This window comes from Thermobia domestica, chromosome 3 (assembly GCF_964235325.1).
Source record: "Thermobia domestica chromosome 3, izTheDome1.hap1.1, whole genome shotgun sequence".
In the NCBI taxonomy this organism is placed as follows: Eukaryota; Metazoa; Arthropoda; class Insecta; order Zygentoma; family Lepismatidae; genus Thermobia; species Thermobia domestica.
The window spans coordinates 133,874,941-133,991,605 of NC_137456.1; the positions used below are offsets into that span (position 1 = coordinate 133,874,941).

The 116,665-nt window shown below is 36.4% G+C and overlaps 1 protein-coding gene across 1 annotated transcript; it reads left to right on the plus strand.

The window, feature by feature from the left end:
• The first annotated feature begins 24,196 nt into the window (after nucleotides 1-24,196).
• On the plus strand, nucleotides 24,197-112,289 carry LOC145680752 (uncharacterized). The gene is made up of 5 exons (XM_081751722.1): nucleotides 24,197-25,361; nucleotides 63,910-64,214; nucleotides 85,554-86,616; nucleotides 89,269-89,458; nucleotides 108,918-112,289. Exons 1-5 carry the CDS (start codon nucleotides 24,859-24,861, stop codon nucleotides 109,224-109,226), a joined length of 2,370 nt encoding a protein of 789 aa, XP_081607848.1. The 5' UTR covers nucleotides 24,197-24,858; the 3' UTR covers nucleotides 109,227-112,289.
• The last annotated feature ends 4,376 nt before the right edge of the window (nucleotides 112,290-116,665 follow it).

Consider the following 116,665-nt stretch of genomic DNA (forward strand, 5'->3'; position numbering starts at 1 on the left):
CCTCTATCCTAAGTACCAACAGCAATAATGTCGAAATTAGTATCCTTATTAATACTAATATCGGGCTTATTGCTGTTGGTACTTAGACTACTGTGTCACTCAACTATTCAATTAAAACAGTGATAGTTATGTCCCAATGAGCAACTAATTAATGACTTGAAGCGTTAATAGCTAAGTATAAAGAATAGACAAACAATACAATAATACGAAGACAAGTTATTTTCATGAACTACCACACCTAGAACTTAGGATTTTAGATGTCTCGGAAAAGCAGAAATAAACTTAGGTTATACCACTGTCATAAGTTCAAATCTAGTCTTTGTTGCGATCTTCAGACCTAGAGCTTTATTTTGCTGCTTGAAATGCATTACGATGGTTCCGGGATTCCACCTTAAAATGCAGGATAATATTTCATACAGTCACGGTGCTGAAAACCGACGCTAAACTTCAACAAAGTCGTATAAAGGGGCGGCTCTTGAAGGAAGTCACATCGGGTCTATGCCAATTTATGGTCGAATATTTTTCGTGTTTGCAACTTGGTCCAATAAGTTTTTTAATTAAGCGTTTAGTTTTTTTTTTTTTAATCAGAAACGATTCAAAAGAGCCGCTTCGGCCAAACATCAAATAGGCACCTTGGAGATCATTTTCGAGGCCAATTTATGGTTGAATTAAGCCCTGATACCAGCACCGAAGTTAGAGTCGAGTAGTATTCGAGTAGTATTGTCGAGTAGTAGAGTCGACAATCTTTCCGGGAGAAATAACTCAAGTGGTAGAGCGTGGCTTCGCATTAGGTAGGTCATGGGTTCGATTCCCGCTGCCAACCATACTGACTGTGGTTTTCCTGTTCTACTATGCAAATGCCGGAATAGTACCTACTAAACAGGACCTGGTTGATATCTTCCCAAATCTTTTCCATTGTTGTTGTTGTTGTTAAATATCCAGTATAAAATGGCCTCTGAACTGTATCTGGTGATTATTAAAGAAATAAAATAAATACGTATCCTGGGGAAAAAAGGAAAAATAGATAAAGACAAAAAATGCCCTCCTCCTCAAAGTATTTCCTAAAAGAACGGGGTTCAGGTAGGTATTAAAAAAAACAAAAAAAGAGAGAGAAATATTCAAAGGTACACACAATCCGTATGCAAAATTTTAATCTTGATATCTTGAAAACTAATTGTGTGTGTGTTTTTTTTTTAATTTCCCTCACCCCTCCGCCAACACTTGGTACCAACAACTTTACCATCCGGTTCCGAAACGCATATGGGGTGTTCTTTGGTCCATGCTTGACTTGACTAATAGAAAAAAACCGGGTTCAATATGTGTTATATGAGCTTAATAGGCGTTTAAACACAACACTATTCCATTGTACCGATTCGTACCATAAATTCCCAAAGGGTTAAAATACTTAGTAAGCAAATATTTTCGAAGTGACGGCTGTATCGAAATGATTAAAGATTGCTGTGACATGCTCATACGCTACAAGGCTTTCCTAACTTTGTTTTCTACCCCTTCCTGTTAACAAATTTTCTTCACTTTTCTTTTTTATCTGAAAGAAAATGAAATAATGAAGAAAAATGTTTATTTTTACCCTGTCCCTTTTTTTGTTCAGTAGGTTGAGGAAAAACTATTACTAGTACTAGCTGCTGAATAGCCCTATTTATCGAAATCAATCGCTCCTTTCTTTGATGTCAACTGCGGCTACAAATGATCAGTACTAATCCGAGGTTCGCTGTTGTATTTGGTACAGTGTTGGGCAAAATCAATTGAAATCAATTCCAATTGATCAATCAATTGAAAGTAATTGCTCTGAAAATTAATTGTAATTGATTTCAATTGCAATTAATTTCAATTGCAATTGAATTCAATAATAAAATTTGCAATTAAATGTTCGTCAATTGTGAATTGTTAATTGGTCACCAGGCAATTGAAATTTTTAATCGTTAATTGTCAATCGCAAAGGCTGCAATTGAAAAATTTAATTGTTAATTGCAATTGACAATTGAAACTTTTAATTGTTAATTCTAATTGTTAATTGCAATTGAAATCAGCAATTAAAAATGAAGACAAGAAGATGTGAGTATATTGTGTTGTCCACTTGTTACTGTATTACATATTTTAAATAAGGCACTTATAAGAAATGCTGGATAACTACCATCCCTTCGCCAACCTGGGAAGAAAACCGTGAAACTAAGTATTTTTTAAATATATTATGTTTATTGCTCTATCTCTCTCGAAAGAATTCTATATGCCCGTCATGCACACAATAGGAATGGGCACGAGCGAGTTCGAGCGAGTTTTCTTTAAAACTCGACTCGACTTGAAGCAGACATCTTTGAGCTCGACTCGAGAATTCGGTTCGAAAAATTTCCCCCAACTCGACTCGAATTCGGATCGAGTTTCCATCGAGTCGAGGCAAAACGAACCAATTTGCGCTAAATCCTTTGTGTAGTTCCAAGTACTACTCTCTTCAAGTATCCTAGATAGACAATATAATTATCAATGATACTACTACTATTACTATAAGTAATTATTATTATACCACCATGTATCTATATAAACATGGAATATAGGCGGTTTGTATTTGAATACTTAAAATTAGTTGACTGTCGATCTCGGTCATCAAGAAATCTTCAGGAGGCAAAGACATCGGTCACGAGGTTCTTGGTTTGAGTTCAGGAGGAGCAAGTATTCGGGCTCGAGCCAAAAATTGTTAAAAGTTATAGGACTCCAGCCAAACATGTTCAAAACTGCTCGACCGGGGTTTAGGGTTGTCAACGACTCAAGCGGCTCGCTCACATCTCATTCACTTATCGAGCTGAATCGAGAAGTGAGCCGAGCCAACAGCTCATCCAACCGAGCCAGCTCGAACCGATGGCTCACACGAGCCGAACCGAACCGAGCTGATTGCTTACCCCAACTGAGCCGGTTCGAGCCATCGGCTCAGTTAAGCTGACTCGAACCCAGCCTATGGACTCGTTTCAACGGAACTGGTTCGAGCCATTGGCTCCAATCGAGCCGAGTCGATGACTCGCCTCTACCGAGCCATCTCAAGCCATCGGTTCCAGTCGATGGGTCATCCCAACTAAACCAGCTCAAGCTGTACGCTCAGTTGAACCGAGCCGAGCCGGTTGACACCACTATCCCGGTTGAGCTTCTACTTTGGCTAAAAAATTGGACTGTACAGTTCTCAACCTTGATGGTAAGAACTACAGTATATACTTATATTGGTGCTCACGGCGTCATTAACTTGTTCCCCGACCAACGAATTTCGAGGTACTTTGTTTTGCATCTTTTGTGTCGCTTTATGCGCCTATTCCCACATTTTGTGCGTAACCGGAAGTGGGTCAAAATGGACCTACAAATATGGCGGAACAAGCTATTGCTATTCGTCACCAAGGAATTTCGAGGTCGTTTCCTTCACATCGTGTTGTGCCGTTTTGTGCGTCTACTTCCACGTTTTGTCCGTCATGGGAAGTGGGTTAAAATGGGTCCCCAAGATGGGACGAAAATGAATCACTGTTCCGTCACCAACGAATTTCGAGGTCGCTTCTTTCGCATCGTTTAGTGCCAGTATCTTGCCGTTTTGAGCGCGTATTTTCACGTTTTGTTTGTCACCGGAAGTGGGTCAAAATGGGCTTCCAAGATGGGACGAAAATGGCCAAGAGTTTCGCCACTATCGAATTTCGAGGTCGTTAATTTCACATCACGTACCCTTTTGTGCATCTATTTCCACGTTTTGTGCGTCACTGGAAGACGGTCAAAATGGGTCTCAAATGTGGGACGAAAATGACCCACTGCTCCGCCACTAACGAATTTCGTGGTCCTTCCTTACGTATCGACTAGTGAATTTTCGTGCCGTTTCGTGCCCCTATTTCCACGGTTTGTACGTCACCGGAAGTTGATCAAAATGGGCTTCCAACATGGGACGAAAATGACCAAGAGTTCCGCCACTATCGAATTTCAAAGTCGTAAATTTCACATCGTGTACCCTTTTGTGCGCCTATTCCGACGTTTTGTGCGTCACTGGAAGACGGTCAAAATGGGCCTGAAAGGTGGGACGAAAATGGCCCATTGCTCCGCCACTACCGAATTGCGAGGTTCTTCATTTCGCATCGACTAGTGAATTTTCGTGCCGTTTCGTTCCCCTATTTCCACGTTTAGTGCGTCATCGAAAATGGGTCAAAATGGGCTTCCAAGATGGGACGAAAATGACCAAGAGTTCCGCCACTATCGAATTTCGAAGTCATTAATTTCACATCGCGTACCCTTTTGTGCGCCTATTTCGACGTTTTGTGCGTCACTGGAAGACGGTCAAAATGGGCCTCAAAGGTGGGACGAAAGTGGGTGTCCCGACAAAACGTACCACTTGAATTTTCGCGACAAAACGTACCACTTTTGACGACCTGTCATAAATGACAACCTGTCATGGATTAATTAAAGCATTTCTGACATGTATTCCACGACAAAACGTACCACTTATATAAATTACAACCTGTCTTGGACTAATTAAAACATTTCGGATATTTAATCCGTGACAAAACGTACCACTTCCAGCTTTTTTTTTTTTTCAGTGTGTTCACAGATTATTCTCCAGATCGAACAAACTTCTCTTAAAGGTTCTGTACGTGACAAACGTAACATTAAACACGTTTATCAGCGAGTAAGAGAACATGAGTCTTCCAAAATACATTAGACCAATGTGTGTGCTTACATATCTAACAATAGAGAACATAATGTTAAGAAACTACTTCCTCATGAACAGGTAAAACAACGGCAGTATAAGGCTGAGAAGAACAGACAGGTAATATATCGAGTTGTCAAAGTGCAGAAACTCATTGGTAAAAGAGGGCTCATTTACAGAGGAAATGTGGCAGTCTATAAACTGAAAGACACAGCTATAGATCATGGAAACTTTTTGGATATTATTCCTTTCTTAAGCAAATTTGATCTTCTGCTTAAAAGTAATTTAGATAAGGTCACCGAGAAGATTCATATACGAGGAAGTAAGCAGGATAGTGGTCGCATAACTTTTACTAAACACGGTGAATTATGTTTTGAATGCTATCAGCACACTTATCAGAGAAGATATTTCGAAAGAAGTCTCTCAAGCTTCAATATTTTCTGTTCTATTAGACACTACTCAAGATATAGTAGTTTCAGGGCAGTGCTCTGTTGTTAAAACGGTTGTTAAACAAAGTATTGTTGTCATTGTAAAATGCATATCTACCACAGGCCAGTGTCCTTGCGGTTTACTGCTGGAAATTCTGCAGAAGTTGAACCTTGATATTAAGAAGTGTATTTGAAATTCAACCGATGGCTCAAGTAACATGCAAGGACAATATTCGGATTTTTTCAATTCACCTATGATCAGTTACACGTGTGATTCAGTTGATTTTGAGTTTAACGGCCCTTTTAGCAGCGAGGCTATATGAGACGGGACATACTGATTTACGGGAAATCCGAAGCACATGAGATCCCGCCAGGAATCGAACCCAGGTCTCCCACGACAAAGGCGCATACGCTAACCGCTTAACCACTAAGGAACTCAGTTACACGTGTGGTGTTACGCTCATATATTACTCAATCATGTCATATGTGATCTGACAAAAAATTGCATTGATTCTGTGTCATTGTTCTGCTGAATGACTGCGATATTTATGCGTGAGTCTTATCAGCGAATGGGCATTTGGAAGATCAAATGTTAACAAAGGCGTCTTATAGTTGTTGCGGAAACAAGATGGTAGAAAACACACTGTTTTTCAGAAAAAGTTTGGTCATTTTTCGAACCCAGAAAGTGCTTTGTATACAGGGTTGACCATAATAATTTAGAAAATTGCTTCTACAGAAAATATCAAACCAAAAGCTAGGTGTAAAGCGAAAGGATATATAAAATATATTTTCAAGTTCAAAACAACTCGGACAGCACAAATGTTCCTTAAAATATTTCAAGTGACAACCTCTCTGTCAAACTATCTCCAAATAGAGGGTGCTGCTAGTGTAGTCCTATCGGATGGTGCAGACTACTCTATTACAATTGAAACAGTAGAGAGATGATTTTGAATCCGTTAAGAATCCAGCATTAAGCTTTGCAGAATGGGCCAATAACAAATTTGAAGACTTAGAACGTGATTTCTTTTTTCTATTGACCTATCGACAATTCGCCTTCAGAGATGGACAAAGATTTTTCCTGTGAATATGAAGATGAAGCTGCTTCTATCCAATGACCAGGTACTGCATCGAAGCATACAACACAATATTGGACATGGTAGTTTCGAGTATTTCTTCAAGATTCAAGAAGCAATGTACCTTATGGATTATTTGGACCCTAGACACTTCAACCAAGTAACAGAACTTCCAGATGTGCCTTTCGATAAACTTACATATTTTCTGAAAAACTTCAGTAAAGAAATTTCCAAGGATACTATAAATGTATTCTCTTGGACTTTTGAAGGACGTGGATATCCTTGAAAGTCGGTCTTGATGACGAGCAGAACCGACAAAAAATTACTGTGCTGATGGTGCAAGTGATTCAGAATTAGGAGAAAATACATTTGTTTACAAGGAAAGCGAATGCAAAACGTGTTGCAAAATTGTCCAATGTGCTGTTTTTTAATTTTGCAGCATTGTAAATTTTGCAGTAATAATTATCCAGGTTTCCAACATACAAATTTTTATTGACTTTGCCCGTAACTCAGGTAACGTGAAAGAAATTTTTCAAAACTGAAATACATTAAAAATAGGCTAACGAGTACCATGTCTCAGGAACATTTGAAAACATTTATGTTGATGTCTATTGAAAAAGATTTATTAAAAAAATATTTCGAATGCAAAAGTGATAGATACAGTAGCATCAAAAACTAGTACACTAAAACATCTGCTAATTTTGTAATATAGTATACGTTCTCCTTGAACTTCATATAATATTTTGAACAATTCAGAATAATATACTGATGAAAGAATATCAGGTTTTAATTGTCAATTGTTAATACTATTGACTTACTGTAGAAAGAAAACTGCAAATCAAGTTGGGGGAAAGCGCCCGCGCCCCTCTAATACTATCCGTCCCTGGTCCAGAGCCTGGATAAAGTATGATGGAAATCAGAAAATATTCAAATATTGCATATGCAAGATTCTTGCTGGTCTCGGTCTGGCGAAAATTTGGCAGGTATGATCTTAGTCTTAGCCTTAGTCTTAGTCTTGGTCTTGCATCGGCACTTTCCTCACCACCAATCTGTTCAACTTTTAACCTCATTTTGGCCGATATATATACCGTCCTATCAAGTGGTACGTTTTGTCGCCTGACATTATTTGATGGCTAATTGGAAGATTCTTCGCAAGTAGCCCTCCAGGCAAGTGGTACGTTTTGTCGCCTGTCATTATTTAAAGTGTTTTTAGAAAACCCTTCACAAGCATCCCTCAGGGTAAGTGGTACGTTTTGTCGCGTATTCACGAAAGTGACCCATTGCTCCGCCACTATCGAATTTCGAGGTCCTTTTTTTTTTTTTTTTTTTTTTTTTGCATCGACTAGTGATTTTGCGTGTCGTTTCGTTCCCCTATTTCCACGTTTTGTGCGTCACCGGAAGTGTGTCAAAATGATCAGATAAAATATCAATGTAAACAAACTGAACAGCGGGAGAACAATTAAGAAACATTTCTAAAATTGGAGATATTTTCTGTGAATATATATCCAACAACGTACGTGTGTTTTCTTTGGGAAGGCCGATGGGGGCTGAATTTGAACGTAAACACTATCTGGAGTGTCACTATACATGTGAGCAACCCCGATAAATATGGATTCGACACAAATATTGTTCATTTTCTACTCCTTTTACATGTCCCGGTGAACGCCCCCTCAGACCCCCTTGGTTCGAATTGTGAAAAAAATTTCCTCTAAGCCCCAGCCGATACCGCGAAAACTATGAATGTGACACTAACATATGCCATTTTCTACTATCTTTTACATATCCCGGTAAAAGCCCCTATGATCCTCTGGCTCCAATTTTGAAAAAACGCCTCTGGGCCGCAGCCGATGGGGGTTGTATTTGGAAGTCAACGCCTGTGGAAGTATCACCATTCATCTCAGCGATAGCGAAAACTATGGATTTGACACTAATATCGGTCATTTTCCATTATTTTTACATGTCTCGCAATTCCCCACTCCCGGTGAAAACAATGGTGACTAAATTTGACAATCATCGCTAATGAAAGTAACACCGTTGATCTCAGCGATAGCGAAAACTATGGATTTGACACTAATATCGGTCATTTTCCATTATTTTTACATGTCTCTCAATTCCCCACTCCCGGTGACTCCCGGCCCGCAAACAATGGTGGCTAAATTTGACAATCATCGTTAATGAAAGTATCACCAATGATCTCAGCGACCGCGAGGACTACGGATTTGACACTAATATCGGTCATTGTGGATTATTTTTACATGTCTCGTGATCCCCTTTATAATGCCCCCCTTCCTTAGCTAGTGGGGGCTAAATGTAAAGTAAACGCGGTCTTGAGATTCACCATTGAGCTCAGCGACCCCGAAAACTATGAATTTGATACTAATATCAGTCATTTTGGATTACTTTTACGTTTCGGTCCCCCCCCCCTTTCCTCGTTAACCCACGGCCCGCAGCCGAATAGAGTGAATTTGGAAGTTAATGCGATCAGAGTTTTACAATTGATCTCAGCGACCGCGAAAACTATGAAATCGACACTGATATCGGTCATTTTTACTCAGGGGTGTAGCCAAGGGGGGGCCCATCGGGGCCAGGCCCCCCAAATGGTTTCCTGCCCCCCCCAAATGACCAGCTTTTAAAACATCATAGTAAAATCATCTCGCTTCATGCATTTAAAAGTAACAAAGTTTATTGACAATTAATAATTTATGTTAAAATAGTATGGAGAAATATTGTTTTTCCATACCGATCGAAAAATAGTATAGTATCTCTTCCTTATACCGATCGAAAAATAGGATACTTTTTTGTGACAGCAGATTACACAATTTACTGCGATTTATATTTGACAGTTTGAAGACAAACGTTTTAACAAGGTACTACAAATACAGCCATAAAACAAAGATACTAAGCTGATTTGTAAGTACAGTTTATTTTTATATGCTTTAACAATTGTTTTAAAAGACATAGAAAATGGAAAATTTGGTGAGAAACAATGCTTTTATTGAATTTGGATTTAATTCGCTCTCTCTTTCATTTTTCTACTCAGTGTAATAAAATAATTATGTTTTTTTAAGTCACGAATAATAAATAAATATTTTTGTCAGGAAACCGTAAAGAAATTAAGTAAAATTTCAAAGAAAATCAATCTTGTGTAGATAGGTTCTGTTTACAAGGTCTTAAATTTAAATATAAAGGTAACCAAGAAAAGTTTTATTGCTTTTTCACCCACCACCTTCGAACATCGATATGTCACCTAACCTGGAAGATCAAAAATAGTCCCCATCAGCATCGACGACCTTCTGAAAACGTTCTGGAAGGCCATGGAATCCATCACGGTAGAACTTGGTGGGCCGTGAAACGAAGAAAGTATCAGGTGCATTTTCGACTTTTACTAGGGATTTGAACTGGCGTCCTCTAAGGTGATTGTCCAAAGAATGGAACAGGTGATAATCGGACGGTGCAATACCCGGGGAATATAGTGCTTGCAATTATTGTTTCCTATCCAAGGCGAAAAATGGTGTCCTGAGTCATCCTAGCCACGTGGGACTTAGCGTTGTCCCTTAAACGAGGACCCATTTGCAATTCAGAAGTGATGGCTCCAGAGTTTTGAGTTTTTTCTTGAGTACAGCTCAACTGCTGACACTACACAGTTGCATTGATACTCTGACCAGCTGGTAGCAGTTCCCGATGCCCGATGCACCAAACTCACAGAAGGACCTTCTTCTCGTACAGTGCTGGTTTCGGCTGTTTTGAAATCGGTTCATGGGATGCTAACCAATGATGACGGCGCCGTGGAGCTTCGTATAGGACTCACTTTTTATCACATGTCAACGCCCTGTCCAGAAATGGCTCCGAGACAGTAAATAAACACAGGCGACTGCCGCGTTGCCTTCTGGCCCGGAGTCAAAATATGAGAGACCCATCGACCCAACTTGTAGTGCTTCACAAATTGATGGATGTGCTGCCAAATGGTTTCTCCACACACTGAATTGTAGTCCCAGTTCCTCTTTGTACATGTGTTGGTCTCCTGGCACGTGGTGTTTTCGGGTGTTTCGTCATCGTCCTTAAACTTGTTAAACCATCGCTGCAATGTCCGCGTTGTCACGACACCTTTACCAAAGGCCTGGCATATCCTCTGTCCCGCTACAGCGGCGTTTGACCTCCATTTGAAGTCGTTCAGCATACATGCTCTTATGACGCTCTGTGGATGTCCCATGTTCCCTATGTCTTTACGCAAGTTCACGGTATGTCTGAATTGCCACAACCAGGTAGTATGTTGGATATACCCACACCGACAACTGACGTTCGCCTTATCTCCACTCGCATTCAACTCACGGTGTGAGGTCCAATTGAACAAAGACCTCCACGAAAAGGGACAGAACTTTCTTGGTTACCTTTATAGTTATGCACAAAAGTATAGCGTTTGGTCCCGGGCAGTAGTTCTTGATTAAGCATAATAAAAACTATCTTAAATATAATTTATGGATAATAATAATAATAATAATAATAATAATAATAATAATAATAATAATAATAATAATAATAATAATAATAATAATAATAATAATAATAATAAGCTAAAATTGTTTTTAGTTTTCCAGAAGGAAACCAAAAATTTCCTTTCTTTCAGGCCTCAAAAACACTAGCAGCAAAACATTTTTTTGCTTTGTACATTGTAGCTGGCCCCCCCTCAAAAACGGCAGCCCCCCCCCTACACAAACCTGCTGGCTACACCCCTGTTTTTACTACTTTTACATGTCCCTGTAAACGCCCCCCTGAGACCCCCTATTTTGTCAAAAACGCTTCGCCTTGGTGTGGGACCTGGACCATGGTATCTTTGACCACAATTTGGTAGCTCTCGGTCAACTTGTCTGGTCTCCAGGCCGGTCTCGGTAAACGTCCCCCTGAGACCTCCCTAGTTCGAAATTTGAAAAAAACTCTTCGTCTTGATCTGGGGCCTAGACCAAGCTACCCATGACCAAAGTTTGAAAACTTTCGGTCTACTCGTCTGGTTCACAGGCCGCACAAAGATAGACAGACAGACACGAACAAACTCTTTATTTTATTTATATTAGAAAGGTCAGATCCGCCCTTATTGTAATAGAGTGATACTTTAGCGATTGATCGTAGAAATTCAAACTTCCATGAGTGATAATTTCATAGGCTTGTTTTATTACAAGTTTAAACTCTTTAGTCAGTAGAGAAAAGGGCTTGAATCATGGGTCAGAGTTGATGACAATGGGTTTTGGTAGGTCTGTGGGTCACAGTGGGCAGGGTTGGGTAATTACGCGTAAAAAAGGGTTTTCTACGTGACGCGTAAAATACGCGTAAAAAACGTGTAATTTACGTAAAATACGTAAAGTACGTAAAAAAATTAGGAACAGGTCGACAAATTAAAAGAAAACGTTCTAGGCGCTGAGCTTAAAACAAAAATTCTTCCTAAAATTGTATGGAATCTAGCTGGATTTTGCAAAACTTAATCCGTAAGCATAAACTGAGAATTTTGTATTGACTTTGTAAAGTATCATTGTATAATACGGTTTGCACGCGTGACTGTTCAAAACCCATTTCATCATGTTTCATGTTTTAAACCCTCTGTAATCGAGAAAAGTTTTATGCTAGAGAAGCCGTGGGATAAACTATTGTGCAATACAACAACAATGGTAAGCCTTCGTGGTCTCCATTTATGACGACTTTCTGCAATGTCTGAGAAAAGCATCACGAACAACTAGAGGAGTTTCTGTTGGAAAAACTCGTCCCTTCAGGAATAACTAGCTACCAGCAATATCGGGGAAAATGTGGAAAATTTGAAGAACTTATGAAGAAGGGAATTACAACACCACGCACATTCTGGTATTTCGCTACTCGGCAACATAAGGAGTTGGAATTTGCTATGAAGTTACTGAACACCCTAGCATCTTTAGCGCAAATTGAAAGACTTTTCTCCAATTGGTCCTTTGCCCATAACGTCACAAGGAACCGGCTCAGCTTCGAACGTTCGAAGAAACTACTTTAAATATACTACACCCTCAAATTACAAGACCACTCAAGTTATGAATATTAGTGTGATTAAGAGTATTGTGTTCGAATTGTACTGAACTAAAATGGCATGTAAATTCTTTTTAGAATTAAAATAATGGCTAAGTTTTAAATGAAATGATATTGGAACCAAGTGAAATATATTCAGTATTCGAACTAGGAAGAAAGACAAATTGTTTCTTTCCAAAAACAACGAAGAAACAAGTAGTTAAATATTCTGTTGAGTATTTTCTTCAGTTTTGTCTATTTATTATGAACATGAAAAATTTCTACATTAAAAGTTCAAATGATAGTCAAGTGCTAAGGGAAGTAATATATTTAGTATTGTTGTTGGACTTGGAAGAAAAGAGGAAAATAAATTAGTTCATTCCGAAAAATGTAGTATAATGTTCTGTTGGGTGCTTTTATATTTTTTTCAGTTGTGTGTGTTTAAAATGAGAATCTAATAACTTTTACATAGAAAATTCAATATGTCCCAGTGCTAAATGAAGTGGTATATGTAGTATCGTTGGAACGTGGAAGAAAAACAAAACAGTTTATTCTAAAATTTCATTATTTTAATATTCTGTTCAGTATTTTTCGTATCAGTTATGTGTGCGTGTTAGTATGTAATACGAAGGTGAAATGAGCCTAACAGTCAATCTCTTTTTTCTTTTTTAATAGAAGTTTCAAAGTATACTGAAATGTTTCGAGTTTTATATTAAAAGCTGCAAACGTATAACTATAAAAGTGTTATAATCAAAAAGTTACTTGATACTTTCAAACATTTCCGAACCAACACATATTTTTAATGTGTATGCTTATATGTTGGGTGGTTGTGCTTGTGTGTTTGCTAATAGGTGGAAAGTAGTAGTGGGCCGGCGAGGGGCTATCCAAAATCATCTTTTATTACTATGATTTGGCATGAAATCATTACTTTTAAATATAATGTTTAGAAGATAATAATGTTTTAATGCTTAAATAAGAAAACTAAGCTTACAATATAACCGACTATTCAAAATGATCTTAGTTTTAATGAAAGAAATAGTTTTCTACGTCTGCGTAAAAAACTGTTTTTCTACATGACGTATGTTACTAGTAAATTACGCGTAATTTATGTAAAATACGTAACAAGTAAATTACCTTGCCAACCCTGACAGTGGGTGAAAGTAGTTAATGGTGGGTGGTGGGTCAGAGTGGGTCACGGTGGGTTGTGGGTCACGATGGGTGGTGAGTCAATTGGTCGTGGCTAAAGTTTTCATTGCCCCACGCCCTCTCTGAACTACAGTATTGAAAATTAATCAGTGAAAATCAATTGCAATTGATCAATCAATTGAAAGTAATTGCTGTGGAAATCAATTGCAATTGAATTAATTGCCAATTAATTTCAATTGCAATTGAATTTCTGAATTCAATTGCAATTACTTGCCACTGCAATTACTTTCAATCAATTGATTAATTGCAATTGATTCTCCATTATTAATGGCCAACTGCAATTAACAATTAACCATTACTTACTTCAATTGTTAATTGCAATTAACAATTAAATTTACAAATTAATTGTTAATTCAATTGAAATTTGCCCAACACTGATTTGGTAGTATTGGGAACGACGGTGAAGGTCATATGTTTTGTTATATTTGTGGAGGCCAACGCATACACATTCATTTAATTTCCTCTTAACTCTTAAAGTAAAGACTACATTTTTTGGGGAACTTCCTTCTGCGATTAGAAAGGAACTTTTTGTATTCCATATTGCCTTGCTCAAATTGTATCCAATCGACAGACTTTGAATTGAATTTGGAGTTTGGAAGGTAGGGACAACATATGTGACATCTTGAGGAAAAAACATTGCATGTTCAGAGCGCTGTTTTCCACATACAAGCGATTCTCAGAAAATTTGATTCCCACACCCCGAAAACGCAAATATTTTAAAAGAATTTAGTCATCATTCGCGGTAACAGCCTGACGACCAGCTGTTTAGTGAGATATTTTTGTTTTGAAAAGTACATGAAAAGCAGTTGTTTGTTCCAATGAAGTGAGTATACTATTGATCGAATGTAACATATAACCGCGTACCAATGTATATAGAGTATTACAGGTAGCACATTTTCTGCTATCGAGAGAAAAAAATACCCAGAATTCTTGCGCGACGTGACGTCAGGTGGAAGAGAGCACGAAACAAACACATTGTAGGGAATACAGTGCACGGTGTTGATGCGTGAAATTTATAAAGGGTAATTATTGAGACAAAAATGAATAAGAAATAACTGTGTTGTTGCTCAAAGTTCGAATTGAGAAAGGAAGACTCCATGTATAACATAGCACCCCTTAACTAAAACGTTGTTGGTACAACGACAGTGAGTTTCTCGGTGTAAACGCGCAGACAGAATCGATGTAAACAATGGTAATATTTATTCTATTCATTTCTTACCGAAAGACTATGAGACAGACTTACAACACGAACTTCTTAAGCTACCTGTAAGAGAAAAAAGTTCCGCACTCATGCAATTTCTTCCTTGCATATATCGAATTTGCATGGAATTGTTAAGAACGAACAGAAGTAAAAGGTTAGGCGAAAATAATTTATTTTTCAAACATATGAAGTTTAAGAACTTGAAAGAAATTTAACTAGAGTCATGGATGCAGATCATGTAGAATGAGCAAAGATGTTATAAAAGAGGATTTGCCCACTTTTTCCCCATAACACGGCGAAGCCAAAAAAATAATCGAGACAAACCTGATTGGCTGCTCTCTTTTCCGTCAGTAATGCTCGCTCAAAACATAGGTTTTCCGTATGCCAACATGTAGTGTTCATTGCGTTTATTCTTATTTAAATATTCGATTTAACGTTTAAAATGGTTACATGTGAAGCTTATGGGTTCGTGTTTGTTACCTTCAATGAGGCCCGCGTTCTTATTTTCGTTGAGGCTCTTGCTCACTTGGACTAGGACTCATCCTTCAATAAAGATGAGAGTCGGATCCAAGATTTTCTGAGAGGGGGTGCACCAATAATTACCAAACTAACAAATCACACTGAAACTCTTCAAAGTGGCATGCGACAATATTCTTTACCCTTGACAACGCTGATACATAGAACGGGGCGGAGGGTATTTTAAAGAGGGTCGCTAGTGATATGCAGGAAAAATGTTCTCTCCTCCTAGCTTCTGTTTTCTGTCCTACTTGACAAATGTTACATTGTTTTCCTTGGTGAATCCTTTTCCTTCAACCTTCAGAAAATCGACTTAAAGTATTGCTTTTGCAAATCTTTGCTTTCTCTTAAGCCCCAAACAGAAAAATAATGGCAGAAAGTTTCGGAAAGTGTTGCTATTTTCACTGCTAGCTTCTCATTTTAGATAGGTATATTTACAACGAAGAATGAGAGTGCACCGGTGCACCCTCCTAAATCCGGCCCTGATCACACTTACTAGACTGCTGGGGGCTCGCGTTCACTAATTTCATTGGGGTATGCGTTTATTGGGTTTGGACTCACTACACTCAATGAGGCTCGGGGTCACTAATCTGAACTAGAGTAAGGGTCACTACCAATAATGGCCTCGTGCTCAATGACGTCAGTGGGGCTCGCAATGATTTGTCCTTGAGTTCATTACTTTCAGTGGAGAAAGCGTTCACTATTCTCGTTAAGGCTCCCTCTTACTCAAGCTCGGGCTCATATCCTTCAATGAGGCTCGCGTTTACTCGATCTCGGTCCCACATATTTCAATGAGGCTCACTCTCACTAGGCTCCTTGGAACTCGCGCTCTCTAGTCTCCTTCGGTCATGGGGCCGCGGTCACTCAGTGGTAGAGCGTTCATCTCTGGTGCTTGGTGTCCCGGGTTCGATCCCAGCCCCCGCCAAGTAGGGATGGTACCGAGACCGAGACTAGTCTCGGTCTCGTCTCGAATTATCGAGACGAGACCGAGACGGGCTTTTATATACCGAGACGAGACCGAGACCGAGACGGACTTTTAAATACCGAGACGAGATCGAGACCGAGACAGACCTTTATAAATCGAGACGAGACCGAGACGAGACTTAGGTCAGTCTCGAAAGTCTCGGTCTCGTCTCGAATATTGATATTGATTAATACTAAAATTGCCTTCACTCAAAATTTGTTCCGTTGCTGTGTTAGATAATATGAGAACGGTTGACTGATGTACAGTGGCGTATTTAGGGGATGGTTATCGGGCTCAAATCCCTCCCGAAATAAATTTGTGATAATTTTTTTCATTGCATGCACAACGCAAATGTTTCTCACTCGTCCCTCAAGCCTCTCCTGAAACAAAATCCACTGCTGATGCGAATAGAATTCTCTCTCTCTCTCTCTCTCTCTCTCTCTCTCTCTCTATATATATATATATATATATATATATATATATATATATATATATGGTCGCGGTGCCAGCCAGGTCCGCCCTACATGGGTTCCCGGTGCCCAACTTTAATTTTAAATGGAAGTAAGGGGTGAGTGGTACCTCGTTCGATAGATCTTTAAAAACTAAAGAGTGCTGTTGCAAAAGATTGTTCATATGGGTCACCGTTTTCAAAATGACCACCAAGATGTGGTACCTGCATCAGGTAAAACGTCCAGTATCACTAATATGAAAACACTAGAACAAATATTCGAATAGGAAACCACAGAGGGTATTTATCATTCTATAGCTCGGGAATGTTGCAACAGTCGAAAAGATGATTAGAGTAAAAGTGCCATAATGGAAAGAAATAAATCTAACTCTTAGAAAATAATCGCTCCAACCTCACTCCGTACGTGAGTGAAGCGCGAAGGATCGATGAAATTACAAAAGAGAGCCTTAGTTTTTGCAAATTGTATCTACGAAACAAAGTTATTTGAAATGTGTTTTTCAAATAACAGATATAAATCCCATTACAGAGAGATAAATGTCTCTGTAATGGGATAAAGTATGTAAAATTCTTGTTAAATGGTACCTTCCATTTTGATTGCAGGCAATAGTTTGATGCAAAAATGAATCAACTGAAATGTGAAACCAATTTGTCTAACAATGCAATTTTAGAACAATGTTTACAAACGTTGGTTCTGTTCAACAGTCGTCTGTATGATATTGGTTCGCTTCTTTTCCTTCTATATGTTCTTGCATGCGATAGAATATGAGTTTCACTGAGATGTCCACAGTTACATTCCGAATAACTTTCAACGGTAATTTTAGTTGTGATCCTTAGTAACGAAACGGTATATACTGATGCAGATATGTCCCAAAAATCTTGCAAGCAATGCGTTAGATTATCATAGGCGAAGGGGCGGGTAAAATGTTGTTAAACTTGAATTTCACCTTATTTTTATTCACCTTATTTTTATTCATTATAGTACCAGTCATTTGTATACACAAGTGTTTCAGACAAATCATATCTATTGCAAATAAAAAGTGAGGTTCTCATTTGAGATTTTACCATTCATTCCCGCTTCACTTACTTACGGACAGAGATCGGGAAGATAATTTTGTATCATTTCCTCTTTTGCATCATGTCAATTATACTTTAATAATCTTTTTCTCCGTTTCATTATATTCGAGCCGTGGAATGATAAATACCCTCTGTGCTTTCCTATACGAGTTTTATTCTGTTCATTTATCTCCAACTATTTACATATTAGGGGTCTAGTGGTACTGGACGTTTTATCTGATACAGGCACCATGTCTTGGCCGCCATTTTGAAAACGGTGACCGATGTGAAAAATCTTTTGCCACAACACTTTTTACTTTTTAAAGATCTATGGAACGAGGTATTACTCGCCCTATGTTTCCATTTAAAATTTTGGCCCTGGTACCCCATGAAAGGCGGCCCCGGAAGACGCCGCGACAACACCATTCGGTGTGCCCCATGGCATTTCCTATTTGAGTTTTTGTTCGATTCATTATGTTCAACCGTTTTCGAGATATCCCCGTGCAAAGATTAAAATGGGCCATCCTGTATATATATATATATATATAGCCGCGGACACAGTATATGACCAAGGGAGGGGCTAAACCATGGTTTGCCGCTTTATCCAGTGTAAAGAAAGTAGGATTGAAGCCCATTTTGTCCAGTGCATACCTGAGCGTTAAGGGGGGCTATAGTCCCTATAGCCCTCCCATAGGATCTGATATATATATATATATATATATATATATATATATATATATTTGGTCTAGGAATTAATTCGTGCGGTTGGTACGCACACATTGAAGCTGTAGTACAAACACAAAATACATAAATACCTTAAGAAAAATATTGTCCATCGCTAGCCACCACTTTCGCCCATCTGTCAGGCAATGTACGGATTCCGTGGCGAAAGAAGTCCTCATCCTTGGAAGCGATCCAGTCAGAGACCCATGTTTCGATATCTTCTGAAGAAGTAAACCGCTGTCCAATCAAATCGTTGTTCATGCAATCGAACAAGTAGTAGTCCGAAGGAGCAACGTCTGGTGAATACGGCGGGTGGGGTAAAACTTCCCATCCGACATTTTCTAAATAGGTTTTGACCGTTTTTGCGACATGTGGGCGAGCGTTATCATGTTGAACAATAAGTTTATCATGTCTGTTCTCCCATTCTGGTCGTGTTCTGGCCAGAGCTTGCTTCAAACGCATTAATTGTCGTCGATAACGTTCTCCATTCATAGTTTCACCCGGTTGCAGCAGCTCATAGTACACCACACCTTTCATATCCCACCATATGCACAGCATAACCTTTGCACAGTGAATATCTCGTTTTGGTTGTGATGGACCTGGTTCACCTGGTTTCACCCAGGCCTTTTTTCGTTTAGGGTTCTCGTAATGGATCCACTTCTCATCACCCGTAATAATTCGATGCAGAAACCCCTTTCTGCTCTGTCGTTGAAGCAGCAATTCGCAAATGGTTTTTCGTCTTTCAACGTCTCTGTCTTTCAATTCATGTGGAACCCAATGTGACATCTTTTGAATCATTCCCATGGCTTTCAAGCGTTTGGAGACTGTTGTTTGATCAACGCCTAATGCTGCTGCAAGTTGTTCCTGCGTTTGACACGAATCCTGCTCGAGCAATGCTGTCAATTCTTCGTCTTGAAATTTTTTTGGCTGTCCAGCTCGCTCTTGGTCTGCCAAGCCGAAATCACCACTTCTAAACCGTGCAAACCACTTCTGACACGTTCGCTCAGCTAGAGCATGGTCACCATACACTTCCACCAAAATACGATGACTTTCAGTCGCACTTTTCTGCATGTTAAAGTAATGTAGCAGGACACCCCGCAAAAACACTTTATCAGGCACAAATTGCGCCATGTTCACTTAACTACAAACTGGTGTTGTTGACGCTTTAATCCACTGCCCTATACTACGAACGATACGCGATGACAGGGGTTTGCAACACATGTGTCGATACACGGAACTGTGGGACGCTCCGTTCGTTGCGCCATCTCTTGTCCACCCGCAAGAATTAATTCCTAGACCAAATATATTAAAAATGCTGAAATTTTGTACAAAGTTGGGAAATTCTTCTTGATACTCTGCAATATCACTAGATAAACAAGCAATGTTGCTAAAGCAAAATAAAATTGTATTTTCTCAAATTGCGCTACGTAAAGTGTTACATATTTAGTTATTTAACAAAACCACAATAGCCCATACATTATTTATGTAGCTTGGAAATATCTAATAACTCAAATGGCATAGACGGTGCAATGCGCATCAACTGTAACTTAGCGTCAAATACTGTGATCATGGTATAATATATTTCGAATGAATGAAGGAACAAAGTTACAAGAAACGGAAAATTTAAGTGTTTCTAAAGACTTTACTTCGAAAACGCGCTGACATATCACGTCTCATCATGCAGATGCTTCCAAAAGACTTAACAACAATTGTTATTTCAAATCGTTTCAGAGATACCAAACACATTGGTAGTGATTGTTATACTGCTTAAAATGACGCATTTTTATTAAATTTTTATAATGATTATTGCATTCATTTGCTTCTATAACATCACAACAGTTTTTGGTGGTTTTAATTACAACAAGTCGCAGTTACATTATTTTAAGCAGTGGTGCCCACTTAAATAGATAGCTAAATATTATTCTAAATATGTGCAAATAACGTAGATAAACTGCAAAATATTTTAAAATTACTCGTAATTTGTTTATGGTGCAAGAATGCTTTCAAGAGACGATGTTTTTCATAGTCTTTGGGCTACTTATAATGTTAGTGTTTAAATCTTCGTTCCAGCAATAAACGTAAATGCAAATTGTAACTGAGATTAAATGTAACTGATACATTTTCAGTAACACTAGTTGTTCTCCTTAAGGTACACTTTAGATTAAGATTGTGCTTAATTAAAAGTTCTAATTGCACCCTAATTACATTTCACTTGCTTTAGTTTGACCACCGACCACCTCAAACTCGATCCATACCATATAACTATATGCAATTATTCAAGAACTTACAGTTAGTAATACACAGTGTTCACTTTTGTTTTGTTTTGTTTTAGTTTAACGTCCCACAGCTATGCTAGTGCGGCTAAAGGAGACGTGGAGCTAATGATTATAGTGGAATCCGAACCACTTCGATCGTTCAACTTTACCCCTACCGGAAATCAAACTCGGGATCACGCGAACCGAAATCAAGAGTTCTAGCCGCTAGACCAAATGGGGGTTCTCACATTGTATTGATTTAAATCATTCAGTCAGTGTTGTCAGATCCGATGATTAAAAAGTAGCGTGTCTGTACTCCGAAAGTAGCGAATTCGAACTATTTGTAGCCCAAATATATAGAAATGAATACTGATGGTGCTAATGAAATAATTTAATATGAGCTGGAAAGTGTGCTGGACGTATTGCAAGAAGAAATTATGATCGACGGACGAAAACAATCCTAGACTGGATACCACGAGACAAAAACAACCTAGGAAACCTCCGCATACAAGAAGGTGTGACGAAATCAAGAGCCACTGGAGGAGTAACCTGAAAAAGAATTGCCCGTTAGATAGTTGTGGAGAAGACTTGGAAATACCTTCATCCAGCAATGGATTGATAATGGTTGATTATGATGATGGTGATGATTTTATTATATCTGAATCTCGGAGGTAAACTAAACCAAGTTATAATTTCATAATTTTACAGAAGCGAAAAACTGGTTCCTCAACTAAGACTAAACTTTTACTAGGTAAGGTAGGGTAAAAATGGATTTAAAATTTAATGAAAATCATAGAGCGAAAAAAGTATTTTTGACTATTCAATCCATCATGTTGCAGGAAAACTACGAAAATTAATACAAAAGAAAACTAGAAAGTTAAGAATCACTTGTTTTGGCGAGTGAGAAAAAATAGATACAGATAACTCGAATTACCTATATACTTATATAATATGTATGTCCATGTTTTGCAACTAATTTTCAATCAATATAAAATTTCAACGTAATAAACGCAAGATTAGTTTTCTCGAATAAAGATTGCATGCACCGTTGAGAGCTCAAGAATAAGATTAATCTATGTTACGGCACTGGATATGTACTTACATAATGCATTACGACCTTATGAACTAGTACAAGAACAGAATGCACTTAAAATGAGACGCGAACTATGCGAAACATCGGACTTTGAATCTAACTTGTTTTGTAATCCAACTCGAGACCTCACATAGCAAAGATGAGTGTAGTAGCTCCCACCATAAGGTTCAGGACGTTCGTGTTAAAAAGTGTCAATTAAACACGGAGATGTGAAATGGTAATAAATCATTTCATCAATTTCAAACAAAATAGTATATTGTAGTAATAATTTACCCTATTTGTTAAAATAATGAAAGTTATATTCTGTTTCTAAAATGACAGTCAAAGCAGAATGTATTGAATAATAAATGAGAAATTGTAAAGTTTCAATTTCGGTACAATTAAATACACTCGTGCTGCTATGTGTTGTGTTATCCGTTAGAAGTCATTGAACAATTCTGATTCAAAGGAAGGAAATAAACTACTGTATAGTACTGGAGTTAATTTAATAGAGTTTAATTGTATAGGCAGTTCTCAGGCTATGTGAGACAAAGTCTATTGCTGAAAGTGAAATATGGGTTCTATTAGGGTTTTAGGTTGATATACCGACTGATCATTGAACCTGGAATACGCGCATGGAAAGCACTAGCAAATTAACTATGAAGAGGTACACCATACCATAATTCTAAGTCAAAATGAAAGGAAAAAATAACCGGAAACGAAAGACTGTACGAGAATAATACTTTCATTATTTTAATTTCACACTATTTATTTCGAGACTTTCGAGACGAGACCGAGATTTGGTACTCGAGACCGAGACCGAGATCGAGACAAGCATATGTTGACCGAGACGAGACCGAGACCGAGACCGAGACTGTGATTTTTTACTCGAGACGAGACCGAGACCGTTATTTATCAACCGAGACGAGACCGAGACTGTACAAAGTCTCGTCTCGTCTCGTCTCGATACCATCCCTACCGCCAAGTGAACTTTGTGGTGGACGAACACCGTGTGCGTGGGTTTTCTCGGGGTTCTCCCACTTTCTTCATTCCACCATTTCATTCATTACTCATCACCACCGTCTCCTTTAGCCTAACCGGCATAACCGCGGGACGTAAAACTCAAAAATTTCATTTCATTTTTTCCTTCGGTCACGCACTTGCTTGGGTTCGGCACACTAATCTAGATTGGACTCGTGCTCACTCGTGTTGGCTCACTTCCGTCAACTGGGCTCGATCTCGCTACCATAAATATAACTCGAGCTCACAGACACCAGCGCGGTTTTCACTAATGTGGGCTCGGGTTCATTACCTTTAGTGGACTCGTGCTCATTATTCTAGTTGAAGCTCGTGCTTATTTGGCCCCGGGTTCATATCTTTCAATGAGGCTTGCCCTAACTAGGTTCGTTGGAGCTCGTGCTCTCTCTGATTTCTTTCGGGCAAGCGCTTACTTGGGCTCAGACTTCAGCACTCAGTGGGACTCGAGCTCACTGGCACTAGTAGGGCTTGTACTCATTTTTGCTTGGGCTCACATCCTTCATTCATGCTCGTTCTTAGTCGGTTCTGGTTCAGATCCTTTAATGAGACTTACAGTTATTAGCCTCCTGGCACTCGCGCTTACGAATTTTGTTCGGGCACATTTTCCGCAAACTAAACCCAAAATATAGTAGAAACGCATGTAAAAACAAGAACATTTATTTGAGCAATCTCAACCTAAAAAATAAAGCCCAAACAATGCCAGAAAAATCAATAAATTCTTTCCGGGTTCTGTTACTTCTTCTGACGGCTGCAATTAGAATTATCACTAACATTTCCTATCAATATTCATAAAACAATAACAATGAATGGATGATAACATTAATATATATTTATTATACTATAGCAATTTTCCCTGCGTATTTGTAGTGTTAGAATTAGCAATATTTTTGTCTCTATGCAGTTTCAACAATCAAATGAAGTTAGAACATGTTCGGAGTATACAAAAAGTATATGCTAAAAGCAGAAGACGCTATTTCCTCTCTTCCACGTGAGCTCCTCCGTGGCTAAGCGGTTAGCGTACGCGCCTTTGGCGTGGGAGACCCGGGTTCGATTCCCGGCGGGAGCTCATGTGGTTCGGATTCCACGTTAATCAGTAGGTCCACGTCTCATATAGCCTCGCTGCTGAAAGGGACGCTAAACTAAAATCAACTCAACCTCTCTTCCACGTGACGTCACACTTCCAGCGACCAATGCCAGTTCGAATCGCATATTTAGCAGCCCCTGCCCGCGTACTCCTAAATTTTAGGTGGCTATACGATAGTTTCCAAAAATTAGAGGTGGGTATACGCCGTATACCCGCGTATAACCTCCATTACATCCCTGGAATATAGTATTCAAATAGAATGTCAGCTTAGCAAATTTAACTACTATCATCATGAGTCTGTTTCCAACAAGAAATATTTCTTTTAAATAATATAGTTATGACAGATTTTGACGCCCCTCGAAATTTGCTATCCTGTGTAAATGCACATGTTGCACATATAGGCCTAGTAGGGCTGGCCCTGTTTATATGTGAGGTGTTACGGTTCAGAAGGCAACACTATTTTGTTTATACATTACAAGGCATGAACGAAGCTTGAGAGACTGACGAAAACAAAATACACAACACCCACGCAGACAGTCATGAAACGAAACAAGGAAATAAGAATCTATATTGGCAAGAAGGATACAACTACGAAAACACACTATCATAGCTAAGCACAGTTTGTGGTTTAGCAAGTACGAGGAAGTGGTGGCACATTTTATTGCTCCGTATTTATGTTGATATCAGAACGTTATTGACAAATGTAATCTTTCTTTTTAACTTGTGCGTACTATGTAATGTACAGAGTAAACGACTCATTGATAAATATGAACCTGATAACGCGAAGACTCTGGGATTTTACTTCTTTTCATTGCATTGTCTGCAGTGCTCGTTAGCACGTTGTTTGTCCTTGGGCGTCCCGTCCCGCTCGTTGCAGAGACGGTGATTTCCCTCACCCAGCAGAGAAAAAGTGGCAAAGTGAGGTTCCTCATATTATTGGACTGAAGATATATCGTGAATACCAATGAAAAGACATTGACCTTTTGTCATTTTTAGTTATTAAACGTGTGCTTTTGTTAATATTCAGTTCAGTGTAGTGTATCCGTTCGAGTGCATTTGAGACGATCAAATAACATGGTATCTATTATTTATTCTGTAACTGCTGTGATTTTGATTATGTCAGTGGCGGAACCTAGAACACCACCATACACGTGTGAAGAACTCCTAGAACTTTATGACAATTTGCGATGGAGTAGAAGTGAATGTCAAGTGAATCAAAACAGGACAAAAGTTGTGTGTTCTGTGTATGTTGAAACACGGAATCCTAAAAGCGTAGGAAATGGGCCTGCATCAACAGATACAAGAATTGTCTATATAGATTTTAATTATCATTTTCATTTAGAGAAAATTAAGGGCCATGACTACAAGAAAAGCAACAGACTCTGCATGAAGTTGGTGCAATTAGATTTTAGAAGGTCAATGAATCGTGGAAATATTCCTCGGAGGTCTGTGTCTATTCCTAGTCGTTTATACTATATTGTTGGCAATACAGATGAGATGGGCTACAACGCTGCAATTTTGCAACCGAAAGTCGTTGGAATCTATGAAGAAGTTCAAAATTGTCCAGCGGACAAGAGGTAAGGTTATTATTATTATTATTATTATTATTATTATTATTATTATTATTATTATTATTATTATATTGCCCTTTATGTCAAAATATATTTAGTCTCTATTTAAAATACATAAGAGGAAGAAAGTAGTTGATCATGGAATGTAACTTTTTTTTGAACAAAAAAAGACCCCGGTACTCATAATTAATGTCGTATTACAGCAGCTCTGTTAACATAACCTCCAAAATTACCTTCGTAGTACGTAGATAGCTTCTCGCTTTTGAATTTCGATATCAATTGTAGAATGTAGACCTGGGAGCGATCGTGAGTCTTCACATTTGCTAGGCTTAAGCTGTGGTAGGGGCAGTCCTACTGTCCTGACGAATAACAATGCAATATTCCATATCTCTTAGATTTGTTTCAGTTTTCAGATATATTTAATTGTTAAGGTACAAAACTTTAAGAAATTATAGAGAAGTCGTATTTTTTTAAAGGAACTTCAAAAGGAATGCTGGTAGAGGAAGATCTCAACCAAGGACAGTAATAGCCTATATATAGTCATGTCCAAAATGATTGTCACATGTTTATAAATATTGTAGGAATATAATTTGATAACGATTTCACCCGGTATACCTTACAGAGTTAGTGTGTGTATAATCGGCAAAGACATGAAATTTACCACATACAGGTCTTTGCCGATAATCTTTCTTGTCCATTTAGCAACATTTTGTTTTACTTATTCTAATTTTCGTATTTATAATTCTTTTCCTATGATATTTACCACAAATATACATTTCCCAATTATACAACGATAATGTATAATTCTTATGTACTTCTAAGTATTGTTTGTATTTACGGGCAAAATGAGCTATTTAAAAAGGCACAGGCTATCAAGAACAAGAAGAAGAAATTATATATAAAGAAATAATTTAAAAATTTGTATTATATTGAGATTTTGTTATCGTTGCTATGACGATTTGTTTACTTGTTTTAATGTCGTTGCTATAGTAACTAGAAAGATATAGAGGCAGTGGCGTATTTAGAGGGGAACTTCCGGGCTTAAGCCCACCCCGAAATCTTACTTAGTATAGTAAAGTAAATGAAATATCTTGCAGAAGTTTAACATTTCCAGGCAAAGCCCCCCCCCGAAAGTTAGCAAAGCCCCTCCCGAAACAAAATCATAAATACGCCACTGTATAGAGGTAACGAGGAACCATCTTGTGTAATCTGAATGTACAATATTTTAAGGTGTCGAACAAGATATAGGCCCTACGTTGAATAATAATAATATATATATGAAATGCATTAATGTGTTGAATTATTCCAGATAATCTCGTGTATTACCTAAACATTTAGAATTAGGGCATATGTAACATAGTTCACGACAGAATTAGCGTTACAATTATACACATAGGCCTACTAATAGTATTAACAGTACCCGACAAAATCATTATCAAATTAGACCTATATTTCCACTACAAGCCAGTTATATATATGCGAGAATCATTTTGGACATTACTATACGTACTAGAAAACATAGCATCTCTAGCCCTCCTTAATTCCATAGACATTTTTTTCTTCTTTCCAGTGATAATTTTCTAAGTGGTATGAATATAATAAATCCTGGGGTAGCACGCGATTCCTGGGGTAAATGACAGTATTTCGATTCGGACTCTCGCTAAATGCTGCCAACACCACTATTGACGTTTCCTCAGTTAAGTCACCGTGCATGGTGTATGGTCTCCCTGATTTTGGTTTGTTGCCTACTGGCTCCGTTTGCTTGAATTTCTTGATTAACTTGCTTATTGTTGTAAGGGGCTAACGAATCCTACGGGGCTTCTAACCCGTTCCTACTCTTACTGCTACCCTTACCCCCTACTCCTACTCCTATACTATGGATCCGTATAGTAAAACTGCACGAATATTACTTGGTTATAGTAAGTGATAAAGCAAGGAACAAGCACAGCATTGCATTCCTGAGAAAGTTTCAGATGAGAACAAGATATCACAAAATATGGTTTCCGTTTAATAAGAAAATGGAAGTGAATTCAAAATTGCAATTTCAAGGTGGTGGCCATCGACGTCACATATCCTAAAATTCCCCCTCCCCCACCTGTAGTACTAACCTATAGGGCCTAGTGTTACTTTTGCATTTTTTTTTTTTTTAAAAAAATCTTACCTTTTATTTGGGTGTTTCCATACTTTTGGACCACCTCGTATATCGAATTTGGCCATACAGTTTAGTCATTTCAGATTGTGTTGGAGAGAGCACGATTTTCCACGGAAATAAGAATTTAACGTGTTGTATTAGTATAGTATTATACTTCCTTCATAATTTTATTTAGGGTCTGTATAGTATTCAAATTCAGGGGGTACTGAGACTTGTGCAATTGACATCTCCGCATTCATTTTTTTTATATATCTGCTACTATACCTTTTATATATCCGCTAAAAAACTAAACATATAATGCAGTTTTTTGAACTCTATCAATTATGTCGTGTAACTTGTGTGAACAATGATTATTACAAAAAAAAAAAAAAAAAAAAAAAAAAAAGAGAGAGAGAGAGAATTTTCAAAAACAAGACAGTTTTGTGCTTGTTATTCTTCTTCATATAATTCGTAACAGTCTGATACATTGAGGTGCAACTCGACATGAAAAATGCCCGCAGGCCTCTTGGGTTGCCGATCATTAGCTAGAAGGCCACACGTGGCAACATGAGCTTTCCCATGAAGACTATTGAGCTTCGTAAGCAGAAATGGGACGAGATGAATAGTTATTTTTCCTTGTAAGTGTAACAATAAATGAACAAGGAAATCTTACGGAAATATAGTATGTAGGCATTCCCGCTGTGTTTTAAATTACATATGGTTGTTCTGCTCTTGGGCCACTGAAGATCAAAATACAATTTATTGGATTACATTTCATGAATTTCAATAGTAAACAGAAAAGAACAAGTATAAATTTCTTTTAGTAAATGAAAGTAGCAGCCTGAATCTAAATTTCCTCGAACACGCTTTGTTATTATAAATACTACATGCCCCCCCCCCCCAAGCTCTTGATTGGTGCGAGAGGTCCCGAGATGGATTTCCGGTCGGGGGGGGGGTAGGGCCCTCAATTGCAGAGGTGTAAAAAGACTTTTAGGCCAGCCGTCCTGAGTGAAGTTTTTCCTTGGTTTTTCTGATTCATCAGACACATGCCGGGATGATACCTAGCATAAAGATCCTAGGCCGCTTCGTCACTTCCGCAGTAGTAGACCTATAATCGCCGAGGGACGTTATCCCTCATACTTAACGAACTTATAGACCATAGATGCCAGTAATGTCCAGAAATTTAATTCCTAATTTCAAGCGTTCTGGTCGTCTGAAAATTGCCTGCAAGCTAGCGATAACTATTAGCCTGACTGTGTACTTTTGGGAGCGTGACAAACTGAGACGTTGTGTTATTATAGCAAGATTATATTTTAATTAATTTCAATAAATCTGTCGGTTCGTAAATAAGGTGTATGTGATAGTTGTTTTGGCTGATATTTAGTTTCTCCCCCAATCTTGCACATATAATATCTCGAGTGTTACATACTTCAGAAAATATAGCTGAGTGAACGAAGGGGGTTAGGAGCCCGTCAGGGCTCGTTGTTTTCTACCTTTATCAAAATTTATACAAAAACAAGGTACTCTTTTTCTGGAGCCATGAAACGAGTTGGGGAAGATACTAAATGCCATCCTAATTAAATAATATCCAAATAACTCCCACATATAACATATGATGAACAGGGTATTTATTAACTTGTAGTTTTGTTTACTGCAAAGATGTCTACTATGTCATAAATAATTGGGCAAAACTGCTCTTTGAGTAGAATATTCACAGGAACCAATACTAAATGAGCCCTGCAGGGCTTTTAACACCCTTCGCTCGCACAGCTGTTTTGTGAAGTAACACTGAAGATCCTATACGAGTATTTACAAGATTGGGGGAGAAACTAAAAGATACCCTAAACTGATTTTTTATCAAGCAGCTTGAACAGACCATTGCAGCAACCAAAAGCAATCATTATATGTACGAGCTGCTGCTTCCAAGAGGCTTACGAGGTGTGACACACACACACACACTCCCACTTACTCACTCTCTCTCTCTCTCACACACACACACACACAAAAACGAGACTGGTCCAATAAATCATTGTACTTACAGAATCAATTTTCCGTGACATTATCACCTTCAAAGTACTCCCCTTCAGCATTCACATACTGATGCATTCGGTGCTGCCATTGCTGGTAACAGTTCTGGAACGAGGCCCTTCAGATTTTCCATTTTTGCCTGAACCTCTTCAACTGAGGTAAAATGAAAAAAAGAAAAGAAATGAAATGAAATCTTTGAGTCTTACGTCCCACGTTCAGGCCCGTATCCAGGGGGGTCTAGGGCAGCCGGGGCCCCCTAAACTTTTACTGGCCCCCTCTAAAATTTTCACAATAGGCTTGCAAATAAACTATAATATGGGATGAACTATAATATTTTTGGATCGGGTCACCCTAACTTTTACCGTCCCCCTATATTTTCGAGCTGGCTACGGGCCTGCCAAGGTTATGCCGGTTAGGCTAAAGGAGACGGCGATGACGAGTAATGAATGAAATAGTGGAATGAAGAATGTGGGAAGAATCCCGAGGAAACCCACGCACACGGTGTTTGTCCACCACAAAGTTCACTTGGCAGGGGCTGGGATCGAACCCAGGACCCCAAGCACCAGAGGTGAACGCTCTACAGGCGAGATCCACCTTAATATTCTCCTTCCATTTAAGCAGTGGTGCCCACCCCCCCTTATGTGTATGACGCACCCCCCCCAATTGTCTATCCGTAGGTGTTCTTCCATGAAAAAATCTTCTTTTCGATTAATTTTACCCCCCCTCATCAAACATATTTATATAGATTTTAACCCCCCCCCCAAATATTTCAATGACGCAGTTTGCGTCATAGCCCCCCCTTGTGGGCACCCCTGCATTTAAGTCTAGGTCTTCCAGATAGGCGTTTTCCGATTGGATTTCCAGTTAAAACTCTGAACGTGTTCCTACTTTCTTCCATTCTGGCTATATGATCTGCCGATCTGAGCTACTTTGATGACCCTAACAATGTTTGGTAAACGGTATAAATTAAAATTATGCAGTTCGTCGTTATGAAGTTTCCGCCGTTCCCCATTCCCGTCCCTCTTGGTCCCAGTAGCGGCTTTAACGAGTAGGCCGGTTAGGTACAGACCTACCCAAAATTTTTCAAAAATATATAAACGCTAAAAGATACAATAACGAGTAATATATTTTCCACTACTTATATTAATGTTAGATAATTATTTAACGAATAGCATCAACCACTACTGCAAAAGTGATTTTCTACTGTCATTAATCAATCAAATGTGTTTATGTATCCATAAACGAGGAAGCGGGCCTACCCAAAATTAAAATCCTAAAGCCGCCCCTGCTTAGGCTCGAATTTTCTCAAATACTTTCAGTCTACGTTCTTCCCTCAGAGTAAGCGACCATGTTTTGCAACCATGCACAACAGGCGTGTTGTGCTGACAAAAGATTTTGAACTGGTTAATAACACGAATTCCCTGCTTTCCGTCGACATTTAATTTCTTCATGGGTATGGTTTTGGTCTGTTAATATTGATCTTGGATATTTGAAAGTACCCACTTTGTCGAAAGTATTATTTGATATTTTGAGCATCCATAATTTGCAGGATTATGTTCCCGGCGAATTTCCACGTATTTAGTTTTCTCTGCATTTACTTCTAAACCCATGTCCCTGCAAGTGTGTAATAAGACTTCTGCATTTCTTTCTATTCTATAATCCCCTATGGGACTTAAATCATCAGCATACGCTATAATTTGATGAATACCATTCAACTGTAGGCCCTGGTTGCTATCTGTAATTTTGCTTATAGCGTATGCTGATACTCCAGAACAAAGATGAATGGTAATGGTAACAACACATCTCCTTGCTTCAGGTCTTTTTTCAAAATGGACAAGAATTTTCCCACTTGGGCTTTACTTTAGAATTCATTAAAACACATCTTAATTAACGCTACTAGCTTTTACAGTATTCCAAATTCTAGAAGAATATTGTTCAATGTTTCTCGCCTAACCGAGCTGAAGGCTTTTCTAAAATCAATAAATAAATTGATGAACGGGTGTATTGTATTCCCATTTATCTTCGAGTATTTATCGAATGGTAAATATTTGGTCGATAGTTGATTCATTTAAACCTAATATAATAATTTCCAATTATTTCATCTGTGTATGGAATCAATGTTGCTAATATAATGTTTGAAAAGATTTTTATATGATGTTGGCAGAAGAGAAATACGTCGATAATCATTACAATTAATTTTGTCGCCTTCTTGTGAATTGGAACAATGATTGATTCTTTCCACTCTTGTGGCAAATCCTCCTTGTTCCAGATAAGGAGAATGAGTTTGTGTATCTTATTCCACAATTTGTCCCCTCAAGCTAAAATTAACTCTGCTGGAATTTCGCCTACAACCGGAGATTTGTGTTACTTTAATTTCTTTATACCGATTTCTACATCTGTTCAGTTAGGCTCTGGAATGTACGGTTCTACTTTGTGTATTTCCCTTTCTCCACAAACATTAGTTTTTGTTTGTAGTTGAACAAATCGTCATAGAAATATTTCCAGCTGTTCAAGATGTTCTCTGTATCTGTGACGATTGTTCCGTCGGCTTTCTTTAATATATAAGCGTCGGATTGATAATCTCTCTTAAATTCGTTGATGCCCTTATAGATGTCTCGAATATTTTTGCACTGATAATCTCCAATAATTATTATCGGTATTTTTACTATTATCTTCATTAATTTTAGCTTTCAAAAAATTGCTTTTCTTTTTCCTAAAAGCTTTGAAAGTTTTCCGCCAGATGTTAACGAAATTTTGTGTAGTTATATCGTTAGGATTTTGTAGCCAACGTAGTTTTACCCACTTATTCTTCTGCGCTAGTTTAGAGCATTTCTGATCGAACTATTGTTTGTTTCTATGTATTTCTGCGTGCTCAATATTTGTTTTGCTAAAAGTTTTAATGCTATCCCTAATTGCAACCCAAAGTGCACTCCGAACCTTCTGAAAACTTACTGTACGCTTAGGATTGAAAAAAATCTACAGTATTTACTCCATAACGCTTGTTAAAACCGGAAGTGGTTATTTTTACCGCTTCCATTTTCAGTAGAGAGATTAGAGTGGAGATGGAATATATTTTTGCGACGCTTAATTGATTACAAAAAGACCACTTCTCGCTTCCTATTACGAGTTTTATTCAATTGCGATCTACGTTAAAACCGGAAGTTATTGACATTTGGCCTCTTCCAGTTTGAATACAGGGTTAAAAGCGGAGATCGTACCTATTCCTAGAACACTAAATCGATTCCAAAAACATTTTCTTGCTATCTGGTATTGTTTTTGCTTTATGTAAATCAATATTGAAACCGGAAGTTCTAATTGATGTCTACGATTCCGGTGTTAGAGGGTTATTAGAGGGTTAAGAATAGAAAGTAATGCACTGTTGGAACGCTTAATTGTTTGCAGAAAACCGCATCTCTCTATCTATTACTATTTTTGCTTTATACTGATTAACGTTAAAATTTTAAAAAATGGTTAATTTATATCACTTCCGGTCCGAATATAGACTCTAAAAGCGAATTAAATTCCTAACTTTTTACAGTTTTGACCCAGTTTGGTGATGACTGATCAAGTAGTTCGTGAGTTTTGTGTATGTTTCTTCCGGGTGGACGGAAAGGGCAAATATATAAGGGAGATTTGGTAAACAAAACTTCTTAAAAACACATATATTACCATAAACATGAGTTCAAGGTACGCAGCAGCATTCTGTTTGTTGTTCAACATATTTATAAAAATATCTGTGAAGTTAGTTTTCGACCCCTACTGCAACTCTCAGTCAAGTTCCGTTTCTCGAGCAGCCACGCCAGAATCCAGGCAGGAATTTCCTTATTGTGACTACTACAGTAAAGTACATTATGGCGTTCTTGGCAAGTTTCTTCTCAAAATCTATTTCCTTAAATATACATTAATATTTAAGTAAAATATGAAACACAGCACGAAAAACGACCAAACAATATACCTATTTCATAATATGATCGTTACTTTTGAAATACTTTAGACATACAAATAAACACTTCACAAAAATGAGCACATGTCTAATAAGATCGAACAGCAAGTGCCATCTTGTGTACTCACCGTAAAATGAATCAAGTTTTTCTTTTATTTGTTACCTTTTTGAGTATCAGTGTACACAACCAAATATCTTGTGTTGTAGCTGAAACACAACTCTATTTTATAGTGCAATATTTATAATATGTAACGTTTCATTGCGCAGTAGTTAAGGGAATGAATTAAAATATGCATTTACTTCCGGGTGGTGATCCACCTTAATGAGAAAAAAATGCCATGAATTAGAGATATATCACTCGATAGATCGCAGTGAGTAGAACAAAGTGATATGGATCAGTATTAAAGCTCGTGTGTAGTTTTCGAGAAATTTATGGGAGGAAATTATTTTGAAAACCCAAAAATTGAACAAAATAGTGAACAAATACCACGCCGTCCATTAAAGTGAGACTAATACTGAATTATACCTTCATATAACACGAACAGGAGGACGATATGTAATGTAGTTTAAGTCCAAAACTATGAAAAGAAAGATGTGCAGAGTATCTTTGTTCTGTTGTCAAAAATATAGTTTTACTAGCTGCCCTTATTACTTTTTGAAAAGATTAAGATGCAAAGTAAGTCACTTGATATATCAAAATTCTTATGATTGTAATATATTTGATTTTCTTGCAGTTATACGGCTTCTATCAGAGTTTCAGAATCGCGTTGTGCAGGGCCTGTTGTGGTACAACCGCCATATTTAAGAGCCGGTGGGAGTCAAGTGACCTTGACAAATCGAAGATATCGCAGAGCAAAGTGTTTCCTTATTTTGGCAACAGATGGGGTTGTCGCTGAAATGCCGTCAAAGCAAATGCACCCGTCCTTTTCCTTCATTTTCCCCTGCATGTGGTCAAAGTTGGACAGCGTAGGAGGGGGATGGTTACGGCTGTAAATGGGACAGAAGAGTGAAATTCTTTTCTTTTGGCTAAAAGAGAAACAGAACTGAAGAAACAAATAAATAAGAGGGACCAACATGATATCAGCCGTCAGCCCCCTGTCAGAGAGCCACTCAAATATCTACAACGGTCACAAACATACCATAGAGAACTAAAGCACTTGTCGCCTGTCTCTTTCTCAAAGGATTCTACCTATGGTAAATAACAGAATAGTGCGGGAAGAATCTGATATAAAATGAAGAACCATGCCAATATTAAAACACACACACACACACACACACACACACACACACACGGGAGAGTCGATATTCTAATTTATTTAGAGCCTTCGTGGTTAAAAAAAAAAAAAAAAAAAAAAAACTTGGAATTGAAAGGCAGAAAACCCAGACAAAGATTTGAAATGTATTGACAAAATGAATCATTTTTTTAGTGGAATCCATTTCCTTATTTTCTTTTCAAAATATGACCACCAGATTTACCCTCTCTCTCGCCTTCACATTCGAATGGTCCTGGGTTCGATACCAGTTGCTGACCATCCTGAGTTTTTCCTGTTATAACAGGAAAAAGCCGCAATGTTACATTCAGCCTTGGGGCCGGCTTAGAAGGACAGGAGGGAGCACATGCCCTGCTTGATGTTGGTTTTTATTGGGGGAAATACACCACTTCATTAACAATAGAATTAAAAGATGTGTCACTCATGTCCAAAATTATTGTCGCATGTCTATAAATATGTTATTGTAGGAATATAATTTGATAACGAATTCACCCGGTATTTCTTATAATGTTAGTATGCGTACAATCGGCAAAGACATGTATGTGGCAAATTTCATGTCAAAAGAGCAGTAAATAAGAACAATAAAACGAAAACAAAACTTTCGTGCCCATTTAGCAACATTTTATTTTACTCATTCTAATCTTCGTATTTATAATTACTGTATTTTCCTATGAAATTTACCACATATATTTCCCGATTGTACACATAGTATCAGTATTAAAAGTCTCCTGCAAAATCATTATTACATGATATTTTTACAAGAAGACAGTTATAGAAAAGCGACAATCATTTTGGACATGAGTGTACAAGGATGTAACAGGTGTTTGTTTCAAACATTAAATAAGTGTTCGTATAAATTGAACTTATTTCCTGACGTCATAGAACTAAGAACTGTTGCAGAGCGATGTAAGTCCGGTGACAATACAATATTCCATTCGTACTTTCATACTTTGCACAACTTCCTTATCCTAAAATAAATACTAGCCTTTAACCAGCCCTGGTATCCCTGGTTGCATATCACTTTAGGATTTGGAAAAGGTGTCCAACGAATTAAAAAAAAATGATGACACCTTTTAAAGACATTCTTTTGTTAATAAATTCCCACTAAAAAGTTAAAAATAATTTTGTTTATGCAAGACTAAATAAAAAGAATGGAGTGCGTCATTTTAAGAATTTATAAAGTAACTGTAAGCCTATATGAGAGCGCATCCCTTTATTTTAGTCACGCATAAACATTTTTTTTAAACTTTTAAGTGCGACTTGATTAATGAAAGAATATCTTTAAAATGTTTATTATTATCTTTTTTTATTATTGTTAATGTTTGCGTCCTTGGCATAGGGTGTTTATTTTGGTAAGGTACCGTATGGTACGTTTCTATACTACTAGGGTATATTAAAATTTAGTTTCCTATGCGTTATTACATACATTAAAAAACATTTTTTTTAAAAGAATTACTACCGAATATTACTACCGCTCCGCTAATAAGAGGGAGACAGATTGAGGATACCAAACACCCCTACCGTTGATTGAGAAATATTTAGGTGTCGACACTGATGAGCAACATCTACATATGAATTTGAATGTTTTATGGGCTTTAGACAATTGATTCAGACCGGGAAACATGGGGGACAGAATGTTGGAAGCAAGTAGTCCAGTCCCTAGTTTGAATGCCTGGAATGAGTAAGGACTCTTCCCCCCTCGGTAAAACCTGCCGAAATTGGAAGCAATATCAAAGAAGCACTGCTTCGAAAAAAAAAAAAGGGAGCAAACATGCATAAATAGTCAGAGTCGGATTTAGGTTTAGCGGGGCCCCAAGCTGTTAAAGGTAATGGGGTCCTTTATGTGTCCAGATGAACATACGCACCCTACATACAGCAATGAAGAAACTAGAGATAATTTAGGAAGCAGACTGGTAGAAGGAGCCCTATTACACGAACGTAGGCTACACAGCAGGAAGCACTGTTGCTACGTATATATAAATTTTACTTTATTTTTTTAAATTTTCTTATATTTTAGAAATCCAATTTTTCTTTAGATTTTGGGGCCCCCAAGAGAGCGGGGCCCTAAGCTATAGCTCGTTTCGCTTACACGTAACTCCGGCACTGTAAATAGTATACATATACAGGCGCGGATCCAAGGGTGGCTATAGAGGCTATAGCCCCCCCCCCCCTTGACGCTCAGGTATACACTGGATAAAATGGGCTTCAATCCTGTTTACTCTGGATAAAGAGGCAAACTATGGTTTACCTCCTCCCTTGATCATATCCTGGATCCGCCACTATATATATATATATATATATATATATATATATATATATATATATATATATATATATATATATATATATATATATATATATATATGTACATGTGTGTATGTATATAAATGTGTGTGTCTAGTATGTTGTACGATGGAAGCTGATGAAAGAGCTTTATACCATATTATTCTTGATTTTTTGACAGGTAAACAAAGAATATTTCGGAAATTAATCTATCCTAAAGATTATAATAATGTATCTTATTTTTTCTCTTGCATGTATATTCTTAGCCTGCAGGAAGTTTTCATTTCTTTCTTGGAATAGATAAACGAAGACTTTGGTTCGGCTTCTCCTTCACAAATTTTTGTCGAAAGGTTGACTTTATCGCTACAAACACAAATTACTTCTTCTCACAGAAACCATCTACAAACACACTGTACTGCTGAAACAGAAACCATCAACCAAAGAGGTCATAAATTTTGCCATTCCTCGTGTTTGAAGTTTCCGTTCTTCACAATGATTTCCTTCCTCCCGCCCCTGTTAAGAAGTTCAAAGTAGATTTTCAAAAGGACTGGCTCCCGCTGAGAAGGAAAGGGGGATGAGGAATGACTATAGTGCCATCTAGCAGTTATACGGCCAAGTACGTGAACACGAAAAAATCTGATTTCTGATTTCTGTGGATTCAATTATGAAGGATATAATTTCTCATCGATTGTGAAATGGATGTCTTTGGAAACAGCGAAAAAATAGTACAGTAGCGCACAAATACAAAGATTGTACTCCATTCTCAAAAAAGTCCGGAGTTTTTAGCTCTTTTCCTTACTGTAAAAAAACAGAAGACTTTTCCGTCTGATTTTGATCATTTTCTTATGGGAATTTGGATTATAATTATCTGTGTTTATAAGAAGAAAATATCACGCACAGCGTTCAAATTGCACCTTTAAAATGAGATGCATCATATTTAGTGCGCTACTGAGACATTTTTGCGAAAGAACGAAATGAAACCGTGATTTGCCTAAAAAATGGTTGAGATCCCATGTTAAATTGAACACCAATATTCCGGCCGCTGTGGCGCACTCCTTCTCCCTCTTAAGTAGTACTCTGGTGGTACGGATTGCGCCCGTCAGGTACGGATGTGGCGTGTCCTACGAATGGGTTCATTCTGCTTGTAGTGAAGCAGAAAAAAACTACTGGATATGTATGTGATTATTGCACAATGCAATATTTTGAGCCTTTGGCTTGTGTGTTAAACGTATGAGAATATTGGTTCTTGAAAACAATATGTAGGTATAGATACTAGTGCTTGCTTTTGTTCTGCTGTGACGTGCCATTTCTCCTCTCATACCTTTTGTTACTGGTCATTTTTATATGTTTGTTTTATATCGTCGGTGAAGAAACAATACCGCCTATCTGACAATTCTCAAACTTTACAGGACGGGAAGGAAAAAACTTTTTCAGGTGTTTCCTGCCAACACCCAGACAACTAAAATTTAACAATAATAGAATATTATATTATTTTCAACTTTTAATTGTCTGGTTGTTGTTAAGAAACACCTGAAAAAGTTTTTTCCTTCCCGTCCTGTAAAGCTTGAGAATTGTCAGATAGGCGGTATTGTTTCTTTACCAATGATATTAGGATCTACAGCTTACTTTTATTTTAAAAATATCAGTAGCTGTATATTTGCTTGTAATTCGCAAATAAATAAATAGGAAATATGTAAACATACATCAAGGGGTATGCATATTTATCTACAATGCATTTTCCTAATAAGCGTACTTTCCCCACACGGGAGGGCAATTGCGCTCTTTGTATATTCTTTTTTTTTATTATTATTGAAAAAGAAAAGTTATGTAATATGATACTTAAAAATGTGAAACTTCGTAATTGATTACTTGAAGGATAAAGATATACCGTACAACCAATCAGTAGATTCTCATTCAAGTAGTTTCTGAGATATGGCCAGTTCTTCCTTAGGTGGGCGTAGTTCCACCACTCTACTATAATCAGAATTTCGTAACGTAGGTAGTTGAATTGTAATATCCACAGAAATAAATACGTATATAAAATGGAAATTTAAACTTTAAGAGACATTAACATGAAAGAGTAACAAAACTACTTACACCTGGGAGGTGGCATCTCAGGGAGGAAAATTTTGTAACGAAATAAGCCGTTGCACATAGTATATTAAAATTTTGTTTAACATCTTTTGTTACAAGATAACGAAAGTATACTTATTTAGCAGAGAAATAATTGATGTAGCATAAAAATTTGAACTTAATCTTGGTCTGTACTCTATTTTGTGTTAGAAAAACAATCTACTTCTATATATTTGTTTCTCAGAATATAGTGGCATAACTAAACAAAATTACTTATCGTCTTTTCGGGTGTAGAATAACACCAGGTAAATTCTATACAGACGTAGTAGTATCTTGGAGTATTGGATCTACTCCTCCCTCCGTCTTCCCAAACTTTGGACACATCTCAACAAAAATTTCTGGGTGCGTGTCTCAATGGCAGACAGAAGACTGGAAACAATATGTCACAGTTTCGCAACGAATATAAAGTGTAGACCTACAACCTATGTATAAGGTGGACCAATAACCGTATTAATCTGGTAAGTTACGTGTTGTTAAGATGTTTCCATTATTTATAACTGTCTATATCCACATTTATATACTGCAAGTGCACATCATTCAGTCTTCAGCTTAGTAACGCCTGACTTTGGCATTCATGCATAATAAATATTTTTTTTTAAAAAAAATGAAATGAAATGAAATCTTTAAGTTTTACTTCCCACGGTTATGTCGGCTAGGTTATAGGAGACGGTGGTGATGAGAAATGAATGAAATGGTGGAATGAAGAAAGTAGGAGGAAACGGGAGAACACTGACGAAACCCACACACAGGGTGTTTCTCCATCATAAAATTAACTTTGTGCGAGTTGGGATCGAACCAGGGACCCCACGCACCAGAGGTGAACGCTCTACCACTGAGCCACCGCGGCCCCAATATATTTTTAGAGTATTTTATTTTTATTTCATTTTATTTATTTATTTATTTACTATTTTAGATAAGACAACCTACATTTCCGTTACATGTAAATGATACTATCATTACATGTCATTTAGTTAGTACTTTTGATGGTATTAGAATTTTGTTCATTGGTAACGGTAGAGAGATATTCTAGTTGTTCTTTAAGTTACATTAAATATAACACAATATATACATACACAACAAACTTACACTCTAAATTGAACTTTGGCCACCTTTTGTAACCATTTCACCGGAAACGCGTGTGGAACAACGACATACTTTTTCTCATGCTCCACCATCCCGAAAATAAAGTTAAAATATGTGTTTTTCTTCGTTTTTATTTGTACAGTATTATCAATCAATCTACTAAACTGGGATATCCAAAATGTATAATATATCTGACGTGTTCGTCCGTGTTTCGTGGAGTCGCTGCTGTGTGCTTTTATGCTGTTATTGATTGAGACAGTTGTCGGATGGCCAGAATTTTACAGCTTCCATAACATATGAGTCTATTTCTTGATTGTTAAAATGATATAATTTGAAGTGGAAATAGAAACGAAAAAAAAAATCACCGTAGAAAATAATGCATTCCGATATTAGAAAGACTACATTGGTAAAACTTTGTAGGAAAGAAAGAAAAAGATGGACTCATATTCTAGTTATTAAAACAACAGACACAGCTCCCTGTGCGGTAGACAGATATGTGGTTAATACTGGTATATTTTATTCAACCATACTTTTCGAAGTACTGTATATGCATAAATCCACACTGTAGACCAGTGGTGTTGGGAAGGGGTTGTCGCGCGTAGTGACATCAAAAATTGATTCTTTTAACATGCAGTATATTATTTGTGCTCCTTGATAATACCATTTTTCGTATAATTATCACAAGTAGAATTAAGTATATAACCATGTTGAAAACGAAACGTACTTTCCAGAAGTTCCTTCTAATCCTTCTTAAGATTTTAACAAATTGGTTATGTACTGAATTCTCTTCTTTGGGGGAAGGAACTCTTTCGCGTCAGCATAAGCATCAGAATGTACAGTCTGCAAGTGCGAGTAACAACATAAAAAAGAATCAGTTATTCAAGTTTTTTTTTTTTTTTTTTTTTTTAATGACCTGCTTAGCTGAATTGTTAGTGCATGTGACTTCGTAGTGCATGATCGATGGTTCTACCCCCAATTAGATTACTAAGAATTTTGTTGTTGACCCATCGTCATGAAGGACTGCTGCAATTCAGTGATAAAGCACTCCCCTCTGGTGCGTGGAATCTCTGGTTTGTTCCTAGCTCGCGCCAAGTGGGCCTTTAGCATTACGTAGTTTTTCCCGTGTTCTCCCACATTTTCTAATTAATAAGTGTATTATAAACTATGGAACATAATAATTTTCATGTTGCATGTACTAACAATGTAACAAGCGTATAATATTTACTTGCTCTTTCTCTCCTGTTTATATTTATTCTGTTTCATGTATGCACTTTGAATTTTGACTATTTAATCTTATAGTTTTAAATTAATACTTTATTTAATTGTATTCGAGGAAATTACATCGAAAATATCATAAATTACAGATAGAGGGTAATGCATAATTTTATGAACTGTATGAATGCTTTTAAGAGGAAAAGGCAGGAAAATAATATAGCAGAAATGAAATAACATCAAGTATGTGAACTTCCGTCGACAGAACTCACCGGTGATAGGAAATGTATGATTCAATCAACAAAAGATAAGAACATCCTGGAAGTCTTTGTTCGATGACAGAGATGGTAAATAGATTAAAATAGACAGGAACTAAATGGCAGTAGCAGAATTTCGAATATAATAAGTGTCCGATAAGGACACAGTATCATTAAAAGAATAGATCTAACGTAAGAGACTCAGTTATAGAAGAAATCTTAAAGAAAAAGAATGAAACAAAAACATGGAAACAGATTTAAAGTAGTATACAAATTCGTACAGCAAATTAAGATTTTTTTTAAAAGACAAAACGTAGTGACCAAAGGTGATTTGAAAAGAAAAAAATAATTAGGCAAGATGAAGGAATCTTAATATTTTATAGGAAGATAACTTTAATGGAAATGGATAGAAAAAGTTCTATGTAAATACTAAGGCTGAAAAGGCCTTCAGGAAAACAATAGACACACAAGGAAAAATTGGGAGGACCAAGGACGCAGAGAAGGATACATGTGTTCATACACAGACATAGATTTTTTGAAGCAGAGAATGAAGTGATCATGTATCAACTTTGGAGGGGCACGTTGCTAAATCAAAGAAATCGAAGTGATGTCGCTTTAATCCATAGGCACCTGAGCCATGGGTCAAAAGAGGTCAATTGTTCCCCACTTCCCAGACTAGAGAGCAAACATAGCATTTTGCCCCCCCCCCCTCCCACACACACACACACACACACACTTTCTGGGCAGCAAACAATATCCAAAAAGTCTTGCCTTTCACAGAAAACTACATCTCAAATACAAAGCACTGAAATAAATTGCTGTGTTTATCGTATTTAATTCTCTCTCTTTCTCTTTCTCTCTCTCTCTCTCTCTCTCTCTCTCTCTCTCTCTCTCTCTCTCTCTCTCTCTCTCTCTGGGCCTCCGGCCCCAGCCTGAATTCGCCACTGAGTATTGATGTATTCCAAGAAAGTGAAAACTGCACCTAATGTCAACAAACATGTTTCGAGAAGCTGCAAAAGCAAATATTTCTTTAAATGTCATAGCATATGCTTGAAGTATTTACTGTCTTTCATTTTCTAGGAGTAATAACATACATCTAATAGCATGTGTGAAATTAAAAATTAAGTTGTTCAATATAACTTTTGCAAAACAAGTCTCATTATTTATTACTATGATTAATACTATTCTTTCTATTTATTTATTTTGTAAATTTGTTATTAAATAATCTGATTACACAATTTTCCAGACAGAACTTTAAGATGTTCATGGGCAAGGAATCAATATCTTCTGCAATCGTTCTTGGAGTTCGCAAAATGCCGTAAAATCACCTGCGATGATCTCACACGGTCGCGTTTCTGATCCGCGTTCAAACATTTCGGAATCCATTTCGCAGAAAGCTTGCCCATGTCCAACTGATTATTGACCCAACACGTTCTTTGGATATGTGCACTTTGTCAGCTATCTCTTGAAGCAAAATCCGTCTGTTGCTCAAAATCAGGTCATGAATCTGGTCCACTTTTTCCGGAGTTGACACTGACACTGGCCTGTCATACCTGTCACCATCTTCTGTTGAAAATTCACCACGCTTGAAGTTCGCACACCATTTCTTCACAGTGGAGTATGAAGGGCACTGTCCACCCAATGTGTCTAGCATGCAACCATGGATTTCCTTGGGCGACTTCTGTTGCAGGAAGAAGAACTTCATTACACCTCGCAACTCCTCTTTGGTGAATTTGATATCTGTCTCCGCCATGGTTCATTCGATTACCTGTAAAATAAGAAAAACGTTCATGGTAGAATCGTGAAATTTGGTACTTAAACATATAAAAGATCAACATTTCACATGACATCAATTTCATCAGGGTAGAACATTCGGAAGGGGGTCGGGCCGAGAATTTATCAGTTGACCCTAATAACACAGTAAAATATAAAATTATAGAATAGTATTACTTAGAACAGTAGTTCTCAAAGTGGGGTCCGTGGGACCTAGCCAGGGGGTCCGCAGCGCCTAAAAATTGAGATGTGTTCTAATAAAATGGAACTCTCAGCTGTTACGCAAGAAGTATTTCTTCAGTTACCAAAAAGAAAGCAATTAGAAATTATACCTACGTTTGTAAATTTAAATGTTTTCCTACTTTACTAAATTTCTGCCCTGAAGTTGGTCAACCGTTATATAGGACTATTTCAAGTGAGAGAAATTTCTTCTTTGTTAGGACACTTTTTCAAAATCGGTTGTACACTAACTATACAACGCCTCGGAAATTCATGGATTTTATCTTCAAGTGGCGGAAAGCTCCCACCAATACCACCAATTCCAGATTTAAAAAAAAAATGAAGTAAATGTTAGGCCTACCGCTCACTGGCGACAAAACAGTTGCGCAACTATATCGTCGCTGTCGCCTGCAGTCAGCAACTTCACGGAGACAAAACAGTTTTGTTGCCATACCCTCGCTCACTGGCGACGGCAACAGAAAAGTTGCCGAGCATTTGATATCACAATTTACATAATCGGCAACCGGAACAGTTCACATAATCGCTGGTTTCGGGCATAAAAAAATACTACCGCCCATTCCAATGGTTAAATAAATAAATTTAAATAAACTTTCGAAGGTAGCCTCAACAGGGGTGTTATTTCAGTCTTCACTTTAGGGGGGCAAGAGCACCACCGACATAAGATTTTCACGTTTTGTACTAGTATATTAGTAGACAATTGATTAAAGTATATGTATTCCTCAAACTCTCGGGGAGCAATTGCACCTCCTGCCCTCCCTAAATGACGTCCCTGAACGTCAATCAGTGACAAAAATAACGGCATTGTGTAAGCTAATACAAATGGGAACAATTACTTGAATCAAAATATAACAAGAATAACGAAAATATAAAACGACTGGAAGTAACTAACAGAACAAAACTAACAAAAACGGCAATCCGACAACACTGTACAGTAACTGCACTCTCAATCTTCTATGTATAGCCATAAAATAAAAATTGGCTTTCTTCGTTCTTCCCGCGTATTCTTCACGTTTTAAAATCGGCCATTTTTATACAGTACAGTTTTTCTTCTTTTTTATATTTGAAATGGAAAAAAACTTGAAAATGATAATTTTATCTGTATTTTTTTTTCTAGTTGTGGGAAATTAATGAAAGTAGTAGTGTGTAGTATGACAGCGATATGTCATTATCAAAAAATGTACCTACCTGTGTGTTTTTTTTTTTTCTTTTCTTGGCTGGAAAGCTCATTCTAGTTTCTTATAACAGCGAAACACACTTCCTTCCATAACTTTTTCTTTAACGCTGAGCGTTTCTCTATATCAGCGTTTCCCAACCGGTGTGCCGCGGCACACTGGTGTGCTGCGAATGGACCGCTGGTGTGCCGCGAGGAAATCAAAACAAAATTATTAATTCTATAGCAACCAAATTGCAAGACATACGAAAAAATGTATATTTTTGTATTTCACATTACTATGAATTTCTACCATGGAAAAAATTTCTGTAATTGTAATATATTATTCTACATCTGTTACTGTGTAGCAGACAGTATTTTGACTCGTACTCATTTCCACGGTTAGCTGCTATGTTACGCTTCAATTGAGAGTTATACTAACACCGAGAAATGGAAGCACTTGTACGGCACGCGTCAAGTGAACGTTCGTAGAACACTCATTCGCACGTGAATGACAGAACAACAGTTTATTCAACAGGCAGGCACGTAGCGATATGTTTCAGTATCGGTTTCATGTTAATAGGTAGCGTGGTTACCGTGCAGCATCAATATTTTAGATTAAAAGTTCGCTTTAATTATCGATTTTCTCGAAAACTACGCATGAGAATGTACACTTACTCATGCCATTTTGTTCAGCACAATGAGATCTATTGATTTCATCTTTGGACATTTCCTTTCCTTTTTTTCGTTAATCGCTACTAATAATACTGCAGAATTTAGTATAAATGAACATTTAAAAAATAGCATCTAAAATATATTTTTCAGGGGCGGACCAAGGGCCGAGCAACATGAGCAACTGCCCGGGACGCCACATTTAGGAGGCGCCCAAACGCGTAATATTTTTTTTTTTTTTTAACGAAATTATTATAAAAGCTTCAAGAAATATATTGTTATATTTTGTGAAAGAATCACTTATTTTTTGTTTGTAACATTTTGGGGAAAAAATATCACGACGTGCCAATAAACCATAATAACATTATTAGTGGATTTTAACTTTTTACTTAGATTTTCGTAGTTTTGTTATGCTATTAATTATCACGCCGCCTGAGGCCAAATGTTGCAAAATTAGGAAAACAATTAGTGTAAGTTATTCTAGATTTTAAGGTACTGCTTTCAAGGTACTTTATGGAAGAAAAAGATATGGACGCTTTCTCATAAAGTTCCCTAAATTGTCTTTGATATGGTTTACTTACTTATCAAAACTTATAAAAGTTAGAGGTTTTCTAATACTTGGTAAAACCTGTTATTAAGCTTAAGTCATGTAAGTGTGTTCTGCTTTTGTACAAATTCATGAGATATGTTTTATAAATGCTATGGACTTCAACTACTAGGACCTACATAAAACGGGTTGTTTATATCGCTTTGCGTAAAACACATTCAACATATGTGAAATGTATTTATTGGTATTTCACGTTATTAGAATAAATTGTTACGTAGTCGGATATATGGTAGAATGATTCCTGATGTTATTCATGTAACAAAATAATTTACATTGCAGTAATCATTTCACCATTAATAGTATTCAATAAATGCCGTTCAATGAATGAATGAATAAATAAATAAATAATAAAAAACACAATGTAATAGATACCATATGTATATTTTTAAGTAGTAAATATACCTATATCATATATTTGAGTATTAACTTTTCTTTTTGAAAAATAATTTTAAAATTTAAAATAACTAATAAAATGTGAAATATAGGCTAGGACTAAGGGTTAGCCAAAAAGTCACTTTGCCAGGTGAAAATCTTGCCTTGATCCGCCTCTGTATACTTTGTTCACTTCTAAACAAGAGCATACAGGAATTTTTGGAGGTACACACACATGATTGGCGTGATTTGATGTATAAGACGCTGAAGTCGTTAGAAATTGTAAGTTTCTTATGTACATACTGAAAGTACAATTTAGAATAGCTGATTGAGAATACACAATTGTAGCTAATATCTTTTACAGTATTCTGTATAGCTTCTAATTGCGATTTTTAAAATCTATAATTCATAACTATGCCGACGATAATGCCATCATAATCGGGCCACAACTTTTCCCCCCTTCCTCCAGCTACATAAAGATGTATATGGCAGAGATGGCGTGGGTCAGTTAAAACTTGACTCACCAAAACCCATCGTCATCAACTTTGATCTATGATCCACGCCCTCTTCTCCACTGACTAAAGAGTTTACACTTGTAATAAACAAGGCTGTGAAATTATCACTAATTCGAATTTGAATTTCTATGGTCAATCGCTCAAACACCGCTCTGTTAATACTGGTGAATATACCTTTACGTTAGAAGATAGTAAAGTGTTTGTCATGGGGCCATATTACGATGAATTTTAATTTAATTATCTTATATTATGATTATTTCCTTTTTGAATTACAGACACTTTTCAGTGGAAAATAGAATGAAATTTGAAAGTCTCTGATCTAGGTAAAGTGGGCCAACGTAAAGGGAAAAAAGTGTAAAATTCAACTGTCTCTCGAAAGCCAAGTACTAAGAGTCCTATTGCTATTATAAGAATTACAAATATTCAAAAGTAACTTAAATTCCTTTTTCACTTACATAGTCTATACTCATCTCAGGTAAGTAAATAGAAACAAATGATAAAAGAAGAAAAATGGAAGAGAAGAAAGAAAAGAAAAGAAGAAAAAAATAAAACGTAGACAAATTCACCAGTGTTCGGAAGATGCTCTGAGCAGAGTGGGTCCGTGGGTCAGAGTGAGTATGTGGGTCACAGTGTTTTATGATGGGTAGGATGGTCAAAAGTGGGTATCAGTGAGTGGTAGGTCACAGTGGGCCACGTCCTGTTGACCCACTCCATCTCTGGTATGGACAGAAAATAAAGCATGTTTATACATTAAAACCTCCCTAACAACTAAATTATCATAAAAGTCGCCTCATACAAAAAAGGTATATATATCACGGTATCAAATCACGGTACATAAGCAACATTAACATTTGATGCAATGAAAGTCTGATTTTTTACTTCATTTACGTGTTCCAAGTTTTCTGTGCTAAGTATAGACAAGAGTAAATGAAATTGCTCATACAGGCGCTATAAATGCGATACTCATTTTCCTCCTTTCGTGTTTCGAGAGTCGGAAATGATCTAACAAAAATAAATATTAGCTTTTTTTTCCCTAAGAAACAAACTCTTTATTTTCTTTCGTTAATACCTACGTATCTGTGAGAGGTTTACTTAACATATAAAGTAAATATGAAGGAAAGAGATAGACAAGTATCATAAATCTTCGAATCAACTTCCTTTTGTGCAGTAGAATCCAGAAAAAATGATGTTACAAGCGGAAAATCCGCTCGAAATGGTATTATGTAGAGTGTTAGCCACAAGACGAGAAGTACTATTTTAGATTCGAGACGAGACTAAACGTGAGCAACATTAGTTTACCCAATCTTAGATCCTAAATACCGTTCTAATGTTACATGATTCGTAGTATAAAAACTATAAATAAAGTAATTCTACAACACAATAAAAAAACATTAATCAACGTTTTTAAATACAGATGGTGATCAGAAAAATGGAAACACCTGAACGAAATTGCAACTTACCAGATGAATATGGTGTCGGGCCACCTTTCGTCTTCAGAACAGCCTTGATGCGACGTGGGATGGAAGCATAGAGGTCGTGAATGGTAGCAAGTGGAATTTTACACCATTCCTCATGCAGGGCATCGGCCAGTTCTGTGAGAGAGGATGGAGGTGGAAATCGTCGCCGGAGTCGTGTTTCCAAGACGGATCACAGATGTTCAATTATGTTGAGATCTGGGGATTGGGCGGGCCAGGGGAGGTGTTGAACTTCATCCCGATGTTCCTCAAACCACGCTGAAACAACGCCAGCTGTGTGAACGGGTGCATTATCATCCTGGAACATGGCGTCATTGTCCGGGAACAACATCCGGACCATAGGATGCAAGTGGTCTCCTAAAATTGCGACATGATCGTTGGCAGTGATTCGTTCGCTAAGTGTGACCACAGGACCCAATGAAAACCATGATATGGTGGCCCACAGCATCACCGAGCCGCCGCCATGTTTCACAGTTGGGCGGAGACACTGCAGATCATAAGCTTCTTGGGGCGTTCTCCACACATAAACACGGCCCGTGGGTGGGAATAGGGTGAAGGATGACTCATCCGATCATATCACACATTTCCAGTCCTCAACGGTCCAAGTTGCATGGTCGCGGCACCATTTGCGGCGTGCGAAAGCGTTATGGTCCCTGATGAGCGGTTTGGCCCGTGCAACACGACCCCGTAAGTTCATGTCATGTAATTCGCGGCGCACTGTGATTGTCGAAACAGGGTGGGGGAGGTGCTGATTGAGTTCCTCCGTCACTTTCTCCGCAGTGGCACGACGGTTCTGCGTGACAATGCGCTTTAATACCCGGCGTGACCTGTCACTCATGATTTTCTTCCGCCCACTGTTCCGCTTCCCCGATGTGGTTTTCCCGTTGTGTAGGCCGTCATCACCTTCGACACTGTCCCACGCGTCACACTCACTCCACATAACCGCGCACCAACAATTTGCCCTCTTTGAAAATCTGAGGTGTCTCCCATTTTACACTACCTCCGTCTGCTGCAGCCACTGGACACTGCTGTTCCACTGCGCCTGACGTAGTATGGAGACCGACCTAACACACCACCACCAGCGGTCCGGCGCTGCGGGCGCCACGACACCACTGCCAACCCATACATCTGACGTGTTGCCAACTACAGGTGTTTCCATTTTTCTGATCGCCATCTGTATATACAACTTACTACCAGGGACGTTAAACTCAAAATCAACTCAATATTGTACTCCAATAATAAATTTGGTTTAATTCCTTTTATATCACACGCTTCGTGGGCCTCTTGTGACGCGGAAGGATTCTGATAAATTTCAGGTGAAAGTAAGAAAAAAGGAGGGGCATAAATTTTGTACATAAATTTACAAAACGATACGAAAAAGAATTAAAGGGACGAGACGAAAGCAACAACGTTCCATGCAGGGCCGGATTTAGCATTTTGGCGCCCCTAGGCCCAATAATTTTTCCGCCCCCTAGTCTGGCTAAAGTTACTTTCCTAAAAACCTTTATTAAAAAATTACAGCCAGTTCTCCGTGTTTGACATCAATGTTGTAACGAAGTTGATGCATAATGTTGAAAAATAGTTTAACTTTACCAACAATTATTTGTTCCAATGAACTTGAAAATCAGAACGCTTTATGCTTTATTAGCCTGATTTTTTAATCAATTCAAAAATATATTGTTATTTCTGTTTATTTTTATTTCTCGATATTTTTAAATTTTTTCTCTCGGCCGTGCGCCCCCTGGGAGCTTGCGCCCATAGGCCCGGGCCTATTGGGAAATCCGGCCCTGGTTCCATGCCCTTTAAGATAGCCTTCACACTACGATCCTGCGAGTCGCTCGCGTGAGCTGTGGCTGCTGGATTTACATTATCTTAAATCTACGTCTTCACATGTGTGCTTCGATGCAAATGAGCCATGGCTTTGAGTTGCTATGAAGATCACTCCGCCAGCAGCCCGCTAGAGCCAGCTAGTGACGGGGAAGAAAATAACACGCAATCTTATGAGAGGCCTTCACACGTGGGCGTGAACTCAATTGGAATGGAGCAAAGTGTACATATATTTGATGTTGAAAATTTTCTCATTTGGTTTACTCTCATGAAATACACACTTTATACTATTATACAATTCGTCAAACCAAGATCATCCTGAATTAATTGAGAAAGGTCTTCCATCTTCTCTCGGTTTAGGAAACAGACTGTAAAATTAACATTCTTCCAGTCTTCATCGATTTATAGGATGAATCCACATTGTTCTGTATCTTCTTTCCCGTTTTCCTTGCAATTATCGCCAAGATTAAAGCTGCAGCTTTTGCTGGCTTTAGCATGGCTGCCATTTTGGTATCACGATCTTTTGAGCAGCTCAGAAGTATTCAATGCCTTCACGCTACAGGTTCACATGAGCGGCTCACAAGATCCTAGTGTGAAGGCAGTCTAAGTTTAGTAACGTTATTGGTGCACTTCTGCTGTTTCACTTTTTCTCAAATGTGCGTTCCGACGGCAATTCCGCGAATCGTACCGAATTCTTTTGATGTGTCACATCTGAGGGAAAGCAGTTCTAAGATTCGTGTAGACCCCTGGCTGTCACTATAGTACTGGAAAGGAATGATGCAATGCATTACTCATCTGCTTTTAAAACGACCGATATCATACTTGAATTGAAGTGCATCATGTAAGCGTTTTCATGTTCTTATTTTACAAGTTAAATATCTAATTTAAATAAAATTGTTTGTGTGCGGCCTGGAGACCAGACAGGTGGACCAAGACTTACCAAATTTTGGTCACGGGTACCTTGATCCAGACCAAGACAAAGCACTTTTTTTTAAAATTCCAACCAGGGGATTTCGGGGGGGGGGGACGTTTACCGGGACATGTAAAAGTAGTAGAAAATGGCCGATATTAGTGTCAAATTCATAGTTTTCGCAGTCGCTGAGATCAATGGTGAAATTCCGATCACATTAACTTCCAAATTTACCCCATTCGGCTGCGGGTCGGGGGTCACCGGGGGAGGGGAATACCGAGACATGTAAAAATAATCCAAAATGATTGATATTAGTGTCAAATCCATAGTTTTCGCGGTCGCTGAGATCAGTGGTAACACTTCCATTAGCTATTACTTTCAAATTTAGCTACCATTGTATGCAGGCCGGGAGTCACCTGCGGGGAAGGGGGTTACCCAGACATGTAAAAGTAGTAGAAAATGACCGATTTTTTCTTTCGTTCAGTTTGTTTACATAGATATTTTAACTGACCCATGCGAGGAATGGGTATTTCAGCTAGTTATACGAGAAATGAAGATAGTTAACTTTTCACTATTATGACGTTCTTTTCATCCGTTTCCAATTATACTGTTAATAAGTATGTATGGTAATGGATATGTAACCGAACGATTTTTACGAAATCGATTTAAAAACTGTAATGCCCTCCCGCTGGTTTGGTGGTTAGGGTGTTCACCTATGATGTACGTAGTCTCGGGTTCGATTCCTGGTGGGAAAGCATAAAACTTTAATTTTGCAATAATTCACTTTCATTAATCATTCATCTTCTTAAGCCTAAATGCTATGTTAAATGCCATAGGGTGTTATACTACGTTTCATTTCATTAATAAATTAAAACTGAAGTAGGATGAGCAGTGTTGGCAACATAAATTCTTCTCCACTTGTTGAATTCTTTGTGCTCAGCAATGTATTTAACATTAAATTTAATAATTTTGTGAGTAAGACTTTTGCTGGATACATAATTGTGCAATGCTAAATTCATTATTGTTTTTTGTAATATATACCTCATATCAGAATTTAAAGAATCTCTCCAAAGTGAGAAATCCCTAGAGTGCCCCGGAGCAGCCACTGAGTTCAAATATTGTAATATTACAACTACAGCCGGACTTTGGAGTCGGGAGGCTTAATTGGGTCTTAAGTTTCTAGTCATCATACATACATATATATATATATATATATATATATATATATATATATATATATATATATATATATATATATATATATATATATATATATATATATATATATATAGCAGAATGCCCGTTCTTCGCACGGGGAGGATGCGTTTCATTTTGGATATAAGTACTAATAGGTTCTAAATCTGAATTTAAACGGTATCGGAAGTATCGCTATTCATTTGAACGACACCTAAAATCATGGATTCAACACTAGTATCGGTCATTTTCGATCATTTTGATATATCTCCCCACCATAAGTTCCGATATTGAATTTGGATTTAAACAGAATCAGAAACTACGGATTCGATACTAATATCGGTCATTTTCAGTCATTTTTAAATATCTCCCCCTTCCCCTTCCCCTAAGTTGCACCGTCAAAGTGAAATGATAAAAAACATTCTAGACCCGAACCTCATCTATGTGGCAAATTTGATCGTGATTGGTCCCGTGGTTCAAGAATTATTAAGTTTTATATAATCCCTTCTCCTTTCCTACGTTATACCGTCTAAGTGAAATGATAGGCCTAACATCACTCCCAGGCCCGAACCTCATTTATGTTGAAATGTTGAAAATTTGAGCGAGATCGGTCGGGTGGTTCCAAGAGTTATTAAGTCACAAACATAGTTTCTTTCATCACTACTTCATATGTGGATAGAATGGAAATCAATCCAAATGTGCGCTTGAAAAGTGCTTGCCAGTTAATAGGTGAAACAGATGTAAGCAGCATGCCTATTATATGTAAAAGAAGTCCTGACTGACTGATCAGTGCCTAGGCCAGAATGCTTCACCTAGAATCATAAAATTTTATTTAGAATACAGAGATTTTGTGACGTAAGATACCACTAAGGAAGAACTTTTAAGAAATTCGACGTGGAAGGAGGTAAATGGGTTAACACTTATTATAAGATGTCCACATCTCTGAATCTCTTAAGATTAGAAACGTAAAATTTGGTATTTAGACTTTTCATTTTAGATGATTAATTTAGTAGGACTAATCACTGTATGCATTTATAAAAACTCGAGTATGTTATTTGTATTGTTGCTGGTGTATATTTGCTACTGAACTTTGAGAACCAACCGGTATTTTACCAGCTGATTGATATTTTTTTACTTCTCAACTATACCTATATATTTAAAGGTTTAAATACAATTGGCGGGTGTGTGTGTAAAGTGCGTTAAGTCAAAAATCAGTGTTTTAGAGAAATCGCATTTAAAAGTTCAGACATAAATCCAAAATCCGGTTTTGAGAAAATGATTAGCTTTTGTAGCTCTTCATGTTAATAGAACTGTTTTTTAGATTTATGTCTAAAACCCAAAACCGGATTTTTGTATTTATATTTCAACTTTCAAATGCAACTTCTCTAAACAGGAACTTCTGATTTAACGCACTTTACACACCCACCCGCCAATTATTCTTCACCTGTTTGGAGGATTATGAGCGCATGCCAGCCTTGGGAAGTAACGTAACGCAAGTAACGTTTCCTAGTAACGCGTTACATTTTTCCAAAGTAACTGTAACGCGTTACAAATTTTTGAGTAACGTACCTAGTTTGCGTTACTTTTTTCGCGTTACATTTCGGATAAGTAACTACAATATATGTATTTTTTTCGGAAACAAATGTTTCTTTCCTGTAAGTGAATTTCTCAGAATGAAACAATTGGGCATGAACTACGTATGTCAGTGACCGACAGTCATCGATACACGGAGAAATAGATAAGTTCGTAGTGCCACTTGCTTTTTTTTGGAAGATGAGGACAGCCTTAGGGAAATCACGTGTACTGATTGCAAGCACCTGGAAGATTTTGTCGTAGATTTTGACAGCTCCAAATCAATACATTCAGTGAGTGAACTAGGAGTGCATTGATACCGGTAGTCTATTTTACTTTGATTGGTGTTGTTTTTATGAAGATGTAGAACGAAAATACGAGGGCAAGTCAAGAAAGACTTGGACTGATTTTTTTCCCGGCAGTTCTGTTAACGCTGGAGCTTCATAGTTTGGCATACAAGTAGGGTGGGTCTTGCTGTGCATATATATAAAATGTTGTTAAGGAATCATTGCATGTTTGGTAACCACGACTTTTTATTGCAGGTGATGTTCTGCGCCGCCTCTAGAAGTCGCCTGTAGAAGAAATGGAGTCATTACGAGATGAACAATTTGCAGCTATACGGGTCTGCTATCGCCTGGGGAAAAGTACAACAGAAACTCTAGGAATGTTGAGAGCAGCCTACAAAGATAACGCTCTGCCACGAAGTACCGTGTTCTGGTGGTTCAAAGAGTTTAAAGAGGGCCGAATGACAATCACGAAAGCTGGTGGACCAGGTGTATCAGCGTCAGCTGTTACTGAGGTGAACATTAACACGGCAGCAGTCATTGTTAGAGAAGATCGCCGCATCAGTATCGACGATCTGGCAGCCGCACTACGCATATCTCATGGCAGTGCCTTCAAAATTTTGCATGACCACCTCCACATGAGCCGAGTGTGTGCGCGATGGATTCCGCGACTCCTGACACCAGAGCAGAAGGCCGTTCGAGTGGAGACTTGCAAGGAGCTGTTGCAAAGGTTTGAGGATGGTGGAGACGCCTACCGCACCGTGCGACTTTTTTGTATTCCCTGCCCTAAAATCCAGACTGCGTGGACGCCGCTTCTCCGATAATTCCGAGGTTCTGAAGGCATCGGAGGCAGTTTTGAAGGACCTCTCAAAGAATGGCCTGCGACACGTGTTTGAGGACTGGAAGACTCGAATGAAAAAGTGCATTCAAATGGGCGGGGACTACTTTGAAAAGGATCATGTGCCTGTTGCTGAGTAATAATAAATTGCCTAGAAAAAAATCAGTCTAAGTCTTTCTTGACTAGCCCTCGTATTTTACCGTTCGAACATTTGAAAGAATACTTTTTTCTTAAGAACTGAGGATTATGGTGGACAGAATTTAAAAGTAAAATGTCTGAAGTCCCCTGGTGGAAAATATCAACAACTAGGGTGCCATAATTAACGATATACAGTAAGGGGTTAATATAAATAAACTGTTCTGATGAGCAGGCCTACTTTATTACTAGAAAATAGTTTGCTGATGGTATGTAATATTGGAGTTCTTTCATATCAGTTTGCTTATCCTAGAGTCCCGTTGATTATTATCGAGTTTGAAACCAGCTTTAAAAAGCATGTATCGATTTTAGAATTACTGGCAGGTTTTGATTCACCCCCAGTTCGTGTGTTCTCATTTTATTGGTTGTAGTGCTCTGTTTCTCTATATTCTGTACTTTTAATTTTACATAACAACATTGTTATTATTATACAAGGTGTACAACTTTGCTTCAGCCGTTTTCCGATAGGTGGCTACAACGGTAAGTAGCAGTAGAAATAAACAGATCGCAGACGTCAGGCAGTTAGCTTGGACCTCTGTCAACATAACCCCATTCAAGCATTAGTCGATTTGTGTGTGCATTGTAAAGTTATTCTCGATTGAAAATGTCAGGTTACGAGCCAAATTCTCACCATTTGCGGGAGGGTCTTCTTTTTTGTTTTAATATGAAGAAAACTGCGGCTGAGTCTCATCGAATGCTCTCAAGTACTTATGGTAAGGACGCTATTAGTGAGAGAACGGTGACTTCAACGTCGAAGACCAGCATAGTGGTGGAAGACAGAAAGTTTTCGAAGATGCAAAATTGGAGACATTGCTGAGTGAAGACTCGCGTCAAACTCAAGAAGAATTGGCATGATCATTGGGAGTGACACAGCAAGCCATTTCAAAACAACTCAAAGCCATGAATATGATTCAGAAAGAAGGAACTTGGGTCCCGGATAAGTTGAAACCAAGAGACGTTGAACGGTGTTTGTGTGTTTGTGAACAGTTGCTTCAGAGGCAAAAACGGAAGGGATTTCTGCATCGCATTGTGATCGGGGATGAAAAATAGGTTTATTACGATAACCCTAAACGCAAAAATCATGGGGATATCCCGGCCATGCTTCCACGTCGACGGCCAAACCGAATATTCATGACTCCAAGATCATGCTCTGCATTTGGTGGGAGTAGCTCGGCGTCGTGTACTATGAGCTGTTAAAACCAAGTGTAACAATCATAGGTGATCGTTATCCAACGCAATTAATGCGTTTGAGCCGAGGATTAAAGGACAAACGGCCGCAATACAGCGAGAGGCACGACAAAGTGATTGTGCAGCACGACAACGCTCGACCCCATGTTCCAAAAGTGGTCAAAACGTACTTGGAAACGTTAAGATGGGAAGTCCTACCCCACCCGCCGTACTTTCCAGACATCGCTCCCTCTGATTATCACCTGTTTCGATCAATGGCGCATGACCTGGCTGACCAACACTTCCGATCTTATGAAGAAATCAAAAAGTGGATGGATTCGTGGATCGTCTCCCAAGATGAAACATTTTTGCGACGCGGCATTCGTACGCTGCCCGAAAGATGGGAGAAAGTTGTGGCCAGCGAGGGACAATACTTTGAATAATGCCTGGGTAAGCAATTTGTTTCATTAAAGCGTCATATTTTGGGGAAAAAACGGCGGAAGCAAAGTTGTACACCTTATATAATTAGTTTAGCAGTATAATAATAAGCAACAATTTTTTTCTAACGCATAAGGATGAGCACAAGTCAAGATAAAACTCGATTCGACTCGAATTCAAGTCGAGTTTCGAGTCAAGTCAAAGGTAATATTCTCGACTCGAGTTCCAAGCCGATTCAGTTTATCGCGTCGAGTTTCGAGTCCAGTCGAGTTTGTTAAATGGCTCGTTCGTTTTAACTCGTTTTGAAATCATGGCCTGATTACAGTGGAAAGCGAAAACCATAAGAAATGTAAGCTAAGCAGTAATATGGAATACTTTTAGTGTTGCTCACGAGAGGAGACACTGTTCGCATCTCTTCTCGTCTCGATAGCGAGGCCACAAGAGATTTTTAATAACAAGCTTAGCTCCGCTCGGCTCAACTGAGAAAATAGCTTGAGCCGCCTCACTTGGGGTGAACCATCGACTCAAACTGGCTTGGTTGGGATGAGCCATCTGCTCGGTTCGGCTCAACTGAGCCGAGGGCTCTAGCCGAGTTGGTTGGGTGAGCTGTTGGCTCGGCTCACTTCTCGGTTCGGGTCGATAGTAATTGAGCTGTGAGCCGAGCTGCTCGAGGCGTTGACAATTCTAAGACCGGGCAGAGCAGTTTTGAAGATATTTGGCCAGTGCCCTATAATTTTTTACAGTGTTTGGCTCGAGCTCGAATACCCAACCTAGACCCAAATTCAGAATGTCATGAACAATGTCCTTGACTCCTAGACTTCACGACTAGCGAGGTTGGCAATCAACTAGTTTTTAGTATTCAAATACAAACCGCCTAACTTTCATGTTTATATACGGTGTTGTTATAATAATAATAATAATAATATAATAATAATAATATAATAATAATAATAATAATAATAATAATAATAATAATAATAATAATAATAATAATATAAGTTGTAGTAGTAGTAGTAGTGTCAGTGATAATAATTATATTGTCTATGTAATATACTTGAAGAGAGTACTCGAAACTATACACCGGATTTGGCTCGACTCAACTCGAAACCCGACACCAATTCGAGTCGAGTTGGAGGAAATTTTTCGAGCCGAGTTCTCGGGTCAAGCTCAAAGATGTATGTTTCTAGTCGAATCGAGTTTCAAAGAAAACTCGCTCGTACCCATTCCTACGAGTAACGCAGTATGGCATTTTATCAATGTTACATTATATGAAAATGTTCATATAACAAGTAAAAATTTGTCCTTGCATTTACATAAAGTGATTCAGAAGTGCAATAATAATAATAATAATAATAATAATAATAATAATAATAATAATAATAATAATAATAATAATAATAATAATAATAGCGGTAGTGATAGCAGTACGGAAAATTGAAGTCATAATTTTTCCACATATTTAAAGTTTTGGACCTAAAAGTAACGCGTTACTTTCGAAGTAAAGTAACAGTTACTTTTTTGGGGCAAGTAACGTGTTACTAACGCGTTACATTTTAAGAGAAATAAAGTAACTTGTAACGCGTTACATTTTTATAAGTAACTTACCCAACACTGGCACATGCTGGTAATTTTATTTTTCATAGTTTGCAAACCTAGTGGTCACAATCTTCGAGATTTAAGTTGTAACTATATTTCCTGACGGTAGTAGCGATACAAAAACAATACTATGATAAGAAGGCCCATATATAATTCACGAATATTTCAAGAGTTGTTTCACATTTATTGCAAAACTTAGAATATATTACTTATTCTTTATCTTATCTTTAATTCTTCGTAAATAAAAGTGATCTACATCATTTGATAAAACTTACTTTCTTACTCTGTTCAAATCTTGCGCTCGCTATTATCAATCATTTCTGTTCGTCAAATCTTGAATGTCTTGATTTCATTGAATGTCTGTCATTCCAAATTTTACCCATCACTTTTTCACCTATTTCTAGTTTCTACTCAATCTAAATTTATCCAAAATGTGCAAAACAAATCTCCATAAGCAGAACGTTCTTTATAAAGGGTTTTTTCTGATAAAACGTGCAGTACTTTATAACACAAACAGTTGGAGATAAAAGGGTAAAGCAAAAACTGAGATAGGAAAGTGTCAGAAAGCGCATCGAATAAAATATTCTGCTCTTCCGACAGGGCCCCTACCATAGGTCCCTGAGAGGGTCTTTCGAAAATTTTCACTAGCAAGATGTATACTAATTTATATCATTGAAGATATAATTGAAAATAAGAAGTACTTTTCTAAGAAAAAGTCATGGGGGCACCGTTTACGAAATAGCCACTATTTAGTTGTGAATTCCTGCACAGTCAAATAAAATGCTCAATGCTTATAAATTACTAATGGCTGGAAATAAAAGGATAAAAAAAAATGACGTAAGGAAATGTCAGAAGGCAATCGAATTCAAGGCTCTGCTTAACCCCACAGCGCATCTTGAAGTCCCGAGGGTCAATCGAAAATTTCAAATTTGATACTTTATTAACTTAATATTTTATTAAAAGGATCATGGAAAAACAAACAAAATTTATAGAAATAAGTTTCTTGTGTGGAGCACCGTTTACAAAGTGGCCATTATTTAACTGTGGGTTTTATCTGACTTTGAAAGAATTCAGAATTCAATGCTGGAAACTTCGTAAACAGTGCCTCATACGACAGACTATTCCCTACAATAGTTATTTGGTTTCCCAGGATCCCTTCAATAATGTATGAAATTACATACCATGCAATCGAAATGTTTTGATGTTCCCGGGGCTCCGTGATGAGGGACCCTGTGGTACTAAATATAGCATTCTCTTCCATGCATGTCTGGCATTTTCCTATCTCACTTTCTGTATTGTGAGGGTTATAGACCACGAAAACCTAGAATTTTTAAGAGAACTGACATAAATTTTTACTTTATTTATATGTGTAAATTAGATTTTTTTTAGAACAGTAGAAATTTATACTTACTTAACAATCTTAGAGATGTTATATTTAACAGTAGCGTAGCGTGGTATTCCGAAATGGGGATGCCAAAGTTAGTCACTTGTCTGATATAATACAATACAATGCAATTCAATGTGTATTCTCCTTAACAAGTGAAAATATTCACTATGCAGTAAATGTTGTTTCGATGACATGTTTTTATAGCTTTCTTCATGAAATTACCCAAATCAGAAACACCGTTTGAACACCACTCCGACTCCTTTGCCCCAAACATAATGCAGACGAGACATAACATTTTATTTCCTACAGAACACCCAGAAAAAAAAAACTATCATCATACCACGAAGACTGAAATATTCGCGACTGATTGCTAGTTGTTGTTTTTATGGAAAGCTTTGGGGTAGGTCGTATCCCTTTCAGAGAGCAGCGCTGCTCGTAAGTCAACCGAGATATGGCAGTTGTTAACAAAAAATCAATTAAATTTGTGTCTGGTACTGTTATCGTAGTCATCATTTACTAAACGTTAGTAAGGTACTATACCTTGTAGCAACCGAACACTTTCCACAGCTTTGTCTCTTAGTTATAAATGCAATTTTCTACATACTACAGTAAAACAATAAAACAAATATTCATTTAAAATCACAAAGCAAAAGAAACTTTATGCCGCCAATTTTTCTTGACCATCAACGATTAATGTTGCTAATCAAAAGCATAAATCTAGTACAGAACGCAAGGGCATAGCCAGGAAGAGGTGACACAATAATTTATTACAAGAAAGGATTGTAAAGCCATGTTCATTAAACAACTTGCAGAAGCTTTATATTTAGCACGGCGTAATTTACAACCATCCCATACGATTACACAACACAAATAGAAGATTAACAGGCTGAATCTGCTCATTAAGGCCCGCAACCAGCCATTAAAGTTTAGGAGAGAGGCACAAATATGCTAGGGGGTCCAATCGTCACAATTCTGGATCTCTTTTATCAATAACTACTCTTAATAATTAGGAGGCCAAAACATTTAGGGGGCCAGGCTCCCCTAATTGCACGCCTGGTGGAGAATACAGAAGCAAATGCGTAGATTACGTTAGACGCCAATAAGCAATTGTCTCGGCTCCTTTTCTGCCACTAGCATTGTGACGAGAAAAACCGGCTCCACTTTTGTATGAATTCTCGTGGGCGGCTTCTTTCTCCGCATACCATACTTCAACCTCGTTTTTTTTTTTTTTTTTTTATGTCACCCCTAGAAATTTGTTATCTTGGGTCAGGACCTCAGGTGCCCGTTCGTGAATATGGGCCTGAGTGTGTATATCATTTGAAGATACAAATAGAAAGCACTTAAAGCAACTCTGGGGGCCTATTTCTGTGTATCTACTTCATTGTGAGATATCCAGATACGGAAGAGCCCAAGTAAACTTCGTGAAGAGCGGAGGGTGGCCTACCAGATCGGTGACCGTGATTCTACAGAATGCATTATAGTTATGCTTGTGTATGTGAGTCCTCTCAAAGAGTATCTGGCTACACTCTGGGACATGATATGTATTTATAATGTAGATTATTAGTTTGCATTTAATTACGATTAAAGCATAACTATTTTTATACTATCACTTACATAAGCGACATGCTTCATAATGGCGTTGAACTAACTATTTATGTTTTGTTCTATTTCCTAGACAGCGCTCGTACATTCTATACAGAAACCATAGCTTAGTTCAAAATATATAGAGTTGGCAATACTTGAGCATATGCCAGCTTATATCTAAAGCAAATGTTCGGTTCCAAGGGATGACGGGGAGTAGTAAAAGAAGTAGTTGGGCATGCGCATTCGACAGAAAGCAGACGAAAACTCCGATGCTTGACGATCTGCTCGGGAGAGTAATACTCCCGGAAGTACGTTTTTCCGTGCGCTACTCTAGCCAGCTGTTTTACGCGCTATCCTAGCCAGTTGTTTAAGTTGGTCACAAAATTTATATCATGAAGTACAAGGGGAACAAAACGAGCCCTATATCATGGAGTACAAGGGCATAAGTACTACAAGTACTTATCTGCACAAAAATAAATAAATCACTTTTTTAAGTATTATTTTCATATTATTTTAATTTAATAAGTGTTATAAAAATGTAAAAAAAAAATTGCTTTGGCCGGGTTTGAACTCGCGCCAAAAGAAACTTTTATCACTAGCATATAGCGCTAGACCACTCGGCCACAAAGGCCGACAGCAGCAAGCGTTTGATTTCTGCTATTTTAATGCAACGTGGCAAGAAGTGGATAACGACAACCAATCAGAACTGTGTTTCTCGTTTCTACTTCCGGGAGCATTACTCTCCCGAGCTAGTCCTGATGCTTGCAGTAGGCCTGGATGCCCAAAGATCATAGCATTCAACAAGAGGAAAGACAGAAAATGAGTGATGCGCATGCGTAGGTTCCGCTTGCCAAAGTAAAGCGAGAGAGCGCATCCAGAAGATTGCAGTGGAAATAATTGTGGTAATTGTAAGCAAACAATTTATAAATATAATGAAATACGTACTTTTTCTCATTAACAGGGGATGCCGGGCATACAGGCGTTCCCTTATGCTACGCCGCTGATATTTAATAAACGTAATGTTATATTTTACTACAACTTGAATTTGACTGTTATTGTTGTCCACAAAGTTCGTATATAAGCCATCACTTTCCATTTCTTTGACCTGCTTCTTTTCTGTCTATTTACAGGTTTTTATTTTTGCGTCTTACGGGAAGACATATTTGTCCGACTTGGTCATGTTTATGTATCATTGTGTGCTTTTTAGTTAAAAATGTATCTATCTTCTATCTTCTATATATATAAAAGAGAACGTACAAAATCCTTTGTCCGCTCATCACGCTAATACGGCTGAACCAATTTCTTTCATTTTTGGGGGGTTATTAGGATTTGGACCCTAGATGGTTTTTATCATATCACTTTAATTTTTAATTACCAGTGTCTTGAGATAATTGACCATTCAAGTGTCCATAACGTACAAATCCTTTGTTATTAGTTCATCATAGGTAAAAATAAACGTATTTATATGCAACCCGCATGACCGTGTCACTCGGCGGGTTAACATAAATGACAGGCGATATACAGCGGAAAATAGCTTGAATCTTCTGTTTAAAATTTTTTAATTGATTTGCTTATTTTTACAGACACTTTTACAATATGCCAGCACCGGGATGACCGCAGCGAAGCGGGGCGGGTTAACATAAATGACAGGCGATATAATGTTAAGATTTACTGCAATCTTCTATGGTTTTTATCATATCACTTGAAAGCGAAAAAGTAAAAATTATCTAAGTAACAAAGTTTATTGCGTTCCGGGGTGACCGCAGCGAAGCGGGGTGAACGCTGCTAGTTGTGTATAAAAGTTTTATGTATATGTCTATGTTCCTTTGTTAGCAAAAGCTTGTTTAATTAAAGCTGCAATACTAGTGAACAGCAGCGATTTATTATAAAATTTAAAACGACAAGATTTTACAATTTAGCTTAAATTCAAAAATTAATAAATATTAACTCATGACTGATTTTTAACATGTTTCAATATATTATGTGACAGTGTCGTTAAAACACAGAAAACTTTTGTTTTTGGAAATAAAGGGAGGGAAATTGAATAAAATTGAAACAATGAGTAAGACCAATCTAGAAAGAATCTCATGAACATCAAAGAAATAGAGAGAGAGAGAGAGAGAGAGAGAGAAGAATTTGAAGAGATGGCAATGAGGGTGAGGGAAGTGGTTCAGAGCATAATGTAAAAGACAAACATAACTATAACAAAGCCTTCTATAAGAATCTTGTAATTTTCAGTAAGGAACCATACCCCCCCATAAGATTCTTGTAATTTTCAGTAAGAGACTATAACCCCCCCGAGCAAAAAATCATAGGTACGCCAATGTTTGTACGCTTTTATTAGTTTGAATGAATAGGTGGTGCTTCGTTGGTTTGAATGAAATATTCACTAACGGCGATTTATTTATTTTTTTCAGCCAGGGTTGCCACGATTTATTTCTGTTTGTGAAGGACACTGAGAAAGAGGACAGCTTACAAGATCTTGATGGAATCAGTTTCACATTTACAGCATATAATTATTCGTTTCCCAAGTTGCGTTATCCTGATTACACGAATAAAGGGGTACGAATTATGAGAAGTTTTGATGGAGTGAATATCACAAATTTCCAGCTGAGAAATAATTTGTTATGGAATAATCTCAGCATGGATAGTATTCCTGCTCATATGAACAACATAACACATTTAGATATTTCTGGAAGCAACATTACAAAGTTCGATGAAGGTAAGAAATATAATAGTATTATTAATAATAAAATACATAGGCAAATAAAACAGGTTATTTTACCTATACTCTGTTTGTTACTGATTCCTGCACTGTTCGCCTTTTTCCGTTTCGCCTTATGACCTCTAGCAATGATATTTGTATGTAAAACCTGTTACCGCTTTCCATCTTTCCAACCTGTTATCTCGATGTGCATTTTCCCGTTTCGCCTTACGAACTTTATGTTGGTAGGCTTGCAAATGAATTCATAAACATAATTTAATTTGTTTATTCATATAATAAAATAAGTGCAGTAACTGCAAGAAGTACAGAACATCTATACAAGATGCTATTTACCTTGCATGTGTATACAATGAGAAGAACATCTAAGAATTACATTAGAGAAATCTATTTACTACTTAGTCTATATTTTTGAGAGAACTCAGGCGAATGTTTAACTATCTCTACTTAGGCCTATATTTCTGGTGCCTTGCAGCATGTTCTGCTAAAAGATAGTCATTTTACACAATAACACATTCACTTACACACTTTCGAGTGACGAACTCAGTACTGATCGGGAACTTTTACTTTCAGATTCAGCATGAAGCTACTTGAGCAGCATACAGATCTTTAAATGAGACATCTAATCGAAAACCTATTCCCTGATTGGCTCCTAACAACCAATCATCTTATAGAAAACAAAGTTACACAAAAGTTCAAAAATGCATTTCTCTCCCTGCTCTATCCTTGCAAATGCATACAAATAATCTAATTACATGAATATAAAAATTAATTCTTATGTCTTTTCAATAATTTATCCCACTGACAAGAGCGGACTTGCCCTATCTGGCTACCGGCAAATACCAACATGATAAAGAAGGAAGTATATATTTCTAGGAAAAATATTTTATTAGAAAATTTAACCTTAGTTGCTACTGTCAGACAGATGCTTTCAACACCTTCTAGTGCTAGATTGTATAAAAGTTTTCCGTGCACACTATTTTTAAAACTCAAAGAATGGTTCCTTTGATTATAATGTATAAAATATGGTTAAAATGTATAAGAATAATAAGTATTTTCGATAATTGGAAATACTTATTATTCATGTACATTTATTCATGTTGGGTATGCTACCTTATTGAGGCTTTGGTCTTCGCAGTACGTGAATTTAGAATAGGTTGTACAAAATGTGCCTATAAACTGTTAATAAGTAGGCAAAAATCATTTATGAAAGTCAATTTGTTTGACTTCTGTTTATAAGGGTATAAATGAAAGGGAAAAAAGCTTGAAAATTAAACTAGCTCGAAGAATAAACTCAGACATCATTATACTACATGTAGTATAGCAATAAATTCGCAATTGTGCATCCAGTTAGGCAAATCAGAGTATCACAGTGGATGCTTAATTTTATTTTTTTACAAATATTTTAACGTATTAGCATTGTTCATTAAAAATACTTCATTTTATATTACAATCATTATTCTTTTGCTGTAGACAGGGAGTGGGTCCTAGGGGTCCGAACCCCCATCCCTGAAATCCCGACTTTTCTATAAATTTTGTATAATTTCAGGGGCGGTATTACAAATTTTAATACAATTAGTCATCATATTGAATTTGGATACCTCTTCGCCCTGAAATAAATTTCTGCTCACGTACCTGGCTGTAACTATTAAACAAGTTTAATAAACACATATAAAGCAAACCTCACTTGGTAGGATATGGTTTGAAGGGTCAGCTTCCCATTCACTCCCCGGCTACCACTATTGCAAGTTCCTTGTTGTTCCCTTTTTTTTTTTTATGTTAGCTTTACCAAATAAAACTATCCTCTCTTTGGATTGTGGAAAAGTTTATTCCTTTTTTTTTTTTAATCTATGTATAGTCGTACTCTTTTTGCTTGAAACTTTTTGCACATTAATGAACATTGCGCACAGACTGTTTGGTGGTTGGGAAGTTTTGAGAGTCGGAGTTTCTGCAAAAATATTTTCTTTACGCAATAAATGAAACATGATTATGAGAACTATCATTTTGATTTGTCCTTTTTCTTTACATATAAGTAGACATCATCGACGATTTTTTTTTCCTCTTCAAAAACTTTTCTGCACTCCTGATCTAGGTTCAGTTGTTTTCGAGGAGTTGTAATTCTATTTCTGTAGACATAATAAATGATTGTCATTGAGATTAAAAGAAATAAAGTACATGTAATGTGGATAGTGTTAAAAGTAATTCTACTGTTTTTATATACAACGAAAGAAAATAATAAATCTGTTAAAGAGAAACGATAAATGACAAAATTAATTTGAGAGAGTGGAAGCTGATTCAAAGGAAGCTGTATATTTGCTCAAGCAGGGCTACCAATATATGAATATTACTGTAAGGCGAACCGGGGAATCCCGTGTTGCCTTACGATAACAAATCACTAAGTACCAATTTTTGATTGACGTTTCCTGTGATAAGAATCATAAGGCAAAATGGGAAAAGGCGAACAGTGAAGATGCTGTGTTACTGGTACACTGTAATGAAAATACGAATGTGCAAATATTTCCCACAATTCATTCAGCTTCTGAGCAATTCTCTACAATGTGTGAATGTTATTTTTTCTCACTTACTTTGTATTAATGATAGCTATGTTATTGTCAATATAAGTGTTGTGATTGCATAATTCATAGAACATAGTACTATTGACAACAAGATCGCATGAAATTCCGCGAGATTCGTAAACAAAAACAACAGAATTTCATCAGAAAATATTAAGACTTGAAAATAGTAACTAAAATCCCGCTGTTGTTAAGAAAGGTGCATATTATTATAACAACCCCCACTCTTTTCCTTCCCTTTTGAGGGAAATATTAAAAAAAAAAAAAAAAAGCTGAAACACGTTTTTAATTAACATGTCTCTACTCTTAAAGAATTTCGAGGTATGGCCATGTTATTTTAACAATTACAACTCCAGTCTTATTTCTTTCCGCCTTTTTCTTCACTTCTAGGGCAATTATAAAAAATTAAAAACAAAAACGTGAACTATGTGTATCAGGCACGTAGCCAAGGGGTGGGTCCAGAAATGAAAAAAAATTAAGGAAGGATGAAACAAAAAGAAACGAGAAAAAAGAATCAGTATTAAAAATAAAAAAAAATGTTATAGCAAGTGTTTAGTTACTCTTTTTTATGAGGAGCTTTATGTGGAGGAAACGGGTGCAGGGTGTCAAGTTAAAAAATGTATATTATTGGAACGGAGCATTACGAATTCCATCTAGCTCCATGCTAATCCTATGGACTTCAAATGACGATCGATAAACCGGTTATATCAGATAGACTCTCAAGTAGAACTTAAGAAATGCCCACAATCACCAATACGCTTGTTAAAGAAATTTTCAGTTTCGCGGGAACACTAATCCATTTTATAGGATGTCTTTACTGCTGAACGAGATCTCTTTTCTATTCTTGACGGCATTAAACGAAGATAAGAAAAAGAAGAAAGAACATTTAAAAAAAACGATTTCGAATGACCCCGGAAGACTGTCTTTTTCAATACTTTTTAAATATTCTTTTACTAGAGATTTCTTCATAGTTTATTATTAAAACATTTACTAACACATCCTCATTTTATTGTCCTAACGAACCAATATGGGTATGTTGCCAGTAAAATAGTTTAGATTGATAGAGCTCCGGTGTATAACCACAGTATTTCATGTCACGCCCCTTCCCCTATTACTGGGGAAATATTGGGTAAACGAACCAATATATGCTACTTGTTAAATAGTTTAGAATGATCGAGCCCCAGGTGTCATAACCATAGTATTTCGTCATGGACCCCCTCTATTACGAAATCCTGGCTACGTGCCTGATGTATATAATTATTTTTAATGAGAAATTTCATGTCTCTAATCTTAAGAGACTCCGATATAGGACATTAGGCTATAATACTTGTAATCCCAATCCCTTTTCCCTTCTCGTCTTTTTCTTGCTTTGTAGGAGAAACATAAAAAGAAAAAAACGCTGAAATGGGTCTTTTATTTATTTTAAATGAAAAAGTCTAAATACCAAATTTCATGTGTTTAGCCTTGAGAGGTTTCGAGATCTTATTTTAACAATTGTAACTCCCAGCCTTTTTCCCCGCCCTTTTCTTCCTTGTACGGGAAATATCATAAAATGCTGAAACATGTCTTCGATTATTTCAATGAAAAGTCTAAACATCAAAATTCATATCTCGAAGCTAGGGATGCGCACGAGACAAGATTTGAGGCTGTCTCGTCTCGAAAATGTGCTGTACAAGTGATGTCTCGACTCGAAACACGTATATTTTTCTATTGCAAGAGCTGTGTCTCGACTCGAATTTTCTCAGGAGAATTCTGTCTCGACTCGACTCGTGCGCATCCCTACTCGAAGCTTAGGGGAAGCAAAGGATTTCGAGATAGACCTATGATCATCCCATCATAACAATTGTAAGGCCAACCTTTTTATTTCCTGCCTTTGTTGTTCCCTTTCTATTGGAAATGTCAAGAAACGTGAAGCGCAGGTATAATTATTTTAACCCTTTGGAGACTAAAAAATTGGACTCGCTAAAAACCCAGGACATACATAGAGAGCTTTTTTCCAGTAATTCCAAAAACCCTGTTCACCCCTCTAAACCCTCCTCTACTAGTCTTCGCGACGCGTGGTAGAGATTTATGATCCCTTGTGCTAAAAACCAATGTTGCCTCAATTCCTTTTCTTCTTTCATTTTTCCTAGTTGAAATATTTAAAAAAAAAAAAAAAAAAAAACTTTTTTTGTTGTTAACTGAAAATAGTAAGGAAAGCTTTTTCCTTATTTCTGCCGGGCTTTAACTATACAAGCCGAACAGAGGTACGGCAACACTGAGAACAGTGACAGCTTACATGCTTGCGACGATTAACTCAGGGTTGGGGGCATGAAATGAAACAGTGTTTGGGGAAAAAGTCCTTTAAGCCTATCCTGATCTATATGATTGGGTATTGAGTGATATATTTGACAAACTGAACGCAACTGAGGCTAATAACCACATCTTTCCTTTCTGATGTTTCTATGCAACTCCCGTCTCGAAAGAGTTATATTGGAAGTTCTTACATCAAATGTCATGTCTCTAAACTTCAGAGATTCGGAGATATGGACATTTTACTATAATAATTGCTACCCCCAAATCCCTCTTTCCTCCAATGATGTTACAAAATACCTAAGACGTTGTCCCTCTCCCTGTAGTTTCTTGGTGCAAATTTTCGCTTCTGTGCCTTTTACGATTTCTGAGATAATATTTACTACTATCTTTATATTTAATAAATGGACCACCCGGTATATATATACTATATATATATATATATATATATATATATATATATATATATATATATATATATATATATATATATACTACATATACTACATATACTACATATATGTAGTATATATTTGGTCTAGGAATTAATTCGTGCGGTTTTTAATAAAAATTGAAGCTTTATTTCAAAAACAAAGTAAATGAATACGTTAACAAAAATATTGTCCATCGCTAGCCACTACTTTCTCCCATCTTTCAGGCAATTTACGGATTCCGTGTCGAAAGAATTCCTCATCTTTTGACGCAATCTAATCAAAGATCCATTTTTCGATATTTTCTGAAGAAGTGAACCGCTGTCCAATCAAATCGTTATTCATGCAATCGATCAAGTAGTAGTCAGACGGAGCAGTGTCTGGTGAATATGGCGGGTGGAGTAACACTTTCCATCCGACATTTTCCAAATAGGTTTTGACCGGTTTTGCGACATGTGGTCGAGTGTTATCATCTTGATAAATAAGTTTATTATGCCTGTTATTCCATTCTGGTCGTTTTCAGGCCAGAGCTTGCTTCAAACGCATTAATTGTTGTCGATAGCGGTGTCCATTAATAGTTTCACCAAGTTTCAGAAGTTCATAGTACACCACACGTTTCAAATCCCACCATATATACAGCATAACCTTTGCACAATGAATATCTCGTTTCGGTTGTGAAGGACCTGGTTCACCTTGCTTCATCCAGGCCTTTTTTCGTTTAGGATTCTCGTAATGAATCCACTTCTCATCACCAGTTACAATTCGATGCAAAAATCCCTTCCTTTTCTGTCTTTGAAGCAGCAATTCGCAAACGGTTTTTCTTCTTTCAACGCAGTGGCGGACGGTGGTTTGTGGTTTCGGGTGTTGCAGTATGAACGAGCGGAGACAGAAGATATAAAGTGAACTCATTGACTAATCAGCATAAATTTAGATGCAAATGCTATGCGACATGTTAAATTAAATAAAAATCTGTTTTTAAAAAATAAAAAATGAAGAACATTTAATCCGATTAATCACCTTATTTAATTAGTAAGTTCATTCTTCTCTCTTTGATTGGAACAAATCTGCCTAATGCATGCTGGTTGAACTCTAGTATTCTTATTGTCAGGTCTTTTTCGATGGAAAGCATAACCAATGGTGATAACCTTTCTTGGGACATTCAATTTCTTGAAAGTGTCAATTCTTTTTGATGTGAAAAAGAATTCTTCTTTAACTGACGCCATAGGTACAGTTAATATTAAGTGCAGAAGCTTTGTAGATTCACTAAATATTTTTTCTAGATTTTTGTGAACAATTCATTCTAGCAAACTCAGTCCCTGACAGTGTTCCGAATTCCTCTTCAGTGTAGACTGAAGAGAGTTCGTAGCAGAGATTAATGTTATATATATATAAAAAAAAATGTACATTGAACACGCTTTATTCACAATTTATCTAGGAAAATTTCAAATAAATTGTGGAAATGTACCTAGTGCATACAACATTACTGCCATAAGGTGTCCTGTAAACTTAAACCATTTTTTTTTTCGAACACTCTCCTGAATTGCACTTTGCTTGTTTTGTCTAAGCCTTAATTGTAAGTTTTCCTCAGTTAAAAGCTGGGCAATTTTTTGTAAGTTATTTACAGAAGTCATGATATGTAATTTATTCAGAATTTGTAGGTTATGTACAGAATTAAAGCACACACAATAAAATTAAATCTAATAATTAATAACCAAAACAGCTTATACAAAAGAGATACTAGTATATGAATTGCGAATGTCACATATTCATACATAGGGCTGTAAACTGTCCGGCTTTTCATTGGCCTGGCCGGAAAAATTGATGTTATTTGGATTAAAGCCGGTGACGGGTACAAAATTCTCACCAGCCCCTTTATAACCGTTTTTTTTTTTTTTTTTCAAATTTGTATCTAGTTCGAAGTATAGATATGGAAAAGTAGCTGTCATTCTGTAAACTCAAAACTGTTACCTTTGACCATGTATCAACGATTAATATATTTTGTTCACCTGTTTACAAAATTTTAGAGAGATGACAGGGACTGTATCAGGGAAAATTTGAAATTTACTTTCAAGGAATTTTATACATTTATTAAGAGTGGAAAAGGACTTCTTAAAGCAATTTCCTATAGTTGAAGTAGAGACTATATGTTTAAAGAGTGAATTTCATTTTCCAAATCCAAAATTGTCACGTAAAGATTATTATACTTTTGTTCATATGTTCTGATAATTTTAAAGAAATGGTAGTTACTGGGAAAAACAATAAATTGATCAATGCCGATTGATCAATTTCAGTTTCTCATTTATAGCACAATGTATCTATTAAGGTTATTAGTGAATGTTCTAAGGACATACAGAATATATGTGTTAATGCACTTTCGTTCACAATAGTACATTTCCTTTCCATGGATAGGTCCGAACAGAGATACTTCACGCTGAGACCTATATCACAGAGAATTTTGAGGAAGTTCGGTTCTTTTTATTTTACAGAGTTGGCAACCCTATTCATATATCAACGCACACACACACACACACACGTGCGTAAAAGAAAAAAAGAACTACATTCCAAATCATACGTCTTGGTTGTTACGCAATACACGATGAACACAATATACTTCCACATGAGGCGAAACAATGTTTATCAACGTTCTGGAAAGCAACCTTGAAACCCGGCAGATATAGGAACATGTTAGCTGGGAGGGGTCTAAAGTATTTGAGGAAGGTCCAATACGTCTACGTAATAACGAACCTGTCTTTTACTGTACCCGAAAAGATAAGTAATTCTTAATTACTGTCACCTATATTTTTTAGAAAAAAATGATAGAACGATTATTTCTATAAGAAAAGAAAGAGTACATGATGAGGTGTAAAATAAAATATTTAGCTTACATCAATCATTTCTCTATTAAACAAGTATAGTTCGTTAAGAAAGTCTACAAATGCTAGTCGAGTATCAAAATTTTAGGGAGGTCCGGACCCGGTGGACCCCCTCGTGGCTACGCCTCTGAGCATTGCTAACTAGTCCCAAATTCAATGTGGCGTTCCCCACCATACAGTTCTTTCTATCAAGAGTATAAAATATACTTATTTTATAAAAGAGATATGTATATACTAAAATACTATCCACAGAGGGGGGGGGGATTCTGCATATTGACTTATTAATATTTAGTTCACAAATTACTGTAGAAGACATTTTCATTATCTATATAAGCTAAGAATTAACTCGTAAATGTGGATCTACTTTCATTTGATTTCTGCTCTACTATATATTTTCTTTTTTATTTTGTAATTGTGCTATTACTTTTTTTTAATTGTCATTATATTGATTTGCTTCAGTATTAGTACCGTAATATAAAAATATGAATGCATAAAAACAAATTCCATTTGTTAACTGCTAGTGAAATAAAATTTAGAAATCTTATTTAGCGCGAAAACCTTCTCGTTCACTCGAAACCGTGCTGTGTTGCAGAAGCACTGCAACGACCAGACCCTTTAACTTCTGAGATAGGGGAAAGGAGACTTAACATTTGCTCCAATTCCTGCGCTGAAGGAATCTGGTCGTTGCATGCTCGCTGCAACACAATATAAATTAGAGACTGTGTGACGGATTATTTTTCGCTTTTTAAAACGGATTAATGAAACGGACAGTTAGAGAAGTAAAAAAATATGTTATTTAAAGTATATATGCAAGTATTAAAAAGTATTTTTTCTGTTCTTTACTACTATTGATAATATTTTTTTCTTGAAATACTTTGGTCGTTGCGCAACGCTGCAACACTAACATTAGCCGCCACTGTTTCAACGTCTTTCTTTTCAATTCATGTGAAACCCAATAAGACATCTTTTGAATCATTCCTATGGCTTTGAGACGTTTGGAAACTGTTGTTTGCTCAACTCCAAATGCTTCTGCAAGTTCGTCCTGCGTTTGACACGAATCCTGATCAAGCAATGCTCTCAATTCTTCATCTTCAAATTCTTTTGGCTGTCCAAATTGCTTTTGGTCTTCCAAGCTGAAATCACCACCTTTAAACCGTGCAAACCACTTCTGACACGTTCGCTCAGCTAGAGCATGGTCACCAAACACTTCCACTAAAATATGATGACTTGCGGTAGCACTTTTCTCCATGTTAAAGCAATGAAGAATAACTCCCCGCAAAAACACTTTATCAGGCACAAAATGCGCCATTTTCAGTTGAAGAAAAAATGTTGTTGTTTCCGCTTCAAGCAACTGACATATACTAAACAAGATGCTCAATGACAGTAGTTTTCAACGCATGTTTGGATCAACGAAACTATGGGACAATAAGCTAGTTACGCCATCTTTTGTAAAACCGCATGAATTAATTCCTAGACCAAATAAATATATATATATATATATATATATATATATATATATATATATATATATATATATATATATATATATATATATATATATATATATATATATATACCCGGGCTGGTTTTAGGTTATTCACTTTGATGGTAAAACTGAGGAGTGGGGGAGGGGTATAAAAATAAATAAAACTGAATAATTCCTGAACCACTCGACCGATCTTGATAAAATTTTCAACATAGATGAGGTTCAGGCCTGGAATCGTTGTTATGATTTAAATTTGACGGAGCAACGTAGGGGAACAGAAGGAGGGGGAGATATATAAAAATCAATTTATATAAGACTAAAAGTGACTATTTTTGTAACTTAATAACTCTTGAACTATCCGAACGATCTCAATCAAATTTTCAAGATACATGTGGTTCGGATCTGGAAACATTTTTGTAATTTCACTTAAACGGTAGATCCTAGGAGAGGGGGAGGGGAGAGGGACGTATAAATAAAAACTAATAAAACCAATAACTTTTGAATCACCCAACCAATCTCGATCAAATTTTCAATATATATAGGGTCGGGCCTCGGCTGTTTTTTTGTCGTCTTACTGTGAGGAACCAACGTAGGGGAGGGGAGGAGGGATATATATGTAAAAAATAAAATAAAAATGACTGCTTTTGTGACTTCATCACTCTTGAACCACCCGACCGATCTCAATCAAATTTTCAACATATCTACATGAGTTTAGGGGCAGAGATTACTTTAGATTATTCACTTTGACGATGTAACATAGGGGAGGGGGTGAGAAATTTTAAAATCATAAAGAATGACCGATATTAGTGTTGAATCCATAGTTTTCGGGGTCAATGAGAGAAACAGTGACAATTCTGATGCCATGTGCCGCAGCACGGAGGATATATATATATATATATATATATATATATATATATATATATATATATATATATATATATATATATATATATATATATATACCAACCCAGAAACACGCTTTTAATTGAATCAGTCATTGCTAAAAAGCCGTATGTCCTTTCCGCCACATTTTCAGTTTCATCCCTGTGAAAAGACCAATTGTATGGTCACATTATATTTATATCCTACACTATTGCCTTAGTATTATCGATGGCATTGTACATGTCGATTTTGCAGTCCAAGGTTTTTTCTTTCTCCTCAACAAGTTATTTGGTGGATATATGGCCTTTTCGAAATGACTGATTCAATTATTTTAAATAAAAAGTCTAAGTACCAAATTTCTTGTCTTCAACGTATTTTGAGATAAGGTCACTTATTTTAACAATTGCAACCCTCATTGCTTATTCTCTACCTGTTATTTTTCTTTCTTTCCAAGGAAAATATTTTTAAAAAACACCGAAAGATATGTTTAATTATTTTGAATGAGAAATTTATGTACTAAATTTCATACATCTTAACTGAGCATTTTAAGACAATAATTAACATCCCTCTTTCCTCCCTTCTCTGTCGAATTTCCAAAAACCCTCCCTTAGCGGAACATTACATCATATACCCGATTCCCTGCGCAAATTTCAAGTTTCTAGCTTCAGCAGTTTGGTGTGAGCGTTGATCAGTCAGTCAGTCAGTTTAGACTTCCTTTATATAGTGTGAGGTGCAGGTAGCTATAGAAGAAAACTAAGCATACCAAAAGACACCAACACAATAATGATGAATATTAATAAGGTGGAGTGGCTAGGGATATTCAATATTAAGGTAAATTTAAATAAAATGCAAAATTAAATGAATTAGCATGAGTAAATCCCTGTTTGGAGATAAAGGTGATCTCCTGTGGAAGCCGCCACTGCCACTCTTGATAGTCGGTAGAGCATAAATAAATGAATAAAACCAAACAAAAAAAACTCAGGGTATTCTCTGACTACAGTTATGGTCTAGAAGCTACTTATAGAGAGTTTTAGAATAAACAAAGGTTAAAAAAAAAATTTCAAAATCAACAGGTAGCAGCCTGTTAATTACTCTCTATACTCATAACTGTGTCCTTTTTAAGTTCTTTGGGCGTAATTCTCCCTGGGCCCCATTCAGGAAGATGGTCAGATGTACACAAGACAAGGAGAAATGTTTCCTTGACTCTCACTCCTGAAACAAAACATAGGGATTAGCATCAGGTACTCACCGTACAGGAAAGCAGACACCCTGGAAATACTTTTGATAGATGAAATTTTATTCTTGGTTAGGCAGACCATATATGATGGTAGGAACACGTAACACTTCCATTTTAATTATACTCAATTATATTGAATTTACTTCGTAATTTGGTGCACCACACACACACACTAAGTGAAATACACACAAATTTTCCACACGGAAATTTTATAGGAAAGTAAAAAAAAACAAGAATGATTAAAACTGGAGATCTGTCTGATCTCTTAAATGATCTGATAAACAGATACACCATAATAATTCACACTCCTCTTAATCACAAGTTCACAGTCTCTGACCGTCTTTCAGAGAGGAGGCTGAGAATAGCAATAACACTGGTTATACACACTTTATACGGAAAATTGTTAATTATAAATATATATGTATGACGCACTGTTCATCTTGAAGGGTTGACACACAGTCCATGACGGAAAATCACAAATATAGTTTCCACATTCTCATTCCACTAAACTGGAAATGTTCGTGACGATTCTGACTAGCTTGATAGTCACAATGATGCTGGAACTAACGTAAGGATGTCAGCATAATAGTAAGTTTAAGCAACTGCTAGTCTCCTTGTTCTAAAAGTCCATGGATGACACTGCCGAAATAGCGTGACAGGCCTAGTTAAATCTCATATAGCAATTTGACAGTGAATTGTTATTCCATGTTAGGAATTAGATAATAGTGCCACTGCACTGTTAATAAAGTTTGTAGTCAGAATGACTGCTACTTCGAAATGTGGGCCTAGTTATAGATAAAATAGCCATAGTTTAGATACTATTTCAAACGAGTATATTCTAGTAAAATATACGAACATAGTGGAAGTTTCAAATTTTGACGAATAGCACTGTTCAATTACACTTGAAATAATTCCACAATAAAATGATATTTACAAACACTGTCCACTAATACGAATATTTGCCCGATACATGTCGGTACACGTATATCAGTCACAGGACAATCCTGGGGAGCGTTTTCACACCGTCCTGGGTCTTTACTTCTCAGTACTTGAGAAGTTTTTTAAACTGCACACACAATAGTTCGAAGTGTACTCTCCTGTGTCTATGAAAGAACTTCCTTTGCTCAGCACCTGAACAAGGTTATTAAACTCAACAATTCTCAGAAAATCGTGGACTCGCTGTTCTCGGAAATTTCCCACAAAGGGTTTGATGCCTCAGGCGAGATATCGTGGGTGGTCTTCTACATACAGACCACAGAAACTAGCTTCTGCCTGCAACAACTACCAGACACCTCGTGGTAGGTGCTGCCCTCACGTTATTGAGCGGTCACTTTAAAAGCTTCTGCACCAAACAGAAGTCCATAACAATAGCATATAAACATTAGCTCTTTTTCACAAAAATCAACACTTTGCATTATTGATACACATGATAAGTTATACTAAAATAAAGAAAAATATATATAGAATACATTGGTAAATATGTACAAAGCTGTCATCTCTCTGGGTATTTGAAGGAAGTCTCTTTTCCTTTGGCTTCCCTCAAAACTGTCTGCTACCAACCCCAGTAGCCATGTTTGCAAGAGAGAGAGAGAAGAAACATCTTAGGTTATGTTTAATTTTGAAAATATACAACATCCAAATGTCTTGAACGATGGGAAACACGTTGACAAAAATAGTCATGAATTTTAAACGGTCTTTCCAAGAACGAGTGAGCGTAATACGTTAATATTAATATTTTACACATAACATGAATCAAAATAAAATACATATTTTCAAAACTGCAGTGCATCCTGGGAGAAATCTTAGATCCGCTCACTTACGGGGTAACGAACTTGGGAGAAGCGAAGCCAAGCGCTCGCTACGTGTGAGATTCTTTTAAAAGGTGTGAAAATCTCACCTTTACAAATTCAGAATCTAACATGTTGACGCTAAAATTTTTACGGCTTTTTCAACAAAGCCTGGAGAGCGTCTGTAAGCAATGTATCCACCTCATCATTGCTATACAAGTGGAAGTTAACAGAGTACTTCCTATACTTAATGAGTCATCTTCTCTTGGTCATTAAGGGATTTCTTCCCTCGTGAGTTGTCATAGACCTCACATGCAGTTTCAAGGCGGTCTAGTGTCACCGAGAAAAAAATTCTCTGTCCACGTAGCTCTGTAGCCCCAAAGTTCAAACTTCTATACATGAATCCATAGTAAATGATATTATTTCACCTTTAATTAATCGTATGTAGAATAGTATGATAAATATTTAACTTCATTAACACATGTAATATATACACTATAATGTCCCAGTAATGAGATGCACGCAAGAAATAAATGATTCATTTGCCTATAAAGGAAATAACATACATAATTAAATACAATATACATCAATATTGTATTAATACTCTCGTATTACGCTCGGTGTTTACCCATTAATATTCATAATAATACGATAATCTTTAATATGAACGCTAATTAGTAAGCAAGAAATTTTACCACAAATTACTATATATTTAAACTAGCAGCGTTCACCCCGCTTCGCTGCGGTCACCCCGGAACGCAATAAACTTTGTTACTTAGATAATTTTTACTTTTTCGCTTTCAAGTGATATGATAAAAACCATAGAAGATTGCAGTAAATGTTAACATTATATCGCCTGTCATTTATGTTAACCCGCCCCGCTTCGCTGCGGTCACCCCGGAAGTTTTCGCTTTCAAGTGATATGATAAAAACCATAGTAGATTGCAGTAAATGTTAACATTATATCGCCTGTCATTTATGTTAACCCGCCGAGTGACACGGTCATGCGGGTTGCATATAAATACGTTTATTTTTACCTATGATGAACTAACAAAGGATTTGTACGTTATGGACACTTGAATGGTCAATTATCTCAAGACACTGGTAATTAAAAATTAAAGTGATATGATAAAAACCATCTAGGGTCCAAATCCTAATAACCCCCCAAAAATGAAAGAAATTGGTTCAGCCGTATTAGCGTGATGAGGGAACAAAGGATTTGTGCGTTCTCTTTTATATATAAGATAATGATATGCAAATGTGCACTCATCTGCATTTTGATATGCAGATGAAGGAGAGGCACTCGGCCCTCTACAATAGGGAGATTAGAGAATAGGTGTACATAGCTAGGCTACTTCAAAACTGATATTAAAAAATCAAATGTGCGTAGAGATTAGAGCGTATATAGGCTAATTAAGAACTGATATTAAAATATCAGAAATGCATACGCAAATGTGTAATCGGTGTTAAATCGTCGTCCAAGTTGTCTCAGCTTGTGAAGTGCAATACTCTCTTGTCCATATACCAATATCTCATAATAAGGAAAGTGACCTAACTACAATCACGACTGCACTTCCTTGGTCTTCTGACTCTGCACGAATGATAAGAGTAGCGTCTTAGTCAATTCTGTTCCAAACAAGAATGCTCATAGGATTGTTTTCCAAGGAGGACGCAAAAGCCGGACAAACAAGCGAAGTCGCGAATACACATACCTCGATGCACACGATATTTCATGTAAAATAACTTTATTAATTACAGTAAATATATAAAATACTGTCATGTCTTACGAGTAGTAAGCAGATCCAACATGTTTTGATATGTATTTCGAAGAACCGAGACTCTTCCGAAAACCCAGGGAATGGCAAATGATCCTCTTCCCCCATTCGCTTCCGACGCTCATGTTCCTATCCTATCTCAATCAGACTGAGTTAACTGAATAACCTTTCTCTATTTCAGCTTTTGGCCATGGCAGTGGCGGTTCTTGACCAAGAATTTTATTGCCACAAGCCAAGGAAAAAAAGCCACAGACCTTCCCACTGGGACCCCAGCTTCAGCCAAGATTGACCAAAGTCAATACGGTTTTGTCAGTGCAACCCCCCCCCCCCAGCTGAGTCGTGCCGAATTAGATCAATGTGTGCCGAGTCGAAGCGTTTTTGACCCACATATGTATCTATCTAGACTATCTAGGATGTCAAATATCTATCTAGAAAAAAATAGTGAGAACGAGTCTACAAAATGAAGACAACATTTCAGTAGGAGGTAGAATGATTAGGTGTATACGGTATGATATGGCGTTTGTTGCAGAATCTGAAGAGAAAATCAATAAGATGTTAGAAAACTTGAGGAAAGGCTGTGAAGACTATGGAATGAAAATAAATGTTAGAAAGACAGAAACCACAATGATTGGAACGAAGGGGTCGGTGTCAAATATAGAAGTAGGGGGGGGGGAGAAAATAGAATTGGTGTCTAATTTTCGATACCTGGATAGTATCGAAAATGATATGAAATGTGGACTCGAAATAAAAGCATGGATAGGAATGGCGAAAGAAGCCTTTAGGAGGAAGAAAATACTATTTTGTAGGACCTTGAATGAAGAGTTTAGAAAGGAACTCATAAAATGCTTCGTGTGGAGTATTGTAATGTAAGTGTCAGAAACATGGACATTACGCAGAAATGATGGAAACGACTGGAAGCTTTCGAAATGTGGGTGTGGAGAAGAATGGAACGAATTAGCTGGGACGAGCGGAAAACAAATGAGAGGGTATTAAAAATGATGGGTGGGAAAATAATTTTAGATATTATTAAGAAGAGGAAGAGAACCTGGCTGGGACATTGGATAAGAAGGGATTGTATCATGAGGGACGTGCTAGAAGGCATGATGGCAGAAAAGACAGGGAAGAGACGAAGGAGACTACAATTAATGGACGATATCAAAACAGGAAAATCGTACGTGAAGACGAAGAGGTCAGCGGAAGGCCGTGGAGTATGGAAGCTTCACAGCTGCACAAGTGACCTGCCAATAATGGCAGAATACCTATAATGATGATATATATGTGTGTTAATCCGTGCCGGAATTATTATAGAAGTTTCTTCAGTGAATTGGAATGCACTTGCAAATTCAAGAACTTTATTCATTAAGAAATTAAGTAATTATTGTAATTTCAAATATATGTACTAGCCAAACTATATTTTGGATTTTAAATACAAACATTAAACATATCCTTCAGCTCCATTGATCAATATTGAGACAGTCGAAAAAAAAGCTCCTTCTGAATTTCCGTTACATTTTACAAAATATTTGTTATCGTAAAAGAACTGAAATTAAAATACTATTTGCGTTGTCACATACAGAATAAAATATCAAAAGTTTGCAATTATTACGGAAAATTAATGCTTTCACCCATTTCGAACATTTTATAATTATTTCCATAACTTTTCTCCTCTTGAAAACAGCTCTTATTTGTAAAATAATGATCGCTTTTGGCTGTTGCAATGGTCTGTCCAACCAGCTTAATAAAACTTCAGCGTAGCATAACGACAAAAGCTACTTCTCTTATATGTAGAAAAAAAAAGGACGAGGAAAATTAGTGAGATAGGTGTAGGGGAAGCAGAATTCTATAGACTTTTATATTCGTGAACTTCCTCCAAAATTATAGATTGGACATTCCTTTCTGACCAAAAGTTGTGATTTAAAGACACCACTGTGTAGAACTAATCTCAAATATATCACATACCAAAAATCTCAGAAAAATATTTCTTAGTTACGAAGATACAATGCTCCGAACAATGAAAAATGAGCTGCTTTCGTCACGGCGACAGAAACGAGTATTTTGGCGAGACGTCATATCTAGATATCCCTCTCTCAGCCGTATTAAGAGCTTCAGTTAATCCTTCCATATTGCAGTTTCTTACTGTAAACTACAAATACATTTAGTGGAAAAATGAAAGAAAAAGTGACAAAATAAGTCAAATACTTACCATATGTATATATAAAGAGTAGAGTGTATGTTAATAAGACGTATTCTCCTAGTTTAAAATTCATTAAAAGACATTTGTAATATTCTATCACTACAAATATTTTAGATATATATATAAGCAGGATTAATTTATTATTATATTACACCAAAAACATTAAGGGCTTTATGCAGAGTCGTTCTGACTCATGATTAGTGCCATACTAAAGAGTTCGACTAACATATGTTTCCTTCAGTAGTCAGGCCTTTAGTATGACGCTTATCTTACAAAACGACTCTGCATAAGGCGGTAAGAGTCTAAGTACTATATAAATTCAAATTAAATCTCACACAGATTGAGAATATCTAAGGCACCATACCATAGCTTTTCTTTATTTTGAAAATTTGTCGTGAATCTCCATGCTATTATACTACGGCTACAAATAAACAGTTTCTGCACCAAAAAGCTCTTAATGCCGTTTAAAAAAAATTCGTATCCTGCTACATCCTTATATTCTTTCTACTATTCAGTATATATTAACAATTGTACGTACATCCTACACCAATACTACAACCATTCTCATCTTAATGCTATAAGAATCGTATTATAATGATTTGATGTTTTAATATATTTCTCAGCGGTGGCTGGTACTATATGTTGCATGGTTGTGCAACCGGACATTTTTTTAATACTAAAGATATTTTTAAGTATCAAAGTAGTGTATCAGTAAAAAATAAACCTTTGCTCTTGAGTGCAAAACAGTATGATGCATTTCTAAAAACCAAATTAAAAAACTGAAAGAAAGAGAGCGATATACAAATCCAGTGGCAGCGAGCCTTGCCACTGGCATCGCCACTGGCGATGCCACTGGAAGCAATAACATTGAGCATATGGCAGCGAGCTCCTATCTCTTAACATGAGGAAGTGGATTTATTCTTGCATCGCTGCTATTCTTTTATATTGCGCTCTTCCAGTTGCTACTTCGTCCGCAACTGGTATATAGTCAGCTTCTATAGTAGTTACGAATTCCTCCACTTGGCAGCGCTTGACACAATTGATAGGTTGATTGAGATATAGACGCTTGGAAGAAAGAAGTTATTCACCAAACAGAAACTCTCAAAGAACAAACGCGTTTGGTGGTAGCAGGGGCGGATCCAGGCTGAATGTTTGGGGAGGGCGGTTGTTCGAAGTCAAAATATTTTATTTTACATTTATAATACAAAGGTAAAAATTCTTGGGATAGATTTTATTTTTAAAATAAAAAAAATCCTATTCTGGGAGGAAGGGGCGATCGAGACTTGAAGAAGAGAATGTCTTACCACTGGTCTAATTCCTAGCTGTGTGTCGCTCGTGCACATGATCCCGTGTTCGATTTCCGGTGGAGAGCATAAAAAATTAATTCAAATCATTCACTTTCAATACTCATCTGTCTTCTTTAGCCTAAATTGCTGGAATGTTAAACTATTTTTTTTAATTTTCGAAGGGAAAAATAATCTTATATTTCATGATTCTTTATAATAGAACAGCAGACAAAAATACGTAGTTACTGAAAATGAACTTTTTGTCCCTTATATTCATGCAAGAAATGCTAACAAAATGCGTATTGTCGGAGGAGAGAGGTGTTTCTGTACCTTAAAGAAAATAAAGCGGAAAATATTTGCAGTAGCTATGCTTTCTATTGAGAAAAACTTGGCGAGCAGCATTTCAGATTTCAATGAAGTCATAGAAAAATTTGAAGCTCGAAAAGAACGAAGAAAGACCTTCCATTTTAAAATAATGCATAGTTTACTTAATTAAATAATTTTGTTTAACTGCGAACATGAATATATGCAATTTTCTTGCTTTTTCTTTTCGTCTTTTTGGGTTAACGATATCATTCGTGGCTTATAGCACATGCTATATATTCGATTTATCTCTTGTTCAATAGCACGAACGTAGAAGTTTTGTATATAAATAGTGTATAAACGTACATTGATAATGGTTGTTTAAAAAAATAACTTATATATTAAATCAATATTAGAGAATACACTTAAATCAATAAATATACAAATGGAGCTTAAAAGGACTTTCCTCTTCATATTTCCTGAATATTTTTAGGGTGAGACTTAAAAATGCTGGGGGAGGGGAACACTTGCGCGTAACTACATACCTTTGATATTGCAACATTGCAACCGGTGCTTCTACAGACCACGAACCGCTACTGATATTTCTACAAGGGAAATGGTTTCATGGTCACCGCGGTGGTTTGGAGTTGAGGAAAGCTGTAGCGAGTAGAAGCAGATAGTTATACTGCTGAAAGAGCTCATAAACAAGAGAAGTGTTCGAAAATTTTTCTTCTGACCTAGGCGCCAGTTCTCACAACTAGGTACCTTAATAATACAGTTTCATACATGGGCCTACATAATTTTGTTTTTGATTTAAATTATTTAGGCGCCAGACTCATATTTCCAATCACCATAACTACCTGGCGCCAGGGATTTTTCGAGCCCGAACAAGAGGAATTTTGACAGAAATTCAATATTTATTTACATGTGTAGTTACTTTGAAACTTCAACTTTTTCTTTTCAATAACCTTACACGAAATAGTATTCTAAGCATACGAGCATTCCTTCTCTCGTCAGCTCTGAGTGAGAGTAATGTTTATGGCCATGAAGAGGTCCACAAGTTAAAAGGAAATGTTTAAAGATTTCAGCACTTCGTTAAGTTTCGCTAGTCTAGGTTGCTTTCATATATATTGTTTCATTCGTCCCGAAAATTTTTTCATATCTTTTTTCAGTGGCGGATCTAGCCGAGGCTGGGGGACCTAGGCCCCCAGTTTTTCGAGTGACAAAAGTAATTTAAGCTATTATTTATATATTTTTGAAAGTTTATAGTAAAGTCATGATATTGCTATCAAAGACTGGGTTCAGGCTGCCCTCCCCAGTTTTTATCTTCTAGATCCGCCACTGCTCTTTTTGTAAACTCATGTACAAAATGTATAACCTGATTATTTTCTTAATTTTATCTAGAGGTTATCAGAATCCTTCCACGTCATGAAAGGTCGACAAAGGGTATAAAACAACATTAACCATTTTTATTATTGAAATATATTGTGCATTGACTTGCATATTTTTAAACATTGATAAATGCTCTTAGTTATGTTCGAACAACCACTTCATCAATTTATAGTTTTTATATTGTGAATCGTATAACACTAAAACAACGTTTGAGATCTAAGACTTGGGAAAACTAGTGTTGCTTATGAAACTCCAGAAATTTGTTGCCTTATCTCGAGTTCTAAACGGTACTTTTGGCCTCGACTCTCGTTTCAGGACGAGACGAGAAATTTCTTGTGACGTGAGCTACACTAATCACAACTTTCCTGGCCTGCACGGTCACCTGATAAGTCGTTTATCGAGCATATGTGGAATTTTTGATTGGCATCTTGTTTGTAGCGATTATTCGGCAGACGGTGTCAATATCTTTAAATTACATACAAGCTGCATGAGAGTAGATTCCTCAAGAATATATCCAACACCTATTTCTTTCGATATTACGACACCAAAATGATCGTTCAAGGTTAGAGTTGTTGCGCAGTTCTGAAATTATACAGTGATGTACCGAATATATGATGTAAATTTCATTCGACTCATATGGATTTTTCTTGGTATTACAATTTTTGCAAACAGAAGTACTATGGTTCTTACTATTACATTGAAGATATCAGTATAATACATAGGTATAGCTAAAAAAAAATACACCCTTTAATGTTTAGATTATTTAAACAAAATATACGCGTACCTTGAACATGTATCAATTATTTTTTGTTTTTTTCACTCTTTTAGGTTTCCTAAGTCAGCTTAATAATATCGAAATCCTGAAATTGGCTAGAAATAAACTCAAGAAAATTCCAGATTTTGCCATTAAACAGAAGAAAGTACGAATTTTTGACTTCAGTGGGAACGATGAGCCACCAATCGCTGAAATAAAAGAAGACATGAAGAATATGACACTCTTGGAGGAGTTAGATCTAGGCAAGGCTAAGATTGATTATTTCCAAAAACATACTCTATACCCACTTGAAAGACTCAAAATTTTAAATTTATCTGATACTGATATTATTACGATTGACTCTGGATCATTTAACGGATTTCCAAGGCTCGAAATTCTTGATTTGTCACATAATCGAATACGATCTCTTCCAGCAGATGTATTTGAACCACTTAGATACCTGAAATTTCTTGACTTAAGTTATAACTTTATTGGAGATGGACAAGGTTTAATTATCAATGCCCATTTAGAACTCCTGGACTTGTCCCGAAATATCCTGCGATCAGCAAAGAATTTGATCAGTACTCGATACAGCTATGGGTCAATTGATTATCTGAATCTAACGTATAATGGTTTATCAAGTTTGGAAGGTATTACTGTGTATAAATCACGAACTGAGAGATGGATTCGAACTCTCAATTTATCATACAACCAAATTCCTGCTTTCTCGTATTCTGTAGCATATGAGTTGAACTATTTGGACAAAGTAGATATGGAAGATAGTCCGTTTGATTGTAATAGCTGCGATCTTCTGGGATTGCAATATTTTTTGAGGACAACTGAAAATCTTGTTCAGTCTACGAATCTGACATGTGTAATACCTGCTGATAAGAGAGATAAAGTTATTGTTTCTAACGATCTTGAGCTTATTGAAGCATGTTTGGGGCCAAATCTTCTGTTGGCTGTGGGACTACCATTGATGGCCGTTATTGGACTTTCTACCATCATCGCTAGCCTCATCTATTACTACAGATTTGAAATAAGCTACATCATGCATCTTTTGAGAATCAAGAAGAACTCTCAACAAAGTGGAAAGCCTTATGAGGAGTGCATTTATGATTGCTTCGTTTCTTACAGGTATTTTAAGTAATTAGCATTCACGTTACATTAAAATTGTGTTAGGTATTTAAAAAAAATATATAGGAATTAGTGAATTATGTTATTGTTTATCAATAACAATGGGTGCATAGTATTTTAGTAGAGTTCATATCTCTGGTGGATTGAAGGTCCTTTTAAAGTTTGTCTAACGATAATTTTGGTTGACAGATTGGACTGATGGAATGTACACATCTTCAATTAGTGGTGAGCAGTTTGGTACTTTTTTTTTTTTTTCGAAATCGATCTCTTTCAATCCATTCCAAAGAAGGATTCGTTCCTCCAAACAAATTCTTTGGTTCCGGTAAGTTGTATGATTCTGACTTCTTTGTTTTTCAATTTGATTCGTCCAAACAAGAGCATGATCTTTCCTCTGGTACGAACCATTTGGTTCCGATGAATTGAATAATTCGAAGTTCCCGTTTGTTTTTTCCAATGTTATACCTCCTTTCAGCCAAATTAGTGAAACCACTTTTATTAACTGAGAAGTTACAGAGTATTGTGAAGTTGATTTTAGTAGGAGAGGAGGAAATAAGTAGAAGTTTTCAGTCATCCACAAAAGTACTTGAACCCTGACTTGCTAAACTTCATTTGGAGAGGTCGAACACTTTTGCTGCTGATATTCTGCACTAGTTTGTCTGTTGAGTTAAATCTTTGGACAATGTCCTTCAACCACTCCACAAGCAAAAATCCATTTGCTGAACGAGGTGGTTAGTTAACTGGTCCTCCCCGACCAATCCAGTGATTTAGGAAGTCTTGATGAAGACACTGACGTTCAACGTGGATAGCGGGAGATTTTGCTCCGTTATGTTGGTATATTAATGACAACTTAGTTTGAAGAAAGATATCCTCTAGCATTCTGGTGAGTAACCGCGTTAGAAATACAAGTAGGCTTCACTGATCAAGCGCTGAGGCAGGAGAACGAGACCATACCATTAATAATCCCAGCCCACACGTTTACCACAAATCATTCTTGATAATTTCTTACTACCGTTGTCCCAGGATTTTCGTCGCTCCAACTGGGTTCGTTGCGGTTGTCGTTTATCCCGTTGTGGGTGTTGTTGATCTCCTTTTGGATAAAAGTAGTCTTATCAATAAACAGAATGAATAACAAAACATGATGCGCCTGTGCCCATTCACACATGCAAAACATTCACTGCCCTCTGCACGCGTTAAAGACGTAGATGAAAAAAAACAAGATGAAATAGATAAAGCCCGTCTCCTCGAAGTACATCATACGGGGAAGTTCAAGCCGGCGTGAAATCCTTCTAACACTTGTTGTTGGACTCTGCTGCACAGTCTAAACAATGCCTTAATTTTGGTCAGGTATATATTGTGAAGCCCGCTTCAATGTTACATGTACACTGGGAAGCTAACCAGTTTCATGTAGTTGATCATACACGTGTGGGAATACGCGTAGATTTGGGAGTCTACGGTTAGGAAATCTTTGAGGATATTATTCTACCGCAGCTGCGGTATACAGCATATCCGCATAGTTACCATGTGTGAATATGAACGGCACTCTATTGTAAAAGTTCTCCTTACACGTTACCATTTGAATAATTCTGAAAGAAATGTATAAATCCATAGACCATATGTTAATAATATACTTTTTTGGCTTAGTATGACCTAAAATATTTGCACTTCCTCACCGGACTCTATGTCGGTCCAATGCCAAAACCGCGAATATGCAAATTTTGCTATTTTCACCTAAGTGCAGTTTCATGTTATTTGGTGCACACAGATTCCAATACCAAAGTCCCATTTGTAAAATATGAGTATATTAGAAGTTATCGTAAATTCCTAAAACATGTACCTAAATCTACATACTGATTTTTCGGGGTAAGTTGAATATTAAAATGCTTATAACTCAGTTAAATTAAGGACATTCGCGGTTTTGGCATTGGATTGACGCTGAAAGGATCCATAGGATTTTAATCTTTCAAAACGCCGTCTGTTGTGTTAATGTTGATTTTTACGTAACTTCCATCATATCGTAAATACAATCTTTGACGTGCCAGGTTTTCAGGGTGATTAATTTTACGAAATGGTTGTGAGCAGCAGCGATACATCAGATTTTGCTAGGGGAGCAAGGTGGTCCAGCGATATAGGTAGAGTATCACATTTTTCATTGGTATATTACCACAGTATTGACTAAAATATATATAACTCAAACTCAGATGAGACAATTACCCACTGCCCTTCCAAATGACGCCACTGGTTGTAATTAAGTTGGCCTCACAGACCATGTGATTTGACTAGACTAGATTTCTTTATTTCATTATCTGAAATAAAGAATCAATGTGTTAGTAACCTAGGAACTATAGATAATCATACCCTAGAGAATAAGCTAGAAATCTGTCGAAAGATCATTGAAAATTTCTATGCCAATATTTTTCACCGTGAAAAATAATCATGATTAACTTCTAATTGATATTGCTGATATTATCTGTTCCTTATAAATGTCATGGATCATTATTTAAAATGAAATAAATTAACCACAAATATGTCAAGGCATTTGCGTTTTATTCGAAATAAATATGGGACAGTTTCTTTTACAGAACTCCATAACTTGTGTATTGTATTATTTTATATCAAGAAAAGATAACAAAGTTTCTTCTTAAACTCTTTCAGTGGAAAAGACAGGAGTTGGGTGCTTCGAGTTCTTCAGCCAACTTTAGAGGAATCAGAAGAAAAATATTGTCTATGCCTACACGAAAGAGACTTCCGTTTGGGTGCCATAATCTCACAAAATATTGTTCAGGCGATTGATAAAAGTCGATCCACTCTCATCATTCTCACAAAAAATTTTGTTGAGAGTCAGGTATGTTTAAAATCCTCATCAGAAAGACTGTATATTGTATATTGTAATGCAGCTTGTTCATAATTTTGATTTTCACTGTATATTCTTAAAATCAGTATTTCGTTTAGAAGAGCTTAATATTTTTGCTTACTAGTTTATAATTATACACACAACAACATTTGGGAGGTGATTCCTGACACCAAGATAAAACAAAAAGTATAGTGCAACCTGGGTGCAGAAATCCGTCATATCGGAGTTACAAGCTGCTGAAAACATAAAAAAGTGAACTTTGAAGGTCAATAGCTGCAATACTATGGGACCTACTGTAGTCGGGTCAAGACTTCACGTAGGAACTTGTATGTGCTCTATCCTAATATCCATGTTTCAGAATGCTGCGGTACTTCCTCAACAATTTTTATAGAGGTAGTTAGGGAGGACTTCAAATTGTATGCCTGTAGCCAAACTCATTCAATAAATAAATGTTGTATGAGCACCGCAGGATTCTGAAACATGTATTTTTGGATAGCGCACATAGTTCCTCAGTGAAGTCTTGACTACTGTAGGTCCCATCGTGTTGCAGCTATGGACCTTTAAAGTTCATTTTTTCATATTTTCGGCAGCCTATAACTCCGAAATGACGGATTTCTGCACCCAGGTTGTTTTTCTTTCTTTTTATCGTGGTATCAGGAATCACTTCCCAAATATTGTCGATGTTTTGAAACACACTGTAGATCAGCGTTTGTTTTAAATTATGTTTCTTTCTTGGTAACTGCTAAACGAAGTTCATTTTGCGTAGCAATTTTAAGTTAAGCATAGGAATACTATTATTATTATTTTACTATTTTACATGAACATGAAATAATTGTACATCCCAAATAAGTATAATAAGAAAAAAAGAGAGAAAAATAATGACAATTACGCTTAAACTGTCATTCTACAAATTGTCTAGCCAGGTAGTTAGTTTTGAATATGTTCATATGAAGCTTTTTGTTAAGTGCTGAAGCTGTTTCTTAATGCCGACGAGAAACGCTGGAATTACTTAGTCCATTAATTGCACCTTCATTTTTATAACAAAAAGTAAAACAACACATATATGCATTTTAAAACTTGGGTCTTAGGTCAAGGTGATTGCATGAAAGGCCAAAAATACATATCCCAAGCTATGCACATTGTATATTCATTGAAATATTGTTGGTATTAGAATTCTGCGAATGAAATGCTCGCCCCAAGTGAGTCATTTCCAAAGAGAAAAGCAAAGAAAGGTAGATCATAATTACTGATTGAACAAAATGACCACCTTCTGCAACCACACATTTTTACCATAGCTTAGCCAACGATTGGATTCCGTTGAAAAAGGAGCCTACATTCTGCGGTACGAAGAAGTCTGTATTCATATGTTGCACCACCCGATCATCAGGGAAGGTCTTTCCCCTCAGGACGTAATCGAGATGCCGGATGAGGCGGTAGTCAGTGCAAGAGACGTCAAGGAGAATACACTGGATGAGAAAAGATTTCATACTGCAAGTATTTTTGGATGCCTGCGGGCAGAGTGGCGATGCACTTGGTGGAGTTCAACACTGTAACGATATGCAGTAATGGTTTCGTCTTGACAGAGAAAGACATGATGAATCAACCTCATCATGGATCACTATGCCAGCAAAAGTATGTAGGGTTTCTGGAAACTGCCCTGCACTTGATTAAGATCTAAACACTGTCTTGATACTTTACAATTTTCGTAGCAAATCCATTTTTCATCAAAAGTGACAATCCGACCATTCCACTCAGAGAACTGCACACATCCAGACGGCGATTCTTGTTGACAGATGTCAACTCATATGGCACCCATAAGCTCGTATTTTCCATCTTAGCAATTACGTTTACGCCTAACTCGTCTGCAATGGCATGATTAATTTTCTGAAGTACGTTTCAATGTGCTTCTGAGAAGCTCATCCACAGAGCTCATTTTGCAATGGTGTGTCACCGGAACGAACTTTGACAAACTAACGGCGAATGATGCGTTCTTTCGCGGCCCAAATGCATTGTTAATATTTTTCTTTTTCGTTTTGCTGTGCAGAATATCCAGTTTGAATTCGTAAAGAATTGTATATTCTCCATGGAGCACTTTCATACAAGTTCAATACCATACTGTTTCCTGACTATTTGGAAAATCCAGCATGTTTGCTGAACGTGTAGAGAGTTTGACTTAGATTTGTGACTTTAGTGCATCTTTGGTTGCGTTGTTGACGTTTCTTACCAGACATCAAAACAGGCATTTCATTTGTAGCAATGTAATAGATATGATGAAAAATATTTTCGTACCAGATACACAAAATTCGATATTTTGGAAAATAGTATGCGAGTTAATTTGCCCACTTTCCTCATTCATCTGACATCTTCATTAGGGAGATTTTTTTTTGAATGATTTAAATTTTGTGGTGTTCATATGCATCTCAGTACATATTATCTCTCTCCGAGTGTCGGACTGGACAGGGTGGCGAGGCGGAGATCTCCGCCTGCGCCCGCCCTCTTATGGCGCCATTTTGTTACAATAAAATAAGCTTAGTTGTATTGAACACAAGAAAATATTAGTTAATATTTCCATTATTGTCTTTATAATAAAAATTATATTACAGAGTTATTGCAGGTTTCCGTATATTATTTAAAGGCTATATGTAAGCTGTCAGGTCGCCGTACTCTCTTCGTTGCAGGTGCCAGCAATGCCAGATAACCTAGGCAGTGGTCAAAGTGAGACGGTATGTGGTGGTATACCATACCGTCTCTGGTTTTTCAGTAATGAGGACATACCGTCTCTGATTTTTCAGTGATCGCGATAATATTTAAATAGCCGGAATGTTGAGTCAAAATTATAATAAAACATACCGCCTTTGCTTTTTTTCCCACTTCGAACACTGGTCCTAGGTGTTATGCTGCAACTCGGTCTGATCTATTTTTGTCACAAGTGGCCTTGTGACTGTTGTATGACTCATTCTTTCGTTACATTGTTTGACTGTGATAGTTGCATAGTGTTAGCGTCGAGACTCAACATAGGCGGCTGCCACAGTCCTGGCTCTGGACTGGGCTAAAAAATAGTACCAAAGTTAAACAAAAAGGGTTATTCATTTTTTGTCAAAAAGTAAAATATTTTTGCCCACTTATGATCATCCCTGATCTAACTTTAGGCCTATACATAAAGTTTGTTACAACGCGTCGATATAAATCTCTAAAACGCAGAAATGTTCGTGTATTTTTATATTCGTCAATATGGCGTCACTAGTAAACAACTTAGACCGGTAAGCCGGCAACTACGTCAATGTATTCTTTTGCGCTATACCATGCCGTTGGTGGGAGGTCCCGGGCGCCGAAGTAAGGGGGCGCAAAATACGGAAGGAAAAAAGAATATATATAAAATTGAAGGAAAAAGTAAGAAAAAGTGCTCAAAATCAAGGAAAACCAGGGTATACTTTTAAAAATGTTATTACGCTTCGCGCCAACCATAGTGGTGCTTTGCGGCTGGTCTATCGACTTCAGTTATATGTACGGGGACGCCGTCGTATATTCTCGCCCAGGCGCTGATTTTCCACGGTACGCCACTGGTGCTATTATTGTTTTGATGTTGCATAATCTTTTCAACGACACATAAATTATAGACTTACTTCAGCACCCGGTTGTCTTCTTCAGGATATGCAACACTTTATTCAACGTGTGTGTACTTAAAAAAAAATCAAGCTAAAATGTCCACAGCACTGCTTTCTCGTCTCCTTCCTGCGCGGCGCGGATGTGCCCATCTAGCGTCATTTGTTTTCCGGTATAGTTCGAATTACGAATTTTTCACCTGAGGTTTGTAGCGTTATGCGGTGCAACGTCACAGAATGAATATTCACCAGCATTTCTTAAGAGTCCAACACAGTATGAGTAACGTGAACTTTTGAAAATGTGACAATATTTGTTAAATGGTGCTGAATTGGGTAGAATTGTACCAACTTTTTCACAAAAGGGGCTGAAAACGCCAGCGTGGTACCAACGGGCCGATGAATGACAAAAAGGGCTGAATCTGGTACAATTGTACCAAGTGTGGCAACACAGGGCGGCACCTATGTTTTCCGTGAAAGCTTACCGTGTTCTGTAAGAACGAGGATTCTGGTTATGACATTACACATCAAGAATTACAGAGTTAATAATTAGTGTACTACAGGAAATAAGTACATCCACAGACTTTGATGGAAATACTAAAGGGTCAATCCATGCCAAGTGATCGAGATAAAAGAAAAATTGCCGCTCAACCTTTTCAAAAAATAATATTTTTTCATGAATGTTTATACTATATCAGGGTACTTCAAAACCACTATTAATTATCTTTTAAATCATCTCGTAGCGACGCAGCGTGCGTTTACGTTGTTTTGAATATCTCAGCATGTATTTCTCCTAGCAAATTGAAAATTGCTGGGCGTGTCTAACATGTGCTGAGCTAAAACTTTGTCCTCTTGACATTTTCGCCTAAAACCACTTGAAAGGGGGGTGAAATCATGGCCTACAGCAGCAACATTTTTGGACATTGAAGACATGTTTGGGAAGAGGAAGCAACTGACGTAGAGATCTGAATTTGTGTGTGGATGTAGTCCGGGGTCATATGTTTATACCGAAAAATTTGCAGACCTGTAGCTGCTCCCAAATGCCTTTTAAAAAATCGTGAAGTTGGGGAATTATGTTAATGTGGTATATTTCACTGACCAATATCTCCAATGGGCCTAGATAAAAAAAAATTGAAATTTTGGAAATAGTTACTCATTTAGCATACCATAACACACAACAAAGCGCGTTTTGTGTTTTTGAGCAGAAGGGGGTCAAAGTATTGAGGAATGACGTCATACTCTAGGTGGTGTTTTGTTCACAAACTCAACTGGAAATTCGTTGTTGTGAAGTAAAATAAAGTAGGATGAATGGCTAGTCCTGCCAAGGCTCTCAAGCTCCTTTCTTTCCTCTAGTTGTGACTCTCTGTCTTATCACCCACAGCAGCACTGGTAAAGAATGCCGCTATCAGCAAAAGGCGAGAAAATTCAAAATGCATGCTTGGCAAAATGTCCGTAAATACTCATTTCTTTTGCTGCTTGCTGTTTCAATGATATTCAGTTCTGCTTACTGTCGTTTTAACTGTCAACTCATGCAGGAGACTGTTGTCCTTTCGTTTGATGTACATTCCCCAGTCAGTGTTTACAGTGAATGAGTGTTCAGACTGGGGAATGTAGATCAAACGAAAGGACAGCAGTCTCCTGCGTGAGTTGACAGTTAGAACAAACATAATCATGTTTGATTATAATTGATATAGCAAGCAGCAAGAGAAATGAGTACTTACGGACTTTTTTTTTTTTGCCAAGCATGCATTTTGAAATTTTCTCGCCTTTTGCTGATAGCGGCATTCTTCACTACTGCTGCTGTGGGTGATAAGATAGTGAGTCACAACTAGAGGAAAGAAAGGAGCTTGAGAGCCTTGGCAGGACTAGCCATTCACCCTATTTTATTTTACTTCACAACAACGAATTTCCAGTTGAATTTGTGAACAAAACAGTTCTAGAGTGTGACGTTATGATGAGACTGTGTCACCGAAAGAATTGATGGAAAATATGAAGAAACATTGTTCCCAACTGCAAGAAAATTTGAAAAACAACGTACAGTCAAGTATTGAGTCTACTTTCACGAAATTTTCTGCTTTTATGGATTCCAAGATGGAGGAATTTAAAAAAGAGATAATTGGTTTTAAGGAAGATTTGCGCAAAGAGATAGATAATCGTTTCTGCCGAATGGAAGTCGAAATACAAGAGGTGAAAAAGAGAGAAGTTGAAAAAGAAGTAAGGATAGAAGAAATAGAAGCTAGAATAGAGGTTATAACACAAAACCAAGAGGAATTGGTGCAAAAATCTTCAATAGTAGAGTCTGAACAGAATCAACAGAGAGATCAGCTTGATCGGACTAGTTTAAAGCTATTAAAATGGGAAGGAGAAATCGACAGACGAGTAAAAGCCTTGGAAGAAAATTTTCTGGGATTAACTCTGATGGAGAATAAAGATGAAACTCGAAGAAAAGGAACAATTTTAAGTACTCCTATTACTACTAGTACGGTAACGGGATACACTACGTCAGTGGTAACGACCATAAGTCAGTCTAATTCTACACAGAGACTTCAACCGGTTAATATGACTTCACAAAATGATATAAGATTGCCTTGGCCTATTGGACTAACGTCGACGGAAACTGTTACCAATGAAGAAAATCTCAAAACTTCTAATACAGTGGATGGTCCGATATCTAGTGCAATAGAAGAAAAGCCTAACCAAGAGAAATCGGAAGGAGTACTGAAGTTAACTGGATTAGTAAATGAATCACTAAACCAGATCCGATATAGTGATTTACGAGACTTGCCAAAATTTGATGGTCAATACAATGGAGCGGCTAAAGCTTTCTTACATGAATTTATCCAGACTATCAGCTTATTTAAATTAACGGATGCTGAGAAGCTGATATTAGCCTCTAGATGTTTAATTAAAACTGCAGGGACGTGGTTTAGGAGTATCCAGCATCACGTGAAGACTTTCGATGACTTTGTTAATTTTTTCCAAAAACAATATCTCTCAGAGCGACTAGAGCGAGCCCAAAAACGTCAACTACAGCTCATGCGCTACGACAGAAATAAACACCAAACTTTGTCGGATTTTGCTTGGAATCTCGTTGAAAGATACCAAAGGATATGTAGTAAAACCGATGAAAGAGAGCTAATAGATCTTTTGTTAAATAGTTTACCAAATCACGAAGCTCAAATCTTGAGGAGTACTCCAAACAAAAATGTGGATGATCTAATGTTAAAAATAATGGAGATACAAGAATATAATGAATCAAATATGGGGACTAGTACAATGGATTCTAGGGTCAACTATCGGAGGCAGTTCCCTAGACCTCAAGTAAATTTTGTAAGAAAATCAAAAGCGGATTTTGGGGTCCAGACTGAATTATCCAATTCCGAATCAATGGTAAATTTAGTGAATGATAATCCTATGTCACCTGGTAATGAAACTGTTAAAAACCGAGGGAACTTTAGAAATGGATATAGGCGAAGATCTTGGAGATTTCCTGGATATTATCCACCGCATACATGGTATCAAAATAACCCTTACTATTGGAAGGAATGTACTTGTCGATCATCAGCAGTATCTAATCGATCAAACAGGATGAAAATCGCCAATATAACTAACGAATCCGGAAGAGTGAATGAAGATACTTCTATTGTATCTCCCAGTACAAGTAATTCGGAAAACTAAAAGCGCAACCCATTTCAGAGAGGGAGATCGGGTGCGCTAATGTGAATATACACCCTCTCACCAAAGCTAAGGAAATTGCACCTAATCTTTTAAGTAATGATTTGTACTATAAAGTATACTTTCTTATAGAAAATTAAAAGAATGATGTAACTATGGAAGATGCTTTTTGTTCACCATCTCCTACTATAAAGGATAGTATAGGGGATATCCCTCTTACCTGTATTTTGGATAGCGGAGCAGAAGTAAATTTACTGTCGGATCGAATTTGGAAACAGTTAGTAAATTTCCTACAGCTAAATTACAACAACATTCGAATGTAACTCTGGGAACTTTTGCTGATAAGGAGAAAGTACAAATAAAAGGATTACAAGTATTAACCATCAAATTATATGATCACCTTTTCGAAGTGCCAATATGTATTGTAAAGAATATGAAACCTGATTTGTTATTAGGTAGTCCATTTTTAAAAGCTTCTAAATGTATTCTAGATAATAAGAAAAAAGTAACTTTAACTGATATATTGGGTCAACGGATAACTATAAGTATATCCGAGCCAAATGTTTTATATCTATCTCTTCCTACAGTAAACCACATAGATTATGATAGCCTTTCTACTCCTGCAAATGAATTCCCTAAAATTCCAAATCCTCCTCCAAACGTGACAGTGGAAGAAATTAAAAATATGGTGGAAACTAGACAAGATTTAAAAGAAGAACATCAATTACGAATATATCGATTATTAATGAAATATAGACATATGTTTACCGAATATCCAAGGAGAATTAAAACGGATCCCTATTTAATTCAATTAACCGACAAAGAACCAGTAGTAGGAAAGTTATATAGTGTTCCTCAAGCTATGAGGAAGGAATTTGAGGAAGAACTATCAAAATGGGTGGAGCATGGAATAGCTATTGAAAAATCATCTCCTTACCGAAACCCTATGCATTGTGTTAGGAAATCTTCTGGTGGAGTGCGGCCTGTTTTGGATCTAAGAGGATTGAATCAAAAAGTAATCTCACCACGAGTGCAAGTAGAACCAATCTTTGAGATTTTGTCACGATTGTCTGGAGCAAAGTTCTTTTCGTCTTTTGACTGTACTGCTGGTTACTATGGTTTAGCCTTGCATCCTGACTCTTATGAATGCACAAGTTTCGTCTATCTAGGTAGACAATTTTGCATGTGTGTGCTGCCTATGGGGTTACGATCTTCACCTGCGATTTTTCAGTCTGTTATGAATAAATTCTTCACTATGGACACTCGTTCTTTTGTAGTGGTCTATTTAGATGACGTTTTATGTTCTTCGAGTGACATAGAAAGCCATTTCCAACACCTTGATCATGTTTTTAGTATCTTTGATAATGCAAATTTTTCGTTGAATTACAAGAAATGTAAATTTATCCAGACAGAAATCTTATTCTTAGGTCATGTTGTTAATTGTAAAGAAATTAAAGTAGACCCCAGAGCCAATGAAGCTATACGTTGTTTCCCACTTCCGAAGACAAGAAAACAATTAAAATCCTTCTTAGGAATTGTGGGATGGCGACATCGCCATATTCCTCACTATGCAGAGTTAACTGCTCCATTATATCAACTTCTGAAAGAGGATGCACCATTTAAATTTCTGGAAGAGCATTTGAGAAATTTTGAGATGTTAAGAAAACTTGCAAGTGAACCACCAGCGTTAGGACAACCAAATTTTGACTTAACATTTCATTTGTTCAGTGACGCCTGTGCTGAAAATCTAGCTGGATATCTGGGGCAATACCAAGATGATAATCATGATATAACTGTCATAGCGTATGCTAGCCGAAAACTTAAAATTCATGAATTGTCCATGACAATTTTTCAATTGGAACTTCTTTCAATTCTCTTCCTGTGTGAGAGATTTTCCAATTATATTCTAGGAAGACAGACAATAGTGCACTGCGACAACCACGCAGCTACTTATGCTTTTTCTTTAAAAAACTTGGATTCAAGAACTACTAGAATTATACTAAAATTACAGAGATACGATCTGAAGTTTGAACATGTACCTGGAAAACAAAACTTCATTGCTGATGTTTTAAGTAGATATCCACCAAATGTTGCGGAGGAAGAGAAGCAGATACTTCTAAGTAAATATGATTCAGAGATAGAGAAAACTAAAAGACAGAAGATTATTAAGGAAATTGTAAGGTGAAACCAATGACAAATGGATTAGTTGAAGAGGATTACAAACATCTAACCGTATTCAGGAAAAGAAAACTTGGAAATTGAATTTCAGAAAAAATTTCTCTAACGATAAAATTTTTATTTGGACAAGCGGGAGTCTGTAATGCGCCACTAAAATATACCTGTGGCTAGCGCATTACTAGATGTTCGTGAACTACAACTTGGATTTTAATCCGTATCCCAGAATTTTAAATTTGGATTACAATTGGTTTTTGATCTGCATCTCAAGATGTTGAAATTGAAATTACAGAAAAATAATAAATTGTTTTCGAAACGAAAAAAATATATATATGTGTATTAACATAGTGATTTAGAAGTTGGTGCATATTTTTGGAAAATATCTTATTAACCTTCGAAAGCCGAGTTTGAAAGATTAAAATAACATAGCAGGTAAAACAGTAAATAATTATAAAATTTTATTGAGAAGGAAGGAATAATTAATAAAATGAATTGCTAAAGTTTAAACTATTCGGGAGAGATTCTTCTCTCTCCCCTATCATCTTTTGCCACCATATTATCTTCCAAATGATTTATTTCGGAATATAAAAATAACCAAGTAATTCCAAATTTCATGTGTAATGTTAAATTCTACAACTATTTGAAATTTCAACTTAGAAGTTTTCTAATAAATTATGCAATAGCATTGATTTACTAGTATATAACTGTCTATCGAAGCATGCAGAAACAGAATTGGAATATCATTAAACTAAATGATTACTGCACAATTTACGGACCAATTGACTCAAAGTAGATGATGTTTGTTTAAAGTGGTAGATATGGAAGCTCCGTAGTATATGTACGTCGGTATATATTATTTAAAAAATAAAATATGATTTGGTATTTACTAACGTAGAAAGGAAACGAATTATTTGCTGAATGAGTTATTATGAATGTATTAATAAAATGGTAATTGTGTTATTAAGTAAAGAAGAATAAGAAGTTACTAATAAAAAAATAAAGAAAATATATATGAGGATCGGTCGAATGAAGAATAGTGAATAATAGTAATAACCGCGTACTTTCTTTGCTTCCGAAACATACCTGTGTTTAAAGCATTAATGGTTTTCTTGCAAATCGAAGAAAATATAAGAGTATTTAATCTGTTTCTAACTGAGTCTGTGAAAATCCGTTCTTCTTACTGTTCAGAAGAAGAATACATGATAATAAATACGGAGACGAATCCAATTAAATTCTTAAATTTTGTCGATAGAATTTGTATCTGTATCATTGATGATAAACATATTTAAACAAAATTACGTTACTTGAGTTTTAATTATAACTATTATAATTACAGATTGTATATTAATGTAACTCATTAATACATTTTTATATACTTTGGTACTACACTATTCATACTTTCACAAACGTTAACTCTCATGTCTCCTAGAATCTGTTCATCTTCTAAGTTTCACTTTCCCTAAGCCATTTTGAGCGAGGGTGGCGACTCCGTTGCATCGGGCCAAAGCTTAGCACAGTTCTCACGAAGGAATCTCGGAAGTCTCATCGTAGAACTGCGATAATTAAAAAGAAAGCTGTTTCAATCGAAAAGAACCTAGGAACTGTTTCGAAGTCATTGAATTGCAAGGAAGTTGGGACCCAAACTAACATCTTATAGACGTCTACTTGCAGAACACGACAGCGTTTAACAGTTAATACAGAGGTTCGTATCCAGCTAAAATCAATATTTAACATCTTGTAAAAACAGTACATTATAGTATTACTGTGTAACTTGGCAACTTCCAACCAGGGATTGGAAGTTGATGTGGTGCATTACACCTGATATAGTATAAACATTCACGAAAAAGTTAGATTTTTTGGAAATGGTCGAGCGGCACATGCTTGATCACTTAGAATGGATTGACTCTAAGGCCACAGCAAGCAGTTTACGAGACAAATGGTTAAAATTCGAAAGTCGAATGACAGCAACTCTTTACACAGAGCTATTTAAGCTTACAATACCAAGTTCGAATTACTTAGTTCCTGAACATGAACTACTTTGCGGAATGGGAAATGGTCCAAACACTAGCAACAAATTTGAAGTCACTCATAAGGAAATTTTCTCAGCTGTAGGGAAACGTTAAAATGTTTTCGGAAAATTTTAACAGATAATGTGAAGGAAACGAACTTCATCTCAGAGTAGATGCCGATTTTGCAACGAAAAGAATTCGGCGTAAAACGCACTGTTTTGATTAAAACTGCTCTGATGAAGACTCGACTTTGCAAGAAGGCCGTTGGAAGGAGTTACAAGAGGGAACCTTCTACAGAATTTGTGACACTGCTTTTACAAGTTTTAAGGAGACGTTTGCTCCACATGAAAGATTGTGTCTGTTTGGATCCAAACAGATTTGAAGAAAAATAAAGATAATTGGTGGGTCTAGATGGTAAAAACGGGGGGCAGCCAGAATCCAGACTATACTAGGTATATCCTGAGTTTATAATTTTTCATGGGCCCTGCAGAAGTTTCCACCTTAACTCTCTCCTGATCAATATTATGGCTAGATTGGGCGTTGACATTGTGAACCTTAAGTATTGTTTTATACAAAGCATAACAGAAAAATTGAACTAAAACTTTCTATTATTTTTGTCACTCAAAAAACTGGGGGTCCAAGGCATAACCATAAGTGCTAGATCCTCCACTGCAGATGGAGCCCTGGAAACATTAGTAGTAAATATAAGCGTGTGTAAAGAAACCCAGTCATGCGAACTCAATTTGCCACCCATTACAAAGATTACTTTAAGAATCTGAAGGATGCTTCTACTAGTGACTTCGATGTGGTTCAGTACTCAGCTTATTCCGGAAATGAAGACGAATGGGATGAAACCAAACCGAAGATCTGGATCAGCTGAATCCTTGCCGTTGTAAACAGCGTTGCATACACTGTGTGTTTACACTTTTGTATGAACTGACTTTAAATCTGCACTTATAGCAATTTATATTGTGTGTACAAATATGTTATGACGCTTCTAACTACCCAGGTAAAGTGCGAACGCTTATTCTTTAAGTTGAAGATCATTAAATCAAAACTGAGGTCAATTTGGGGCAAAGCCTACTGGATAAGTTAATGCTCCTTAATCAACATACATGAGTTTAGGGGCAGGGATTGCTTTAGGCTATTCACTTTGACGATGCAACGTAGCGTTGGGGGAGGGGGAGATATATTTAAAAATGATCAAAAATGACCGATATTAGTGTTGAATCCATAGTTTTCGGGGTCGATGAGAGAAACCGTGACACTTTTGATGCTGTTTCAATCCAAGTTCAGCCCTGATAGTTGGGAAGGGGAGGGTACAACGTAGGGGTGGAAGATAAACATTTAAAAATGATCGAAAATGACTAATATTAGTTTCGAATCCATAGTTTTAGAAGTAGCTGAGATTAACAGTGACAATTCTGATGCCGTGTGCCGCTGCACGGAGGATTGGAGGGGGAGCTGTGTATACCTAAGGGAAGGGGGAGGGGAAAATTTTAAAAATGATCAAAAATGACCAATATTAGTGTTGAATCCATAGTTTTCGGTGTCAATGAGAGAAACAGTGATACTTCTGATGCTGTTTCAATCCAAATTCAGCCTTGATAGTTGGGGAGGGGGAGGGTAAACGTAAGGGAGGTGGACAAACATTTAAAAATGATCGAAAATGACTAATATTAATGTCGAATCCATAGTTTTAGAAGTAGCTGAGATTAACAGTGACATTCTGATGCTGTGTGCCGCAGCATGGAGGAGGGGGGAAAGCTATATATAATAATAATAATAATCGAAAATGACCAATACTATGTCTAATTCATAGTTTTCGGGATCATTGAGATGAACAGTGACATTTCCGATCCCGTTTAAATTCAAATTCAACCCCGCAACGTGGGAAAGGGGGAGGAAGAGATATTTAAAAATGATCGAAAATGACCGATATTAGTGCTGAATCCACATTTTTGGGGTGGCTGAGATAACGGTGACACTTCCGATGTCATGGCCCGCAACATGGGGGAGGGGTATATATATATATATATATATATATATATATATATGATCGAAAATGACCAATATTAGTGTCGAATCCATGGTTTTCGAGGTTGCCGAAATGATCAATGATCTTTCCGATGCTGCTTAAATCGATGCCATTAAAAACGAAAGCATCAGATTTCACGGGTACTAAATACATGAAATACGGAGTTGTGCATTTAAATTTTCATTTCAACCCAACGAAGCGGGTAATATATGCTAGTACTGAATATGTCCAGAATTTTCGCCTAGATTGCGATGTTACTGGAAGCGAAATAGCAGAAAGCTCAGGAGATCTTAAACGATTACTCAAGTTGTGAAATTTAATATAGTCAGAATTGTACATATTGGTACTTTTTTTCTCTCTATTTGTGCTGGAATAGGTGGGGCTACTGCTAATTTATTTATCCTACATTCACATTTTTTGTGGGTGTAATTATAATATTCTGTGCTATGCAACATTTACGGTATTTCGTCCCAGTCGTTTTGTGTGTAACTGTGTATGCTGAATGCTATGAATAAATTAAAAAGGCATTTTAAAAGCAAAAATGTTTACATTAATTTGTCCCTGAAGCGCTCCTCTAAGTTTCCATCTCCGCCTAGCTTTGACAGCTCCAGTCCGACACTGCTCTCCCCATTACATCAATTGTATAGGTGATGCAAGTACGCCCAGTACTTTTGATACTGAAATTATTGGCGTTTTTAATCTTTAATCCTGCTCTTTACCCCCAGTGTGTGTATGCACATCTTCATCACAAGTTGTAGGCCATTATCCCGCCTTTATAAGAAACCTTACAAAGTGATTTCAAATGTCTCAGTAAATGAATATCTCTTACATATTAATGGTATGCCAACAGTCATTGTTAAAACCCGTTTGAAACTGTACATCCCACCTACAAATCCATACCCCGAATTTAAATATAAGTATAAACGATTTCTATGAAAAGGTTTAAGAATTGCTATACTCGCGTGAATTCTGTGTTTTTGCCGTAAAGGTAACTTTAAAAATGATCCAAGAACAAAATTAAAACGAAAAACAAGTCTCATGACCTTGTTGTCAGAAACGAGTGTGCAAATGAAATTTCCAAAATAATCAAAACACATTACATAAACAGTTTCTAAATAACTATTTTTACAAAAAAAGAAAAAAATATTTTTCTTTTAGTTTACTTCAAAATAATTTACAAATTAGTATAAAAAACTGGCAATTCTAAACAATCATAATCATTCAATCATTCATTCGTCATCTAAACAGTCAGTTATTACTCAAAACGTATCGTTTAATTACTACAGCCATCTCTGAAACTTCAGGATATCCCGTTCAGTGCTGATGATTATAGGAGGATTCTATGAATTGTGAATATACTTTGTGCTTGTTATTACATAACAGCTCTGTGTAAAGAACACATGATCTTATGAACACACAGGGAATTCAAGAACTGTCTCCTTAATAATCAAAGCCCAGTCACTATACTACACAAATTTCTATTGTAACTTTGTACATACCTTCTATATTATTCATTTCTTTAAGTTATCTATGATAATGGTTGTAATTATTCAATGAATGTACTTTTATACAGATGCTATTTTATTCCTTAAATAATAATTCACACCCTATATGGATAATGCATCCGCTAGAATATATTTTAATTTCTTAAATAATAATAATAATAAAAAAGTGATAATTAAGCATCTAAATGCATCATTTTATGGCTCCCCTGTGAGCTTTGAAGATTTAAGTAGATTGCGCGAGGAGTACTGTATGGAAGAGTGCAGTGACGTGGCGTGACAATTTAACGATTGTTACCGGTTGCTGATACTACAAGTAACTCTTGTTTCTCAATATCAGAAAATCTAGTACTCACTTTTTCTTTCAGCGTATCAACCATTTCAAACTATAGGCATTGGCAAAGTGGTCAAATTCCACTTCATTTACTCTTGACCTTTTTGAACAATGTGGCTCTTCATGTTCTTTCATTTTTTACTAAATATAATTGAAACTCTCTCTCAATGATCTTAGATATTCTTCAAAGTCATCTATTTTCTTTCTGCAGTAACCTACATCATAAACTTTCTTTTGTAAGATATTGAACAAGATTTCTTATCTTGATGCTATAACAGAAAACAGTTCAAGTAAAAGATTGGAGTCAAAACTTGGAAAGGTTTCATAGAATTTTGCTACACAAACTCTGGTTTGAGGATCCTATTCGTCGGTTTTATCCATCATGGATTTAAAGATTCCTAACAGTTCATCTTTAAGGCTATACAGCACATCATTTACCCTACTTCAATAGTTCCATACCTTGTGTTTGAAACTATTGGGATACTTTTATTCGACTACATAATCCAGAGCATTTGTTCTTTTTGAAGACCTCGAGGAAGAAGAAGCAAGTCCCAACACATTAAAAAAAAAAGAAAGAAAGAAAGAAAAAAAGAAAAAACCTTTTCCAGTAGCGTAACTTGAAGCTTCAGTGCCCCCTCAAACTTAAGTTATGCGCCCCTGGAGCTCGTGCCCCCCTTCCCGCCGGGAGGGTCGCGGGGGCGCTATTTACGCCTATGCCGTTTTGTATAATCAACGGACTTTTCTAAAACTAAATTAAGTCTATGGGCATAAGAATGAAAATATAATTAACAAGAGGCTGCAGTTCCCTACCTCACCAACCATAACTGGAGTTTCATCGTATGTTTGAGCAACAAGTTTTCCGTATTGAAAATTAGACAGTCAAACTGCGGCACGATGAAGACGATTGCACAGTTCTTTTTCAACACATCAAACTGCATCAAAGTCCAAATTAAACTAGTAGGCTAGCGGCTAGAGTTGGAAATTTGTTGCATCGAAAGTTTTCTATACTAAATTAAAAACAAAATATTTTCAACTTAATTCGCATAAATCCTAAATAATAATAATTACTCGAATTGGAAGGAGTGCGGGCAACATTTCTGCTTCGCTCTAATTATCATTACTATTCCCCCTTGCTCTTGAAACAGTCCCCATATAGCACAATGTGTTTCATCAATAGGCATTTCTGTATAATTAATGACACTTCAGGGACTGACAATATTTTTGCTCCTTCAGGCATGAGACAATCATCTAAATTTATATACTGTTTAAACAGAAATAAAATCTCAATTAAAAAAAAAATAATAATGCCCATAAGCTCAAATTAACATTCAATGAGAAACTTTATTTTGAATCAAAGTAAATCTATATTAAATTTTTGTTAGAATATCCTATGGAATATATTCTTCTTGTTCACTGTTGCTGTATTATTCAAGTTTAAAGATAACGTATTAACATACAAAAGTCGTGTAAAAATGATAGACTAACATATAAATAATGCACTGGAACATCAGTCTCACAATAACACGTGTTAAATGCTATTAGTATGAAAAACCTGCTACTTATATTTGTCCGAAATTGTATGCTGTTAAGACAATGAAATAACCTTATGAATACTGAAATTGCAGCCAAGTTTCTATCCTTAGAATGGGGAAGCAAACCAAACAGTATAGTAGAATTATCGCCCGCTCGATCCTCTACAGCGAGAGGAGAGCGAAACTCCTAAGCTGACGGTGAGTAGTTGATGATATTCTAGATTCTCCTTGTTTTGACAGGGAACGTTCCTATTTTTTCCTGTTCCACTCAGCCGAACGGTAACATAAGGGCTATTCCGGAAGTCCAAATACGAGCGCATAGGATGCTTCTGGCTGGCACGCTAAAAGGTGCTTCTGGAGTGAACGAACGCTATCGGGGTTCGCGTTACCTCTGAAATCTGCGGTATCAACAACAGTATGCTCCTATTTGGTGTTGGCATGTTGCATTCGTTCACAATGTGTATGAAGCATAGGCCATCCAAACTTAAAAAAAAAAAGAAGAAAAGAAAGAAAAGAAAAAGGAAAATGTACACATCTTCCCATATCGATGATGAAATTTGAAGATATATGAAAACAACGAAAGACTGTAATATTTTTACCGTTACCGCCGGTAACAGCGGTAATACGCACTACACGTCCCTGGAAGAGTGATATGGTTAGTAATGAATTTGATGAAGTTTTTAGAGTTGGGAGTAGTGATGGGATGAGTTATGGTGAAACCTGTATAGTGATTGGTAGTTGCATAAAAGTATTGAAATCCCTTTGAATTGCTGGGTATTAACTTGCATGCTAGGTCCAAGGTTTAAAATTTCCAGAATTTTTACAACACTAATCACAACTTAAAAAAAAAAAAGCATGGGTTAAGACTGCATCCCTCACGTCCTACTTTAACTGTGAACTGTATTATTCTACACGTGCTCCTCACTCCTGTCTTACATTCATCATACGTACATATATTGAATTATACAGATGTGCGTGTTCGGAACACATCTTTTCTTCAGTTTCCACCAAATAAGATTCCGTAGCACTCTATCTACGCTTTCTGTAGGTCTATGAAAACCGTATGGAGATCCTTCTGACAGGGGCAATCTCCCCCCCCCCCAGAAGACGAAACTTTATTATTTTATATATATAAATAAAACCCATCCCAAAGTTTGGAGCCCTTAAAAGTAGCAGTATGACAACCCATCGGCTTCCCCCCCCCCCTTCCACAGAATTCGGTCCTGGATCCGTCCCTGCCTTCTGGTATTCTCTGTACTTTTCCATTAGATTCTAAGTGCAAATATTGTATCCATTTTCGACCGTCCTGCCATGAAAAAAAAAAAAAAAAATCTCTGTTATTTCAGTCTCTTCCCTCAATCTTGATTCTATCACTGTCACTATTGCATTCACTCGCGTTCAAATTTCGTGGATCTGTTAAGATTTCAGAAACTTTTTTCTTTTCTTTATCACAAAGCGATCCATGTTTGTTGAATGTCCAAAATGAAATCCACACGTCACAAAACAACACTGCACAGAACTAAGGATCCTAAAATAGAGAACCACATCATCTACAAAATTCACACTGTAAACTCAGTTGCAAGGTTGCCATATCTATCGTGGCATTATAAACAAGTGATTGCAGTCGCTCGCAAAAGACCGAGCTTGACATTGTCTATATAAACCCAGTTTATCGTGCGTTTGCTGATGGCTTATAAGGCTCTTGCCTTTCAGATCTTTTTTAAAGTATATAACATATTTTCGGTGTGAAATTTTGGTGGGCTTGGAAGAAATTTGGAGTCTAGTGACGGTATTGGCCACGTGAAAAATTCGGCTGAAAAGACATCGCCTGATTGTCGAAAGCAAGAGGAATTCAACAAGAGTTTTCAGATACAATATACAGTAGATATTAAATCAAAAATTGAAGCGTTGGTACTACTATTAGGAAAAAAAAAAAAAACAGTTTTAATTGAACAATAACATTTTCAGATTGTGAAAAGGAAATGCAAAATTAAAATATGAAATTGAAGTTTAATTTGCTTGATTTTTAAAAAAAATTATTTTAAGTAATTGTTAATAAAAGCGTATAGGTATCGCTGCAAAACTATTTTCTGTCTACTCCAGAAGATTGCGTACTTCAATATTATCTAGTAACCATAATTATGAATTGTAATGCGCTGTTTATATAGATCTATATAAATTCGTGTTTCTAATTTCATAATACTTCTTTTTATATATATATAAAAAATCATTATTAATAACAAGTCAGAAGTTTCGTTCGGAAATCTACTATTTTTCATTTTCTCATTTCAGCGATACACGACAAAACTCTACTTTATGCACAATACAATACAGAATTTAACAAATTATTTTTCCTTTTCATAAAGTTGTATATTCTTCCGCTGAAAGACATACAATGACACCAACTTTTAGTACAGTTTTCTTTATTCTCTGCCATAATTTATCCTATATCATTAAAATACACGCAATTAATACCAATTAGTCGCTCAATTATCAGCGGAAAACCTGTAAATACTAGGATCTTTTGTTAGAATGAAAGAAGTCAGATGAAGGTATACTACTATATTTTTTTCTTTATTATTTCAGTGGTGCCGATGGGAAATGGAGATGGCCAATCATCGTGTTTTCAATGACAAAAGAGACTTCCTTATTTTGGTAGAGTTAGAACGGCTTAATCGACGGGACCTTCCTCGCCATCTGAAATTTCTCATGGATACAAGGACGTACCTGGAATGGCCGGGAGAAGATGAAGAACAAAGCGCGTTCTGGAGGCGATTAGGTGAAGCCCTGGGCCACAGTATTCATACAAGGAAACAGCAAATGGAAAGGGAAAGACGAGAAAATGCAATTCCTTTATACGAAGTATCAGAACGCCGACGCATACACGTCGATTGATGGAAAATCGGTGACAACGCCTTGAAAGAAACTGATCACTTTTGTCTTAGTACGTAATTTTTCAGATGTTCATCCTTATAGTGGATGTTTTCACCTTTATTCGTCTTCAATTTCAGTGAAGGTATTTAGAAAATGACAACTGGAGACAGACAAAAACATCGATTTTGGGTTACTTAACAATGATTTGGTTCGAGTGATGAAGGAACTTTGTCTTCCATAATTATTAATAGTGTAAACACCTGTGGCATATAACAGAAAGAATTGTGAATATAAATTTGCATAAGCATGATTCATGCTTGAGGAAAATTGTCACCTATAATTGTCATTATGCATTTAACTATAGACATTCAATATTTTATTGTGTTCTTTAGCGTATACAAACAGTGAATGTAAGCTTAGCAATAAGTTATGTTTAAATTCCTAACTTTTTAAAAAAGCTAGTAGATTTAAGCAACTCTTTTGCTTTCGTAATTATACTCTATTATTTTTAGTTACTCACAGCGACCTCTGTTCCAATGTTGGGTAAGTTACTTGTAAAAATGTAACGCGTTACAAGTTCCTTTACTTTCCCTTAAACTGTAAAGCGTTACTTGCCCCAGAAAAGTAACTGTTACCCTACTTCGAAAGTAACGCAAATAACGCGTTACTTTTAGGTCCGAAACTTTGAATATATAGACAAAAAATTCTTATTATTTCAGTTTTCCGTACAACTACTACCACTATTATTATTATTATTATTATTATTATTATTATTATTATTATTATTATACATTATGATTTTCCCCAATCAGCGTAAATGTTTAGAACCGTAGGTTGATAATAGTAGCACTGCTATATTCTTTCATGCGGACAGTTTCTTTCTAATAGGCTAATACAGTAGGCTTGCTCATCAGTCACAGTTTATTCATATTAACCCCTTATTATATATCGTTAATTATGGTACCCATCAAACATATCCATAGTAATAGCAACTACGAACAATGCACTATTATTGAAATGCTATACTGCACTGTAAAAGATTGTTCACTTTTTGTACGCGTAAACTGCAACGACTTTTGACCACTTCTTTTACGTGTATATGTGTGTGTGCAACAGGAGGAGTACGAAGTGTGTACAAAACGTGAGAAATGTGCACGAATTGCACCCTTGGAAGTTTCTGCATATTTGAGTTGATTTTAGTTTAGCGTCCCTTTCAGCAGCGAGGGTATATGAGACGTGGACCTACTGATTAACGTGGAATCCGACCCACATGAGCTCCCGCTGAGAATCGAACCCGGGTCTCCCACGCCGTTTCTGCATATTACACATTTTGTATATAATTTGCACTCCTGTTGCACGCATATATACATATAAAAGAAGTGATCAAAAGTCGTTGCAGTTTATGCGTACAACAAGCATTTTAGGAATTACCAAAAAAAATGGATCGAAATATTGCGATCTTGGCCAAGAATTTTAGGAATGATCCAATAAAATACATCAAAAGATTGCGATCTTGACTAATTATTTTTTTTTTTTTTTTGGATCAGAGGTCACAAAATTTTTGAACGGCCCCTAAACCGAGTTTTTGTATTTTCTATGAAATACGCACATCATACTGAGTAAAGTGATAGTTTAGGTTTGGATACACTTTATGTGGTTCCTCAGATATAAAGAGTATAACAAAATTTTTGATTGAAATATAGTGGATCTTTTGATTCGATAAGTATAGGATTATTTTATATGTGTGTGTTGCACTATTTGTAGTTGCTGTAGCATACAGTATTGTAAAAATATTTGTTGACAAAAAAGAAATTTTGAAAAGTGTATATATATAAGGATAAGCATATCCTATAAAACAGTTTACAATATTTTTACATCGAAGTTTTAACGTTTCGCTGACTAATTTTAAACCTACTTATTCAAATTGAAAGAGTATATCGTTGAAAATCACTATATCATAGTTACGATAACCAATCAACACCTTACACCTCCTACCTTGCCTACACTCAATATAAATTTCTTTATTTAATCTCTTGAGAAAATGAAATCTTATTTTTTCTTACTTTGTTGCAATTGAAACTTTTTTTTTTTTTTTTTTTTTGGAAGAAATTGCAACTTCTAAAGTCTTCACAGGATAGCAGTCTACAAGAATAAAGTATTAATATAATATTAGTAAGAGCACGCGTAAACAAATTGTTAACATTTGGACAATAGCTTGATTCCAAATGTTTGTGTGGGTGCTGTTTCGGTCTACTCCAGAAATTTAACTTTTACCTGAGCATCAAGGGGGGGGGGGGTAAATATTTTTGCTCTCCATCCTTATAAAAACACCAAGCAAAGTAAACTAGACTACCATTGCATTCGCGGTTCACTCACTGAATGTATTGATTTGAAGCTGTCAAAATCTATGACAAAAATCTTCCACGTTCTTGCAATCAGTACATGTGATTTCTCTGAGGCTGTACCCATCTTCCAAAAACAGCAAGTAGCACTACGATCTTATCTGTTTCTCTGTGTGTCGGTAATTGTCATAGTTCATTTGCTCCATTCTGAGAAATTCACTTACAGGAAAGGAACATTTGTTTCCGTAAAAAATACACACATATTATACTTAATTATCCGAAATGTAACTCAAACTAGGTACGTTACTTGAAAGTATGTAACGCGTTACCGTTACATACTTTGGAAAAATGTAACGCGTTACTAGGAATCGTTACTTAAAGAGTAACGTGTTACTTGCGTTACGTTACTTCCCAAGACTGCTCTGTTCTTGATGGGACATGACTTGGTTCGGGTTCTTCCGATACATAAGTACGATCCATGTTTAACCTAACCTCAATACTGTTCAACCTAACCTCAATGCAACTTTTCAGTTATATTTAATTACAAATCAACCACTCGAAGATTCTCAACAATGTAGACACGAACCTCTCAGATTAATATTGAAGCATAACCTGTGATTCTGTAGATGAAAAGGTTTTAGACTCAGCTTCCTTTTCCAAATAACTCGAAAACTAACAAGATAAACTGATCTATCTCCTACAAATTAATAATAAAGTTTTATTCATTTTTGATCTCGAGGAACTAGTTTCTTTTAATTACTAAGTGAAAAATTCTGGTTAAAACAACATAAATTTATACTTCTCGATTTCCATCTTTAAATAATCATCATCATCGCATTTCGGGATTGGAATTCCAACTATTGATATAAATGTAAATAAATGAAGTATACTTCCTATAATCATTTATTCATCAAGTACAAAACGTATAACAGATGCCAGATATAAAGCTAACTTTGGTCTTAAAACATATCACAGCAATTCCAATTTAAAACAAACATAATTTTACTTCGTGCTGGAAACCTGCTCTTAAATAATTATTAGGTAACAAATCCTAAATATACTCAAAAAATTCTTAAGTATTTTCTTGTACTACAAATGCATCCAAATTCAGAAAATCCGACTGCTTTGCCATACATTATACGTATTCATTTCAGTCCATATTTTTACGTTATGATTTAAAGCTTATTAATATGGTTGTTATTGAAACAAACACTATGAATTTACTTTCATCCAACATATTTCTGCAATTTTTGAGAGCAAACAATTATTATGGATTAAAAAAAAAAAAAATCACGGACAAAACTGATCGCTTTCAAACTTTTGATATAGTCTGTAAAGGTAGCATTTTATTTTAAACTATAATCAAAGTAACAACATCACTAGGTAAAACACAACACTAAATTTTATTCTTCTGAAGATTTTACGCATGCGGAAATACCTTTATTAGCAGATACTACTACGCGATTTCTTCCTTTTTTCATATAAATAGCTAAAATCTTTATCATAATTATATCAAAATTTATTTTACTTACTAATCGAAGCATAATATACTGCAACCTATATATATATATCAATAATAAACAGCCTTTATGGACGTATTTTGTTTCCATAACCAAAATGAAAACACTAATATTAATACAAAAACAGAATATTAAGGAAAAGCACCAATAATACTAAAGCAATATACTATATCTACCAATAATACTAAAATCAATATGGTAATGAATGTTTATCACATCAAATTATCATATTAGATTATCGTCTTCACATTATCAGGAAGACCTAAACCACTTCATTCATGCATTTTCTTGATTTTCTACTGATATACAACACTGCAATTATATTGTTTTTTAACCTTAGGGCAGTTCTAATATCTCAAGCAATCATTACGCCATCTCGATATGTTGAATTAATAATTCATCTATCGGCTAACGTGTAACACAAAAAGCATTACAAAATTTGTCACGAAAAACGAAAGAATATTCCGTTTTTCCTTACTACACAGCAAGGTCTGAGGCGCTAAAATTCGAGGAAGTTAAAAACATAATATTTTATGGTAATTTACTTAAAACAGTTGATTGAAAATGAGGCATATTTAGCTATAATCCCAACTTAGCCAGCGATTAAATCATTTCTGTCAGGCTATAACGTCCTAGCATACTGAAAAAATTAATGGTACAAAATTATGGAATTATGACGTATCGCTACGGAAGTGTTGAGTGTATTGAACACATTTTAATTGAGTTTATAAATTTGAATTGTACATGAATCAACTCTTGTGAGAAACCTTATTGTATATTAATTCTTACTGTTTAAATTGTTCAAACATAAATTTGTTGTTTACCTTTATTTGTAGTATGTATAATTCACTGAGAAATACAGACAATTTTTATGTACGTGCTTTAGTGACTTACAGAGAATTAAGCCCTTTCTAAAATTAATTTTAAAAAAATCCGCCCATTTTCTTCCAAAGAACAATACTGAACTTTATTCGTCCCGAAATTATTGTTGAAAAGTCATGCAGGGGTAAGGTAAGTATGAACGCCATCCTAGTATCTTAAACATCTCCTTCTACAACTTAATACAAAGCGTAATTCTGTTTAAGTATAAATTTAAAATTTAGAGAGCAATACAACCGTAGCAACTAAATTAATTTGGGATAAATATATCACAAGCATAATACATACATACATATCTATCTATCTATATAGTGTGAAAATAAGATCTGCATAGATCAGTAGTTCCAGACCTTGTTTACCTAGCATCTCCCTTCCCTATGCATACTTCACGCTCGTAGGTCATACGTGCTTTTTGTCTGACTACTTCTGCGATTTCAGATGCAGCATTATTCTCAAGTCTTCAATAAGAATAAACTATATTCTCGCTAATTTATATTTATTTCCAGCAAGACTTCTTCATATCATTTGTCACCAGCTTTGTTCCTAATGAAACTACGGTTTTCATTCAATAGTTATTTTGTCTTTCTGTGATATTTCAGTTAACCCCTTTTCGTTACAACATTCATAATATTTGTAAGTTGAATAACCACAGGAAACACCATAATTTAGTATACATTCTTGGCTGCTTCTAATGTAAAATTGTTTACGTGTTACTTTCATATATATATATATATTCATAATTTCAGTTTATTTCTGTCAGTAGTTTGAGCGTCCCTTGGTAACTCTTCACGCCCCCAGGTTGGAAACCACTGCTATACTATACTGATTCAGATCAAATACGAATAGCATTAGGGTTTGTATCAAACACTGTGCAATTCTATTAAAACAGAAATATACTTTTTTTTTCATTGAATGCGCAGCGTTCTTTGAATACAGAGCTCTTACATCTCGTAGGTAACATTTGGTGACAGTTACATGCAACAGAATATCTGGGGCTGAGGTTAACTATGCCAAGTCACTTTTTGGCCGAAATGGAGTTATCGTATTTTTTCTTTCTTACATTAGTACGAGGGAAACTAGGAAAGTTTTGAGATGTGAACAACTGGAACACAAAAATTAAACAAATAAATAAATAAAATTCCGTCAATAAACAAGCGACGCAATTCAACAAACTATTGTTTTGAAAACACGTTTTCGTTCTTCTGTAAAATTAATATTTTATAACTTATACTTACACTTCTCAGCCCCAGATATAACCTCTGTCTTTATTTCTTTTTAGATACAATTCTATTTACTTACACAGGTTAATATTTTTATGAGTTTTACTTTCCTAACACAAACGTATAGCCTAGTAAAAAATATCTTAGCCACCCATCTTGCGGCATTTGTCCGTAGAAAATTCTAATACTTCAACTTTAAATCAAGAGCTCAATTGGCCAAAGGATTTTGTTTAATTCCAACTGTGGGTAAGAATACAGGGCCTTTCAAAAAGAAGTGAGAGGCCAGCATTTTTTGAACAAGACTGTACATACTGTGTTCTATTTAAAGAGTTTAGACACTGAATTTTTAGTATTAAGATTCTCATAAAGGCTATAAGACGCTAATGACAGTTTTATATGTATGTATATTAAATCTTAAATATACATATACACATGGGCGTGTGTATGAACACATTGTTGCAAAAAAGGAATCCCAAGACGGACATGAAAAACGAATTACAGCAAATAATAAATACATAGATACCAACTCTCATCAAAATTATAATAAAAATTCTGTCTTTCTTTATATCCTACTTTGATTTTAAAAGAATACAACACAGTAATAATATATATTTAATATTATATATAATAACGAACGTTAAATCATAACATATCTAAATATTTCTAAACAAATATGTGCAACAAAATATATTCGCAAATATAATCTACTGTGTAACAATATATTAATTATATTCTACTCAATCGTTATCTGATAGATGATCAAAACAAAATATTAGAGGAAAGAAAAAGTGACTACTTACATGAAAGTTTTTGCATAATTATTTGTAAATAATACACCAATATATTTCATATTCATTTCTGCACGTAAATGTCTTTAAGATTACTACTCTGGAGCTCTTTGCTTGGCAGTATTATACTGAAGTCAACTTATACAAAACAATATCCGCAGATCTTGTGCTTTATGTCTAATTTTTTCTGGTGTTTTGATAGTCGGCGCACGAAGCGGTAAAGCGATAGGTAATGCAAAATTACTCAGAAAACTTAAGTTATTGAATGACTTAAGCAGTAGAACACTTTGCAACTGTAAAAGAAGCCTACTTTCATCTCCCCCCTTCCACCTGAAAATAGTATACTGTACTAGAAACAATCATGTACTGTACTATTACAAAGTAATTTATTCATGTAATTTAACTGTTTCTAATGGAAAATATTTCGTAATTCGACGATTACGGAACAATTTTTAGCTTTCCTTCCAAAGGGAGGACAAGAAATGTCTTTTTCCAAACGTCATTCAAATAAGTTTTGTTTCCTTACGCTTTCTTAAATATTGGGATATATTACACGCTCTTCAGTCTTCCTAGTGAAGGAAGAATTCCATCCACTTCTATAATTTCCAAGTTCTACAAATCATACAACTGAAACTACTATGTTCATATTACGAAATATAATACATATTACAATCCATTCGATACATTACTTCGTCACATTAATTAAAACAT

What these genes read in the sequence shown, in the direction of transcription:
- LOC145680752 (XM_081751722.1), top strand. Translation starts at nt 24,859, where the DNA reads ATGGTATCTATTATTTATTCTGTAACTGCTGTGATTTTGATTATGTCA. An exon ending in AATTGTCCAGCGGACAAGAG is followed by an intron (nt 25,362 to 63,909) that starts GTAAGGTTATTA and finishes TATTTTTTTCAG; the next exon opens with CCAGGGTTGCCACGATTTAT. An exon ending in GATTGCTTCGTTTCTTACAG is followed by an intron (nt 86,617 to 89,268) that starts GTATTTTAAGTA and finishes AAACTCTTTCAG; the next exon opens with TGGAAAAGACAGGAGTTGGG.